This window comes from Erythranthe guttata, chromosome 12 (genome assembly GCF_056151865.1).
Source record: "Erythranthe guttata isolate IM_541 chromosome 12, IM_541, whole genome shotgun sequence".
NCBI classification, from domain to species: Eukaryota; Viridiplantae; Streptophyta; class Magnoliopsida; order Lamiales; family Phrymaceae; genus Erythranthe; species Erythranthe guttata.
In genome coordinates this window covers 11,296,083-11,440,261 of record NC_142544.1, presented here as the reverse complement: position 1 = coordinate 11,440,261, position 144,179 = coordinate 11,296,083, and the positions used below count along the sequence as shown (strand labels likewise).

Sequence of the window (144,179 nt, the reverse complement as noted above, 5' to 3'; positions counted from 1 at the left end):
TATTGGATTTGATTCTAATTACTGTGTATACTTTAATATGTTTTATCTATATAATTTAATTTCGGGCACTTTAATTTTGCTCCCGTCTGTTTAAAATTCAAAAAACTCTCGAGTCATTAACATTAAGGAGTTATAATAAAATATAATAGAAATAAGATATCAAAATTGTACACAATAATAATTTTTAGACTTATTAGATAATTTTTTTTTTTTTTAATTAGACTTAATTTTACTGACTATATATGCTCCGATGTTATAATGATTTTGTTTTAATTTGCCCTAATGAACATGCTACAATATTATATAGTTATTTCATATTTGTAATTATAGTCCTTTATATTAGTTTTTATTATATAGTTATTATTATATAATATTTTAATTTTGTAAACAAAATTGAAAAGTTTATCCTAAAACATATGATAAATTTTTGGATCCAAATTAATTTCTTATCCATTTCAGTCTATTTGCTTACTATTTTTGGGGATAACAACACATTAATAATTCATCTTATCTGATTATCTATCCTTTAAATATTAATTAGACAATCTTGTATTTCATTCTATAATCCAAAACTTTTTCCTAGAATTAATTTTGATATTTTGCTTTTTGAACACTCTCTCTCTCTCTCTCTCTCTCTCTCTCTCTCTCTCTCTCTCTCTCTCTCTCTCTCTCTCTCTCTCTCTCTCTCTCTCTCTCTCTCTATATATATATATATATATATATATATATATATATATATATATATATATATATATATATATATATATATATATATATATATATAATAGGGTCTATATTCTATGCTATATACATTCGATAAATTTCACTGAATTATATATATTTTTTGTAGCATCACGTGTCTAGCATGGTAAAAGACCAATAAATACACACAATCAATACTCATTCAGACACACACACAAAACCCTAAGACACAATCATATATATTCAGACACCCACACATCTATACACACACACAAGATATTCACCCCTAAACACACACACACACACACACACACACACACACACACACACACACACACACACACACACACACACACACACACACACAAACACACACACACGCACACACTAAAAAAGAACCCTAGGAATTCGGCATCCAAATCCTTCCATTACACAAAATTGGCTGGAAACTCAAAAAAACAAGAAGTAAGACAAAATTCCAAGACGACATGACTCTATTTCTTGATTTAATTCCTTCAAATTGAATTGGGTTTTTTTTTTTCTTTCTGATTTTTTTAGATGGGTTTTGCTTAATTGATTCTTTGATTTGCAGCAGAGTGATTTTGACAGAAACTTAACATCTGAGCACAACTCGGATTTCCTGCCTGTGGAAGATTCCCACGAAGTTCTATCGCCGGAGCCGATCTCATTTGCTCCTCCGGCAACTTTAATGCAATCTCAGGTACCACATTCTTTATTTAATTGAGTATTTAATTAGGATAAATCTTTTACATTTTTGTGTACATTCATAGATATGTTTCCATCTCTAGGGTTTCAGTTTGTGATTTTTTTATTTTTTGCTTTTTCTAGTTATAAGGATCGCGAAAAAGGGAAAACATTCGAAGACAACATAAAAATCGTTCGTTGTTGTCTGAGATTGGTGTTGAATTCTGGTTCATTTCCGACATAAGTACTAGAAATAAGTCTAGAGTCCCATTTTCGTCGTTCTAATAAAAAGAACAACATAATTTCAAGTATGAGCAAAAAACTCTAAAAGCATGTGTTTGAAAATTTTTCCCGTTATAGCATGTGTTTGAAATCTAGTACGAAAAGCTAATGAAAACTAAATGTGGCCTTCACGCAACGAATTTATCAAAATTTTAAAATAAAAATGTAGCTTGATTTCAATTGTAGCATAGACGATATAGTTATTAACGACAAACATAAAGTCTTTCCTCTTATAAAAAATAGTAAGTAACTAACAACATTTAAAGAAAATTTAATGCAACACACTTTTACCAACTAATTTTTTTTTTCTATGATGAATCATATGTAAGTTATTGGTCTCGATGACCCTCGTATAATAAGTAATTTTATATTTCCTTATGACGATATCCTAAAAAGGTATATATGTTCGAAATATTTCGAAATGCAAACACGCAACTTTGAAATTAATATTTATTGATGTTGTCGTAAAAGGATTTTATATGAGGTTGTTATAGATTCGACGCGTGGAAATGTACATTGGTTGTTATTGATCATTTAGTCGATCGATCAATATGCTGGTTATTTATGTCTAGATGAAAATCTAAATAAAAATTAGATTACTACACCGTACCCCTTTGAAGTGTAACGAACCTAACTCGATCTATTGCGTCTAAAAATAGGTGTCCTTTCTTCTAATTTATTAGTGCTTTGTACATTTTTTTTTGCTTTCTTCACCATCTTAATTTTTTTGCCTCTCTTTATCGATATATTTTTTTGCCTCTCATTTATGTATATATGAACAACAATCATGATTTTATACGTACGCGTAATTATGTAAATAGTGAAGTTATATATTTCATGAGATATCGTAACAAAATTGTTATGCGATTTTCAAGGGATTGCTTTTTGAATTTTAGCTTTATTTATATAACCATTATCGTTGCTCGTGTAGGATCAAGCTGAATCGACACTACAAAAAAAGATGTTTCAAATAACGAAATATTAGTAAGGAATGTTTTATTTGTCACTAGAAATACGTTTTGGTAACAAAATTTAAATATTGTCGCTAAAACTTAAGATTTAGGTAACGAATATTTGTAACCGTTACAAAAGGAACTATTTCGTTACCAAAAGTCCAAATTTTCGGTACCAAGTAGAAAATCTCGTTACGATAGTGAACAATTGTTACAAAAGACTGTTGTTCTAGTGACAAAGTAAAACATAGTTACCAATAGTATAATAATGTTACAAAAGGTGTTATTCTGTCGTGAGAAGTTTCAATGTTCGTTACAAATATTAAAGTTGTTCAATGGCCCAATCCATTTTAATATTCTCCATAGTACTCGATGTGGAACAGAACATAAACGAAGAAAAACTGGGCTAGGGTTTTCAATTTTTTCACATCGTCCATATTTGCAATTTCCACCACCGCATACCATGTTAGCATAATCATGTCCATCATCGACGGCAGCGGCTAAGACGATTTTGTGAAGCAGCGGCGGCGGCGCTTGGACAAAGTGGAAGCGGCGGCGCTTGGGCAAAGGGGAAACGGCGATGACGTTTGGGGTAAAGAAGCCGCAGCGGAGTCACTTCTGCAAAAGAGCATCAGCGACGATGCTTGAGCGACGGAGCGGCAACGACAACGCTTGGGCGAAGGGGCATCATCGATTGGGCGAAGAGGCATCATCAATTGGGCAAAACGACATCGAAAAATAGGCGAAACAACAATAACAATTGGGCAAAACGACATCGGAAATTGGGCAAAACAACAACACCGATTGGGCAAGTGGTGATTTAAGGTATAACTAGTTGTTTATTCTTTTGCAAATTTTCAGTTAATCCTAAAGCTAAATTTCAAATTTCATTTTATTTTCCCTATTAATTATTGATTTGAAAATTTCAAAGATCTAGGTTTTAATGTGTTCCAAGACTTGGTTTCATATTTTGTTTAGGGTGAGGTGAAAAAATACTTGTTATGGTGATACTTTGGTGTACTTGATTCTCATCATGTTCTTGGCATGGTGTATATTAAGATGAAATGCTGGACAAATATGTAACACTAGCTAGTTGAAGTACTTCTCGTTCCAATTTATATGTAGACAATTAGGTGTATGTTTATCTACAAATTCTTGTAACTAGTATATAGTGTTCAGTGCTAACAATATTGTAGCAACGGTTCACATAGTGCTTATAATATGTATGCCTTCTGTTTTGATTAGTAGAACATGGTTTGAATGATAATGGATCTAAATTTATATCTTCTAGGCTCTTTTTTAGACTCATATGTGAAACTTGCTATGTATGTCATATCTTACTCTAAGTGGGAATTAAGAACTTAAAATTTGAACTGCCTTGTGCTACTATATTTCTTGTAAAAATAGTAAAAATTTGCAATAGTGGTTTTCTTTGGGTTGGATGAATATGTTAACTTCTTCTTAATTGTTAGTGTCAAGCTTAGAGTTGATATCTTGACGAAATGATTTTTGATTTTCAAAAGACGACGCTGCTTATGATATGATTTTGTAGTATCTCCTCTTGATTTTCATAACACCTCTTTTCTTGATATGTAAACTTCTTTTCGTAGTATCTCCTCTTGACTATCTTTTTTTTTTTCTTTTTTTTATTCTTCAGCTATTGCTCGATCTGTGGAACATTGGTCCAAAAATAATGAAGTCATGAAAATCGCCAATGATCTTATGAAGTCTCCCAAAAACAGCTGTCACGCAAGAATTCAGTAAAGAAATGACCAAGGTAATGTTGCTTGGTACAATATGGATTCTTTTACTTGTGTCAAAGAAAAAAAAAGACTCATGCTTTGAATTAATTTGTACCTTCTTTTAATAATTTTGCTTGTTTGTTTAGTTATAGAGAGGATCTCCTCTCATTAGAAACAATAATAGGATAATGTATGTGTTATCTCTGCACTATTTTGAATGCATGCATTAAAGCTCAAATGAATGATGTCGAGACTTGAAGTATTAGCTAAAATTATTATTACCTATTTATTGGTTGCTCAAATCTCATCCTCTCAATTCTTTGTAAAGTATAAAGACACATTTATATCTTATGAGGTCAATTAGCCAACTGTAACTCAATAACAGATAATCTTGAATATTTCTATGCATAAACCATATTTAATCAATATAGTTCAAATTATTCTTGTTTGTTATTTGTATAATTTTTACAAGTCATATAATACAAGTTAAACTTATAAATGCAGGTCTTCGATGTAAAGACAATGGTGGATGGCGCAATAAAGTTTCATAAATTAACTTGTATTTAGACGAATCAATATTTGTAAGTTATTAACAATATTTTTCTGTAACATAAATGATTATCTCTAGTCTTGATTGAGATTGTTAAGTGTAATGTTACCTAGTAGTTTTTGACTAAGTACAGGATATCTTCTTATTTTGGAGTTTATTTTATATATATATATATATATATATATATATATATATATATATATATTTATATATATTAAAAAAAATATTATGAGTATTGGTGAGGATCTTCGTTGTCATAATAGGTTTTTGTAACAAACATTTTTATTAGTAGTATATATTTAATAATTGACTTTTCGTAACGAATCAGCTTTTGGTAACGAAAGAAAATAGTTCTAATGACGATATATTTGTTACAGTAAACTAGGATTTTGTAACAATTTATCATTTGTTACCAATGTATTCGTAACGACCGATAAAAACTTGTCACCTAAACTTTTAGCGTCGGGCTTTAGACGACAACATAACGTAACGAATATTGTCGTTTCAAAAACTTTTAGTAACAAAAATGACACTTATTGTAACGAAGTTTGTCCTCGCGCAAAGTAAGTTTTTATGTAGTGCGAGCACTAGACATTCGTCTCTCGAAAAGAAACGAAGAGAAAGGTGTGTAGTCGAGGGAGTTTGGAATGTCTCGTTTCGACTTTTCCAACATCAAGAAATCGGACATTACATTCAAGAAATGCAAAAGGTACGTGCATTGAATATTTGTAACTATTGTGTATATGTTAATTTCTTCATTGTTATCGTCTTCTTTATTTTCATTAATCATCGCCTTTAAAAAGTATTTTTTTCAAGATCGAATCATAATTTTTTCAAATAAACAATTATGAATTGGTTACTTTACACATGATTTATATTGAATAAAATAATTATATAGAAACTATACTTTTTTCTATCAGGTCACAAATTTTGGAAAATATCATCACTTTACTAAAAGAGAAAGTTAAAATAATTAATATTACATAAAAATGTGAGTAAAAGGTAATTCCATGTGCACATAAAATCCAAAAAATAAACCATATATATATATATATATATATATATATATATATATATATATATATATATATATATATATATATATATATATATATAGTATATACTAAACATTCTTAACTTAGATTAGCTATTTTCTTAAACAACTTTTTATGTCACCGTTACATCCTAGAAAATTTGTTTTGTAATAGAATATACATGAAGAACATTCTTTTACAAGGTTAATAGCACATACAAGTTGAACAATATTATAAGAATTTCTATATAGGAAAATTATTATGTAAAATTAAGAATTTCTCGAACTACTTTTGAATGAACTCAAAAATCGTTACCATATAAAAGACTATTGTTACTATTCCCACAATTATTGCGCTAAGACGACACATAAAATGTGCAACTCATGCCCATATATGTAACAATACATATTTACGCCTCTACTGATCATTTTTTTTTATAAGTTGCTTTTAATGATCATATACCTAGGAAATATATAAACACAACTATGTAGACTGCATATATTTTAAAGGCTAGTTTTGATTGACTTTCCTTACAAATGTGACACAGAATGAAACAAGTGAAACGAATATGTATCACTTATTTCCTTCACGACAAGAAGAAAGGTCGGCGTTAGGAGTGAAAAGGATTTCAATCCAACAACACGGCGTATTGATTCCTCTTGACGAACTATCAAATCCACCCGTTCAACCGAAGTACAACATATCTTTGCAAGAACGGTTGGAGGGTTGGGTAGTGCAAGAGAGAAAACGAAATGGCTCGAAAGCCAGTGATAAGGTATATATCACAATTTTCTTAACATATTTTAAATAAAATATGTATGTCATACTAATATTTTTTTGCCAAAAACATTGTGTAACAGTATTATATTCATGACAAAGTTAGTGGCAACTTTCGTTCATTGAAGGAGGTTGCACTTTTTATACTGTATAATTGTCGGAGGGAAGATCTCGTACGACTTGAAACGGTAAATACCTTAATTAATTATTTAGTTACTTATTTACCTCTCAAATTGCATATATAATTTATGCATTTTAGTGCTAATTTAGAGGAATTATATGCTTCTTTTCAGGAGGCGATTGCAAATGAAGAAATTGTAACATCATTTCTTCGTGAATCGTATTCCAACTACTATGAATCTCATGGCAGTGTTACAATTGAAAGTCATACAAACAATGACATTTCTAGTGAAGAAGAAAGTACAATAGAAGGTATGTGACATATATTTTCAGTTTTAATTTAAAGATAATGTTCATTTTATATCGGCAAAATCAAGCTCATTTATCTCGATTGAATGTTCTTAATTTTGAACAGACGATCCAACAACAGAGAATAAGGAGGGAGAAGATACTGAGATGGATAGTGAAGAATTCGATATCTTTTCTTATGCTTATGACAACCCAATCACCAAATTTTAGTTCGATGTATATATTTCTTTTGTTGTATTATTTTATATATACAACTTTTATTACGAGTGATAGTGACTCATAATTTTCAATGCAATAGTTACATATCATATCATTTTTACATCTTACTATATATATAATATAATATCAATTGCAAATATAACTTATTGAAGAATTAATTGGTCTAAATTAATATTTTTTGATCATTTTTCTTATTATTTTGAAATATTACTATCAAGTGCACATCATATTTGCATATATGTAACTAAATTATTTTCTATGATATGTTAGATCGATTTAGTATTTCACATAAATTGCACTATTGATTCACTCGGTTAGCGTTGCGAATAAATCGTTTGATTCATATTTTCCAAAATCGTACAATCATAAAAAATTAATAAAAGAAAATATATGAAAACACCAAATCGTACAATCATTAAACAAACAAAAACAAAGATTAATGATATATGAAAACAACAAAATTTTGAAACATGTTGAGTATCGATCGAGATATTAATGGGGACAATAAAAATATATAAACTACTATTCATTACAAAATTTTATGCCTTTTTTTTCTCTCTCAAAATCAATCGCCTTTTCGAATTAAGAAAACCACAAACAAAAACTTTTATGCATTAAAATATATAATTAATCAGGTCCGCGTAGTATCTACGAAATTATTTTTATCTACATTTTTTTCTAACACATCTAAATCCTATCACAATACTATCATAAATGACTCCAATTTAAATATTATAAAATATCAAAGGCATTTCTGTATAAATATATGATCAAATATTACATATTGGAATTTTTATGATTTCCAATAATTAATATTGAGTAATATTAATTAAATTATGTAAAGATTAATTTTATTTATTTACTTGATCATAATCTTGAAGTAAAGTGAATGAAAATTGTCTTGAGTAAATGGTTAAAGTTCAAAAGATATGCGCTCGATGTGATCGAGTGATAGGACTAGTTTGGGTTTAGGTGTCCACAAATATTACTTTTGGGGACATTTAGTAATTTGTCAAATTATTTGACCCAAAATTCAAATAATAAAATATTTGGCCCAAACCAAATTAATTAATTAATTGTCAAATTCAACCGAATCTTCTAGATTCCGTAGAATGTTCTCTAGTTTGTACTCGTTTTGTGCAAAAGAAAAAAATAGTTTCAGATGCACCACAATCTGATACTTACAAGCCAAGTGACACATCTTATGATCATCTTGTTTCAAAATGTGAAGCTGGAATGGGGTAAAACGATTACAAATTGGAAAATATTCCACATAATCTAGAAGATTCCACTAAATTTGACACCGCAAGGGTGAAAATGTAAGAAAATTCATAGTTGAGGGGTGGTTCGTAATTACGCAAACAAGATGTTTTTTCCTTCATAATTTGACCTTGCCTCAGGGAGAGGCTGTAATTTACCCAATTATTTATAGGTTAGGATTGTTCGTAAATTAACATTAGTTCAGGGAGTAAGTGCTATTTGCCCTTTATAATACCAAAATTAATTTAAAGTTTTCCTATTTACGGAAAGGTGTTCTAATTGTTCAAGAATTCGGTTGCTGCACAAAATCATTTTAGTTTGTAAATTTTCTAATATTCAATTTTTAATTTATTTCCTTTTTCTGATCATAACATAATTTTTGGAAATTACATCTCCTAATAATTTCACCTTTAATTAATTATTTATTTCTAATTTTCTATAAATCTTTCTTGACCATGGATGAGTATGATCGATTACGAGTTCTACCAATTCTTAACCTACAGACTGATTAAAGCGGAATTCATATCCATTCACCACCGCAATCGATTGAAATCTGTTAGAATTTATTTCGTGCAGATATAAATTATTTGTGTCAGATTCAGTTTTTCGTTACTGTTGCGTGAAGAGTTGCAACAGTTCGTGAAACAGTTTGTAAAAACAGAAATAAACGAGACACAAATTTAATGTGGTTCGGATACAACTGTACCCTACATCCACGGGGACCTGCAAATAAAATTTACTAATTTTTAGTTTTACGAATACAATAATAGGACTTAATCAAAATACAAAGACTCCCTCTTTGTTGACGCCGTTCTTGTATACTACGCTGAATTATAAATCTTCAATTGCAGCACGTCCCTTGCTCCGCACGGTTGAACTCCCTTCAACGCTGAATCCCTCAGTCGGCGGATCGATCTCCTCCCGAGATCTGTTTAAGCCCCTCTCCCGAAGAACCGATCTTCTTTTTGTATAGAAGAAGCAAACTTGTGATTCTCCTTGAATCTGTGTCTTCACCACAAAGCCTTGAAGCCGGTATATTTTCTATGAAAATCACGTATCACGATGGAGCAATAAAAACGAGAGAGAAAAAAAAATATTTCTCTGACTCGATTAACAAGACGCTCCAGGAGCAGCAAATATAAGAGCGGAAAAATATAATTTTTCTTCTCCAACAAAAGGCGTGCTACAGCAACCAAGAAAAGGGAGATCGGCTTCTCTCCAAAAACGACGCCAATAAAAACGAGAGTAAAGAAAATATTCTACGTAAATTTTTCTCTCAAAGAAGACGTGAGATCTGAGGCGCCGTATTGCTGTATTTATGCTTCTACATGTTATAAGAATCCTACAAGGAAAAAAGAGTCCATTAGGGTTAGGAAACTCTTAATTACGTAGGAAATAATATTTTCAAAACAAGGAAACTCTTTAGAAGAATAATTCCTATTATAAATCAATTAATGACAAATTAAAAGAATTAAAAGTTACAAGGACTCTTCCCTTCTTTAGCTCATGGTATATGAAAACTTGTGGCACAAGTTTTATTAATTCTCGTACAATTAGAATCCATAGGATTCTAACAATCTCCCCCTTTGTCGTTTATTGATTATAATTATTTTGTCCCGCTGAGTAAAAAACCTGAAAATAAAACAATCAGATGATTAGACCGAAGCAAATAAAACGAAAGATCATCATCAACTCTTTTCAACAACAAGAGTGGCATCAACTGCTGCAACAGTAAGTGCCACAGTTTCAGCAACTGTTCCCACAGTAGTGGCTTTGACAGGTGGTTCACAACGGAGTCAGCTCCCCCTGCATGTGTATCTCCCTCTGTGAATGATCCTTAGGCAGCTCCTCTTGTTAATGCATTCATACTCCCCCTTTGCTTACTTGGCTTGGTAGACTTGGGAGGCGGTGGATGACGACGTGGTAAATTATCCACGTGATAAGAGACTCAGCAAATAACATCGGCATTATAGCTCCTCCTTTTATATTCTTGTGAAGACCTAAACCAATTAATGACAATAAACATCTCCATAGAATTTCACTTGGTGTTGTGGACTTAGAATCCCACGAGATTCTAACACTCTCCCCTTTGGCATTGATTGGTCAGAATATTTACTCCCCCTAACTATATGATACATGCATGAAGAAGGGTTAGCAAATTCAGAATAACATCTGCACATATAAACTGTTGCAACAGTTTATCAAACAGTTCACCAGATAGTGTAAACCGTAAATAAACCATAGTTCCAAAATAAAAGCAGATAATTCGTTCAAGATAAGCACGAGCTAAAAGGATATGCAGTAGCAGAAACAACTTCTCTTCACAATGCTTATTATTTGTCCTATATTTTTGTCCAGCAACTGTCTCATGCACTGTTTCAACAGTTGTCTGAACTCCCCCTGCATTCCTGCGCTGTTCCAGCAACTGTCTGATGCACTGTCGCAACAGTTGTCGGAACTCCCCCTGTGTTCATGCCATCGTTACTGTTCTTTTCTCCTGTTCTTTTCTCCCCCTTTCTGGGCAATCACCATGCAGAGATAACTCAACATGGACTAATGATCTTGATGATTCAAGCAAGCTGTTCAAACACTTAACAAAAAGATTAAAACGAAGAGAGAATCTTGGAAGTAAGTGAGAAGAATCACTATACATAACGTGCACAGAAAATCACAAACTCACAAACTCAATACCACACGATAATTGCAATGCGAAAATCAAAGGATAGTGATATCAAATCCAACATTAAATAGCAAAGACTACAGACTTTGCCAAACTTCATAAGAAACGTGGAAATGTGAGGAGTAAGCCCAATCGATCCGGTTGCAACAAAAAATCAAATTTAACCGGCACATAAACAAAAATCCCGTCTTTTTTTTTTTTTTTTTTTTTTTTTTTTTTTTTTTTTTTTTAAATGCCTAATGCAAGACAAGAAGTAAACATGAAAAATAAACATGAGTGAAGAGACATATGTGAATAGGATACTGCATGGACAAACAAAACATATGGGATTTATCTTCACATTCACGATAAGCGCAATCCCCAAAAATCCGACTGCCAATGCAACCAATAAACTTAATAATCCCAAGTCAAACACAAAGATGCTCTTATTAGGTAGCGTACACACACGTCTAATGGTAGCTTTTTCCCATGAAAAACAGAGCAATTAAAAGGAACGAGATTATGTTGGTCGTGCAATGTGTAGTCCCCTGGGCTTTCTAATTGAGCTTTGTAGTAAGTGTTCGGTCAAGTGGTTTACTGGCTCGACTCAACTAGGCTTCGAACTATTCACTGACCATATATATAATTTATATTGGCCGTGCAATGTGTAGTTCCCTGGGCTTTCTAATTGAGCCTTGTAGCGAGCTTTCGGCCACGTGATTTACTGGCTCGACTCAAAAAGGCTTCGAACTATTCACTGACCAAATTGTTGTAGATATATATATATTAATAACAGTAGTTCAAGAGTAGCTTTCACTCATTAAAAGAGGCAGCTTTTCCCTATAAAAACATCCAACCATGACAAGACTATTCAGAGAAATAAATAAGTAGGAGCCTTTTAAGTAATCATTTTGGGAATTGGTGAAGTTCTACCCCACAAAATTTAGAAATACACGAAGTATCAAATTCACATTTGTCTCAATCATATGCAGTATGCTTAATGCAGGTCCTATATGAGATGCAAAAACATATGAAGTGTCCTACCTCTAAAAGTTGCAAGTCTGGACACACAGACTGTTGCAACAGTTCATGCAACTGCATCAGATTAAACAACATAAATTCCCAGCGATTTTCGCAAGGAATCAAATTTCTGTGCATCAATGGTTTTTGCAAAAGCATCAGTTAATTCATTCTCCGTTGCACCATAATCAATTGAGACAACCCCCTTTTCGACCAAGCCCCTTATGAAACAATGACAGATATCAGTAAGCTTAGTTCTCGAATGCTGAATTGGATTCATAAACTTATTTTTCGCATTCAAATTATCACAATTCAGATTACCAAGTTTTTTATTCCCAAAACTAGCTTTGTCACCAGAACTAATGGAACAATTAGTACTATCATCACATGAGTTTAAAGAAGTAATGGCAGATAAACAATTAAGATCAGACTTCTTTACCCAGATTTTTTGTTGAGTTTTATTCACTAAATCAACCTTTATCTTGGGTTTTTGAGACGACACAAAAGTGTGATCAATTTTAGCGGAAAGTGGTGAGCGGGCCATTATTCTTTTAACCATTTTCAAGTACTTAAAACACCTGGGTCGTATATGACCAGAAACATGACAAAAATGACAGGTAGGAACAAAAACTTTTCTTTGAAATGGCTGTGTTGGTGCAACTGTCGCAACAGTTTGTGAAACAGTGGATTGTTTAACAAAATTGATTTTTCTTTTTGGATCTTCTTTCTGTTTCAATGCATCATTAGATAGCTGATTACCCCCTATACCTATACGACAGTAGTTCGGCTGATTTTTGTTCAAAATTTCATTCAAAGTTACTCTACCAGTATTAAACTTAGAAATAACATCTTGGGTTTGAGCAAATTTAGCCTGCAAGCTATCTATTTCTCTACTAGAAGAAATAACATTTTGTTCAAGAGTAGAAATTCTTACCTTTAACACTTTATTTTCCTCTATGAGAACATGCTTATCATTTTCAAGGCGCTTATTTACCTCAGATACTTCAAGCCACTTCCGGTACATTTTTTCATATACATCTTTCACCTCTTCAAGGGTTGGCTCTTCATCATCACTACTGCTCTCAGATTCACCTGCAAAATTAAATGATGAAGTCAGACTATTGTCCTTATTTAAAGATAATTCATCATACCTGAAATCTGTCGGACAGACTGTTGCAACAGTTCGTCCCTCGGTTCTGCTCATCGAAGTAGTACCGCTGAATGCCATAAAGTTAGTGGTTTGATCTCCTTTGTTGTTCTCATCCTCATCACTGTCCTCTTTATCACTCCAAACAGTGGTGAGTGACATCTTGTTTTTCTTCAAAGTGTTCGCACACTCGGCCTGAATATGTCCAAAACCCCCACACTCTCGACATTGCTTTCTCCTAGACTTTGCATCACCAAAATAACCATTATTAGAAAACTTTTTAAATTTGTTAGGGTTAACAGACTTACCTGATTGAGAGGAATTTTCTCTATTTTCAATTTTTTGACGCAGGCTTTCGAGGTTATTTGACATAATTGCTAAGGATTCTTCAACATCAATGTCACACTCATGAAATGTTTGGCCTTGTGAGATGCCATGGGAAGCTTCAGCTTGGAATGCCACATTCTTCACCTTTTTCTTTTCTCGAATATTTGCTCTAAAATTCATTTCTTGGGTTTGCAGTTTACCCATGAGTTCATCTAGCTTCAGTGTGTTGATATCTCTCACTTCTTCGATTGCTGCAACTCTGTAAGCGAATCTTTCTGGTAATGAACGTAGTGCCTTTCTTACCAACTTTGTTTCCGAGTATTGTTCACCTAGTGCATACGATTCATTTGAAATATCACACAGCTTAGCGTGGAAATCAGCAATCGTCTCGTCCTCCTCCATATGAAGACTCTCAAATCTCGTGGCTAGCATCTGCAGCTTAGATGTTTTAACAGTTGATGTGCCTTCATACGTCACTTGTAGGATCTCCCATGCCCTTTTTGCTGATTCACATGATGCTATCAGTTTGAACTGATTGTCACCAACGCCACTGAAAATTGAGTTTATCGCCCTTGAGTTGTAATTGGCAAGTGATATCTCTTCATTAGTCCATGCTTCTTCTGGTTTTACCGTTTGCATACCATCCGTTCCTTTAGCCATGGGTGGGGTCCAACCAGTCACGATAGCACGCCAAGCTCGTTCATCAACGGACTTGATGAACATCTTCATCTTCGATTTCCAGTAAGAGTAATTTGATCCATCCAAGAGAGGTGGTCGTACTGTAGACGCTCCTTCACGATGAAACATATCTGCACAAAACAAATTAAAAAATTAAATCCCAAAATCTCACTAAGTGTATCTAGTGACAGGCTCTTGATGCCAATTGTTAGAATTTATTTCGTGCAGATATAAATTATTTGTGTCAGATTCAGTTTTTCGTTACTGTTGCGTGAAGAGTTGCAACAGTTCGTGAAACAGTTTGTAAAAACAGAAATAAACGAGACACAAATTTAATGTGGTTCGGATACAACTGTACCCTACATCCACGGGGACCTGCAAATAAAATTTACTAATTTTTAGTTTTACGAATACAATAATAGGACTTAATCAAAATACAAAGACTCCCTCTTTGTTGACGCCGTTCTTGTATACTACGCTGAATTATAAATCTTCAATTGCAGCACGTCCCTTGCTCCGCACGGTTGAACTCCCTTCAACGCTGAATCCCTCAGTCGGCGGATCGATCTCCTCCCGAGATCTGTTTAAGCCCCTCTCCCGAAGAACCGATCTTCTTTTTGTATAGAAGAAGCAAACTTGTGATTCTCCTTGAATCTGTGTCTTCACCACAAAGCCTTGAAGCCGGTATATTTTCTATGAAAATCACGTATCACGATGGAGCAATAAAAACGAGAGAGAAAAAAAAATATTTCTCTGAAATCTTCTCTCGATTAACAAGACGCTCCAGGAGCAGCAAATATAAGAGCGGAAAAATATAATTTTTCTTCTCCAACAAAAGGCGTGCTACAGCAACCAAGAAAAGGGAGATCGGCTTCTCTCCAAAAACGACGCCAATAAAAACGAGAGTAAAGAAAATATTCTACGTAAATTTTTCTCTCAAAGAAGACGTGAGATCTGAGGCGCCGTATTGCTGTATTTATGCTTCTACATGTTATAAGAATCCTACAAGGAAAAAAGAGTCCATTAGGGTTAGGAAACTCTTAATTACGTAGGAAATAATATTTTCAAAACAAGGAAACTCTTTAGAAGAATAATTCCTATTATAAATCAATTAATGACAAATTAAAAGAATTAAAAGTTACAAGGACTCTTCCCTTCTTTAGCTCATGGTATATGAAAACTTGTGGCACAAGTTTTATTAATTCTCGTACAATTAGAATCCATAGGATTCTAACAAAATCAACTTCAAATATTCGTACGAGCTCCAAACATCCGAGTACATTCAATGCGAAGACGAAGACGAGCCGCAATTCGTGAGCCAATTCAACGACCCCATAATCGATTACCTTGTCCGTGTGAGAGGTCATCAATTCTCGAGTTTCAACGAAACACGAAATTACATGGAAGAAGAACTCAAGGGTTTGCCCTTGAGCATCGATAACCGTAGAAAGTTGGTCAATTATTCGCTGCACGAAGCCCGCAAAAGTATTTTGCCCGAACCCGTAGGCGGGCCCCACCTAGTTCTCGACGTCCACATATGCGTATCGATAGATCATGACTATATTTTTTATAATCGGGGAAATAATAACTACGAATTTGTTTGTATGATGACTCCGGCGGTGGATTCGTCGATTCGGGCGTTGGAGGCGGTGGAATATTCTCGCCGGAATATTCTCGAGATGAATAATTGCTCAATCTGCTTGGAGAACTTCTCGGGAGGCGATGGCGGTGATTGTAATAAAGAGGCGGTGTTAAGTATGCCGTGTTCGCATATTTTTCACGGCGATTGCATCAAGACGTGGCTGATGACTAGTCACTACTGCCCGCTTTGTCGCTTCGAATTAGATGCCGACGAGTTATATATATATATATATATATATATATATATATATATATATATATATATATATATATATATATATATATATATATATATATATATATATATATATATGATGTATTAATTCACAAATCTTTGTTTCTTACAATCTTTTATTTATTTAGCAAGGGTAGAATTAAGTATGTTATTTTTTCGATCATGTAATATGAGTCATTATATTTGAGCTAACCATATATAATTCAATATATAATTTTTACTTATTTTAAATATTTACATGTTCGTGAGAAATCTTTATAAGGTACATTGGTTTTGTTATTTTAGTTCATCTTGATGAATAAAACTGCACCTTTTACTAAAAAAAGTACTTTTTGAAGAAGTTATAATATTTGCTTAATCGTGTGAAATTTCCAACTTTACAAATTTTATATATTGGGCGATTTTTAACCGTTGATGTATGTTGTGAAATAACTTTCCACTAGACACACATACACATGGATGTGTGTGTAATTATATATATGTAGATCATCGATTAAAATCATCCGGTGTATTCTACAGCGTGTAGCATCAAATAAACCGGTAACACTCCGTGCGTGAATTTTTGGGTAAATTACGAAAATCCCTCTGAACTTAGGCTAAATAACGAGAAATACCCCCACCTATCCGTAATAATCAAAATATTCCTCTGATCAATAGTTGATCGAGTTTTTTAACAAAAAATGTGTACAGTCTATTATATCTTCCGTTAAATAGGTGAGAAACAAAAGAAAATATCTGAAATTGTGTAAACTCTATTCCCAAGAATATAAAAAATCCATGAAAAGTCACACCGTAAGGGGATTGGTGTAAAACGGAAACAAACATCAGGGAGTTGTTTGTAATTACGAATAGGAATAGATGGAGGTATTTTTCGTTATTTAGCCTAAGTTTAGGGGAGTTTTTGTAATTTACCCTGAATTGTTTTAGCAATTCAATATATAATATAAGTTATAACACAAGGAAAATACAAATAGAAAAACAATTACATTGTATGACTAACCAACGGAATATCCTTTGATTTATTTTATTTTATTTTATTATTATTAGGCTAATAGTAATTACAACGCAACTGCAATTTCTCAACATGTAAAATATTAGAAAAGGTAAATAACAAGTTTATAAATAACACATCCTTATATAAATCCAACATATATACTTCCCAACCTTATAAATATAGTTCGATTATTCACAACAACGTTACTAATATAATTTCTCTCTTCTCCCAAAAAAAACTTAAAAAGAAAAAAACCAACTGTCTTGAAATCTTTTCATAATGCCGACCCCGATTCGTTGCCAAAAGATATCAGCCTGCAGAACAATCGAAACTAAATTCGTCCCGACCCCTAAATCGGAAGATGAATCGAATATCGAAATCAACTTCAATTTTTCTTTGACGGTCAAATATTTCGTGTGGGCCGTACGCGAAGGAGAGGAGCCACGATTTTTGGGCCGATCGATCGAATTCGAAAAAGAATACCACCTCCGCTTGAGCAGCCGCCAGCTGTCGTGCAATTTTGAAGAAGCGCGGATACTCGCGGAGGAAGAACTCAAAGCGATGCCGATGAGTTCTGGACGCAGTAAGAAGATCGCGGGGTATGCTTTGCGTAAAGCGTGCACGTGGATAGCGACGGAGGCCGCGGCCGATCGGACGGCCCATGGTGTCTTGAATCTTCACATCGAGGCCGGGTTGTATCATGTCTATCTCGAGGAAATTATTAATTATGATGATTACTCTCCTCTTCGTATGGTTCCAACTGCCGATTCATCGATCGCGGAGCTCAAGGAGGTGGGGCCCGCCGATTCTCGCCGGAGTATGCTTGTTGCGGATCGTTGCTCGGTTTGCTTGGAAGACTATTTTTCTGGCGGTGGCAAAGAAGTGTTATTGTTATCGATGCCGTGTTCGCATGTATTTCACGGCGATTGTATCCGGAAGTGGTTGAGGACTAGTCATTATTGCCCGCTTTGTCGATTCGAGATGCCGACGAGTTCGATATAGATCTAGAATCATGATGTATTAATTGAATTTTTTTATAAATTTAATTTTAATTTTTTGTGGTGTATTGGATTTGATTCTAATTATTGTATATACTTTAATACATCATGATTCGAGATGCCGACTCATTAATGAGAGTTAGATACTTGATTTAATCCAATACACAATTTTTTTAATTTTTGTTTGCAATTTTTATTTATTTATTTTATCTATTGTTTAAGTATAGTCACGACTTATGATTCTCATTCAAATTACACTTCCTACTCCAATTCCGAAATTTTTGGAATTCAAAACTTTGTTTCGATTTTGGAAATTTTCGGAAAAAAAAAATCAATTTGTGGGTGTGTCTTTGTTTAATGAGTTAATAAAAACTAATGTATCCCCCGAAGTTGGCAAATTTCATATAAATTTCGTTCCGATTTGCACCGCTGAAAATAACTATTACCTTATATGATGACTATAACCAATGGAATATCCTTTGATTTTAATTTATAATTTTTTGTTAATAGGCTTATATTGAAAGTAGGAGGAGTCAATATGCACAAAGCCCAAACCATAGGGGGTTAGTTGCAAATTGCTATATTTCAAGGGTGCAAAGTGGAATAAGACATTTATAATTTAAATAATTTTTTATTACATCAGCACAGAAAATAATTAATTAAGTAATAATGTAATAAATTTATGGTAACTAGACAGAAAAAAAAAAAGGGAAAACTCTGAATTATCAATTAATTATGGTAACAAAGGACACCTAATTAAGGTATCACAACACACATAAAACACGTTTACCTTAGCCACCAAGACACTAATTAATATATATATATATATATATATATATATATATATATATATATATATATATATATATATATATATATATATATATATATATATATATATATATAATCAACAACGTTAAAAACTCCATCTTATAAAACCAGAATTACTCCTACTTTCTCTTGAAACCCTAATCTCAGAAATATTTATTTAATTAATTATAATTCGGCCATGGATAGCAGCAATTCGGAATACCATCCATCATTCACCTGCAAATTGACTAAACATGAATTCATGGTCGAAAACCCAGTCGTCACCGGCGATATCGACTTCCACTTTTCTTTTCACGTGGAATTTTCCGATTGGATATTCCGGCAAGATTCGGAGATGCCGCAGTTTGTCCGACAACTCAGCCACCCTGTAATCAACCACGTTGTTCGTGTGAGGCGCGGGAATTTATTTTCAGAAAATACGAAAAGATCCGTCGAGGAAGAGCTCAAGGACCGCTTCCGAGTCGAAGAAGTTGACCGTATTCGAGGGTTGGTCGATTATGCGTGGGGCGAGGCCAATAAAATCGTCATGTCGAATCTTTCGTGCTTCAGTCGTCTCAATCTCGAGATTGATGTTTTGTTGGAACACCGAGTTGTTTTTCTCGAGGAAGTTATTAGCAGTAGTGTTCGTTTGATTCCGGCGGCCGATTCGTCGATCGAGGGTCTGAAGACGGTGGACGTTGTTGAAGATCGTTCTCGCCGGAATATTCTTTTTACGGGATGTTGCTCGATTTGCTTGGAAGACTTTTCCGGCGGCGGCGATTGTGAAGAAGAGTTATTGTTATCGATGCCGTGTTCGCATATTTTTCACGGCGATTGTATCAAGACGTGGCTGAGGACTAGCCATTATTGCCCGCTTTGCAGATTCGAGATGCCGACGAGTTCGATATAGATCAAGAATGTTCGATATAGATCAAGAATGACGTATTAATTGACAATTTTTATAATTTGAATTTGAATTTGAATTTGAATTTTGTGGTGTATTGGATTTGATTAAAATTATTGTATACAATTTAATTTGTTTTATGTATAAAATTTATTTTGGGCACTTCAAGTTTGCTCTGTTTGTTATAAAGAATAATAGAAATAAGATATCAATTTGTACACAATTGTAATTTTCAAACTTATTACATAAACTAGTACTTCACCCGTGCGTTGCACGGAAAATTCATCATAAAAATAAATATTTAATTTTAAAAAGTTCTCGAAATAGTAAGATCAATGTGCAATACAAAGTTAAAAAAAAATATTTCATGTAGATAACAAATTCAGCCAAAATAAGTGTAAAAAAGGTAAATATCGAAGGTTTAATTTTCCTATACAAAAGGCGAGTACATCGTTACCATTATAATTACCATTACGATTACCATTACCAATACCAACACCAATACCAACACTGTTACCGTTACCATTACCATTACCATTATCATTGCTATTATCATTAAGATACCAATATTGGTATAGATACCGATACAAATACCGATACTCATACCAATACCAATTATTACCATTACAACTTCCGTCACCATTATCATTATCATTACCTACCATTGCTAATACTAATACTAATCTGATAATAATACTATTACTATTAGTAATCCTAATGCTAATCTTAATCATAACGTTAACGCTAATCCTAACCATAATCCTAATCCTAGTACTACACCCAATCATTATTCTAATCAAAATTATAATCATAATCCTAATACTAATATTAATGTTAATCTCAATTCTAATACTAATTATAATTCTAATTATAATCCTAATAATCCTAATAATAATACGAATCATAATTCTAATCCTTATAGAAATGCAAATATGCTATTGCTAACACTAATTTTAATACTATTCTTAATATGCTAATGCTAATGGTAATGTTAATCATAATTCTAATCATAATTATAATTATAATGCTAGTAATATTAATAATCAAAATGTTAATATATCGCAATACTAATATTCATACTTATATGCTAATAATAATGCTAATGCTCATCATAATACTAAACTAATACTTATATGCTAATGCTAATGCTAATCATAATATACTAATGCTAATGATAATCGTAATTCTAATTCTAATGCTATTGCTAGTACTAATGTTAGTCCTCAACTAATGCTACTAATCCTAGTCCTAATGCTAGTGCTAATATTAATCATAATTCTAATCTTACGCATAATCATAATGTTAATTCAAATGCTAATGCGAATGCTAATTCTAATTATAATTCTAATGTCAATGCTAATTCTAATAATAATAATCATAATCCTAATCATAATCATAATAATAATCATAATCGTAATCCAATCCAAATCCTAGTAGAAATAATCATAATATTTACTAATACAAATACTAATGTTAATACTCATGGCCGTTCCTAAGAATTCAGGGGCCCAAGGCGAGATTTAAAAAACAACTTAAAACCGGGGTCCCTATTTGACAAATCAATTTTATTAAAGGGTGTTCAAAATTAAATATACTAAAAACATATAAATAATATTTTCTAAAAATGATGAAATAAAGATTACGGGGGTTTGTGGGCAGTGCCCCCGAAACATTTTTGAAATGTATGAACATAAAATAACTTCAAATGTGCAAAAAAAAAATCAAAATTAACAGGATAATTTGCTGGTTCACTTCCTCCCATGACGTATAATCTTTATAGCAAATAAACTTCATAAATATTTATAAAACTTAAATAGACTAATGAATAATGATTCTTACTTTAGGTATAATAATAAATAATTAAGACATTATAAATTTAATATTTATGGGCCCCAAGGTTAAGAAAATTGAAAAAATATCTATTGATCTTTTATATTAAATTTATATTAGAGTTGATGTTCCAAAATATTATATATAATTAATTTTAAAAAATAAGTATTCATATATAAAGTGTATGTAACATAATTTGAGGGCCCTAAATTTTCTTGAAAATCCGGGGGTCCTAGGCAACCACCTACTTCGCCTCCCCCAAAATCGCCCTGTTAATACTAATACAAATATTAATACTAATACTAAATACTAATACTAATACTAATACTAATACTAATACTAATATTAATACTAATACTAATACTAATACTAATACTAATAATACTAATAGTAATATTAATACTAATGCTAATACTAATACTAATACTAATATTAATATTTTAGTCATATTAAAACTAATACTAATACTAATACTAAACTAATACTAATATATTAATGTTAATCCTAATATATTAATGCGAATTCTAATGTTATTATTAATATTAATGCTACTCCTAATTATAATACTGATGTATGTTAATACCAATTTTAATGCTAATGCTAATACGAAACTAATCTCAATCCTAAGACTAAACATAATCCTAATATTATAATACTTATTCTAATCCTTATCATAATCATAATCCTAATACTAATTCTAAAATGGTAATGCTAATACTAATGGTAATGCTAATGTTGATGATAATATTGATGTTGATGCTAATGCTAATGCTAATGTTAATACAGTTAAACCTCTATAAATTAATACAGTTGGGACTATCAAAATTCCATTAATTTATCGAAATATTAACTTATCGATAAATTAATAATTATTAATTTATACATTAATTAATAATTTATTAATTTATGAAATTATTTTTATTATTATTTTCAATAAATACATTTTTTTTAATTTTTTACATATATATTATTTATTGTACCATTAGTTTAGAGCATGTTTCACGAACGTAGCTCTTAAAGCAGCAATGATATTTAACAATTTCATGTTGAGTGATGCAAAAGCTATACCAGAAGTTCTAACCATGTTAAGAAAAGTGAGCACGAAATTGATGGTAATGTGAACTTCAAAAAGAAACAAACGGCAATTAAATTATATTTTATTAAACTTTCATAGATCTATAAAATATGCATTGTACCATGTAATTTAAGAATTATCTTTATGAATTATTAATTTATATATTATATGGGGCTTCTTAAAATTTTCGAATGTGTATTATCTTATAAATTTAGCGAATTATTAATTTAGCACGTTGTCCCCGAGTCGGGACCGGGAAAATTTATTATTTAAGCGAGGTTATTAATTTATCGGGTATTAATTTATCGAGATTCTACTGTACTAATGGTAATGCTAATGATAATCTTAATACTCATGTGAATGCTAATACTAATATTAATCGTAACATTAAATAAAATCAAACATATTTATTCCATAATTAATTAATATTTTCTTTTAATAGTGCACAAAAAATAATTAGGAGTACAAAAAATCCGTTTACTCCAATTAAAACATATCTGTATGAAGTAATATATGGAAAAGGAATTGATGACATATTTACTTTATAATTTATTTCCATTATAAATTGCCGTTTATCCATTTTTTTTTAAATCTAGTAGTTAGTAATATTAAAAAAAATAGATATTTTATAAATAGATTATCAATATTTAAATGGGTTTAGGTTAGTTAAAATAACTAAAATCATTGAACATATCTAATTCACTAAACAATTACTTATTGTAAATTTTCGTTTATCCTTTTAAATTATTTGTCAAGTGATAATAACAAAATAGATATTTTAAATGTAATTTTATATATTTGTTGTTTTATGTTATTCAGAGAAATTAATATCGTTCAATGCACATAATTCACTGAAAAATAACTTAAAATTATAAAATAATTATTTCACTATGAAATAAAGAAACAATTATTACTTTTCCGGTATGAAATGTCATTTAATCATTTTTTAAAATATTTTATCTAGCTGTGGTAATAACATGGGTATTTCGAAAATTATTTACCAAAATTTGAATGGGTTTATTTTAGTTGAGGCAACTAAAATAGTTAAAAACACAAAATTCATCGAACTGTAATATACAATAAAAAATATTATTTTCCCATTATAAAATATCGTTTACGATTTTCTTAAATGTCGTTTCTAGTAATGCGAACAATATAAATATTTTATAAATTATTTATCCCTATTTAAATAAGTTTTAGATTTTGTCAAGACAATGAAAATACTACAACACACATGCATATATAATTCACCAAACAATAATTAAAAATGTTACCCAGTTTTTACTTTTCTATCTAGTTGCAATAAGAAAAATAATGTTCTAAAACTACTTATCCCAATTTAAGTGAAATTAGTTTTATTAAAACAATTAAAATAGTACTACACATAGTTCACTAAACACAATTAAAAAGTAAAATTATTTGACTATTTTGAGATATATATATATATATATATTGTACACCCAATTTTTAAATACTGTATTATTGTTTATTGTTTAGCGGAAAAAAGTTAAAAAAAAAACATGTCGCAACTTGTATATTAAGATAATTCATTAGATAATCGAAATTGTATTGCTTAGAATACCTATTAGGATGTCAAAGAAAAATATATGAGATAAAGGTATTTGAGGATAAATTGTATGTGTATAAATAAAAAATGGAACAAATAAGTTAAAATTGGAAATGCGTAATTAATGAGATTGTCATTGAGTGAATTAAACATAGAGTGTGAAAATTATATTTTTATAAACAAACGTATATGTTAAATATTGACCACATTTGATTGGTGGTTTTCTAGTAAATAAATCCAAAGTAAGTCTTCATTAGACTTAAAATTTTACTCAAAAAAAAAAATTAGATTTAAATTTGAATGATTCAATTGAAATAAATGAATAAACAATGTAGCTATTTGTTTTATATGTATTTATCCGTTTAGAAAACTCAAAATAAAATATTAAAGATTAACCTAAGCTGAATGGTGGTTGTATCCAAATTAAGCAATAGTTAAACTATTTTGAATATTTCGATTGGAACCATTTCATAAATAAATAATTTATTTATTATTTCTTATGAATCAATGGTTAATTATAAATATGTAGATGTGTAATTGATTGTCACATTCAGAGGTGAAAGTCGGGTCGAATGAATTAGAATTATCCTTTTTGAGAAATTTCCATTTATGAATGTATGAAAATCAATTGCAATTTCAATTTCAATTTTTAGTATGTAGTTTGTTTGAACGAATATTGATGAAAATCAATTAATAAATAAATATATATATATATATATATATATATATATATATATATATATATATATATATATATATATATATATATATATATATAAAAGGAGGTTTTATATGTGTGCAGGGTGCGCAAAAGAGATAAGACAATTAATCAAATAAATTACTAATATCACTGTTTTTGAATTTTAATATATAATTTCATGAAAATATTGAAAAACAGGTAAAATACTTTTTTTAAACAAATCATTGTGAAATCCATTAATATAAACAGTAACCGTAGAAAGAAGTCACCAAGAAAATAAATCTCGTTTAAAATACGGTATATAAGTCTACTTATTGCTACTATTTAAAATATACATGAATACCATAAAATCGTGAAATAGTTAGAAAATAAAAAAAAATTAAAAAAAAATAAAGAATGGATTTCCACTTTTATATAAATATATAAATATGATTCAAAGTCGCTAAACATTTAAACAAAATTTTGAATGGAATTATTTAAAAATAGAAATAAAAATGAATAGTGAATCGAATTTTATATTGAAAATGATGGGAAACAATAATAAAATGCCACAAAATTCTTGAAATAAAGTTATATGAAAACAAATAGCATTAACATTGGGAGATATTTAAAATATGACAATAAAACCAAAACTAAAAGAACATAATATACAAAAGGAATAATTCAAACTTATTAAAAAAATGTATAAAGATTTGAATGGATATATTAAAAAAAAAATTGAAATAAAATAGAATGGTAATTTAAAATATCTTTTGAAAGCAATAGAAATAAATAAGGAAATGAAAATCATAAAGCATCATTGAAATAAAATTGTATAAAAATTATAATAATAAAAACGGAAAAAACAACACAACACTAACAAAATATCATCAGCCAACTTTTTTCTTCATTCATTTCTTGCTTCTCGCGTCGGAGTGAGGTGAAGATGAAGATAAAAACGGGTGGATAATTTTGCTTTGGTGTTGGATGGGAAATGTGGTTTTATACTTGTATTGAGTATGATAATTAAGTTAAATATTTATAAATAAGGAACTAACCATTTATTATATAATTAACATAAATGCTGATATTCAAATTTGTAAGAAAAAATAAATGATATGATTGGACAAATCAAAGGAAATTCGAAATTTCCTTATTAAATATCAATATAAAATTTATTTTATAATTAACATAAATGTAATAAAGAAATTATTTTTTTGAAATAAGTTAAATAATAAATAAGACAAAATATAATAAAAACTAATTAAGGAAAGAAATCCACAAATAAAAGAGATGAAAAGATTTGGGATCAAAATTGAAGATGTCAAAACTTCAATTGTGTATTCTCCCTTTATATATTATATAGATTATATAGATTTTTTTTTTATAGATTATATATTATATAGATTATATAGATTTTTTTTTTTAAATTAGACTTAATTTTACTGACTATATATGCTACGATGTTATAATAGTTTTTTTTTTTTTAAATTTGCCCTAATGAATATGCTACGATGATTATATAGTTATTTGTAATTATAGTCAATTAGTTTTTATTGTATAGTTATTATTATATAATATTTTTATTTTGTAAACAAAATTGAAAAGTTTATCCTAAAATGTAGGATAAGTTTTCAAAGGATAAGTTTTCAATCCAAACTAGTATTTCACCCGTGCGTTGCACGGAGGTGAGTTTCAAAATGAGAAAAATAAACTTATGTAAACGACTATCTCTTTATCACAATACCAATTCAAGTAAAACAAAATGGAAGGAAATAAAAAAAATAAACTTTATCTCTTAATTTAGAGTTGTAACATATGAAATTAAGTTAAATATTACAAATAAGAAAACATGAGGCGCGCAAAGCACGATATTAAGATTAAGTAAATCATTTAAAACATATGGTATAACTCTATTTCTTGGATTGCAATCTACTACACTATGTGAGTCTTCTGCAAAATAACTAAGGTAACAACAAACACGGTAGCGGAGAAGTAACACAATAGATATTCAAATAACCAGCAAGTTTATCACTAATGGCGTTCAATTAGTGATGCACATTACTCAAACCACAATAAAACTTATAAATATTGCAAAAGAGATATGATGTATACGCCACTACCAGTACTGATACCAATATTGATACCAATACGGATACCAATACTAATACCAGTATTGTTACCAATAGTGATACTAATTCAATTAATACTGGTACTCATACTAATACTGATACTGATACTAATATTAATACTAATACTAATACTAATACTAATACTAATACTAATACTAATACTAATACTAATACTAATACTAATACTAATACTAATACTAATACTAATACTAATACTAATACTAATACTAATATTAATACTAATGTTAATACTAATAGTGGTACTAATACTAATATTGGTTCTAATACTGGTACTAATATATACTAATACTAATACTAATACTAATACTAATACTGATACTAATGCTAATACTAATACTAATACTAATACTAATACTAATACTAATACTAATACTAATACTAATACTAATACTAATACTAATGCTAATACTAATACTAATACTAATACTAATACTAATATTAATATTGATACTAATACAAATATTAATACTAATACTGGTAATAATAATAATACTGATACTAAAACTAATACACATACACGTACCAATACTAATAATAAAACTAATAATAAAACTAATACTAATACTAATATTGATATTGATAATAATACTAATACTAAGAATAAGAATAATATGGATAGTAATACTAATAATAATATTGATACTTAGATTGATAATGATAGTTATATTGATACTAATACTAATACTAATACTAATACTAATACTAATACTAATACTAAGACTGCTATTGATACTAATACTAATAATAATATTGATACTTATAGTTATACGAATAGTGATATTGATACCAATAGTAATACTCATACTAATTATTAAGACTAATACTGATACTAATAACAATAATAATTTTGATACTGATACTAATACTTATACTCATACTGATACTCATAGTAATATTATATTAATACTAATATTAATACTGATACTGATATTGACACTAATATTGATACTCATAGCAATATTAATATTAATACTAATACTCATACTGATACTCATACTCATACTGATACTGATACTGATATTGATACAAATGTTTATACTGATACTGATGCTAATACTGATACTGATACGGATACGAATACTGAGACTGAAACTGAGACTGATACTGATACTGATACTGATATTGATACTGATAATGATACTGATATTGATATTGATATTGATACTGATACCGATACCAATACCGATACTGATGCCGATACTAATGCCGATACTGATAATGATACCGATACTGATATTGATATTAATACTGTTATTTAGACTAATATTAATATTAATATTAATACTAATATTAATACTAATACTAAAACTAATATTAATACTAATACTAAAAATTAATATTAATACTAATACTATTACCAATACTATTATTAATCCTAATATTAATACTAATACTAATACTAATATTAATACTATTTCTAATACTAATATGTTAATGTTGTTAATGATAATGCTAATGTACATATTCTAATGCTAATACTAATTTTAATGTTAATGTTAATCAGGATATGTCGCTTATGCTGATTATAATTGTAATACTAATATAATGTTAATCAGGATATTGATATTAATACTGTTATTTAGACTAATATTAATATTAATATTAATACTAATATTAATACTAATACTAAAACTAATATTAATACTAATACTAAAAATTAATATTAATACTAATACTATTACCAATACTATTATTAATCCTAATATTAATACTAATACTAATACTAATATTAATACTATTTCTAATACTAATATGTTAATGTTGTTAATGATAATGCTAATGTACATATTCTAATGCTAATACTAATTTTAATGTTAATGTTAATCAGGATATGTCGCTTATGCTGATTATAATTGTAATACTAATATAATTCAAATCCTTATCTTATTCCTAATCCTATTCATAATTCTAATCCTAAACCTATTTCTAACATTAATTATAATCCTAATAATTTTACTACTAATAATACTTATGCTATGCTAATGTTAATTCTAACTATAATTCTAACCATATTAATCCTAATTTTAATGATAATCATAACCATAAAACTAATACATGTCACTAATTGTAGTACAAATTAATAATCATAATCTTAATTATAATTCTAATAATAATATTAATCATAATCCTAATATTAATTATAATACTATATTAATCCGAATCCTAATCCTAGTATTAATACTAATACTAATTCAAAGAATATTAATTATAATCCTAATTCTAATGCTAATACTAATCACAATCCTAATTATGATTTTGCATCAATGTTTTTGCAATTATCTATTATTTTGTATCAAAAAAAAATTCTATTCAATCTCGCAACTTTTATATCAAATTCCTTATGTGTGGTCAATGTTTTGAAAACCGGACCGAACATTGAACCGGTCAAGCAACTGGGTCACGGTTGGACCGGTCCAACCGGGGTTCAACCGGGTTTTGATTTTTTTTTTTAAATTTAAATTATTTATATAACTTAAAGTGGTTATGATATAAAATATACTTATATATTCATAATAAAACATCATTTTAAGCGTTTAATGATTATTATATGACTCACTAATCATTCACAATAAAAAATAAAATACAAAGATGCATACATTATGGAAATACAAATGTTCAAATAATTTATTAAACAAGAAACTTAGAAAAAAAATATATACGCATTCTATTAGCAAATACGTAATTGTGTTTTATATGCCTCTAAAATACATTTGGAGTTTGAATAGTCAAATTAAATTTGTAAGTATTAATTAACATTATTTGTCAAAAGAATAAAAAATAGTAAAACAATTTACACTAAAACTTGAATAAAAATCACTTGTTTAATCCCAAGGCCCAAAGTCCAACCCTAATTTTGTCCTACCTAGTCAAACCAAACTGCTCATGCGCCTACCTCAGTCCCCATTACCCCTTCTCCTCTCTTCTGCTCATGTGATGGTTTTCTTCTCGGTTTTGTTTTTCTTTCACTATTATTGTTGGTTTGATTTAGCTTTCTTTACTCATTTCTTCCTTTAGCTCCACCACCACTGCTATTGCCAATGTAAGTTTCTTACACTCTCTGTCTCTCATTTCAACTTTAATGGAACCGGTTTTTTGCGGTTTTATGGGCGGTCCAACCGGTTTTCTGACCGATTTTCCCGGTTCTTAGCATTCCAACCGGTTTTTTGAGCCTTCACGGTTTTAGCACTGGACCGGACCGGCACGGTGAGCGGTTCGCGGTTAAACCGGTCGGACCGGCCGGTCCGGTCCGGGTTTGAAAACATTGTGTGTGGTACCTGAAACATCAAGAAAATATATATTAAATATATTAGAAATTAATGTTTATTTATATTATCAAACTGACATTAATATTATTTAAAATAATATAAGGGTTTAAGCAAACGTTAAGACGTAATAACGATAATCGTTGTTAATAGGATAAATTACGAAAATCCTCATGAACTAAGGCTAAATTACGGAAATCAACCCCACCTATCGGTAATTACCAAAATCCTCCAGATGTTTGTTTATGTCTTACACGACCCCCTTATAGTGTGATTTTTTACGGAATCTTTTTTATTCCACGTAATATCCCAAAAATTGTGGATTCTACCCTTGATGACATGAAATTTCTTTTATCTTACTTTTTAAATAAAAAAATTACCCTTAGGGGAGGTATAGTAATACTAAAAAGTTGTGAAAAAAGTTATTTAAGAAGAATAAATATTTCGTGTAAAGTCCCCCTCAGGGTAATTTTTGTCTTTAAAAAGTACCATAAACAAATGTCGCGTGCATGGTAGAATCTGCATTTTTGGGGGAATATTCCATGTAATAAAAAAAAATCCGTGAAAAATCATACCGTAAGGGGGTAGATGTAAGACGAAAACAAACTTCAGGGAGATTTTGGTAATTACGAATATAATATTAATTAGGAAAAAAGATAAATGTATAATATCAAATGATTTATTCTGCAATATTTTTTTTATATAAATCCAAGTTTATGAATTAAAATACAAAATTTTCGTAACACCGTCAATCATACAATTAATAAGTGAAGATTTTAAATAGAATTTAAATAAATTTAAATTAAATTAATTACTATTAAAATTAAATTAAAAAATAAAAACTATTTAGAGTTTCCAAGAAAGTTGATATATTCACTGCATTTTATAAATGGTATGATATAAATATATAATAAAATAATTAAATATCTTTTTAATTTGGAAAATGGTGACATGTTTTTTGATGATTTATTTTCACCAATCAATTTGCCACGTGGGATGAAATTGAATACATGTCACCAATTGAAATTGACAAATGTCAATCAATTAGGTGTGGAATTCAACTTTTATATATTATATAGATTAATTTCTTATCCATTTCAGGCTATTTGTTTTCTATTTTTGGGATAACAACACATTAATAATTCATCTTATCTGATTATCTATCCTTTAAATATTAACTAGACAATCTTGTATTTCATTCTATAATCCAAGACTTTTTCTAAGAATTAATTTTGATATTTTGCGTTTTGAACTAACTCTCTCTCTCTCTCTCTCTCTCTCTCTCTCTCTCTCTCTCTCTCTCTCTCTCTCTCTCTCTCTCTCTCTCTCTCTCTCTCTCTCTCTATATATATATATATATATATATATATATATATATATATATATATATATATATATATATATATATATATATATATATATATATATATATATATATATATATATAATAGGGTCTATATTCTATGCTACACTAAATTTCATTGAATTATATATATCTTTTGTAGCATCACTTGTTTAGCATAGTAAAAGACCAATAAATACACACAATCAATACTCATTGAGACACACACACAAAACCCTAAGACACAATCATATATATTCAACACCCACACACCCACACACACAAAAGATATTCACCCCTGAACACACACACACTAAAAAAGAACCGTAGGAATTCGGCATCCAAATCCTTCCATTACACAAAAATGGCTGGAAACTCAAAAAATCAAGGAGTAAGACAAATCAAGGAATTCGGCATCCAAATCCTTCCATTACACGACTCTATTTCTTGATTTAATTCCTTCAAATGAATTGGTTTTTTTTTTTTTCTTGAATTCTGATTTTTTTAGATGGGTTTTGCGTAATTGATTCTCTGATTTGCAGCAGAGTGATTTTGACAGAAACTTAACATCTGAGCACAACTCGGATTTCCTGCCGGTGGAAGATTCCCACGAAGTTCTATCACCGGAGCCGATCTCATTTGCTCCTCCGGCAACTTTAATGCAATCTCAGGTACCACATTCTTTATTTAATTGAGTATTTAATTAGGATAAATCTTTTACATTTTTGTGTACATTCATAGATATGTTTCCATCTTTAGGGTTTCAGTTTGTGATTTTTTTTTTTTTTTTGCTTTTTCTAGTTATAAGGATCGGACAAAAGGGAAAACATTCGAAGACAACATAAAAATCGTTCGTTGTTGTCTGAGATTGGTGTTGAATTCTGGTTCATTTCCGGCATAAGTACTAGAAATAAGTCTAGAGTCTCATTTTCGTCGTTCTAATAAAAAGAAACTACATAATTTCAAGTATGAACAAAAAACCCTAAAAGCATGTGTTTGAAATATTTTCCCGTTATAGCATGCGTTTGAAATCTAGTACGAAAAGCTAATGAAAACTAAATGTGGCCTTCACGCAACGAATTTATCAAAATTTTAAAATAAAAATGTAGCTTGATTTCAATTGTAGCATAGACGATATAGTTATTAACGACAAACATAAAGTCTTTCCTCTTATAAAAAATAGTAAGTAACTAACAACATTTAAAGAAAATTTAATGCAACACACTTTTACCAACTAATTTTTTTTTTCTATGATGAATCATATGTAAGTTATTGGTCTCGATGACCCTCGTATAATAAGTAATTTTATATTTCCTTATGACGATATCCTAAAAAGGTATATATGTTCGAAATATTTCGAAATGCAAACACGCAACTTTGAAATTAATATTTATTGATGTTGTCGTAAAAGGATTTTATATGAGGTTGTTATAGATTCGATGCGTGGAAATGTACATTGGTTGTGTATTCACTGATCATTTAGTCGATCGATCAATATGCTGGTTATTTATGTCTAGATGAAAATCTAAATAAAAATTAGATTACTACACCGTACTCCTTCGAAGTGTAACGAACCTAACTCGATCTATTGCATCTAAAAATAGGTGTCCTTTCTTCTAGTTTATTAGTGCTTTGTACATTTTTTTTTGCTTTCTTCACCATCTTAATTTTTTTTGCCTCTCTTTATCGATATATTTTTTTTCCTCTCATTTATGTATATATGAACAACAATCATAATTTTATACGTACGCGTAATTATGTAAATAGTGAAGTTATATATTTCATGAGATATCGTAACAAAATTGTTATGCGATTTTACAAGGGATTGCTTTTCGAATTTTAGCTTTATTTACATAACCATTATCGTTGCTCGTGTAGGATCAAGCTGAATCGAGCACTAGACATTCGTCTCTCGAAAAGAAACGAAGAGAAAGGTGTGTAGTCGAGGGAGTTTGGAATGTCTCGTTTCGACTTTTCCAACATCAAGAAGACGGACATTACATTCTAGAAATGCAAAAGGTACGTGCATTGGATATTTGTAACTATTGTGTATATGTTAATTTCTTCATTGTTATCATCTTCTTTATTTTCATTAATCATCATCTTTAAAAAGTATTTTTTTCAAGATCGAATCATATTTTTTTCAAATAAACAATTATGGATTGGTTATTTCACACATGATTTATATTGAATAAAATAATTATAAAGAAACTATACTTTTTTCTATCAGGTCACAAATTTTGGAAAAATATTATCACTTTACTAAAAGAGAGAGTTAAAATAATTAATATTACATAAAAATGAGAGTAAAAGGTAATTATATGTGCACATAAAATCCACAAAATAAACCCTATATATACATATATATATATATATATATATATATATATATATATATATATATATATATATATATATATATATATATATATATATATAATAGCAATTCAAGAGTAGGTAGCTTTTCCCTATAGAAGCATCCAACCATGATAATAATTTTCAGAAAAAGAAATAAGTTGGAGCCTATTTAGTAATCATTTTGGTAATTGGTGAAGTTCTACCCACAAAGTTAAAAAGTACATGAAGTATCAAATTCACATTTGTCTCAATCATGTGCAGTATGCTTAATGCAAGTCCTATATGAGATGCACAAACATATGAAGTGTCCTACCACTAAAAGTTGCAAGTCTGGACACACAGACTGTTGCAACAGTTCATGTAACTGCATAATATTAGACAACATAAATTCCCAACGATTTTCGTAAAGAATCAAATCTTTGTGCATCAAGGGTTTTTGCAAAAGCATTAGTTAATTCATTCTCTATTGCAACATAATCAATTGAGAGAATCCCCTTTTCAACCAAGCCCCTTATGAAATCATAGCAAATATCAGTAAGCTTAGTTCTCGAATGGTGAACCGGATTCATAAATTTATTTTTCGCACTCAAATTATTAGAATTCAGAAGACCAAGTTTCTTATGCCTCAATCTAGTTTTGTCAACAGAAGTGTTGGAACAATTAGTCCTATCATCACATGATTTTAAAGAAGTAATGGCAGATAAACAGTTAAGATCAGATTTCTTTACCCAGATTTTTTTGTTGAGTTTTATTCACTAAATCAACCTTTATCTTGGGTTTTTGAGAGACACAAAAGTGTGATCAATTTTAGCGGAAAGTGCTGAGCGGGCCATTATTCTTATTACCATTTTCAAGTACTTAAAACATCTGGGTCATATATGACCAGGAACATGACAGAAGTGACAAATAGGGACAAAACTTTTTCTTTGAGATGACTGCTTAGACGCAACTATCGCAACTGTCTATGAAATAGTGGATTGTTTTACAAAATTGATTTTCCTTTTAGGATTTTCTTTCTGTTTCTATGCATCAGTAGATAGTTGATTACCACATATACCTTGACGACCATAGTTCGGCTGATTTTTTCTCAAAATTTCATTAAAAATAACCATACCTGTATTTAATTTTGAAATAGAATCGTGGGTTTGAGCAAATTTAGCCTTCAAACTCTCTGTTTCTCTACTAGCAGAAATAACATTTGGTTCAAGAGTAGAAATTCTTACCTTCAACACTTTGTTTTCCTCAATTAGGACAAGCTTCTCTTTTTCTAAGAATTTATTTGACTCGCATACCTGAAGCAATTTTTCGTACATGCTTTCGTAGCACGTCTTTAATTCTTCCAAGGTTGCCTCGTCATCATCGATGTTATTTTCTGAATCCCCATCATCACCTGCAAGATTTAACGGAGTTAATTTTTTATCAGATATTGAATACAAATTATCATACCAGAGTTTTGTCTGGACTGTCTGTCCAACAAATGCGACAGCCTCTTTGCAATCGCTCATCAGAGTAGTTCCTTCATAGGCCTCCTGTAGAACATCCCATGCCTTCTTTGCTGATTTGCACATTGATATCAATTTGAATTGGTCTTCATCGATACAACTCAAGATAACATTAGTTTCCTTGGAATTGTAATTTTCTATCCGTACTTCTTCATCACTCCACTTTTCTTTCGGCATTTGAATTGTCTCGTGTGACTCATTCATTAAAGTAGGAGGTGTCCAACCAGTTAAAATCGAGCGCCATGCCCTTTCATCAATAGATTTGATGAACATCTTCATTCTTATTTTCCAATCAAAGTAGTTCAATTTACCAAGAGAGGTGGTTGGAATGCACCTTCACGATGATTATTCATATCTGCACAAAATAAAATAAAAATCAAATAAAAAAATCTCACTAAGTGTATCTAGTGACAGGCTCTTGATGCCAATTGTTAGAATCTATTTAGTGCAAATATTAGTTATTTGTGTCCGATTCAATTTATTGTTACTGATACGTGAAGTGTTGCAACAGTTCGTGAAATAGTTTGTAAAAACATAAATAAACGAGACACAAATTTAATGTGGTTCGGATAAAATTGTACCCTCTATCAACGAGGAACTACAAATAACTAATATTCACTATTTTAGTTTTACAAGCACAATATTAGGACTTAAACAATAAATTAAAGACTCCCTCTTTATCTTGACGCCGTTCTTGCGCAATACTCAAAACTAGTGACTCCGATTATGCCAGCCTCCTTTCCGCTCGGTTGAACTCCCTTCAATGTTGAATCTCTTCAGTCAGCAAATCGATCTCCTCCCGATATCTGTCTAAGCCCCTCTCACGAAGAACCGATCTTCTTTTTATATAGAAGCAAACTTGTGATAGTCCGTGAATCTTGGTGTCTTTACCACAAAGCCTTTAAGCCGATATATTTTCTATGAATATCACGTATCACGATGGAGTAATAAAAACGAGAGAAAAAAAATATTTTCTCTGAAATCTTCTCTCGATAAAAAGTCACGCATAAACTACGTTCATGCTCCTCGTTTTATAGCCTGGGAAAACTCCTGTATTAGATTTCTCAAAGTTAGAGACGTACAAGGAATTTTAAAAGATATGGAATAGAAGTCCATGCCTTATCAAAATATTGTCATCCTAATCTAATAGGAATTGCCATATAAACAAAACAACCAATTAATCACAATAAAATATAAAAAAGATAATTATGGAAATTTTTTCCTTCTTGAAATAAAAACTATACGCACAAGGACTATTGGTTAGTTTTGATGCACAAGATTCTTTGTGAGATAATTAATAAAAATTAATTTCTTTAGTTCTCTCACACGGTTTTTGCAAATTAGAATCAAACTAGATTCCAACAAGTATTTTGTTGGAGAGGAAACTTCTCTCGATAAAAGAAGGCACGTAGGAGCAACAAAGAAAAGAGAAATATTTTTCTCTCCAAAAAGACACACAGTAACAACCCCGTACTGCTCTTGTAAATATACTCTCCTACGTTTTCTGATTCCCTGTACAACAAGGAAAACTAGAGTCCATTAGGTCTAAGTTACCTAATATACGTAGAAGATAAGTCATTAAAATAAGAATAACTCTTTTTAATTAATAAGATAGTTTTCTATATAAAAAAAACAATTAATGACGAATTAAAGAATTAAAGTAAACAAGAAGACTTCCCTTTTGTGTTACACGGTACATAAGGACTTGTTGCACAAGTCTTTACTCATCCCTTGTTTATTAGAAGACAATTAGATTCTAACAGTATGGAAGACATTTTTAATGCTCTAGTCATACAATTCTTTGAAACTTTAATACAATTATTATATATATATATATATATATATATATATTTATTAACCTTATAAATCCGTATATATTTACCTTATTGATGTTTTTACACATGTTTTAGAGTTATTTATAAATTAAAAAATTCTTAACATTCCGCACAAACGTATTCCTAGAGTACCGAAAAAGTATCATCGTTGTGTATGCCAATGTTCGCGACGGAGGAAATTGGAGGAAGAGGAAGAGGAAGAGAGGAAGAGGAAGAGGAAGAGAGGAAGAGGAAGAGGAAGAGAGGAAGAGATGATGAGAATCTAGGAAAAAAATTCTCGTTTTTTCCCTGCGTTTTTTGAGTTTTATCTTTTCGGTAAACTTTGGAGTTGTTTGGGAATTAAAATAATTGATTGGAGTAGGTATGGAGTGTTTGGTTATAAGTTGAAATTTTTTTATAAAATTTATAAAATTTATAAAAAAAAATTAAAAAATAAATAAAAAATTATTAAAAAAAACAAAATGAAAAATAAAAAAAAAACGCAAAAAAATAAAATAAATTTATTTGTGTAGAAAACTTGGTTTTGGTGAGACACTTTTAAGGGCAGTAGCACTTTTATAAGTGCAAAATAAGGGTTGTATTATTCATATAAGTGAGGGGTCTTCCAGACTTTTCGTGTGAGGTAGGTAGTGAAGTATAAGTGAAGGTTAAAAGTAGGGAGTGGAGACAAAGAAAAAACGTATAGGGACTGAAAAGAAAAACATTTTTGGGTAATAGGTATGTATTTATGAGCAAATTAAAACCCCATTTTAAAATTTATTGGGGTTTTTTGTTTTTGTTTTTAACTAAAATATGAGAATTACTAGTTCATCAATTCTCCTACGACTGACTACTGACTAAAATTCGTAAACCAAATAAGTTTTATGTGCAAGGTAGTTAATTTACCAACATACGACCTTATGATGCTCATAAACATCAATTTGCATGTTGGTGGTCCAATTCGAGGAGTGTTCGGAGAAGAGGAATTATAGTATACATGCTAATGTTATGATTTTGTCTTTTGATTAATTGCAAATTGCAATGGATTAATTAGTTATATATCTTGGAAAAGGCTAGCTAATGTACTAGATTTTGTAATCATGTATTCAAGTTTATTCATGTAGCAAGATGTTAATTGTCCTAATATAATTTATTTATTATTATTATTATTATTATTATTATTATTATTTTCGGAATTTCACGAGGTTGAAGAAAGAAAAAAAAAAACAAGTATACATGTATAAAGAATCATGGAACCACATTTTAGAGACTAATACATTAACATAAACAAATATTCAAATATTAATGTTGTGATGAAATTTATTATTGGAAAAGAATGAATGATGGGTAAATTAAAAGGGTTGAGAGGGGAGTTTTTGGTCATTGAGAAAATGATTAACTAGTTGAAGTGCTTGCTTCGGCTTAAATGTTGGGACCTGGTGTCCTGCTCCTCTCACTGTCACGAACGTCAATCCTTCATACTCAACCGTCCATCCCCCAACCTATACATACATACCATACATCATATATATATTTATATATAGGACCACCATTCATTAAAGCCTGTCTTAATTAGCTACATTCACAAAACAATACAAATATAAATAAATAATTAATTATATTAATGGAATTATAGGAACCTGCTTCTTGTATGTATACCAAGGACTCCAATCCTGTTTTATATGTAATCCCAACTTCCTCAGAGAGTATCTTGTTGCTGTCACTGGAACTCTACCATCTGTATCTCCACTATTTTATATTCATCATAAATAATTATTAATTCATCTACTGCCAATAATTACTAATAAAAGAAATTGGTACATTAATTCATATGTTAAACTAGTAATTAATTACCTGAAAACCCAAACTCGTTGATTCTCAGCTATAAGTTTCCTAATTATCGGGAGTATGGACATAGGCGCGTCATTCCAGAATGTAATATTATCACTGCATTACATTCATTCGTAATCAGTTAATTAATTTTGGTATATTATTGGATATATTTCTTTTATTTGATTTTTAATTTATTTTTAATTGATGAAAATCGGCAATATTAATTACCTGCAATGTGTCCACGGATAAGGAATTTTGGTGACATTAGCATGAAGAGCTTGTTGAACATCAGGCCTATTCATATACAACTCAGTATATTCTGACGCGCAAGGATCGTATCCCGATAATTGCCTCCTAGTACGCCTTCCATCCTGTAAATTAATTAATTCATAACAACTTCAAATTAAAAAGAATGAATTCCGACTTAATTATATATAAGTCTTGTCTAATAACCAAGAAATAAAGAGGAATTAATTATACATTTAAAAGGTAATAAAACTCACAGTATTGGATATTATAAGTCTTGGCACGCGTGAAAAGGGTCTCGCAGTGGTGGTGGAATTTGTATCGGCACACGTCGGAGCATATAAACTATACATATCTATGATATCATAAACATCAAAATATTTGTCGAGAGCAGCGTTGCAATCTGTGGTTAAGTTACCAATGCTGAAATTGCATTTTTTCTGTATTTCGCTGTATAAAGCATCCGATATAACTGCATGGTCCCATGCATAGTCTATCAACCCCTTTTGGTCCGTCTCGTCGTCCAAAACTGCATTTCCTATCTGTTTGAAAATAAATAAATATGCATGGAAAAATTAACATTAATTATCATAACTAAATCGTGTATAATTTTTTTTTTGTTTGAAAAAATATATTATAAAAAGATTCATATGCTTCATAATTAGTAGACTGTGATTAGGGAAATCGCACCATAATGCCCTTGAGGTTAATGTAGTCATCTTCAAGTGCGTTCTTGTTTTTGTCCACGACCAATTCTGCAAGCTGAGGTACATAGTGCCCTGAAAACGATAACCGTATAAACGAAATAATCAATTGTTGTAACTGATTAAACATCTGACAAAACTAAATTATAACGATTTAAAAAAAAAAAAAAAACTTACCAGCATAACTTTCACCAGCAATGAAAAAGTCGTGGGATTTAAATTGTGGAAACCTTCGGAACCAGCCCACCAAGAAGTTATATGAATCCAGAGCTAATCATGTAATTAGAAAATAGTTCATGAATTAATTAAATAATGATTATTCGTAATTATATTTAGAAAAATATAATATAATCTTGAAATAATAAGCATTAAAATAGTACCTGTGATAGTATCACCAAGCTGTTTAATATCACTAGTTGTGTTTGTGTATGAAAATCCAACACCAACAGGGGATTCCAAAAATAGTAAGTTCGCCGCTGCACAAGAAATTGAAAAAATATTATTAATTGAATAAATATAAATAAAGGCAAACGTAAACACAAACGATGTTTTAATATTTACCTTTGTTCCAAGTGTTAGTATTAAACTTAAGTTGTGGTTTATTTCCCTTTTGAGGAAAGAAAGGTCCTAACTCTTCTGATTGCCCGAACCCTATCGATGAACATCCAGGACCTGAAATATTTTAAATTTACATCATTTATTCAACATACTTATTAATTACATCACCTTTTGCATATTTTTATTTATTTAGTCTATTATTAATCTATAAGGAAAAAAGGACCAAGCGATCATCGGGCACTACAAAAAATACCGATAGGGTGTCACTAATTTTATATAGTGAACTGACAGTAAAAAATGATTAAAATGACTATAAAAAGAGATATTAGCGACAACAACAACAAAAATTGTCACTTAATATATGCATTTATTGACATTTTTTTTATGTTGTCACAATTAGAGTGTCGGTGATACGATTTTTTTTCTATAGTGGGGTGCGTTGGGCCGTCCGATTGTAGTGAAGACAATTTAAGTTCATAAAATGAGTTTATAGGAATTATGGAATCTAGATGATATATATATATATATACATAGATACACACAAAAGACATCACATGTGCCTTTGTTTGGATTAATATTGGGTATTTTCGAAAAATAAAAATAAATTTAATGTTTCCGTGGCCATAACAGTTTCTTCTTTGGCAAAACAAAAAAAAAAATGTATTTAATGGAAAAACTGAATAATTATAACATATATGTGCTTCAATGATACTTTTTGTACAAGTATTGGACACATCAAATGAAAGTAGATAAAGTTAAAAATGCATAGTGTGAATTATGAGTTTTGTCCTTAGAATAAGTAATATACAGCAAGTACGCTCCACACAAGAATTGTGTTTTTTGTTTAATTTGATATATAGAGAGTAGTTTCGCCTACACTAATACTTCCAACACAACATTTGGCATTACCTAAAAGATAGAAGAATCTTTAGTATATAGAATGTTCCGCTTACTTTTAAAACAACCAATCTAAATTCAACACAAAAGACAGCTAAAATGGAGTATTATATCAAAATACAGATAATTGACTTTAAAAAATTAAATAGACGTATAAATGAATTTACATATATGATTTTTGAGTTATAGTTAATTTAGTCTGTGCTGGCATAGAAGATCATATTCATACTAACTGTTCTCCCTTTTTTTTCTTGTAATTCACTTATCATGGAAGTCAAACCTAAGAATTTATTTAGTGTTTCAGCAATTGTACACATATATGTATGTATGTATGTATGTATGTACGTGGGTGTGTGTGGGCTACATAATAAAAGTATAATATAATGTGAATTATATTGCATATATATATATAAAAAAAAAAAAAAAAAAGGTTACCGAATTAATAAAAATTGAAGCATAGATACATAGATAGATACATACCTCCATTAAGCCACAAGAGGAGAGGTTTGGTGTGAGAATGAGTGGTGGCCTCAAAGAACCAATAAAACAGTGCTCTGCCATGAGTTATGTTAACATTTACATAACCTGCATACTGCTTGAAACCCACTGCTGGTTGCCCCGGCAGCCGCCACACTCTGTCCGCTTCTTGCTGTTCCGGTACGGTGGTTGCCGCCGCCGCCGCCAACCCAACAGCAATTATTAACACAATAACATTATGAATTAAACAACCCTGCACCAGAACATTAATATTGCACATCTCTCTATATCTCTCTCTCTCTCTAAAGAAAATATATATATTGATTGTAAGTTGTAATTGTATTTGGAGGGTTGGAGGTTAGGTGTATTAATAGTAGAGTAATGTGTGAGAAAGGAAGTTAGGAGAGAGAAGGACAAAAATTAGGACAGATATTGAAATGGGTGTTGTAACGATAATTATTCCTTTACATAAAAATAGGGTATATGGATCCCGAGGATTTCGCACTTTCTATTCCTTGCCTCTTTGGAAATATCTCTTTTGGAAGTTCTCTAATATATCATCTACTGCTCCCTAGAGAGAGAGAGAGAGATGATGATGGAGACTTGCTTGGTATGATGGCAAAAGGAGGGCAGTTTTGGACTTTGGAAATTTTCTCTGTATTAATTCTCAGTCAATTGCTTTGCCTTCAATATTTTCTTTACAAATTTTATTGTCCATAATATATTGACACTTAATTTTCGAATTGCATTAATGAATTGCAGCTATATTATTTTAATTTTTACCTTCCAAATCTAATTATGATTGTCCTAATTTCTAGTTTTTTCCTATTACGTGCTTGACTCGCACGTGTTTGTATTTTGACTATATTGGTCAAAAAACATATGAATATCCTGTTCGCTGGATATTATTTCCACTATCAATGATTATTATTATCCGCATTCCGCCGAACCTTTAAAATCTAGAGATGATTTCATAAATGCCCTTGTAACATTGACTTATTTTCAAAAGGAACATTCAATTTGTTTTCTTTTGCCAGAAACATTAAACAAAATCCGCAATTTTGTTGTGTTGATCAGTAAAAAAGGTAAATGATATTTTGTTTGCTGGTCAACTAAAAAAAAAAAGTTTAATATGCTATGAACCTCTCAAATCAAAACCTAATTTAAATTAAGGACGATGGCAAAAAGGTCCATCCCAAGGGACTTAAATACACATTGGTCCACAAAATAAATAGTCTTTCGAATAAACTCATCCTCATGTCTTCTTGTCTTTAGTCAAAAATACCTTCCATAATATATTTTTTTGTCAATTACATCTATTATGCTCTAACTTCCTTAATATTACACATTGACCCCGAATTTAAACAAATATATCACATTAGCCCCCATTTTAATAATTTTTCGAATTTTTTTTTTCGGAAAATAATTTTTTTTCTGAATTTTTTTTCCGGCCAGATTCAGGAGTTGACTTTTTTTTTTTTTTAACTTTTTTTTTCTGAAATTCTTTTTTCGGCCGGTCAACCACCGTTGACCGCCAGTCTCCGGCGTTGACTTTTTTTCGATTCTATTTTTTTTGAAAATTTGAAATCTCTTAGAAAAAAATATTTTAATTAATATTTATGTCTTGCCTGCTAAATTATTGTGTCGGACGGTAATATTACTGTTTGGGACAATAATATTATAAATATTATTTTTCCGAACAGTAATCTTATATATAAAAGAAAGAAACGCTAGGGCAACCCTAAGAAACCCTAATGTCATATTTGTAATTTTTTTTCATTTTTTATCAAATTTTTATCTCCTTAATATTATTTTAAATATTATTTTCGAATTTTATCATATTTGTATCCCCTAAATATTATTTTAAATATTATTTTTTATTTTTATCAGATTTTTTTCTCCTAAATATTTTTTTTTATTTTTATCAAATTTTTATCTCCTAAATATTATTATAAATAATATTTTTTAAATTTTATCAAATTTATATCTCCTAACTATAATTTAAAATATAATTTTCAACTTTTAGCAGATTTTTATCTCCTAAATATTATTTTCGAATTTTATCAAATTTATATCTCCTAAATAATATTTTAAATATTTTTTTCGAGCTTTATCATGTTTTTATTAGTTTTTTATCTCCTAAATTAATTTTGTTTTTTATCAGATTATTGTCTCCTAAATATTATTTTCGATTTTTATCAAATTTTTATCTCCTAAATATTATTTTAAATAATAATTTTGATTTTAATCATATTTTATCTCCTAAATATTATTCTAATTATTATTTTCGTATTTTATAAACTTTTATCTCATTAACATTTTTTGAAATATTATTTTAGATTTTTATCAAATTTTTATTTCCTAACTATTATTTTAAATTTTATTTTCGATTTTTATCAGATTTTTATCTCCTAAATATTATTTTTTGATTTTTTATCAAATTTTTATCTCCTAAATATTATTATCGATTTTTATCAATTTTTTATCTCCTAGATATCTTATATATAAAAGAAAGAAACGCTAGGGCAACCCTAAGAAACCCTAATGTCAAATTTGTAAATTTTTTTTCATTTTTTATCAAATTTTTATCTCCTTAATATTATTTTAAATATTATTTTTGAATTTTATCATATTTGTATCCTCTAAATATTATTTTAAATCTTATATATAAAAGAAAGAAACGCTAGGGCAACCCTAAGAAACCCTAATGTCATATTTGTAATTTTTTTTCAATTTTTATCAAATTTTATCTCCTTAATATTATTTTAAATATTATTTTCGAATTTTATCATGTTTGTTTCCCCTAAATATTATTTTAAATATTATTTTTTATTTTTATCAGATTTTTATCTTCTAAATATTATTTTTTATTTTTATCAAATTATTATCTTCTAAATATTATTATAAATAATATTTTTTAATTTTATCAAATTTATATCTCCTAAATATAATTTTCAACTTTTAGCAGATTTTTATCTCCTAATATTATTTTTGAATTTTATCAAATTTATATATCCTAAATAATATTTTAAATATTTTTTTCGAGTTTTATCATGTTTCTATTCGTTTTTTATCTCCTAAATATTTTTTTCGTTTTTTATCAGATTTTTGTCTCCTAAATATTATTTTCCCTTTTTATCAAATTTCTATCTCCTAAATATTATTTTAAATAATATTTTTGATTTTAATCATATTTTATCTCCTAAATAGTATTCTAATTAGTATTTTCATGTTTTATCAACTCTTATCTCATTAACATTATTTTAAATATTATTATCGATTTTCATCAAATCTGATTTTCGATTTTACAGAAAAGGGTAAACAAATCTGATTTTCATCCCTAGCGGATTTTATGACATCGTTTTACAGAATATCTGCAACATTTGAATATTATTTCTTCCCTACCTTAGGTTTTTTCTTTTGGTAACCCGACTTTAGATTTTTTTTCTTATTTTCTTCTTCCTCCTATTGACTGTGTAGTAATTAGTTTACATCTTTTTCCATCATGGCTTATAGGTAATTTCATTTTGTTAAATTTTGTGTTTCATTAATTTATACCACTCAAATTTTATGTATAACAATTATTTCAATTTAGATGTTATTAGACATGTTATTGAAAAGGATGATTTGAGAGAACTAACCAAAATGGGCGGAACCACAAGCAATTGGAAGTCGACCCTCAAGACTTATTGTTTGTATGCGATATTTAATTTATTGTTATATTTATTTTTGTTTCTTAATTTTCTAATTGTTAATTCCAGTGGCAAAACAGGACCAAAACGAGACAGTGGAGAAGGGCTTAGTTCCGATGCAAGATGTATAGATGACCTTTTACGATGGTATGTTGTCGAGTTTAGTTTTGATTATGTTAACTAAGTTATTAAATCTAATTACTTTTAAGCTCAACATGAAAGACATAGTTGATGGTTTTTTTCCTGGTTCAAATTTTCAATCTACTGATATTAGCTGATTCAATTCATTTGGAAAATTATTCAACAGTAAAGTTATTTGCTTTTTTTCTTTTTGTGTGTGTAGTATACTTAGTAATGTTCCACTGATGAATTATTAATGAATGACTATAATAGAATTTTGACAATTCGATACATCAAACGTTTGTTTATATTCTCACAACATCAAAACAATGCAATTTGTTGTCCCGTGCATCGCACGGGTACAATTACTAGTATTACTAATATTACTGTCCAAAAAGTAATATTACTGCATAAGACAGTAATGTTACGGTCGGAGACAGTAATATTACAGTCAAAGACAGCAAAAATGCAGGCCAAAACGATAAAATTAATTAATACAGTAATATTACTGTCTCAAGCATTTAAATTACTGTTGGAGACAGTAATTTAGCAGCCAAGACAGTAATATTAATTTAAATATTTTTTTTTTTAAGAAAAACAAAATTTCAAAAAAAAAAAAAAAGTCAATTAACAGTTAAATTACTGTCTCCGACAGTTAAATAACTGCTGGAGACAGTAATTTAGCAGCCAAGACAGTAATATTAATTAAAATATTTTTTTTAAGAAAAAAAAAGTTAATTAACAGTTAAATTACTGTTTCCGACAGTTAAATAACTGCTGGAGACAGTAATTTAGCAGCCAAGACAGTAGTATTAATTAAAACAAAAATTAAGAAAAAACAAATTTAAAAAAAGAAAAAAAGAATAGTTAACGGCGGATGACCGGCGGTCTCTGGTGGTGGTGGTCAAAATTGGGGTCAAAATTAAAATTAGGGCTAAAATTGGTTAATTGGTGAAATTGAGCTAAATTGGGGTGTAAATCATGAAATTGGAGTTGAATTGTGTTTCAATGAATTGTGTATAATTTAGGTATATATAAAAGGTTTTTCCTTATTTGCAAATAAGTTTGAATGAGCTGAAAATATTTGCAAGACAAAAAAGGTGGATGTCCATTTTTGAATTAAGTGCCCTTGTCATGGGTCTATTTGCCATTTGCCCTTGAATTGAATGAAAAGTTTAAATTTATTTTTGGGTTAAATACAAAAACACCCATATACTATGGACTTTGTATTATATACCCCATGTACTACACATAAATACAAAAACCCCCTACTGTTATATTTTCGTCAGATTTGTTATATTTTTTCCAAAATCTGACGAAAATACTCATGTTAAGGGTATTATTTAACATAAGGGTTTTTTTGAGCCATTTTCCAAATATTATTTAACATTTTCGGTCAATTTCGCTTGGGAAATTTTGATATTTTTTTTCTTCAAAACATTTAAATAATTAGATTTTTTTATTTATTTTCTGAATAAAACCTTTTATTTTTGTCATTTTGAATTTCTTCATTTTTTTCTTAAATGTCTTCCGGTAGTTCAAACATCCTAAGATTACAAAAATATAAATACCAAAATTTCCCACGTAAAATTGACTGAAATGGTAACATATATAGTGGAAAATGGCTCAAACTTATGTTGGTATTTTCGTCATATTTTGAAAAAAATGTAATGTAAGGGGGGGTTTTGTATTTATGTGTAGTACTGGGGGTATATGATACAAAGTTCATAGTACAGGGGTGTTTTTGTATTTAGAGCATCTCTCACCCTTAACACCATTTTTTCACCAAATCCTATTTTTGGTGGTGAAAAACTGGTGGTATCTCCCACCCGTAGAACACCATTCTATAATTTATCTATTTTTAGCAATGTTATCAGAACCGGACCGGACACAAAACCGGATCGACATTTGGGTCACGGTCGGACCGGTTCAACCGGGGTCCACCCGGGTTTTTTAATCCTTTACAATTTTAATTATTTTTAATGTTTTAAATTTACTACTTTTTATTTATTTTTTATCTTTCACACACTCTATTCACTTTATTATTATGTTTTTTACACATATTTTCTTTACTATTCACACCCATTTTTTTTCATATTTTTTTATCTCCTCTCTCATCTCTCCCACCGTCTTCTCTCGTCACTGCACACAGACATCCGTCCCTATCATCTTCATCACCTGTTTCATCTCCACAATATCTCTTAGTAATAATTATTTTTTTTCCTCTACACCACAGGTCCACAACATATCTCCCCTCTCTCTCTCCCTTTTCTATTTATCTTTTTTTTCTTCTTTTTCATCTTCTTCGTCTATTTTTCTTCCTCCATATCTAGTCACACACAACTTGTTCCGATCATCCACGAACAGATTCATCAAATTCCGGCAGCCCACAGCCAGATCCGTGGATGGTTGTTACCATACCACCACCAGGAAGTTGAGCACTTAAAGATATGGGTTGGGAGTTGAATCCAGCATCTGCAGTGACAATATAATATATATATACAGCTGGTTAGCCTACAATTAATCTATTAACCAACAATTTTTTTTTTATTTTTTTTTTTTCTGTAATTAATATATTTTGCACACATTTCACAAACCAACAATTCAATTGAAGAGGAATTCTTGGAACAGTCCTACCTAATAATCGGCTATATCCTCCATCCTTATTGACAGACATACTATGAATTTTATCTATCTAGATTTAATATTTTGATGTTCTAAGATTCTTTTGTTTTCCCTGTATAAATATTGACTAAATTATTGCTTGAAGGGAAACAAACAAACAAAAAAGAAACAGTAAAATTGATTAGTTAATTTTCAGTTGGATGAGAGATGGAGGAGGACATAAGCAATTAATCATAATCTTACCGTGGTTTTTCAGGACGAAAGCAGAGTCACTTGAGTCGATTGGGGGATGGTGAACTCTTTCCCCCGCCAATGCTTTTCCGTCAAGTGGTGAAAGTGAAATGGCGGCGGCGGCGGCGGCAGCAGCTATTAACTGCCGCCGGGTAATTGCACAAATTATTTGGAAATGGGAAGGAGGGCAAAGTTGTGATGGCGGAAGAGTGATATTATTAATGGTCGAACACAAGTGATGAAGATGAAGAACCCCCATACACAACAAACTAAACTGTGTTATCTGTATGACCCTTTTTAGCGGCTCATTCAATCAATCATGGCTTCGCTTCGCTCTCTTCGTACATACTTGACTTGGCCTCCTCGGAAATAAGGATACTATTTGATGTTTCCCGAAGCGGTTGGACCAAGCTATGTTAATTGATCAATTTTATTGCTTTTATTGCTAATAGTTGGTAGGCGGAGTTTGTCACACATAGTTAGTCTAATGTGGTTTATGTCTCTCGTATGTTTTGCAAGTTATTCTACGTGAGTGTAGGTTTAGACAGTGCATATATATTGTTGATTGCGGGTTCCTTTAATAAAAAAAAATGGCATTTTACAAATAAGCCCTCAATGGGTACTTATTCGTAAAGGGATCCAGACAAAAAAAAAAGTCCACACATGGTCCAAATATTTGTAAAATACTAAAATAGCCCCACACATTTTAATATGCTCCAATTTCATCATTTAATATAATATAACCTCAATTTGACCCTAAATTTCACAAATTATTCAATTTTGACCCAAAAAACAATTTTATGGACAATTTCGTCCGTCGCCGCCGTTGACCGCCGGTCTCCGGTATTGACTTTTTTTTTTAACTTTTTTTTTCTTTAATATCTTTTTGCCCCCCGTTTAAACTCTTGTATTGATGTGATTGACAGTAATATTAACTATATTACTATTAAACACAGTAAAATTAACTATACTACAGTTTAACACAATAATATTGCTATATTAATCTCACAGTAATATTAACACAAGAAAAGTCATTATTATTGTGTAGTAGAGTAATATTAATATGTCGACCGTTCAACAAAGGTACACATAATAAAAAACCAAAAGAATTAATATTACTATACCGTCAACCACAGTAATATTATTGTGTTTACAATAATAGACAGTAATATTATTACGTTACTCCGTCAATAACTCAAACAAAACAAAAAATCCAAAGAAATAATAATAATGATGTAGTTGACAGTAATATTATTGTGTTTACAGTTATTTTACTATTACGACAGTAATATAATTACGTTGACTTGTCAACAAATCAAACAAAATGAAAAAAAACAAACCTAAAAAAATAATAATATTGTCGTTGACTCTAATTGTACTGTTAGTGACAGTACAATTACATAAATTTACTGTCAACGGCAGTACGATTACGTTAGTGCACTGTCAACGGCAATACAATTATTGTTAATGACAGTAAAATTACGGTCAACGTTTAGCGGCAGCGTAAAAGAACGGATAAAAATTTTATGAAAAAAAATCACTAAAAAAAGTCGAAAACCCGAAAAAAAGAAAAAATAAATATATCAAAAATAACAAAAATCACTAAAAAATCAACGTTAGAATCTGGCGGCGGAAAAAACAGACTAGAAAAAAAAAAAATCGAAAAGTCAACGCCGGAAACCGTCGGCAACAAAATATTTTTTGGAAAAAAAAAAGGTCAAAATTGATTAAATTGGGTTTACAATTAAAAATTGGGTGTAAAGGGTTGGAGGTAATTTTGTCATATACATTAATTTTTCCTTTATTTATAATAAATATTAAAGGAATGAGTTTATTGGCGAAAGAGATATAATCCCTAAACCTAAAATAATAAAGATGGTTGGTCAGACACTTATGTACAAAAACCCCTAAAAAAAGGACTATTTGATGCAATATTAGATTTTCATTTATTTTCTTTCATTTTTCCTTTTTCTTTTTTAATCAAAACACATATTGGGTTAAGCTCAGAGTTATGGAAAAGACTTGTCGCACCGAAAAGTTTAATCAAACACGATGGAACTCGAAAATTCAATTCTTTTAAGGGGATATTGGGTAGACATCCATTATTATAGACTTATGTATGTGATGGTGATCTAGTTGATAGATAAATATAGACATATAGGTGAATTGTCCTAAAAACATAATGTAAATAAAATAAAATAATTAGTATTGATATAAGTGCCCTCAAATAATAAAAGGGGTTATTTTATATACTCCTTAGCAATCAAATAAACTAGGGATAAACTCAAGCTCAAATCATCATTTGATATACCCCTGGAGAAGCAAAAGTACTATACTACCCTTATATGCAATTTTCGGCCAAACTGCATTCAGCATCTCTGGTCCTGCATTTATCATTTTCGCTGATTTATTTATTATTATTATTTTTTTAATAAACATGTTTGTTAAATTTTTTTATATATATATATATATATATATATATATATATATATATATATATATATATAGTTTTTGTTTATTTTTTTAATTTTTTTAATTTTTAAAAAAATATTATTTTTTTTATTTTTTTAATTTTCAAATCAATATGTTTACTGTACTGAAAATAACTACATGTAACTGTAGTAACTATAGTAATGCGTAGTTATGTTCTTTTTTTTAGCCCATATTTTTAGTCGATCAATTATATACACACGCGAATACTGGCTAATACAAAAGAAGTTCATAAACCCCAACAACAAAACTTTACAAATTTCAATATTTATATTATAAATCACCTCAAAACCAATAAAATACAAATAAAAAATACACAAATATACGCATATGTAACTACATGTTACTATAGTAATGTATAGTAATGTACAGTAATGTATACAGTCTGTTGAACAAAGCAGATGTAACTTCAAACAAAAATTTTGACACCTTCAAGGAAAGGATCAATGACCTTCATTGAGCTGCAATTGCAAAATCAAAACAAAAAAAATATTTTAGTGAAAATAACCAAAAAATATAGAAACATCCTCAAAAAACAATAAACACTAACAGATCGAGAGAAATAAATCTAAAAATATAAAAATGAAAATAAAAAAATAAAATAAAATAAAATATAAAAATATCGAAATAAATCTGAAAATATAAAAATGAATGAAATCGACATTAAAATATAGATCCCAACGAGAGGAATCTAACGGTGAGTAGCCCGTCAAATTCCGGCTGACGAAAAACAAATTACACCTCTTGTATGAACACCGTCGTCGAAATACGCCAACTAAAAAAAATGCAAAAACATATCTAGCACTCCAAACTAAACGAAATACCCACCAAAAGAAAGAGCTCGATGAGAGGAATCCAACGATAGTTGAACTATCGAATTCCGACCACCGAAGAGAGAGTTATGACTCCGAGAAGCAAAATCGCCGGTTAGAGACCTTGGGGGCGGGATTTGGATCTGGGAATTGAAAGAGGAAGATAAACACCGATATGGGTTGGGCTAGGGTTTAAAACTTGTTGGGCTAAATACCTAACACGCAAGTGCACGTATCGCAAACAAGTAGTAAAAGTGGACTCGTGAGAGTCGGATGTCGATCCCACAGAGAATACTCAAATTATCTAGTCCTAAGTACCAAATTCTAACAATTATGATTTTTATCCAGCCTACGCAAAGTTGTCAAATTTAATCAATTAAACAATTAAACTAATTAAGAAAGCAAATAAGCACGAGAAAATATCAATATAAAAACGGATCTAGGATTTTATCTTCCCCCTATGCGATAATTCATCACCCAATTTAACCTCTATCATGCAAGTTACGATTCCCGATTATTAACCCAAGACACTAAATTACTCATAACCCGCTGTCGCGTGTATTATGAGTCTATTATTCATAAACGATTCACTATATGTCTATGCAAACCTAGTATGAATAAAGCATTAAATAACAAGTCTCGTAAACGGCTACCTAAGGTATTATCTGTATGTCTGCGATAACACATGCAATTAACACACTCATCCGGTGAAAACTACTCGAAGGCTCTCCTATCCTTGTTCTAATTATTAAAATGATTTGTCAATCAATTCTAACAATAACATATAGCAACATAAATTAGCTACGTTCATACGCTAAATAAGATCAAATAGAAGAAATAATCAAGGAATTTAAACTTGCATAATATTAGAAAAATAGGTTCGAATCACCACATAGGGTTCCAACAAAATCCTAGATTAAAACCTTAGCTACTCATGCTCTCTACGAAAAGCATAATAAAAATACGATAAATCATAAAAGTTGTGAATAAAAGTAAAGGGAAAACTATGATGAAGATTCGTCCAAGTCTTTGTCTTCGTTGCTCCGTTCTCTTGCTCCTAGATTGCGTGTAAAAATATAAGGTCCCCAATTGTGTGCTTGGCTTGGCTTTATATAGGGTGTAAAAGATAGGAAGGCGGTTTCCTTGTGTAATTAGACTTCCTTCACTGCGCCTCCTTGTGATCTCGGACGGCCGTGTCAAAATTAATGCTGACACTACCAAAAAAAAGGGCTTTTGTGACGGATGATTCAGTCACGAAATGTAAGAAAATCTGTCACAAAAGCCCTTTTATCACAAATTTGTGACCGAATTGTTCTGTCAGAAAAACCCTCGTCACAAAATAAATTTGTGACTGATTTTTCTTGTCCGTCACAATGTTTATGACAGATGCGTCTGTCGCAATTAAAAACAAATTCGTCACAAATACGTAATCTAGGGTCTCCAAGTATTGTGACGGATTTCGTCACAAACCTTTTTATTGGTCATTAATGTGTCACAAATCACTGAGAATTTACATCACTTGTCCGTGACAACATCGTCACAAAAAAACGTCCGTCACAAATATTCCATCAAGAACATCGGTCACAAATACTTCATTCAAAACTTCCGTCACAAAATTCCATCACAAGTATCTCGTCACAAATATGTTACAAATATTTAATAATCTTTCGGTCACAATTCCATCACAAGTATCTCGTCACAAATATGTTACAAATATTTAATTATCTTTCGGTCACAATTCGATCACTGGTTATTGATTCAGGAAGTTTCGCTATTCGCTATTCAAAGCTATTTTAGTTTTTTTATATTTGTTATACGAATATTTCAAAACTTCATTCAACTTCAAAATTCTTGATAATCAACACACAATCTACTACAAAACAAAACTAACAAAAAGTAGAAGATACCAAGTAAATTCGCACAGAAAATTCTTAGAAGACCAAATTTACATATGATTCCACAATAGTCAAAACATATAATACATAGACCGAAAGAAAACTCGAAAGAGTTTTGCATTAAAATTGAAGGAAGCCACCTAATTTTTCAATTCGACACAAGTTAAAAAAGATATTTCTTCTGTAACAATGTTCGAGATCAATATCCTTCTCAGTTACGTGCTCGAGCTTGTTGATGCAGAAAGCTAGTTTCGATCAGACCGTTGCTGCATTGAGCCCTCAAATTTGAACTCGAACAAAATTTACACGAGACCCTGCGAGCAAAGAAATTTATTTAACAATCAGTAAATTCCAATGTGCAGATTTCATGATTATGGAAAAAGAATTTATAATTATTCCTCTATACTTACTGATGTGTAATCTATCACAATAGGAAACAAAAATACTCTTGTCGTCCACGATTATGCATGAGCCATGCAGAGTTTGTGATGAGTTCTTGGTGCTATTGGCATTTGAAAAACAAGAAATGCATCTTGCATCAATATTATTCAGAGGAAACATTATGATTAACCCCCAAAATCGTAAGCACTAGGTAAGGAAGGGGCAAAATACAAAAATCCGACCACTAAGATCTTCATTCTAGCTCTTTACTACAAAAAAATCCGAAAAAAAAGAGAAACTTTTATGCAAAATCATATTTGTCTGAACACTAGAAGCAAACCTGCAATCTTAACTTTTCAAGGACTTGTATGGACAAAGTTTTATTGAAACATTCATTTCAACTTAGTAAAAGATTAAATCTAATTTGAAAACTTGCAGTAGTATAACACCTTCGGCACATTAGTCTAGAAGCAATTGAATAATATTTGGATAGGGCATTGATATCTCAAGATCATTAGAAGAGAAAAATGAAAATTCTGCTAAATGTAAAAGCACAACTCAAATGCATTGGCCATGACTAAAACCAACCTTAAAAGCAAATCTCACTACTTAGATGGAAAAAAGTCCTAGACTGCTAAAGGCACAATACCTTAGAGTTAATACGACCTTGAAAACACTATTAAAAAAATAAAAGTAGTGCGACCTCTAACAACTAGAGAAGATAAAAATACGTTAATCTCGAACAATAATTGTTTATATACGGCCTAACTGCAGATCTGGGGAATTAGTTATAACATTTCAATATACATTTGCATCCAAAACTCAGAATTCATGTAGACACAGATATGTAGTAAAGTACAAAATCAGAAACTACCCACTTAAATTGCCGGTAGAAGAAATTAGATAAGTACCTAAAATCACTGATGCCAAATCACTGATGCCGTTGTTGCTATAGATGGTAGAAACCACCGATGCTAGTAGAGAGCTATGGGCCTAATCGCAAAATCGCTGGTGGTCGGTCGGTGCGCCATGCCCAATCACAATAATTGATTCCCAGTCTACCGCTGTCGATGGTTTCATGTTTGAAACGGAGTTGGAGTTTAAAAAAAAACCGTAAATCCAGAAACCCTAACCTTGTCACCGGGTGTTTTGTTGATGTTTTCTGGTGCTTGTTGACAGTGTCCACGGTATTAATTTATGGTAGTGGGAGCGTGGAGTCAAATGTCAAAAACACCCTCTGACCGGCTGAAACCGATGAACCCGAAAATTGGTCAATGACCCGGGTTTTCATATCGGAGGCTGTTGGTGGCGGGATTTGGCCAGAGTTCGTCTGGGGTGACCGGATCTGGGTGGAGTAGGCCGTGGGTTGCCGGGATTTGCGGATCTGGCCGTGAATTGCCGGAATCCGACGGGTTTGGTCGTGGGTCGAACAGATGGCTGAATATGGATGGAGAAAAAAGATGAATAAGAAGAAAACAAATTAGATAAGGAAGAGATAGAGAGGGAAGAAGAAAAAAAAATAGAAGTAACAATTAATTAATTGTGAGTAAAAGAGAGGGGATAGGTGCTGAATTTCTTGGGAAAGAAACAGAAGATGAAGGGAAGGAGAAGCCGGCCGCAATGACGAGAGGAAAATTTAGAGAGAAGAAAAGGGCATAAAAAAATATTAAAAAAGTGAATAAAATAAAGGCAAGAGTCTATAAAAAAAAAAATAAAGGGGAAGAAAGTGTGAAGATTAAAAAAAATGTATATAAATTATAATTTTAAATATTAAAATTTATAATATAATTAAAAATTTAAAAAACTAAAACAACCGGGTTGAATCGGTCCAATCGTAACCCGAATGCTTATCCCGTTTTGTGTCCGATCCGATTCTGACAACATTAATTATTACATAATATACTACAAATCAAAGTACAATTAATTAATTTAAGCCTGATAATTTTATTTAATTGTAGGCTTCATTTTTTAATTCATCAAGTTCTTTTTTCAAAATAGTAAAATATTGACATATGATTGAAACAATGCATTTTTTATTATTTATTTTTAGGGTAAATTACGAAAATCCCCCATAAAAAAATACAATATGTTACATATGTAAGTTAATTAATTAATGAAGTTACTTATTAACAAAAATGGATCAAATTTCAAAATTGTGTATCTTACAAACTCGGTCGAAAGTAATTTAAAATCAAATAACAAATATTTTTTGAAGCAAAATAATAAACAAAATTAAACAATTTTCCGAACCAATGTTGTTAAAGAGGAATAGTATGAATTTTGAACAATATCTAAAATATATTTACAATATTAGCATTGGAATAGTTCATATTTGTTATATTATTATGTTTTTTAATATATTATAATCAGTTTTAGTCACCATTAAATTGTTTTACAAAGATCAAAATAAGTATAAATGATTAATAAATCAAAATCAAAATGTAATTATTTTTAATCAATAAACATATGTGTCGAATTTGTGATCAGGATATCAAAAGTGATGAATTAATGACGAAACTTAAAATGTGACAGATTCGTTACTGAATTACATGTGACGGATTTGTGATTGAATAAAGATAGTGACAGATAAATGACAAAATTTAAAATATGACAGATTTACGACGGAGTTGTGTATGACAGATGTGTGACGGCGATGCAGTAACGACGGATCAATGACGAATCGTGACATGGGACGGATTTATGACTGAAATCTATGTGACAAATTTGTGATGGAAACGAGATTGTGACGAATTTGTGACCAATATTAGTCAAACTATTGCTTCTTTAAAAATATTATGACCGATTTGTGACTACACTATTTTTCGTCATAAAATATGTCACTGATTTGTGACAAAACTAATTTCTGTCAAACAAGATGTGACTGAAATGTGACAAAAGTTTGGTTGTCACAAAATTCGTCGCAAAATTGGTCATGTACTCGTCACAATCAATTGCAGAGTTTTTGTAATGAAAGCAGTCACAAATTTGACACCAATTCGATCACTAATTGTGACAGATTTAGTGTGTCACAAGTTTTCCGTTACAAAAGCCATGTTTTTTGGTAGTGTGAAACTCGGACGGCGGTCCGAGATTCAATTCTTTGAAGTTTTGATTTTTTTACTTTTGGCCCACTTTTTCTCCGAAATTGCAGTTTTTACCCCATAAGTTTTCAATTCTTCAATTTGTACCTACAATACAATTAATCAACATTTTAAGCACCAATTATCGTTAAAACACACTAAAAGCTCCAATTAAAAGGTACTATTAAGTGTAAAAATATACACTTAACATATCACTCATTTACCCAAATATTAAATTGTCTTTATCAGCTTAAAAAATTCATTTAGGGTGCATTATACATGATATATTATATTTATAGGATGCAAAATGCTATTAATTTGTTTCGATGGTACAAAGTGTCAAAATGATATATTCAAAGGTGCAAAGTGGAATTAAGCCTAATTCACCAAAAAAATTCCTTCTATTTAACTTGAGTGCATTACAACCTTTACACATTTTCCTATTAAAAGTTTGTCAAATCATTAATTCAAAACATCTTTCTTTATATTAGAGATAAAATAATGGATAAATATTTCATTGACTAATGCTCGATCTGTAGATCGAAGCAAAATTTATCATCCCAATATATTTTCAATTAAAATTATTTTATCAAATAATTGATGATCTTTGTGAAACTAATATTTCCTGATAAGGTGTTGAGAAACTAATAAAGAAGAACAATGCAAAGATTAATTGAGATAGTAATATAGACAGAAGCGATCGAGCATATTATTCTCTTGTTCTTCTTGTTCGTCCTACTCAATACAATGGAACACTGTATATAGTACAAGTAAGACCATGAACGGTCATGAGTTACAAGAAGTTATTGGTCTATAGTGGTGGGAATGTGGAAGGAATGGTGGCCATCCATAACCTCCTAGAATTCTTAGCACATACCGTTTTTTCGATTTTTGGTAATTATGAATATTGAGGGTCTTTTTTATTTTTTCCTCTCTAATTCAACTTTATGTCGGGGTTCTATTAATTTACCTTAAAAGGCCCTATTCGCTTGCCACTATTATGTTTTGTTGACTAAATACTAGAGCTTCAGTCCACAAGATTCAAACTAATTCAAGCCCGTGAATAACATTGAAGCCCGCAACTATTCAATATAAAACTAGTAACTTCTCTACACCTGTGGTTAATTTCGTAAGTAGCTACTAAAAAGAAAAAGGACGAGTTCATCACTAGAATAATACAATTTAGGATGACTGTTCTTAAATTAATGATATTATTAAGAAATCATAGTTAATACCAAACTTTCACAGGTTTAGTAATAGACATACTACAAGAATCGAATATCTAACTAAATAAATAATTAGCTAGTCAGTAGGGAGTTAATCCAATCAAATCTAGCACAAATTAGTCCGACCTAGGTAACCAAACGAGGCCTCAACAAATACATGTATTTCTGAAGTCCTTTTATCCTTTCATCATGAAGAAAAACATAAGTGAGTAACCAATATACAATAAGGACAAGGTATCAAGGTTCCATGAATCATGTACACATGGAGAGCACAACACAATAAACTTGAAAGCTTTTTGCTCCCATGAGATGAACTTGTAGACATTTAACATCAAATTAGAGAGTATGATTTCACCAAAACTATATATCACCGTAGATAAAGGATTTCTGATTCCGACTAATCAATCAATTGCTGCTTTATTTCTTCGGCTTGCAGGCTTTGGTAAGCCATCAAATATAGGCCATAAAGATGACACTGTGGCATTATCGGAATCCTGCAAACTTGAGGTACTTGATGACTTGTGTACTCCATTGACAGTGTCGCTAGGAAAAGAATCAGCTGATTCAGCATCGACAGTTTTGGTGGCTGACTTGGCCCTGAGAGCCAACCCTTTTCCTGTTATTGCTGACATGGCAGTGCTGACTGTGTTTTCTTCCTTGAGAATTTTTTCGGTGGGACGAGATGTAAAATCAGCTTCCGACTTTTGACGCATTCTTAATAGCTTCTCAATCCATTTATTGGAGCTGCTATTTTCAGCTTCTTGTGATAAAAGCGGATCTAACAGACCCCCGTTTCCCAACATTAAACCGGTAGCTACGCTTTTTGATTTCCTATGATGACTCGATAATAGACTGTTAGAAATAGGCGAAGATGTTGAAAATGCCATATCAGAATCATTAGCGTTTTCAGCTGCTTGTCTTTGACCAAAATAACCTTGTAAGCTGCTCATGGATTGGGATACTTTCCGCTCTGACCAAGAGTTTAATTTCAGAGATTGAAACGAATCAAACAAATCAGAATGCCTACGATTCGATGGGGTATGCTTGCAATTGCTTGGCCTGCAATATAAACATTAAGCCTCTTCATTTATTGGTATGATGAAATGTAATCATTGACATATAAAACTTAGAAACTACACATTAACAAGAGACACCAAGCACAGCTCAACAAATAGTTGCAAAAGCGGCATAAAATTTTCATCAATTTGAAGTCTTTCGGTTCATATTTTAAATGTTTTCCAACTACTATTCCCCTCTATGGATATGGTTATAGATAGAGTTTCTTAGAAGTTACGTAAACATATAGCTCCAAGTGAACTGTCCGATGTATAGATTATTGATCGAATAAGTAAGTTTGTTCTTGTGCATATACGTAGACATGAATTATATATAAATGAATGTGAATATAGACACAAAGAAATCCAAGTCTGCTATGTCTAATTTTGCAGTATGATTTGTAGTTGTATTCCGGAAACAAAAAAAAAAAAAAAAAAAAAAAAAAAAAAAAAAAAAAAGGGGGAAAGGTCTTTTGAGTTTCATAAAGATTTGTAAAGATAATTTTTTGAATGTTGCCCACTTACATTACTTTGCTTTAGTTCCAACTTGGCAGACATAGCTTCCCTACAAATACACAATGTTTTTTTACTCAAGTTGTAAATACCATATTCCACAGTAGTACCCATAAAGCGAGTAATCAATTCCACAAAATCCTCCGTTGCCCGAAAAAACAAAACGGTAGTTTTTTTAGCTTCTGAAATAGAATACAGAAGCAAAGCACTAAATAAATAACTCTCAGGTCATTGGTAACAAAAACCAAATTTTGACTTGATTCATGATATAAAACAATAGAAAATATGACTACGGAAGTTAATGAAATATTACGGTGTAGTTGCGGGATTTGAATAGAGACATGTAAAAGAGTTGGTTAATTAGGAATTGACCACTATTAACTTTGAGCTTGGACCTCACTTTACATCAGGTACACTCTACATACACTTCAAAACCAAAAGACTTCAGTTTGAAAATTGCAACAATAAACAATAAAATTTATCCAATGCATGTTTTAGTCCTACAAGAGCAGTTATGCATGAAGATGCTGAATTATACCAACTGTTTCGAGTAACTGCAATTCCACCGAATATGACTACAATTCTGCCCAACTTGAACATCTAAGTTAAGATCATATCAATTATTTAAAAAACCCATTTAAACTATTTAAACAAAAATCCTATACACTATCCCCGGATACAAAAAAAAAAAAAAAAAAAAAAAAAAAAAAAAGAAAAAAAAGGAGTAGAATTGAGAGAGTACCATTGAGGAGTAGTATCGTATTCATGACCATCGTATAAGGTGGGGGAAGGGGGATGCCTCCCTGGTAACGGTATTTGAAGTGTCTTCAGAGCAAACATTTGGATATCACTAATTAACCCGTTTAACCTCTTTATGTCTGCCACCTACATCCATTCCAACCACCAATTTACACTCAAATAATCACCATCATTCTTTTTTATTCATTCTGCCTCATTCTTTTTTATAAAAACCTTTTCATTATAAAGAATTCAATTGGAAAATCAAACCCTCTCACAAAATTACTTTATATTGCATTAACAGATTAAGCTATTACACTCATTTTTACTTCAAATGGGAAATTAAAATGAATCGACGAAAGGAATTAAAAGCTACTGACAGTGCAATACTTCCACGAACAGAAATTAAAAGAAAAAAACATGAATAATGCAATTCGATTGAGGAGGAAATACAAACAGCTGTTTGATTGGAGCAAAAATAATGAGTAATTAGATGGAGAAAAATATGAGATACCTCAACACCGTATTTGATGGCGACGCCGGCTAGGGTGTCGTATTTGGATACAGTGTGTAGTATGTAATTGACACCACCACCGCCTGAGGCGGCGGCGGCGGCGGAAGGCGGAGAAGAAATGGGCAATGATCTCGATTGCGACGGGGATCCCATCATTCAATCCCCTGGAAAGAGGAAATGAGAGAAGTAAAACCTATTAGAACCCCATTTTACTTTTCACTGCCCAAAAATGCAGTCATAAATATATCGTTAATCAGATATTAGTTGAACAAATTTTGTTCCAAAAGTTAATTAGTGACAGATCTGGGAGGTCTGTATAAATGTTTGTCCATTTTACGCTTCACTTTCTATACCTATTTCACTTTTCACCACTTTTCACTTTTCACTTTTTTTCTCACGAGCTTGGTACATTTTGTTACTTGCTATTCCCTTCTTCTCATTTTTTTAGTTTTTCAAGATATTTTTTTTTTATTTCAAAATAATTGTCATTTTAGTTTTTCTCATGAGCTTGGTACATTTTGCTACTTACTACTCACTCCTTCCCATTTTTTTTGTCTTTCTAGATATTTTTTTTTATTTCAAAATAATTGTCATTTTAGTTTTTCTCATGAGCTTGGTACATTTTGCAACTTACTACTCCCTTCTTCCCATTTTTTTTGTCTTTCTAGATATTTTTTTTTTATTTCAAAATAATTGCCACTTTAGGATTTCAATCAAGTATTTATTGTGTTTTCTCAACTATGCCCTTATTACTATTAAGAGAATTACCTTATTACTATTAAGAGAATTAATGGTTAAACATTTAATAAAAGTGGTTTCTAGTCCTTTTATTATATTTTTTTCTAGAATTCATGCACATTTATTAGTTTTCTTAAGATATGTAAATTAGCCCAAAAAGACAATTAAAATGAAATGGAGGAAGTAGTTAATACCTAATACATTCAAACTGTAATTTTACACCAAATTCAGATTCAACGTTTGATCATTAAACTATTGTTTACCAGAATTGACTGACAGCCACCGACCTTGACCGGTCATCGACGTTTAGGATATATGTCTATAGTGATAAAACTTATTAGAACTAAATGATAAGCTTAATTAAACATTTGCTTCACATTCTGTATAAAATTCATTCCCAAAAATGCCCCTCCACTTACAATTCGAAATATGCATTCATCATTTTCTTTATTATGCATTTAATATTTCATATCTTCATCTAACATTTTTTAATTTTTTTTTTAGAATATCCGTTTGTCTTCCTTTTTTTCATTCTTCATTTTAGCATTTTATACACTATTATAAAATAAATCTTTTTTCATTCTTTTTTTCTATATAATAGTGAAAATTACCAAAAGAAAAAAATTGTTATTTTATTTTTATTTATTTCTCAATTTACATATTTTCAATTTGTCTGTAGTAGACTATGGCATACTACGGTGTACTATAGTGTACTACAGTGTACTATACTTTACTACCAAACCTAGCCGCCAACAACTCCCACCTGTCGCCAACCCTAGCAGCCAACGCTCGCAGCCGTCGCGATCATAGTCCTCTACCAAATTTGGGAAAACCTAGATCTACCATTTGAACCCAAACCAAGCAAAATCTCTTACAATATAAGAAAATCAGATGCAGTTAATTATTCAAAATATGCTCTCAATAACATCCCAACCATAACCACAATCTCCGCCGCACAGCCCCTGTCGTTGACGCTTACACCACGACTCCACCCGCCATCGTCGCCGTCTCCACCGTGACTCCATCCACCGCCCCTGCTTCTGATCCCTCCGTTGCCGCCGCCACCAACGGCCTTCGTGCTACTACTAGAGAAAACGAGAGAGAAAGGGAAATATAGAGAAAACATGACAGAGAGAGGGAAAACGAGAGAGAGAGAGAGAGAGAGAGAGAGAGAGAGAGAGAGAGAGAGAGGGGAAACAAAACAAAAAAAAAATCTGAATTGAAGAAACGTGAATGTATAGGATATAGGATTTAGGGTATAAGGGCAAGACAGAGATAAAACCAAATAGGGATGTGGCTCATATATTATTTTAAATTAAGGATTTAACTAATAGATTGGATTTGAACTTTTTATGTAGTTCAAATTAAATTTCGTTTGAGGGGCTCATGGCATAATACCTCTAATATTTTTCTTTCTAATTTATTTATTTATTTTTCAACAAATATCATTGTATTGTAATATTAATATTACTGTGTTGCATTATTTTTCAATTTAATTTTTGGAACAATGTTACGATGTTGTTGATAGGAAATATTACTAAGTAACAAATCGACATGGATAATTACATTTTTAGTCCTATACTAAATATCAAAAATGTGGATTTATATGCCTATAGAATCTATTAACCTAAGTTGTAATAGTTAAGTTGTGGGAACAATATTCAGTTACAACTACAATTCTTGTGTTAACACAGTTATAAAATACTGAAAGCGAGAACATAAACACAAGATTTTAATGTGATTCAGACACAAATATGCACTACATCCACGTGGACCTGCAAACACGATTTCACTAATTCAGATTTACAGTGTACATTAATAGGACTTATTAAAAATAATAAAGACTCCAACTTTTATTTTTCCGCCGTTCTTGTATACAACTCGAACTTCGTGTGTCTCTCTATAACAGTTCCACTCCACGTGCCTTGAACTTCCTTCAGGCCTGAACTCTTTTCAGAAACGCGATTGATCTCCCTTGAGATCTATACATCTACTATTTATATGTTGGCACACACAACGATGGCACAGTCCTGCTTCGCAGAACACCTTAGCAGGCCTTCGATGATATGAAGTGGTTTTTCTTTCAATAAATGCGCATGGTTCTTTAGTTTCTTGGAGGCTTATATAGCCACGGAAATAACCTCCAAAACCTAACTTGAACCTAAAGAAAACGATTTAACTAGGTAATAGAATCTTGGTCGATTTCTACTTTTATTCTATATAAATACAAAAGATACCTAACTAGAATAAAATACATGTAAATAAATTTAAGTCCTAATAGAAGTATTATAAGAATAGGACTCTAATAAATTCCAAAATAAACATGGAAAACAAAATTTTGCCAATCTTTAATTTCGCGGATTTCTTCACTCACGAAAATCTGGTTCCAACAAAAAATGATTTTACTCCCTATATTATCTTTACCACGATTTCCGTCCTCAAACAAGCCTTTTTTTTACAATTTCGGTATACCGTCTATTTTGAGTGTAAATTTGAATGGAGAAAGCATGTGTGGGGCCACGTGACCATGCTACTTCCACCCCCTTTTGTTACCTCTATTTTCTATTTAGCACCAATTTCACTTTATTATTACAATTTCATCCTAAAAATAAATAAAATCCCAATAAATCAACTAAAAAAGAAAGAAACTAAACTATTACTATTAATATCATATAATTAAATCCAATTAATAAACATCCGCACATATATTTTACAAAAGAGAAATGAAATTGCACCGAGTATGGTCATCACTTTATTTCATTTCAAACCCCCAAATCACAATCATACATAAATTCTCTATCAAAAATGGGTTTTTTAACAAGATTGTTGATGGAGGTCGGAGTCAACCTCCGGTTCCCAATAAATCTGCCCACCACAAGCTCACCTCTCTCCTCTCTCCATTCTACATCGCTTCTTAGGAGTGTGTATGAATGTAATGGGGTGAAATTGGAGTTTTGAGATATGTACAAGTTGAGTGTGAAAGTATGGAGCTGGAGATAATCAAGACGATGATTGATTTGATCTCTTTAAAAGAAATGAAATTGCACATGGAAGAAATGAATTTAGTTCTTTCGCAAGAATATGTGATGATGTTATTATTGAATTTATATGATATTAGTAGCAATGATTTAATTTATTATTCATTTTTTAGTAAATTTATTGTTATTTTATTTTTTAGGACGAAATTGTAAGAATAAAATGAAATTGTGGCTGAATCCAAAATACATGTAATAGAGGGGGTTGACTAGCATGGTCATGTGTCCCGCACGTGCTTTTGCCGTCCAAATTAACACCCAAAACAGACAGCGTACCAAAATTGCTTAAAAATGGCAGGAATTGACTATCAATGTACTGAGCAAGTTACAAGGATTCGTCGAAAGAATTTTCAGTTTAAATATCTTGGAGCTCCCATCTATACTGGTCGGAGCAACGCGGAATACTTTGAGCATCTTGTTCAGCTAGATATGGCCACGGGGCGGGTCGGGTCTGGTTCCGGGTCGGACCCGCCACGTCCGGGTCCGACTTTTAGTGGACCCGAAACCGACCCGTGGGGAGGCAGGTCCTGGTCCTGGGCGGGTCCACCCGGGTCCGGGCCGGGTCCGGGTCCAAAATGATTTTTCATTTTTTATTTATTTTTTTGTCAAGAAAGAAAGAGAAAATTATATTGAAACTTGAGATTAACTTTAAATTCCTAATTAAAAAATAATTGAATTTAAACACTAAACAATTTTAAAAAAAAATTAAACGACTCAGACATTGAGACATAAACTAAATAAAATGAAAGTTGTGAAGATTGGATTATGGGTATTTATAAGTGAAAATAATAATTGAGAAATTTTTCAAAATTTCAAAATTCAAAAAACAAATATAAATCAAAATTCAATCTTTTTTTAAAATTAAATCGTATTTTTTTATATTTTTCAAAATTAAATATATATGCATTTGTTATTAGTCAAGATTTTCGATATTAATAATAGTCTACATGACAATTAATAATTTATAAAGCATTAGTTATACAATTATTATAATTATTTTACAGTATTATTTATATTTATATATTTATAGTTAGGATTATCATAACAAGGAATATATATAACATAAACAAAAGGTGTAAAATGATTATAATAAATTATGTTAAATAGATTATTAATTATCATATTCATTATTATTAAATAATTTTAATTAAATTATTAACAAGTATAATATAATAAACAAAATTGAAAGGATTTGAGCTTAATTCATTTAAATCTTACGATTCGATTCTAATATTTGAATAAAATGTAAATGTAAAAAAAATGATCAAATCATATGACCTACGATTTAATTCTTACGATTTTTTCAAATTAAACCAATTATTAAAAGAGAAATAACATCATAATATTTCGATTATACTCGTCATATATAGTTTTATTTTTAAAGTAAGAAGCTAATTAGAATGAGATATAATCTAATTTGTGTTAAAATAAATATCATCTATATTTTTAAATAATTATCTTATGATAAAATAATCAACAATTTTAATAAGTTCTTGTCAACAATTGAGGTTAATCGATTTAAATTAATTGAAGTGAGTTATAATCTATTTTTTTAAATAAACATTTTATTTTATTTTTCGTTCGAATTTTTCACGCTATCGATTTTAATAACATAAGTGAGTTTACATTAAGTCAAAGCGTTTGTTTATATATTGAATTGATTCAATACATTATATATTTTTCAATAGTGGAGATTATATTGATATAGTAATTAATAATACATGTTTTGAAGTATTGAACCGTGATTTTATATATTTTTTTAAAAATTTCTTATATATATTGCATTTGTTAATTATTTAATTAATATTATATAATAATAATAATTAATATGAAAATTAATAATTCATTTAACATATTTATCATTTTACACCAGAGTTTTATATTATATATATTTATCGTCTACCTTTAATCAAATATGTTGGTTGGCCCAGTGGTAAAGGGTTGCACATTCTTCCAGGTGCCTCGAGTTTGAACCCCAATATATGCATTTTTGACAAAAAAACCCGAAAATTTCGGGTTGACCCGACGGGTCCTCGGGCCGGGCCGTCGGGTCTTCCTGTCGGGTAGACCTGTCAGGTCCGGGGTCCAAATAATCGGGACCCGAAACCGACGCGTACTTGGTCGGGTTCCGGTCCATGGTCAACGGAGCGGGTTGGGGCGGTCAATGGGGCGGGTCCGGGTCAAACCCGGCCCGTGGCCGTGTCTATGTTCAGCAAATAAGAGCATGCTCTAGGTTGACATTGAACCCCTAGGAGTGAGAAAGAGGGTGAAGTTTTATAAATGGTAATTAATTGCTAATATTAATTATTTATGGTTTTATAAATTATACTTAAATAGAGATGTACATTTTCTGATTCTTCTAATATTAATTATTTCTTTAATTTTTTTTTAATTGTAGTAAATATCAGAAAATTATAAATACATTAATCATGATTTCTATCATTCTTTGAATGAACATTAATGTATAGTTTTTTTTATTTTAATTTGTAAATTATTGAAAATCTTTAATGTAAAAAATGTGCTTGATTTTTTTTAGTTTGTCTCATTAATTTATTTTAAATTAAAATTAATTATTTGATACCTTAAGTATATTACACGTATGTTATCTCTATTTTTTTAATTAATTAATTAATTAATTAATTAATTAATTAATTAATTAATGTAAATACTTGATAGATGTTATAGTAAATTTAAATTGATAAAGTATTTTGTAAAAATATTATAATTAAGTATAAAAAAAGTATTAAAAATATTATATTTAATTAATGAATATTTTATTATAATTTTAATATATGAGGATAGTTTTTAGTGAATACTAATATGCACCACTAGAGCACCTTTTAGGGGAGATAAAGTGGGTTATTTGTTTGGGGATTGGATAAATTGATGATGTGTCATATGGGTCCCACTATTTAGGGGGTGATTTTGGGGTAAATGACTAGAGATGCTCTAAGAGAAATGATTCAGGGATTCTTTTGTCGAACAAATTACGTTAATAAAATATGTTGTTTCGAGTATCCCCATTTACGCTATGGCATGTTCGAAAGTTCCTACTGGTGTAATCTCTTGACTTGAACAGATTATGGTATTTTTCCTATGGAGCTCTGGCGGGGAAGCTAGAACCCATTGGGTTAAATGGTCGATTGTGTGTACGCCTATTGAAGAAGGGGGTTCGGGAATTCGACCTTTTAAAGAGGTAATGAGGTGCCTTCATGGTAACCTACTGTGGCAAGTTCTCCAAGGCAACTCACTTTGGGCTAAGTTTGCTAAAGCAAAATACTGGGATAAATAACGTTTGACAATTACGTGACGGTCGGCCTCTCCTCTATTGGTTTCTATTAATGAGCATGTGGAGATGCTTGAGGGTTGCTCACAATAGCTAGTGGGTCGTGGTGATATTAGCTTTTGGGCCGATAATTGGTTAGGTGAGGCATTAACTGGTCCTTTACCATATGATCAATTCTTATCGGATGCTCGTGCTTTTCAATATCTTCCCGAACTTTTTCCTTTAATTCCTCCTGACCATCATACTAAGATACGCAATGTATCTTTGGACAGTTGCACTCCAGATAGGCTGGTTTTTACTCTTACTCAAACCGGGCAATTTTTTGAGCAAGGAATCTGGCACAATTTTCTTGCACAAAACACGTCTGGATTCTTGTGGAAACTGATTCACAATGCCTTACCGGTAGATCAACGCCTTATTTATGTAAAGAAACTTTATAATGTGATAATGAATTGTATTTCTCATATGTATAGTTCTACACCTATATGTACAATTTAGCAACTTGCAGTTACAATCACTATTACAAGATTAAAGTACATACTTAATGGAGAATATTATATATTAATTACAAGATGATTTCAAGGGCTTCTCTTGCTGATTCTTGGAGATGTGATTAAGCTTGATTGATTAAGTGATTTGCAGGCTTATTTGATGGAGAGATAACTGTTGCCTTATCATGCCCCCGCAAGATTGATTGGCCGTTAAGGACACCAATCTTGTTTCTATGATTGAGGAATTGAGTACAAGCAAGAGGTTTAGTAAGTGAGTCGGCAAGCTGGTCAGATGTGTGGATGTGAGAAACTCGAAGTCGCTTAGAAGTCACTTGTTCTCGTACGAAGTGGAAATCAATGGCAATGTGCTTCATGCGAGAGTGAAATATAGGGTTCGTGCAAACATAAGTGGCACTTATGTTGTCACAATAGATAACAGATATAGAAGGCACCGAAACTTGTAACTCTTGAAGCAAATTCATGATCCAATTTAACTCTGCGGCAGCGGATGCAATAGCACGGTATTCAGCCTCGTTGATGACCTTGCAACAGTTTTTTGCTTCTTGGAGCTCCAAGAGACGGGGTTGACACCAAGAAAGATAACGTTGGCAAATGTTGAAAGACGATCTGTGGGATTTCCCGCCTAATCCGCATCAACAAATTCATGAAGTGTTTGTGGTGAATTTTTATGTAACATAAGTCTATGATCGATAATGCCGACGAGATACTGTAGTAAGCGTTTAACAGCTTCAAATATTCATCCCACAATTCAGCCTCAACCTCGATTGTGTTCGTGCTATAGTTCCAGCTAAAACCGGAACGAGTTAGCATAGTGCACAAAGATCCATATGCCTTTTTTCATACGTGAAGTTTCGACGTTATATGTGGTGTACCCCTAAGGTCGGTGCCAGGGAATTGCTGCACCATATGTTGCTCGAGCACACCCAAGTAACCGGTCTTAAAACCGTTGTCACACTTCCACCCACGAGCGACAATATCTTTAAGTGCAACAATCAGTGCCTTATCTTCGCTAACGGTCCAACTACGTCGCGTAATTGTCGATTTGCCCTTTCCTTTTCCATTTGATCTTTGAGACATAGATGTTGACATATTGTTACACAACCATATTAGATTTGCTCAATTTAAAAAATACATAAGATTAATATCAATACATATTGTCAACTCAAAATAGATTTTGTAAAACATAACACAAAATAGGAAAATTTGCATATGGTTCATAAACTGATTGTTGAAAAAGGCATAAATAGGCTTTTACAATAAACAAGCAAACTAGCACATGATTCCCTATAGAAAGTCTTCTAAGTCATTGTTAACCCCCTCTTAATTAGTCGTTGTACATATCCATTGCAAGTATATCCCGCCACGAGGTCCATTCGTCAGATGCCTCTACTGTTTCTACAAAAGCGCTATGGTCGATTGGTGTGATAATCTCTTCTGGTATACGGGCTTCTTCGGGGTCATGGTCGTTCGTCGTACGAATGAAGTTGTGAAACAAGCAACATGTCGTAATTATCCGATTTTGGATTTTTAGGGGGTAATATGAGGGACTCCTAAGGATCACCCATCTCGACTTTAGTATCCCAAAAGCTCGTTCTATTGCATTACGCGCCTTTGCGTGCTTCAAGTTGAAGTATTCTTTGTAATCTCGTACGGTATTTCTACCTACACCGAACTCTTGGAGATGATACCTAGTTTTTCTATACGGTGCTAGAAATTCCTTCCCATTGGTGTACCCATTATCAACCAAATAGTAGTGCCCTGGAAAGCGTATTTGAAATGTTATTCGGGGTAAGGTTTATTTTTATTGATTTCATTTTTTTCAAATTATGAAAAATGATTGCGTACCATTAGGAACACGAAGACCGTTTGGTCGAGTAATATCGTCTAGTAGAATCATACTATCAGCGGCAGATCCCTCCCAACCCGTCAATAAGTATACAAAATTCAAATTCACATCACACACAACAAGCATGTTAATCGAAACTTTCCCCTATCGATTTCTATATCTTGGTTTGTCAACTAGTGGTACATGTGCTTCAACGTACGATCCATCTAAGGCACCTAAGCAATTCTACGGAATTGCAAAAAAAATGTCATTACTTCAAATTATCTTCGGCTATAGGATATAGAGTAGTTAGTGAAATAGTATTAATTAATTATTGTTACGTTACTTTGTGTACCTCGAAGAACTTCCAACGGGCGTGGTCGCAATCGCCGTCGACGGGTATAGGATCAACAAGAAATACATTATGTAGTTTAAGCAGTGCATTCAACACCCTCGAAAATACAATACTAATTGTGAACCCGGACCTCTCATAATTGGTTTGAATGATGACATTTTTTTCGTGGTGTGAAATGACGTGTAAAAACAAAGCCGTTTGTTCAACTACAGAGACATTCCTAGTGGCGACTAATCCACCAACATTTTTAAGGAGGTAGCATAAACGGAAAAATGTGTCTGTATTCATTCTTAAATTGTTCCTACAAATTGTATCACTCCAGCTAAGAATATTAAACAAATGTCAGATTTGGTTGGGTATCTTGCTTTTCAAACTATAAGATCGAACACCACCTCTACGAATCCTAAAGTGACGACGTCTTATTAATCGTACTAATTGTGTAAACATGAACATGAGTATTTTCATTTGCTCAACAATATTACAAGCCAACACTACTACAACTTCTTCTTTGTTGTTGGCTTCCATGAAATGAAGTTAGGTGGGACATGACAAAAAAGGCATAATTTTAAAACAATTTTTAATAAAAAGGAAAGATAATGAACCTACTACCAAACACCACAAACAAACATAAAAAACTCCAAATTATAATAATATGCAGTTTTGTAGTTCGAAGGAAAAAAAAATATAATTAACGTAAAAAATATGACAGTGTAATTACTTAGCAAATGTTCCCATAACTAGTAACATATACTAACTTTAACAGTACCAATTTGTTTCGTATAACATAAATACGAACACATCCAATACAACATACCACATTTTGAAACCTAAAAAATTGTGGAGAAAAAATAGCAAAAAAAAAAAACGGTTATGAATATGGGACAAATGTTACCTCCAGAGAATTGAAGTTTTCAAAGTGGGTAGAGGGTACTTTAAGGAACATACGATGGCTCACCAAAAATCCTGAAAGTACGAAAAGAGATCTCAAAATTTCAGAGTTCGGCAGAGGACGAAGAAAAAGTGAGCACCAATAACTAACCTGGAGATTTTCAACCCAACAACTAGTTTCAACCCAACTCTGTCCACAATGCCCAACCTTCAACGGTCTAAGAAAGCTCCGCGAATTCCGATCTTCACATTCGACAACGTATGTCAAAAATATCTACGAAAATTTGAATTGTCAAATTGAAAGAAGATTAAATGATAAATTGCAGAGAGTAACTGAAGAAAATGCAAACCTCTATCTGCGTTGCTAGGTCATAATAATTTATGGGGAGAGGAATTGTATTTATATCTCGATTATTATGCCATTATTACACTTTTGAAAGGACAATTCCGTTATTACATGAGGGGGTTGGATATGATGGGAGGTGCAGGACTGTTTAATCGGACCAAAACTGGTGGGATGAGTTGTCCTCCAATTCAAAGAAAAGAAACCGGGCTGAAATTTAAGAAACGTATGATGTGATACCGTCAGACTAATCCATCAGTCTAGCTTTTTCCGGAAAAAACAAAAGAGCCCTAAGGACTCTATTGGTTCAAATGATAGGATATATTAGGAAAGAAGGATTATATAAAAAATAACTGTTCATATTATTATATAATATTTAAATATTGGGTATTGGTTTGCAGTATTTAATATGGTGGATAAGAATTTTACCAGAGTTGGTTTGCGTGATTAGGATAAATTAAGTAGTCAATTAAAAAAACAACCCTCTATAAATATCAATATTAAACTCACATGAAGATGAAAATCGGCAGATCCCCAATTTCACAAAATTGGAACATCGTGGGAGAGAAACCAATCTCCTTCGGCACTCTCATAGCTACCCAATTGCATATTAATTCTTTCTTTTTTTCAGACTCGCAAATGAGTAGTAGTAGCTCGAACAAATTGGGAGGTCGATTTGGTAATGAATATTGCGGGGGCTCATACGGGATTGGAAACTACCCATGGTTTTGTGACTGCGGGTTGAAGGTGTTCGTCCAAACATCGTGGACAGAAGGTAATCCGGGTCGCCGTTTTGTTACATGCCCATCCCGAAATGTAAGAATGACAGTTAATTTTCTTTTTCTTGAAAGTTTCGTCAAATTTGCAGCAGATTTATTAAAATTGATAGTTGCTGATTTATATGTTTAACAGAGAAGTAAATGCAAGTTTGTTTATTGGTGTGATCCGTCAATATGCGATCGAGGAAAACAAATCATTCCCGGTCTGTTGAAGAAGATAAACATCTTGCAAATCGAGCTAGACGACAAGCACAGTAAGAAAAAAATTACCTTGGTCTTTGTAGTTTACTATACGATTGTTGTTATTAGTTTTATTTGTGTTGTACTGATGGCGATCTCCCCACTCTATGGTGCTTTTGCAATTGCTGGTATTCTCTTTGTCTTGGGTATGATTCTTCACCTACTTACAATATGTAATTTTTTTCCAATTATAAGCTTCAAAGTGAACAACTTTTGATGTGTTTTTCAGTTGCTTATGTATTTGCATTCGGTTATATATCGTTATGGTACTCGGTACTCAGTTATGTAGTTGTTGTTGATGTGCGTTGCGCCATTTTTGGTTCTATGAATGAGTTAGTACACATCAGTAAAACTTCATACATACACTACCCATTGAAATTACAATAAATTTGAATTCATATCACGTGAAATTGTACGGCATTGCCTGCCATTTAGGGAAATTGAATTTTGCAAATCATGAAAATAAAACATCCGATAGTACTTTTCATGTAATTCTACCTCTGTTTTTTTTTTTTCATTCGCCCCATCGTCGTTGTCATGGTCCATATCCGTCCAATCTATGTCTGTTTCTTCATTCTCAGAATATAAACCACAGTTAGGAATTGAATCTTCCTCATCCTCGTCATCGATGTTTTCCTCTTGCAATGGTAGAATAGGTGATAACCCACGAACATCTCCGAAAAATTTATTGTCGCTGCCCTTTTTTCATCAAACACTTTGACGCACGTGTCGTAGTATGGGAATCCGCAGACCCTATAGGCATTTTGTAATGTAGTTTCGTGTGCAATTTATATGAATCAAATGTTTAGGCAATGTTATTAGTAATATTGTAAGAGCAATATTTAATATACCGATAGAGCCAAATTTGAAACGTATGTAGCATCGACTGTGACTTTATTATTAGCATTGTTGTACGAGACCCCTGGTAAGTTGATGTACTCCTTGAATTCTTGAAATCGTTCGCGTAACAGTACGAATTGACTTTTCACAGTGAAATAACTAGTTTGTAGTCCAAAAGCTCGTTCGAATGAAATAGCGGCGTTGAACAAAATGGTGTTGAAAACATGAGCGTCCTCCAAGGATACATGACTTGTGGCCAAACGATCGAGTTCAGCCATCAAGAAGTCGTCATGTTCTTTTGGCCAATCACAACTGTTGAAGAGCGCCGCAAAAAAATTCTTCTTTGCGCTACTCATCTCCTGAACCATTATCATGAGGTTAGAAAGTAATATAAAATTATAAATAGTAGAATTGATTGTATACTTTGTTATTCGTTCCTTGTAGATGGTTATGCATTCTTTGCATTGCCTATTTATATGTCAAAATCATATTAATGCATTCAACCTCCAACTACTTTTAGTAGATATGCAAAAATTAATTTTGGTAGATGAGCTCAGTCAAAAAATTAAATGAATTGATTGTGACAAAAGAACAGGGTAATAAATAAAATTAACCAACTTGCATAACACCTTTATATCTTATTTATATTTGGATATAATTTGCAATGGTAAAGAGTGGCAACACAAATTATTAAACAGTTCATCATATTTTGAAACGACTACATGGAATAGTCATATTATATTAGGTGTGAAAGCATTCATTTATAATTGCCTAAATGTATTGGAATATATTCCCTTCTGACATACTCAAATGAAATGACAAAAGGCTAAGAATATAATCAATGGTATACCCGTGCTTCTTTCTGTATTTGAAATAGAAGTCTAAGCTAGGAGAATATATAATCATTGTTTTGTTGAAATTTGTATCTAACATAAATTATTGTTGTATTATTTACCATATTTCTCTATATAAGTCACAACATACATAGCATAACACACAAACAATAAGACAGATGGCTGCAAAAAAAAAACCAATAATGAGCCAATCCGAGTTCATGGAAATGCTCGACAGGGACGAGAAGGTTGATAATTTTTTTATCGACTTTTTGTGTAACCAAGCGACAATAGGGTTCTTTGTGCCCGACCAAAGTAACGTTACTTCCGTTCTACTCGCCCTTGGCACCATGCGAAAAGATCTCGGTTTGGAATTCTCTTATAAGTTTTGCATGGAAAAATTGGCCATGCTCGAGAAAAGATACAATGTGTTCACTTGGATGTTGACGCTTGACGATGTACTGCACGATCCCCGCACAAATAAAGTTCATGCCCCGGATTGTGTATGGGATTACATCTTGAAGGTAATATCTACGGCTTAATTACTATAAATAGAGATAATTCATTCAATTCATTAAATAACGGATGTACTCCATTTTGTATGCATAGACCATTCTATCGCATGGACGGGGAGCCAAAGTTTGCCGCACTTACAACATTTTTTGGTCGGGCAAATTCCACCGAAGATAATGAAGTTTTGGTGGTGTCTCTGGGAGCTAGTGAGGGTCACGATGAGCATAATCGAAACAATGGCAAACAAATCATTATTATCGATGACGATTCAACCTCTGTTGAGATAGTCAATTCACCGTCGGGTAAGTGTAATGGCAAGAGTAAGGCGAAGCGCATAAACTTTCGCCAAACGAGTTTGTGGGACTACGTTGAGTACGACTCTGACCACTCATTGAGTACTCAATTTAGCACCGCAAACACTACCCTCAAAAGCAATTCTGTTACATTGGAGCAAGATCATAGAAAATCTTCTATTCCAAGTGGTGCTAAAGTAAAGGGGAAGATGGTAACAAGTTCGTGCGCATCAAACAACCCATAACGTACGCAACTTCGAAAATTATCTATGGGCTATATATGTGACTTTTGTAACTCACGGCTTTATTTTTAGCACTACCCCGTTTCCAAAATATTAGGTAGTTATAAAATGTAATCGTAATTATGGCCAAGTAATGGTATCAACTGCCATTTTCCAATCGTTAGGCGGTTTAATCTTATTTGTAATTTTTTAACGGATGAATATTATGTTTTATTTTACATACATATGTTATGTTATTAAACTATGAATGGCCTTTTTATTATATTGAATATCATGTGGTTTGGCAAATTGAATCTTACAAGTTGTTCATATAATATTGTCCACCAATCATAAATCATAAATTGAAACTTAACACAACCTCATGTACATATGTTTTTTAAATTGCACATTTGAGAAAATTTATAAATTATAGCTAAAGTTGGCGTGCATATATTTAAGTAAATAGTTCAACCGAAACTAGAAATACACGTAAAATAGTTCAAACGATAATAGAAGTTCAAATTACAAATAGTTTTGAGTGATAATAGATTTTTTTTAACAAATAGTCAAAACGATAGTAGAATACGAATTACAAATAGTCCAAACGATAGTAGAATACGAATTATAAATAACCGACAGGTGATGTCGCATCGGTAAATGTCAGCCCAAAATAACTAGTAACGCCCTTCGTGTATCATCTTGACCATAACCGCCTTGTGTTCATCGAACAAGCCGAAGAAGATATCTATTAGTTCTTTGTTATGGCATACGTGTTTGGCAACATTGAGTTTGTCCTCAACTTTCAAGTTAGGTATCGGTTCAAGAGCCTTAAATATACCCTTCCTCAAAGAAGCGGCATCGTGCTCGAAGCCATTCGCTTGACCATGTCCCCCAATCTATCACCCGTTTTGTCAAAGAATGTTCGCATCATTTCCATAACCTCTGTTTCAAATGGCTCTTTTACCAATGGACGTTTCTTCGATTTTTTCTTCATCTTAGATGTCGTAGTAGAGTCTGCTCCACATTGTGACATGAAGTCCGATGCATCGTCGTCATTCGACAAGCTAACAAAAGGGACATAATCCTCGCCAACAGACATATGTTCTTTTCCTTTATCATTTTCCATAAGGTCATTTACAACATCAGCCAAGACTTCCGCATTTTCACCTGTCGCTCGATCCTTACCAAATATTGTTACCCAATCTTTATAAAACGGCCACGCTTTGTACCTCATTGTTCGAGCTCCCGGGTCGCTCTATGTTTTATGAAAATTAAATATTATTGCAAATAAAACAATTCAAATGTAATATTAATTTTCAAATGTAATACTAATGTTACCTTGACGTATTCGATCCAAACTTGATCATCGATAACATCTAAAGTGTTAGAAACATCGTTCCACCCGAATCCCAATCGAGACAACATTGTACTCAACGAGCCGTACAACTTTTTCCACACATGAATCTTGCTATTTATGTGCGGATCAGCCTTTAAACCGGTCAAGGGAAATGATTGAGCCATGTATTTTTCTAGTATACCGAGAAATCTGGTTTTGAAGCCGTTGTCTGATTTCCATCCGCGGATCACAATCTCCTTTAGTGCACCGATAAGGCATTGCTCTTCTAGAAAGGTCCAAGTTCGACGAGGTGTGCTTAAGCAGGCCTTCTTGCTTTGGGATCTTTGCGTCGATGAACTAAATTCCATTATTCCTGAAGAACAAAATATTATATGTGCGAATATTACTAACAACATAGTACAAACAAATAATTTCAAAGAATCACATGAATCATTTGGCAAACATTACAATCATACATATTCCAATGCACAAAAATAAAAACACAGTCAATAGAAAGCCAACGTATATGATTACGTAAAAGCTCAGTCATATTATATATTTAACGAGTGGCCAACCACTCATTATACATGTTCAAAGCTAAATTATCCCTCCAATCAGTCCACTCTTCGGACGCCTCGACGTTTTCTACGACGGGTCCTTGAAAGTGGGAGTCACCGTCTAAAATCTCGAAAGGCACAAATTCGTCTTCGGGATTGAAATCCATATTAAGTCTGATGAAGTTATGCAGAAGACAACAAGCCATGATGATACGATTTTGTGCTTTGATTGGATAATATGCAAAATTTCTAAGAATGCCCCATCTTGATTTAAGCAAACCAAACGCCCTCTCGATGATGTTACGTGCTTTGGCATGTCTCAAATTGAAATATTCTCTATGATCTCGTGGAGCAGCTGTACCAGTTCCGAATGCTTTTAGATGGTATCGCTCTCCCCAGTACGGAGCCAAAAAACCATCTCCGTTCGTATACCCACAGTCAACCAAATAGTAATTATCTGGAATGGATAACATAGTAATATGATATTTGATCATTAATGAATTAATTAAAAATTATTGTTATTTTAACATGTAAAAAACGTCTTACCTCGAGGGACCTTTAGCCCGTCAGGTCTAGAAACTGCATCGTGAAGGATCCGACTGTCTGCAGTAGATCCTTCCCAACCAGTTAGCAAGAAGACGAAGTTCATGTTTACATCACAAACGGCAAGAACATTGACTGACACATCCCCCTTTCTATTTCTATAACGCGGTTTGTCATACTTAGTTATAGAAATAGATTGGCTTGTTATAAAACGTCTGTCACATTAACGTATGTCCCGTCTAATGCGCCTAACGAACCCTAGCATTTCATTTGTGAAATCGAATGTGAAATTACATAAATAAATAACATGTCCAATTATGATATAACTATGTATTCAAAAGAGCATAAACAAAAAAATTACAATGTACCTTAAAATAATTCCACCGCTCGTCATCACCATCTTCGTCTATAGGTTCGGGGGTTACAAGAAATAAAGTGTGCAACTTAAGCACAACTTTCAAAACTTTATTAAAATACTTGCTTATGGTGTACCCTGATCTTCTAAAATTAGTGAGTAGGACGACTTATTTTTCATGGTGAGCCAAAACATACAAAAATATAGCAACTTGTTCTTGAACAAGGACATTTCGTGTTGGTTGGAGTCCACCAATATTTTCTAACAAATAACAGAGCGATCAAAGGTGTCTATGTTCATACGTAGATTATTTCTACGAGTGACATCGCTCGTGCCAACAAGATATCGCATGTGATCAAGCTGGTGGGGTACATTCATTTTCAAACTATATCTATTTGAAACATTTCTGATTTGGAGTCGCCGACGACGTTTTATAACAAGCCACAGTTGAACGAAGAGCATTAAAAACATTTTGATATCCGATATAATTTCGTGTAATACCACAATCAGTTCATCTTCTTCGTACGGCATATTCGTTAAATGAAAAATACAATTAAACAATTTGAATAAGTCAGGCAACAACCCAACACCAATGCTCATCCAACACAAAGTCAAATAAGAGTACGAGAAAAAAAAAAGCAAACAAAAAACAAAAATAAAAATAAAAATGTCATATACAGCTCCCAAACAAATCTCACCATACACATCTCATACATTCATATAACTCCTAAACACATCTCAACATACACATCTCTTACTCATATGACCAAAATCAACAATTGTGAAAAACTGTTCAACAAAATAAAATTCGAACCTCGAATTTAATAACACACACTTCACATATCAAGCATACACTGCAATTTAAAATTAAAAAAAAAAACCCTAGTTTAAAATTATATACACAGACATCACATTGCAATTTAAAAAAAAAAAATTAAGCATAAATAACCTAATTTAATTGAACCACATCTGAAATTAGAAAACCACACCTTATTGATGGTAAATATGGGTGAGAAATCTATACATGGGACGAAATCTCTATACCACAAGATGCGTCTCCAACTAACAAGCTTCCTACATTTTGGAAAGTAAATTCAATACGTATAATCGAATGGGAGCAGAATTTAGAAAAGAAAATTCAAAAAATTAGGGGCAAAGGTGTGGAACACTCCATGGGTCTGAAGAAGTGCACATTCTTACCTCGGCAAAATTAGGGCAACGATGAATTTACAAGAATAAAATCAGTCATATTTGTACTCGGTAATGTGGTAAATAATATCTCTATTGATGGCTTTTTTGGTTTTTCAAGTATAAATTGCTGGACAAATTACATTATCCCAGCCCCTTAAGGGCCCTTTTGCTTTTGTGGAAAGGATTAGTATGTTAGTATAGATTAGATAGATTTGTGGTGGAGATGATAATTTAATTTTGCTATCCTCTTGTTTGCTTTTTTTGAGTAAATTTGTGTTGACAAATTACTCACAAGTTTGGTTTGTGTGAGATAATATAATTATTGACAAATATACCAAAATGACCTTTTTTATATGAATAATAATAAATTGTAATATAATATTTTCATAAAGAATGAAAAAACAAAGAATCGATTTCTCTACTGAAGAGAGAAATCTCGAAGTCGACGATTTCTTTCATTTTTTTGTCGATTCTGCTCCGACCTTAATACATTTGGAGATGAGCTCTGGGTCAAACAACGGCGTCGGTGGAAGCGCGTCTCACAAAACCTTCCGTGAAGACAGCTTTACCCCAAACGATTTTGGGTTATGTGGTTGCAATTTGAAGATGGGTTTGCAAACTTCTTGGTCAGACAAAAATCCTGGGCGTCGATTTATCTCCTGTCCTCGAAGAGGTGTAAGTATTACGAATTTCTCTTGTTGTTGTTCAATTATTTGTATTTTGGGTTGCAAAAGTATTAGGGTTTCGATTGGGTACTTTTTTTGTTTACGAAATTGCAGATCTAATTATATTGGGGATCTTTTGACATATAACTGTTATAATTCAAATGAAGTTGTTGTTCATATTGGTGGTGGTCTAATTTGGTATTTTAATTCATTGATGGTACTTTTAAATGTGGATCGTTTTGTAGGTGCAAAGTTGTGACCTATTCAGATGGTACGATCCTCCGATGTGTGACCGATCAAAACTGATTATTCCCGGTTTGCTGAAAAAAATCAATAGACTCGAAACTCAATTACAACTGGTACAACAGCAGCTAGTAGATGCACAATTTAAGAAAGTGGTTCCAACAAGTAAGCACTCTTACTTACCTACAATAAGGGAGGCAATACTTGTTGGGTGTATAATTATATTTGTTTATTACATGTGCTAGTGTTGTGTACTTCGTAGTTTTAATATGTGTTCTTTGTGAAATATTATGTTCTGTGACACTGGTGTGGTGAGTTTTGTGTCTGTTGTTGTCTATTGTTGTCTGTTGTGGTTTATGATAGTTTATAAATCACAATATACTTTAATTTAGATTTTTTAAATAAGGTGCATGTATTGTATGTATGACTGTTCGCTGTGTCTTTTATAAATATGGTTTGAATTTATGTTGTTCATTTGTTTTTAATAGGAAGAATGGATAAATATAGGATTTGAAACCGGCACAATTTTGATGACTAATTAGATATTTCACATTAGAAAATTTGCCATCTTAGGCTAATAATAGTAATGGTATACTCCATTACTACATCAAACTTAAAAAACATAAAAGAAAAAAAGAAAACACATCCTATAGTAGGATAGCAGAAAAAAAAAAAAACAAATTCTAACACATTAGTAGATATTATAGTAGACCCCACCTAATTTTACATCTCATTCGACTCAGCAACCACTTCTTCCCCAGCTTCACCAACATCTTCCCCAACTTGACCAGATATGCCTTCCATTTTTTCATGGCCAGGTTCTTTTCTTTCATGACCAGATATGCCTTCCATATTTTCATTCACAGGTTATTTTCCATCAACAGCTTCCCCCACGCCCTTTTCTGACCCTTCACTGTCTTCCCCGTCTTCAATAACTAGTGGCTCATTTTCAGAATACCCCGTCATGCCGGTGAAGTCTATTGGAGCGACATTCTTAATATGAAATATGATCACGCATGTGTCGTAAACAGGAAAACCGTTCACACGAAACCAACGTTCCTCCCATGTCTCCTGCATAAAATATTCATTAACCACCGTTAGAAGAACATTCATCCTAAAATACAATTTATAAATACTTTCCCGAAATAAATACCTTATTCTCCTTGGAGAATATAACCATGTCGACTGCAACCTTTTTCGTGCAAGGATTGAACTTCACTCCGGGCTTCGAAATGTACTTTAAGAACGCATAAAACCGCTTTCGAATGATATGAACTCTTAGTTTTACATCTTCAAACGTGATTTCATCTAAAATGTAGTCACAAAGCTCCTTTGTAGCGCGGTGTAGGACGCCGTTGAAAACCTCAACTGTATCTAGGGTTTCCAGTTGAATGCAATTCTCATGGATTGCCTGCATCATCACCAAGTCGTAACTTAACGGCCATTCATCGGAGTTGAAGAACCCATTGATTATTTGATTTCGTGTTTTCGGCATTTTTGTTTAGTTTTAATTTGTTTTTAATTGTTTTTACAGCCTGCCGTAAATATGGGTGGATTTATATGTTTATATAGGTAGAAAGGGAAGCATGCATTTACTCTAGAAATGGTAGTAGATGAGAGGTCATTCAAATATTTATTGCAATGCACTCTTATTTACGTTTCGTAGAACTAAATGACTGCAAATTGCCTTATTTGCACATCAGCCGAGAGCTTGTTCTCCAATGCATGAATTAATGCCAACTGTCCGTATTCTTTATCCTTTCTGGTAAGCTGAGAAGTTTCAATAAGTAATGACAGCATGTTCTTAATTGTTGGAATAAATTAAGTAGTTGGGATTTATTGTTTGGAAAAGGCTTGATGTAAAATTTAAGAAAAGACATTTACCAACCCATTTGTATTGATTGCTAATAATATAAATGCACTTTATGTGAATTATTTTATTAATAAAAAGGGAAATAAAATGTATAAAGTATGTGGTAATGTTCATTGGCTATTGAAGCATGTATAATATTATGGCACCTAAAAAACAGCCAATATTTCGAAGGGGAGAGTTCTTAATGAAAATAAATTGGGTTGAACACATCGAAAATATTTTCATTGACTTCATGGTCGTTGAAATGCAACTTGGTAGCTTTGTTTCGCTTGACAAAACAGATGGCTCTTTGTTCCTAGCACAAGACATGTTCACAACGAAGCACAGACTGTTTTTCTCCGAAGATTTCTTGCTAAAAAAACTCGGCCTCCTTCGTGATCGTTTTGGAAACTTCCAATGGTTATTGAAGTTACATGGTGTGTACTATAATCCGAAAACCAACATTGTAACTGCTGCCGGTGTAATATGGGATTACATTTTGAAGGTAAACAAGAACTATATATAATCACCATCGATATGTAATATGTGTGTAATTGCTATGTTTTTATATCCTTTATTGTAGGAGAAGTATTCTACATACCAATACCGTATATCCGGTGAAACAAAATGGCAAGAGTTATCGATTCTTTTCCAAGATATTTTGGACTATGCTCAACCTTGTCCCGACGTTGTTGTACTATCGTCCGATAGCGAGGGTGAACCGAATGAAGAATACGTGGTGGCTGTCCCAGAAGGCCCTGTTGCAGAAGCTGAAAAAGGTCTAATTTTCGTGGTCTATATTTCGTCTACTTCGGAAAAGAGTAAGGAATTCAACATTTCCGACTATTTGAATTACTACTCTGACTCCGAGGGTTCATCAAAAACAATTTATAGTGACGCGAACTCTTTCAACTGTGCTGCTGCCGGGATACGGACCCACCCAAATCCGAGTCCAAAATCTGATGACAATCGAACTTATCCAAAAAAAGATAAGACAGCTACCTCTATTTGTTCGAATAACCCGGAGGTACGAGAGGACTGTTCGATGAAACGGAATTCCAATTTTCCAATCGGCATTATTTATATAAGTCTAGAATATTTCGTGTGTGTGTTGTTTTGTCCTTTTTTTGGAATGAAATATATTTTAATGATTGTAAGCACTTTAATTTCCAAATTGTATTATTACGACAGTGCAGTTTATTTTGGCATCAATATGTGTTCATTGGTCTTCTAATATTATTTCGTTGCTCCTACATAATTTTCTTGATCTACCTTGTTTATTTGTTCTATTGATGATGTATAACAAAAACAAATAGCTGGAATAATACATTTCACAATTACTACATCAAAATATTTGAACCATTAATACTACAAAAAGTATTTAACATAAACACACTTCACCAAAGATTACCACAAAAAGTGAGCGAGTGATAAGGTTTTCAAGGTTGCTCGTCGCCTATACTACATCAAAAAGTGGCGATAACACACGTGGGAATAATATTTTTACGATTACTACTAGTTTTCACATTTTTTCATATACTTTAATTTAATAACGCCCTTGAAAAATCATCGCCACCATTAGCTCATTGTGTTCGTCGTTGACACTGAAGAAGATGTCCATGTCCTTGGCCGTTTCACATAGGACCTTCGTCACATGCAATTTGTCCTCGCCAGTCAAGTATTCGAACGAGCTAAGTGCATCGAAAACCTTTTTCCTCGATTCCGACACATCGAACTCAAAACCAACCCTTTTCACAAGGCGCCCCAATTTTTCGTTGGCTTTGTCCAAGAACTTCGCCATCATCTCAACCAATTGAAGGTCTACGTCATCGCCGCGGGCCCTTTTCTTCTTTGTTTTTCGAGTGGTTTTAGGGCTGGTTGCACTCTCACCTCCGGTAGACAGAAATGAATTACTGTCACCATCAAGCGATGCTTCTCCTAAAGAAACATTTCCACCACCAACACTTGTCGGTTCTTTTCCCTTCGAAGAACCAATTAAGTCATTCACAGCTTCAACGAAGGCCTCAGCATGCTCCCCAGTGGCCCGGTCTTTGCCAAATATGACAAGCTAGTCCTTGTAATAAGGCCATGCCTTGTAGCGCATAGTACGGGCAGCTGGGTCGGTCTAAAAATTTTAACGTATTTTATAAGTTAGCAAATGTCATTAAATGCATACTTTTTATAATTTATAATAACATAAAGTATACCTTCACGTAGTCATTCCAGGCCTCATCGTCTTGCACATCAATCGTAGATGACGAGTCATTCCAGCCGATACCACTACGTACATCATTGAACTCAATGAACCGTAAGTCTTTTTCCAAACATGGATTTTGGAATGGATGTGGGGCTCAGTCTTCAAGTCTGTCCCGGGAAACGACACAGACATCGCACCCTCTAGTGTAGCAAGATAACCTGTTTTGAACCCGTTATCACATTTCCACCCACGTGCAACAATGTCTTTCAAAGCAGAAATCAGCATTTGCTCTTCTATCAAAGTCCAAGTCCTTCGTGTGATTCCCCATTTCCCTTTCGAATTGGAGTTTCTTTAGGACATGCTAGTTCCCTCCATAACTAATATGAATGAAAAAATCACAGATTTTTAAAGCACATAAAAATAAAAATACCATTTAATAAAATAAATAACACACAAACAGTTGAACATTACAAAGTCATGGGAAAATAAATTTAAATAAAATTACAATTCATAAAATAGTCCAAACCATAACAATTAACAGTTCGAAATAGAAGATGGTTCTACTAATTACTACTACGCCACTCGTTATACATGTTATTCGCGAGATTGTCTCTCCAATCGGTCCATTGTTGGGATGACTCAACATTTCGTATGACTTCGACACAGTTTGGAGTATTTTCGTTGGTTGTAATAAATTGAGGAACAAGGGCCTCCACGGGGCCGTAGTCATTCGTAGTCCTTATAAAGTTGTGAATTAAAGTACAAGCCATTATAATGCGGTTTTGAACTTTGATTGGGTAATATGCGGTACTCCGAAGAATACCAAACCTGTACTTTAAAATTCCGAATGCACGCTCTATCACGTTACGGGCTTTAGCGTGTTTCATGTTGAAATATTCTTGGTAGTCTTGAGGTGCAAGTGTGCCTACGGCGTAGTCTTTAAGATGGTACCTAACATGCCGGTAAGGTGACAAAAAACCTTCTCCATTAGTGTAGCCGTTATCAACGAGATAGTAGTGACGTATAGGTTGACATGATATTGTTATTACGTAGTATTTCATTTGGGATTCTAAAAGAAGAATTATTAAGGTTCTTACCCTTAGGCACCCTTAGCCCGTTAGCCCTAGTGACAACATCACGAAGGATTCTACTATCCGCGGCAGATCCCTCCCACCCCGTCAACACATATACTAAATTGAGGTTAACATCACAAACAACAAGTACATTAACAGATATATGTCACCCTTCGGATTCCTATACCTTGGTTTGTCAAGTAAGGAAACTCTAACATCAACATAAGGGCCATCTAGAGCACCGAGACAACCCTAATCACGTGGGAAAAATATTGCCATGGATGTTATAAAACTTATATTAAGAAAAAATGATAATTTGAAGGAAAATATGCACCAATAATATGAGTGTACCTTGAAGAAGTGCCACCTCTCATTATCACAATTTTCATCTATAGGTTGAGGGTTAACCAGGAGGACATAGTGTAATTTTAGAACAGCCTCTAACACCCCATAGAAATGTTTGCTAACGGTGAACCCAGATCTTTTGAAAGATGACCGGACAACAACATTTTTCGTATGATGACCCAAGATTTGTAAGAACATAGCTACTTGTTCGGGTATTTGGACATTTCTTGTTGGAAAAAGACCACCAAGATGTTCAAGAAGGTAACAAAAACGTTTGAAGGTGTCCAAGTTCATTCTAAGATTATCATGACATGTCACATTATTAAAACTCAGAAGGTCATTCAAATTGTTCATTTGAGATGGTGCTTTAGCAATCAAACTACATGATCTCGGAACATGGGCTGAACTGGTGACACGACGACGCCTCACAGACAAATAAAACCGAACAAAAGTTACTATGTCAAGCATAATATCATCTATTACTTGATTGAGTACAACCGTAACCTCTTATTTTCTGGTAATATCCATCGACCCAAATGACAAGGCTGTTTTCAAAAAAATCATTCAGAAACAAGAGGGATTCAGCAAGAATAATGACACACAAAGGGATAATTGGTGATATTCTTTCGCTTCAAATTGTGGAACAAATACAAGAACATAATTGTCGAAAAAACCATCAAATAAGTAACAAATGTCATACTACAATCAATTTTTCACACTCGCAGTTTCAAGATCCTTAAATAGGCGAGGCCAAAATACAAAAAACACATTAACAGACACCCACGAACAAGAACAATATTGTACCAAAATTGCAAAAACACGAAAAAGTTGGGATGTATAGGAAAATCCATCACTAACCTGGCCTGATTCCAAATTGGGAAAATCAGAATTTCACCTTCACTTTAGTCGATCTTCAGCCACCACTGAACAAATACAAAAAAAAAAAAAAACAATGCACCGAAAAATAAGATTTGTGTGTTCAATGTGTTGACGGAAACAAATAGATACAGAACTCAAGAGTGAAAATGAATTTCAATTTACGGGAAACAAATACGTATAGAACAAAATAGTGAAAACGAATTTCAATTTACGGGAGATGCTTCACCAAAAAATCACCAGCTAGGGTTGCCAAAGTGGGAATGGGGAAAATAATGTATTTATATGTGGTTGATTTGTAATTTTCGCCACTACTCGGGGCTTTTTGGGTTTTTCACAGAAAAGATATGAATGCAGATGAGATGTTAATTGCGTGGGCCAGGACAGAATGAGGAGGGATTGGGCAATCTCACCTTGGAGGTGAGATACGAGAATCATAGAGTAGTGAGATTTGCTTGTGGGACCCGCAAATAATCCACACACTATAAAATACAACCAAACAATTAATACATTGGGAGTATTTTATGTAGGGTAATAATATACGCAGGCTAAATTAAACATTCAGACACTTTTTTACCATGATTTTTTACCTTTTTACCATAACTATTTACCTTTTGTACTATTCACACGAGGAGATGAATTTTTTTTTTATTCATGTGCTCGTGTGAATTTACGCGAGCACTTGGCAAGTGTTGCGTAAATTCACACGAGCACATTAACAATTTTTTTTTTAATATTCTCTCGTGCGATTTACACGAATAGGTGGCACCTGCTCGTTTAAAATCACACGCGCTATTTAATTTTTTTTTAAAAAAATTCTAAAAAAGCTGTTTTGTTTTTTTAACCCACTCGTGTGATTTCACACGAACAGAGAAGGTATGCTCGTGTGAAATCACACGAGCAGAACGTCTCTGTTCGTGTGAAAACAGGTGAGCAATTAAAAAAAAAAATTAACAAGGCCTGCTCGTGTGGATTTACACGAGCGCAGTGGATGCGCTCGTGTAAATTCACACGAGCAGGCCAAAGTCCGATTTTTTTCGTTTTTTTTTCGGATTCGTAATCTACATAACAAGAGGATCGTAAAAACGTAAAAATGACCTCCGATCTGTTGACGATTTGCACAGGCTTTGCGAAAGAAAATCGAAAGGTTGAGAGAGTTTTTGAGTTTTTTCACTTTTTGTTTTTTGAAGAATGGTAAAAAATGTGTCTGACTGTTTAATATGTGCCTGCACAAATCATTTCAGTTTTATGTATCTCACTAGATCACTCAAAGCAAAAGGGCCCTAAATGGAATCCCCAATCATGTGTTTTGGTGATTGGGCATCGGGCCAGCAGTCTATCCCGGATTTCACTCCGGTGAACCAATGGATTGATTAGGGGTGATTGTATTGTTTATCAATCCTAGTCATTCAAACCAATAGAGGCCTAAAAGGACTAATTTGAATCGGGATGAAAATGATTTCCAAAAATGTCATTACTTGGAGCTACGGGTAGTTTTTGCAAAAAAAATCATCATAAACACATTTTTTAACCTTCCAAGCCCTAATTAGACCCCTGCTAAGGAAAACCAGAGTGAAGTATGCAATCTATCATGTTCATATAGAAGATACATTCATATGAGTAATCCTAATCTTGATCGTTGCGGTAAAGTGTTGTTTCTTCTGGCAGCGGCTGCTCTTTTCTCCACTCACACCGTATATTGTGATGCCGGCGGCGGTGAAGGAACGACGGAGGTGCAATGGCAGATCCTCTCGAAATTAAACTACTCCTCTCAGATTCTCCTCCATCCTCGCCTCCTTCTCTTCGTCACTCAACCATGTAATTCATAATAATCACCCTTTTTCTCTTACATTTCTGGTGTCTATGTAAATTTTAAATAGTTACTCTTCTTTTTGAGTATATCTTCCATTGTTATCAATAATCCTATGCGTATTCATCTGGTTTTTATTGTTAGCCATTGAGCTGATTCTCCGAAAAGAGGCACTTCAATATTTGGATTGTTGTATGGTTTCATGTTATTTACACTACCCATCAGGCTGGATAATGGAAATGTGATACTTTGAGTAGCCTCAGCTGAAGAAGATTTTCATAAGGGCGACTAGGAAATATTTAGCTCTAAAATATTTTTATTTCACCCTAATTTTCCCCGAAATCTTTGTTTTTACTAACTAAGATTGCGCCTTTTATCTTTTAAGCTGATTTGGTCACATGTTATTTTTTGGCATTTTTCATGACTTTATCCTCTGCCTAGGGTCTGGTGAGTCGAGGTCCATTATGAAGGAATTAGGTCATGTTGTTGGAAATGATGAAGCGAGATTTGGCACCTTGAAGCTTATGGTGTTATACAGAAATGCAGAGAGGATGTTGGCAGACGCACTTGGTGCTAATGATGGAATAACCATTTTCTACTACCATAATTCCATATCTTATAAATATCGAGGACGACTTCGAGTGCAAAACATATTATCCTCCGTGGACTATGTTTCCTCTCTTTCATCTGATGAACTACCTCTTAAATCTTTAAATACCCAAGAAGAATTGAAAGATTTCGTTTATTCAACTGACAAGGCCGTACTTCTCATGGAATTTTGTGGATGGATTCCAAGGTTGATGGCTATGGACAATTCTACAACTCAAAGTATTTTGGGTATTTTATTTCTCTATCCTCTTACTCTCTTATTTTTCTTATTTTTTTTCTGTTGATGTACTTCATTTGCTATCATGAATGCTGTTAAAAGACTTTTCACTCTCTCTTCTATATACTGTACTGGGCCTTTTCATCCTTTATATTGCGTCACTTTTTTGATGAATTTGCAAAAATACCTTTTAGAAAGAGTTTTGTGCCTTTCTCATTGTAATACTTAATGTGGAATGAAAAGAAATTCGATCTACTACACGCACGCCTACTGTTGAAATGAGGAAAAAACTTCTTATGAAAAGAAATCAATCTATCAACATAAGAACAAACGTATGTTCAGTTCTCTCCTTCCGTGATGCTGACAAATGATTAAACAAAATAATCATCCAGGACAAGGTTATCTTGGAGCAGACATCAACAGAGAGAGCAATGGAACTGTTGCGGCAAAAGATAAGGAGAATAAGAAGGTGGATGGTATTTCTTAATTCTCAACTTTATGAAACTCACTAGATTAGCGTTGCAAATTGTATGGTTGGTAAAAGTCTATTCTTTGTTTTTATATAAATAGGGTGTGGAAGATGACAAGTTCAGCTGTGGTAGTGACAATGGATTTAGTGGAATACCATGGTCGTCTCAGTTTACTCATGTAAATAGTAGTATTGTGAAGGAGACAGAAAATTTGACATTTAGTGCTGGAGAATCCTGTACTATGTACGAGTTTCAACAATTTGAAGCATTCTTACCAAAGTTAATTAGAGTTGCTAGAGAGTTCTTCTTACCTCCTGAAGGGCGTAGATTTGCTGTGGTTCGTGACAGATCACTTCTTCCATTGCTAAATATTGAAGAGGCAGGTTCATGGTTTATGACTGTTCATTTTGCCGGATGTCCAAGTTGTTCACAAATTCTTAAAAAAGTTGATGATCTCAAAACTGTTCTGCAAGCCCAGCCCTCACCCGTTTTAGAGGCAAGTCACCTAGCACATGTTATTCAGTACTCTACCTTCGTAAATCTCTTAAAATTTAATATGTTCTTGATGTCTTTTAAATCTTAAACTGTGCATTTAGTAGCTTGTCATTTGGAACTAAAGAAATCACAATTTTATATGTTTTCATCCAAATACCCTCCCTTCTCGCCAGACCAATCAAAAAAAGCAAAAAAAAAAAAAAAAGGTCCACCAAATGCCCCACACACGTGACTCCATGCACCACATAAGTGAAATCCAGCTAATGTTGACGTCATTACTCTTTGAAAAGTTAATGCACTGTTTTAGGCAGATGGCTCCATATTTTAGTGGAATGGAAGGAGGGGGAATAAAAGTGAAATCATATGCACATTGTCTTTATGTAATGCAGTTATTACCCTTTCATTGCACTCTTTTTTCATAATGATTTCTATACGATTTATGTCTCCTTTTTCGAAGTGTGTTCACTATATGCTTATAGATACTCTTTCTGCATTATGCAGCTGGAAGATAATTCACAGGGATTTGAGGCTGCTTTACCTGCAAAAAAACCTACAATGCTTCTTTTTGTTGATAGGTCATCTAACTCGAAGCAAATAAGAAAAGAGAGTCAAGAAGCTCTCAGAATGTTTAGAGAGTTTGCAAAAGAGACTGAGATGTCAAATCAGATGCATGGGCAAGCCATTGTCAGGCCTGACAACACAATTGAATCTAACGAAGCAGCATTGGAACGTCCTAAAATCCAGCCTTTTCCAGCATCACAGAAATTTATTCTCAAGGATAAGATGTCTATAATGATAGTGAAAGAGGGCCAACAAGTTACTGTAGAAAATATGGTGTCGGATTTGCAAGGTAAGTCCGTGCATGAGATCTTAACTTATGCAATGAAGGGAAAAAAGGAGCTAAAATTAAGTTCATTGGCTAAGGATGCAGGATTTCAACTTATATCAAAAGATTTCGATATTGACGTTGAATCGTTGTCATTAAATAGTTTGGATCAATCTAATCAAGTTTTAGGAGAAACACATGTGGAAGACAGTCATGCAACTGCTCCGACAGATAAGAAGCAAACGCCAGCTGTTATTTCCAATAGATTGCATGAGGAGTTACCCTATCCTTCTGATGTTGAATTTATGTTTCGACACAGAGAAGATGCTTCAGATATAAGTGGCTTATCATATGTAGAATCTGAGAGCGTTCATCATAGTACACATATAGCAACTGGTATTGGTCAAGGTTGGAATATTGGGGAGACAAGACACCTAGAAATAGAGGAAAATGACCAACAGAAACATTTTACAGGCTCTTTTTTCTTTTTAGATGGTCAGTACAGATTACTTGAAACTCTAACTGGAGGATCGAAGATTCCGTCAGTTGTCATAATTGACCCAATTGCTCAGAAACACTATGTCTTAGCTGAGCGGTCAGTTTTCAACTATTCTTCGCTGTCTGTTTTTGTTAAAGAATTCCTTGCTGGCAAGCTTCTTCCATATATCCAATCAGCTGCTGCATTTCCTAGCTCGAGAAACGCTCAAAGGCCACCATTTGTTAATCTGGATTTTCATGAGACGGATTCTATTCCTCTAGTTACATCGCTTACTTTTGCTGAGCTGGTTCTCGGAAATAATTCTGATCCCAGGAATTCAGGCCATTCTTGGGATAGAAATGTATTGGTTCTTTTCAGCAATAATTGGTGTGGATTTTGCCAGAGGATGGAACTTGTTGTCCGTGAAGTGTACCGAGCAGTTAAGGCCTATGCCAATATGAAGATAAATAGTTCAAGGAAGGAGATATTGACTCTGGCGGATGGTAAGAAGTTCATTTTTACTGCATGATATCATTTTTGCAGATTAACCTTGATATGTAGAAGGTATTTTCATCTCTATATATGTGGAAGATGATCTGTCTTTTAGCTGTAGCAAATCTAGTATGGAGATTATAGAGAGGAGAACGGGAGATTGACAAATAATAAGTTCTGTCAGATAAAATAATTCACATAGCTCCAACTAATTGTCATTGGCATATTTCAATACCAGTAAACATTTATGAAACATATTTATTGAACTAAAGAATTTACAGGAAAATGTTGCACTTATATTAACATGTTATCATAATAACCAATTTAAACATTTATGTAGGTGATAAAACCTTAAAAATTGAAACATAGGATTGCTTTGGATTGCTTTCAACTGTAAATCCTCGTTTTGATTTGTGTTCATGAATGACTCGCAATGAGTTAGAGTAACTAGGAAGTCGGAGGCGTGTAGAGGCCTACACTCCTATCTGATGTTAGGTTTCAGGGAGGCAATACGATACACCTCAAAATAGTTACTCTGTCAATATGTTAGTTGTAGGCCTCAAGTCTTCCGCTTTACGTAAATGGGTGAATGATTGTGTGAATATATGCACATATAGTTTTGTACGTGTATGTACTTGCATTAGGTACAATATAATCTTGCAGTTGGTAACTTAAATTTATTTAGGACGAACTTCTGTAATGAATTGAAGCTTTTGTGATTTCTTCGGCATTTTACAGCGAATATTGAAATGTAATTGCAATCCTCACATAAATGACTGGGCTAGGCGATGGAAATACCCTATCTTTATAATGAACAGTAAACTAAAATTTGATCAGCTTTAGCTTCTCAAATGTAAAAATCTCACAAGAATTTGGCTTGAGCTATTCAAGGGAGTTATTGATGGTAATGATAATTGTATGAGAGAAGGTTGCAGTTGCGTGCACATAGTCACATTTCTTTTTTCCTCGTTGGTTCTTGTATTAGTAGTATCAATATTCATAGTAATGAAATGTTACTATACACTGATTCTGATCGTTGGCTTAGATATGTGGCAGAGCATGTTGCAGATGTTGTATTGAAGCTCCCCCTTATTTATATGATGGATTGCACACAAAATGACTGCAGCTCGATCATAAAACCAATACTGCAGGTACGAAACATAGGTTTACATATTTAATCTTGTTATGTAACTACCACGTTTCACTGACCTTTTAATGGCAAGTGACCAATATGACTCCCGAATTGCATATACTTCATCGTATGTTTATTTGGCATTTATTTTGTCCTTATTTCCATCGACCGTATGGTAGAAAGATTTTGCTTGGTCAGAAAGATGTTATATAGTTGAAAAAATAATGCTGCAGCCTGCAGATTACAATGTCAACATTCAATAAAATTGTCAGGCTGATGAGATAAACCTGTCGAAGAATTACGGAAAGGCTAATATGGTTTTAGTTTGTGTGATGATGATAGCTATCTCTATGGTAGAAATCATAGAGATTTAAGATCTGCATTCCTATGGATAGATCATCTATACTAGGAAAAGTTTGGTTGGATAATTATTAATTAGATAGATCTTGGTACAAGACCATGCATCGACTACTTTCAATATCTTTAACGGGTAAGGCATGAACCATATCAGAAAGCCCACCTTATTTGATGACTACCCACTTGCCTGGTCTAAATGGCAAGGTGCCTGATTCTAGTCAATTACAGGCCTAGCAGAAGGATTATGTATGCAGCTACTTCAGCTGTGAAAGACATGACACCGCATGTGTATTAGCAACCTTAGGGAAACTCTGACAACTTTGTGATGTCAGTATTACATCATTTAGATAACCAAACCCCCAAAAAACCAACTGCAGTTTAGCCATTCCTCAAATTATAACTTTGGCTTTCAAATTTGAGAAGCCAAAGTAGTGATTTAACAAACTTTTTAAATTCAAATTTCAATATTAAATTGAAATATAGATTTTTGATATTCAATTAAACTTAATTATTTTATACAGTTATAACTTAATCTTTTTTAAACAATATGCGTTTATAATTTATAGTTTATGTGTGCATATAGTAGAATATCTTTTGCAAACTATTTTAAATTTCTGTCAGCTAGTTTTGGGCTCCTAAATCCATGGAATTTGGATCCTAGTGGCCTTACTCGTACAAAAAACAAACACTTCCCTCTAGCCAGCACAGAACAGACACTAGTAGGTTGTGCCTCTCGACCCTGTGGACTGATTCCAATTTGAAAAAGGAAGTCATTCTGTTTACCAGAAGTAAGAAGCATGGTGAGCCAGTCCTTAGCCAATTCAAGATTAAATATTAAAAAGCATATATATAATAGATGTATAATATTATTAGAGTGAGTTATTTAAAGTGATGTGTCAAAACTTAAAATATTGTCCATTTGTTATATTATAACAAATAAACAATGTGTTGGAGCTGGATTAATCCACTTCGCACTTTTGAGTCGTCTTAGAAAATATTAAGCAATGGATTTTCAAAGAACACTGTCCACCTGTACAAATTGAGACATTCTTGTTCATGGGCGAACGGAAATATTATCTTATGTTGTAAGAACAATACAGAGAATCGTTGACTGTGAACCAAACCAGCAACCTTAACCCATAAGGAAAACCACCCAATCACAGAAAGGATGAAGGAAATATTGATCCAGAAGAGCTAGTTACGTGCACAAGAAAGGCATAGATGGAATGAGAATGAAGTTGAGAAGGATTTAAACAATGTCGCTGACTATTATCAGGACTATGTTTTGGCCTAAACCGGATGCAACTGAAATGAGATTCCAATCAGTAACCTCTCATTGCTTCCTGCGTGCATGCCTTCACATTCTTCATATATATATATATATATATATATATATATATATATATATATATATATATATATGTATGTATATATTTATCTGTGTGTATGTGTCGTGTATGGTCAAGTCTTAAGTTTGTATTGGAACTCCTAATAGGTATAGATTTTCCTGAGCGTATAGAAAACTTACATCAGAAGCCTAATATTAATTTTAATTTGAGCTTACTAGATCTATGCAAACTGATAACACTTTAGTTGAATTTATATTTCCAATGCGTTCCTCATTCAGCTTGTTATTGTGATGTGCTTTGAATTTGCAGAGGGAAGTTTATCCACTTCTGCTGTTATTCCCAGCAGAAAGGAAGAACAACACTGTCCCTTATGAAGGAGATGTTGCAGTATCTGATATCATCGAGTTCCTGGCTGCTCACGGGAGCCCTATTCTACAACGTATCATGTATAAAAGTAAGTTTTGTATATTAAAAGTTGCTTTGTCTTTTCGTTTTTTCGTGTTATATATGTATTGATACATTGCAAATGTCAAATAGGTCAACTTCCAGCACATGTCTTATAAAATGTTTGTGAAAAAATATATGTTTTTCACCAGTAGTCCTAAATACTGTGTTGAAACTCACACAATTTAGCTGTTTATATATTAGCTGACTTTATTGGAATCTATTGTCCTTTTTTCTGCATTAGATTTTGTACGGGACGAAAATTCAGTCTCCGAGAGTAAGAGCTTGCACCATGACGTTGTATTCCAAGACAGTCTGCAAAACGTGGCAGTTAAATACCCGATGAACAATGCTCAGCTCTCTGTTGGTTCAGAAGAAAGGCCTCAATTGTCTGTTGGTTGTGTTCTAAGTGCAACAGAGCAGCTTATAGATGTTCACCCGTTTGATGAATCCAAAATTGTAATAGTGAAAGTGGATCAAAGCACTGGATTTCAAGGTCTAATATTTAATAAACACATCAGTTGGGATTCTGTTGAAGAAGAATTTGAGTTACTGAAGGAAGCACCTCTCTCTTTTGGTGGTCCAGTCATGATGCGAGGAATGCCGCTCGTTGCTTTAGCACACAAATCTATGGAAGGGGAGCAATACATGAATGAAATCCTACCAAACATTTACTTTATCGATCAAGTTGCCACACAGAGCCTAATCGAAGAAATTAGAGTCGGAAATCAGTCAGCTAATGATTGCTGGTTCTTTTTTGGATATTCGAGCTGGGGTTGGGAGCAACTGCTTCATGAGATTGCTCGAGGAGCTTGGAGTGTAAGCAAAGGCGACGCGGAACAACTAGACTGGCCATTGACGTGATTTTGCTACACACACACGAGTTTCTTACACTATGCCAAAAAAGGATGGCATCAACAAAGGTAGATGCTTTTTGTTTATCAACTATTTGGCTCTGTGTATTTTAAATTTGTGCACTGTCAAACTTTTCTTTTACCCAACACTAGTACTTTTACCTGTGCGCTGGACGGTGGAATTTTTCAAACGTAAATGAAAAAAGTTAGTTTAAAAATAAGATTGATACTTTTATGGGGTTGTCTAGGGTCCGAGAGGGCTGTACTTCTCGGACCGTAAAATATTTAATCTTGTACGTCCAAATTAACTAATTTTTAATCTCATCCATTGATTTTTTTGTACGACCTAGTACGACACTAGATTAGAAAATTAAAAGTACGAACCCAGTAATAACACATCGTACACCATTGTACACACATCGTACACCATGTGAATTACTTAATTAACCTTATAAAATTTAAATTAAAATATATATTAAGAAATATTATGATAATCATAATTAATTATCAAAATTACACGTTAAATAAATCAAAACCTCACAGATGTTCTTCCCCAAAATCAAAATCCCTAACTTGACAAGGAGCAGATTGAGAAACGCCATCAAGCATATCACATTCATCACCTTCATCTCGCCATGGAAGTTACGAAAGCATTTATTTTCTGGCTGTAAGTGGTTATATTCTGGCTGCTGAATCAAACTCTTCAACTTTGCGCACCCCACCTCTCTAATAATCTTCTTGCCGAGAAATCAAAGATGATTTCTTCGTACTTTGAAACTTTAGATTGGTTGAAGGCTGAAGCACTCCACTTGTTCGATGAAATGCCTCTTAAAGACATAGTCATCTTACTTTGATGATTTACTTGCGGTCGATTGCGAAAATCTGGATACGGGTTGGAGGCTATTTAACGAAATGCCCAAAAATAATGTCATATCACGTCGGTCGACCCATATCCTCCTATTGAAGAAGAATTGAGTATTGTGTGGTATAGTGCTAAAGTTTCGATGTTTTTCTGAGTAGGTTTTGAATTTTTAGTTTCTCGTGGTGGAATGATTGAATCTGTACCATTTATTTTGGTGTCGTTTGACAAATTAAAATTTCATTTTGGTTCTGAATTGTTCTGATTCTCTTTGTTTACTTGGATTATGCTTGAACACGTCTTGCTAATGATGCCAATGCATCAAAGAAAGGAGGTGAGAGACAATTCAATGATTTGGCTTTGTTGGTCTCTACCGTGGATTTATCGTGTTACGTGGATTGTACTTTGGTATCTATGATTATTCGAAGCTGGTGCTCCTAACTGAATCGCTGCAAGATAGTATTTCACTTTATGAAGCAACTAGCTTTCGACCTTCTTGAGTTGCTGCTCCAGTCTGCAATTTTTAAGTCGGTGCTCCTTACTGGATTGCATTTCTATAACGTTGTGAATTTAAGAAAGGGAACTTCAAGGGCAGGCCCCTTGGTCGGCGCCAATTCTTAGCCCCATAGAGAGATGCCTATCGTTTTTAGTTTCATTTTGTACATGAAGAAGAGCATGACGAAAATCCTGAGTTGCAAGTTAAGGAGATGCAATTAATTGATGTTAAACTCGTGTATGATTTTTCTTCTTACAGTTTTCACACGTAATTAAAGAGTTCATAATTTTCCATGTTATTTTCTTATAAAATATTAACCATGAAGTAAATATACCAAGTACTTCTCATGTTTGGTCTAATATGAATCTGAACATATATGTTGTTTTCATTATTACATTCAAAAAATTGTTTGGTTAAAAGTATTAAATTATTTTTAATATGAAAAATGTTGATTTCCCAAAGAACAATAGCAGGAAAATGACAAATTAAGGTATTCAAATTGAATCTTGATCTCTTAGGTGTGTTGTGTACTTGTGTGTGCCAACATTCTCTTACAACCTTGTGTGAGAATGTGAATTGTCATCATCTGTGTTTCTCTGCAAAATAGCAAAATCTATATAGGCTCACATACAATATAGAAATTAAATTAATATTCAAAACAATGTTGTAAGAAAAGAACAAAATTGCAGTACATGAGTTCATCTTATGAGCACAAAGATCATAAGCAAGAAGAACTCAAGTACAACTTAACAGCTGCCAGATGTCCAAAATAGCTTACGCCTACCATTAAAGCATGAATTAATGAGGTTTGCAACCAGGCAAAACAACTTTGAAGCAATGTGATAAAAGCTGAAAACTTCTTTCCAGTCAACAAATCCATCACCAAATCAAATCGTGAAGACCAAAATCAAGAATGCATCTGCACATAAAATAGCATCATAAGGACAAATGAATCATTTTTCTACAACAAGGTAAATGCATAAAGAATAATAATTAAAAAAAAAAAAAAAAAACTCACGAATTATGCTCATAGTTCGATATGTTTCCATCTGACCACAAAATAAAGGGTACTAATTGTTAGGACGGCCATCATTTTTTTGTTTCAAATTTATGCATATAGGGAAGAAAGGAACAGGGAATTTGAGACATATTTGAAATCAATAAAAGAACAGGGAATTTGAAGATAGATTTGAAATCAATATGGTTTTCGAATTATAAATTTACACTTTTAAATAAAACGATGATAATTGGGACTTGGGAGAGGCGTAGGGAAAAATATAAACTCGTCTCGAAGAATCAATATTTTGAACTAATTTGAAAAGGTTACCCACGAAATTTTTGATACCGGATAAGGGTTCTTGATTTGATGACGGGAGAGGGATTTCTGTAGAAGATGATATTTTAGTTTATTGATTTATGATAATTATTATTCTGTCGTCAAATTAAAGTAATTAATTTATTAAGTATGAATTTAAAATTAAGTTTCAAATATGAACTAAAATGGGCTTTTATGTAATTTTATATGTAACCCATGTATCGTACTTTTATTTACTGGGTTCATACTTATCTTATGTGGCGCAATTTTATTGGAAGATTACGGTCCGAGAAGTACAACCCTCTCGGACCCTAGACAACCCCTACTTTTATTACTATTTATACTCTACACTCCAAGGTTCTTGATTATGAACTACAAGTTAAATAAGCACAAAATACATAAGAGAAGAGAAGAAAAATTAAACAAGCGCAAAATTTGTTACAGCCACGAACGAACTCACTTTACTTTGTAAATTAACATCAGCTGCTCTCTACAAACCAGCGATGCAAAGTTGCACAAATCTAGGCAAAACCAATGTCATTAGAAATTATACAGCTACAAAGAACTCCTATAAATCACATACAACCAAGATACCTGTGTTGCACAAAAACTCATTCAAAACTTAAAAAAATCTCATATAATTTCATCACTCACTGAAACTCTTTTTGTTTAACTTCTCTAAACACAACAAACAACTAAGTCATCCATTCTCTAGTTTACAACTCATCATAGCTGGTGGTTTTTCCTCATCGAGTCAAAACAAAATAAACCCAATACAAATAAGCGGAAAATCAACATTTTTTAATATCAAATGAAAATAACGTTCTTAAAATCTTATACATAACTTCCAGAGCACATGGCACCATCGTTTTTCCTATAATTTTGAATTGAATAGCGACTGAAAATACATATCAAATCTTAAAGAAAGGATGCCATGAGAAAACAGATAATTCAAGTAAAATGAGGAAATCAAATTATATAAAAAAAAAATGAAGAATAATTAATTCATTGATTAATGTAACATATATATATATATATATATATATATATATATATATATATATATATATATATATATATATATATATATATATATATATATATATATATATATATATATATATATATATATATATATATATATATATATATATATATATATTTAAAAGATATTAGGAAATTTGTTTTGCCACATTTAGTAATCTTTGAACACAACACTTATTTATACGTCTTTTATATTTAGTTAAAACAATTTTACAGAATAATATGCAGATGTAAGGTTCTTACAACTATAAACGTAAAGTCCATTCAGTCAAAAATCATAAGCAGCGAAAGAAAATTTTAATAATATAACAAATCACTAATACGTTAACAAATTGTACAAGTTTACAGAAAATAAGAATTACAAGTCTAATTTGGCCCCATTCATTGACAATCTTTATTTTTTTAGGCAAATAGTTGGTATGTGCAATATATAATAAATTTATATAAACTGAATAATGTAGAAAAATTAAAAATCACTTAGAAATAATATTTTTATGTGTCAAATTGAAGAATTTCACAAGGAGATAGAAAACTCCATTGTTGCAGAAGGAGGGAGAGTTTGTTACAGAGAGAAAGAGAAACTAATTTTTATAAAAGTTAATTAATTTACCAACGGTAACAAAAAGTTGGTTTATATACATGTCTTTACACGTGTAAAAGAGAAAACGCTATTTACTAAACTAATAAAAAAAACGACAATAGCATGTAACACTTTTATCTGTGTTATAGCAAAAATAAAATTGTAAATATAAATATTCCAACATCCCCTCAAGATGGAACTGGAGAATAAATGTTATTCAAGGCCATCTTGGACAAAGTGAGAAAAAAGAGGAAATGGTATTGCTTCGGTAAAAATATCATCAATTTGATCGCGACTAGGCACGGGCATAAGTCTGACAATACCACGAGTAACTTGTTTCCGGATGAAGTGGCAGTCGATCTCAATGTGTTTCGTTCGTTCATGAAAAGTTGGATTGGAGGCAATATGAACTGCAGCTAAATTGTCACAGAAGACCAAGTTGGAAGCAAACGAAATTCGAAAATCTTGAAGAATTTGATTGATCCAAACCAATTCACTGGACAAGGATGCTAAGGCTCTATATTCAGATTCAGCCGAGGATCTGGAGACTGTGGATTGTTTCTTGGCTTTCCAAGAAACCAGAGAATCACCCATAAAAACACGAAATCCTGAAGTGGATTTTCTGGTATCTGTACAGCTGTCCCAATTAGCATCAGAGAATGCTTTGACCTTTGTGGAAGGATCAGAAGAATAGAAAAGTCCCTGCCCAGGAGCAGCTTGAAGGTGGATCTTGGTTTGGAAACAAATTGGCTTAACTTGTGAGTGGCGAAAGCAATGTCTGGTCTGGTAATGGTCAAGTAGAGAAATTTGCCAATGAGTCTTCTATAACTTGTAGAGTTTGGAAGAAGATCACCATCATCTTGATTAAGAGCTGCTTTAGGATCCATGGGAAGAAGCACTGGTTTGGAACCTAAAAAACCTGTCTCTTCAAGCAATTTTAGTGTGTATTGTCTTTATGAGAGACAATAATACCAGAAGTGTTTCTAGCAATCTCCAATCCAAGAAAATATTTCGTCTTACCAAGATATTTAAGTTTGAAAACCATATGTAGTTGTGCTTTGCCAGACTCAATCTCAGCAGAATTAGGGCCAGCAATGATCATAGAGCTAAGAAAGAAGTACCTGAACCTCGAGTGAACAGAGAATAATCAGATTGAGACTGAGTGAAACCAAGAGCAGTGGTAGCATCTGTAAATTTCTGATTCCATTGTCTGGAAGCTTGCTTGAGGCCATATAAAGACTTTTGTAACCGACATACTAATTTAGTGCCAGAAGTGTGAGGAAATTTGGATTCATAACCTTGAGGCAGATTCATATAGACTTCTTCATGTAAATCTCCATTGAGAAAAGCATTGTTAACATCTAACTGGTGGAGCTCCCACTGAAACTTGGCAGCTAAAGCTAAAAGAATCTTGACAGAAACAAGTTTAGCAACAGGTGAAAAAGTCTGAGTGTAATCTACCCCCTCTTGTTGTGTAAAACCCCTTGCAACTAAGGGAGCCTTGTACCTATCAATAATACCATCTTGCTTTCTGATATATCTAAATGAGCCGGCCCAATGGGCCCACAAATTTATCTACTAATTAGGCCCAATACACGAAAGCCCAATCACATACAAGTGGGCCCACTACACGAAACCCAAACACCTTCAAAGTAAGGCTTGGGCCCAACAAAGTAAGCCCAACCCAATCACCGATATATAAATAGATGTTTTACTCATTTGTTGAGGTACGTTCTAATTATTCACAATCAATCTCAAGTTTTATTCTCTCTATTATCTCTACGATCCGTACATCTGACTTGAGCGTCAGAGGGGTTTCCGCCGGATCAACCCCCGGCTTAGTTCACGTGTGCTCATTTCGCAGGGACCTCAGGATCATCAAGTTGACTAGCTACTGATCAGCTTTGCTCTCCTAGCTCGTTTTCTATACTACTCCGGTGAGCTATATTTTAGCATCATCATTTTGGCGCCGTCTGTGGGAACGATGCAAACCAAATCACGTAGCCAACAAGATCCTCCTGAGGCATCAGCTCGGAGAGAAAATGACACAGCAAATAACCTCCCAGTCCGTGGAGGATCTGCCACCTCCTCCACGTATCGCGGAGCCACTTCCTCCACGTGCCGCGAAGCCTGCTCCTCCACGTGCTGCAGATCCACCTCGTGAGGTTCAGGTGATCCCTCATCGGGACCCACCACTCGCCGATCCACCACTCCCTGCTCCGCGAACGGTTCAAATAACCGAGGACGCGCTCCAACGCATGATAGCAGAAGCCTCAACTTGCGCCGCCACAGAGGCCGTAACTCAATATATCGCCACAATGGGAGCAAACGCTCCCAATGCGATACCAGCGCCAGCTCCACCTACAGCGCCACCTGTGGCCCCACCGCCAATCCAGAATCAAATAAGTGTCTCCTCCTCTACCTCGGACCCACGGTTCCGAGTGCAGCTATCTACTAATCACAGAGAGGCAGAACCCAGACAGCAACGTCGGCGCTCACCCCCACGGGGAACGCGTCGCCACAGAGAGTCCCTCTCTTTAATAAGGGAGAAGGCGAGGTAAACAGCAAAATGTCTCGCCAAAATCTTTTCCCCCAACCCAATAATCTCATGGGTGAAAGAATGCCTGTCCCCACAAGACGCAGTCCCTTCACCATAGACATTCTCAACGAGGTATTACCTCAAGGAGTAAAGATCTCGGGGTTACCTCAATTTGAAGGGACCACCGACCCACAGGAGCATATAGAGAAATTCAGTGCCATGGCGGATTTATATGGCCCGACGGATGCTGCGATGTGCAAAATGTTCCGCACCACTCTCTCCAAGAGGGAAATGAATTGGTTCAACTCACTACCCATAGGGTCGATTGACACCTTCGCTAGGTTGTCGACCCGTTTCACCAACCAATTCGCCATCAACAAACAATATGCCAAGACCCCAGTTCATTTTTTCTCTGTAGTTACTACAAAGAGATAACGAAACGCTCTGCAACTACATTAAGCGTTTCGTAGAAGCCGTCCATGAAGTCCCCAGTGTAGGGCAAGACATGCTCTCTGGGATTATGCAGCAGAACTTGAAACCGGGTAGATTCAAAGAATCTATCGCCGGGAGACCCCCAGGCAACCTGGAGGAGTTGCTGAATCGAGCCGAAAAATACGTCCGGATAGAGGAAGCCTCTACCCATGCTCCTCCTAAAAGGAAAAGGGAAGATGACCGTCAGGACAATAGGAGGCGCGATGATCGACGTCCACCACTTCCACCTCAAGGCCAACCCTCTTCCTCCTACAATAGGTTCACTCCGCTAAACGCTTGCCTCACTGAAATCCTTCACGTGATAGAACATAAAGGTTTAGCAGAGCCTCCACATCCTATGCAGCCAAATGCAAAGCGAGAAAAGTCGGATCGTTATTGTCGATTCCATAAGGACAGGGCATACTACGGAGGAATGTGCACAACTCAAAGTGGCGATTGAGAGGCTGATCAAACAGGGCCATCTAGGCGAATACATTGATATGCCTCGAAATAAGCGCCGTGATGATCCTCCACGCCGAGATAATAATCGAGATCAACAGCAAAGACGAGAGGATGGGGGTCATCGACGTGACCCAGATAACAACGATAACCAACCTACCCGGGGAATCATCTCCTTTATCTCCGGAGGACCGGCGGGTGGCGATTCACAAAATGCAAGACGCACCCTCGCTCGATCAACAAGCATGAATCAAGAACGTGCTTCTCCATCCGCACGCATCTATCAAATACGAAGACCTGATCATAGCATAGTCTTCAATTCCTCCGACCTTGAAGGTCCAGATGAAGATCATGTCGATGCATTGGTAGTAACAACAAGGGTGGCCAACTTCTTGGTCAAGAAGATATTAGTGGACGGTGGGAGCTCAGCTGACATCATGTACCTCCACGCTTTTAAGCAGCTGGGCATAGATAATGCCCGGTTTATTCCCATCTCCACACCCTTGAAAGGATTCACATGAGAAGGCATTTTGTCCATGGGAGAAGTGGAGCTGCCCGTTTCGTTAGGGGAAGACCCTTGTCGAATCACAAAACTAATCAAATTCCTCGTCGTCGACAAGACATCCCCCTAAAACATCATTCTAGGGAGGCCAGCAATCCATACGTTCAGATCAGTGCCTTCCTTCTACCATCAGAAATGGAAGTTCCCTACTACCTATGGAATGGGGGAAGTACTTGGAGATAGACGTCTCGCCCGAGAGTGCTATGCAAGGGCCCTACGAGAACCTTCCAAGAAGCCTAAACCATCCGGAAGGGGAGACGACACCCAAAAATCCAACAAACGGAAGTGGGTCAACGCGATCATTCAGGACAATAAAGAAATCCTCATCAGTGTACCAGATGACAGCATCAAGCTAGCAGCCGTCGAAGAGCTTAAGCTCATAGAGCTCACTCCCGGAGATACTTCCAAGCTCATACGATAAGGATCTGATCTAGATCCAACCACGGAGCAACAACTAATCAACTTCCTGCGACACAATGGCGATGTGTTCGCATGGAAAGCCCAAGATTTGTCGGGCATTCCTCCTCAGGTAGCTCTACATCGACTTAACGTCGACAAAAGGTTGAAGCCAGTCAAACAAAGGAAACGAACATTTGGTCCCGAACGCAACAAGCATATCAAAGCGGAAGTGGCAAAACTCCTTGAAGCGGGCCACATACGACCAGTTCAGTATCATGAATGGCTGTCGAACGTAGTACTCGTTCCCAAGCCGGGTGGTAAGTGGAGATTATGCGTAGACGTCACTGATCTCAACAAAGCTTGTCCTCAGGACCCATTTCCTCTACCCAGAATCGATCAACTCATCGATTCGATCTCGGGGTGCGAGCTCCTCAGCTTCCTCGACGCATACCAAGGGTACAACCAGATCTTACTTGCGCCAGAAGATCAAGAGAGGGCTAGTTTCATCACTGACCAAGGCATCTACTGCTATCAAGTCATGCCTTTCGGGTTAAAAAGCGCAGGAGTCACCTACCAACGTCTAGTGAACGCAATGTTCGCAGATCAGATCGGTAAGAATATGGAGGTGTACATCGACGACATGCTCGTCAAAAGTGTAAAAGTCTCGGACCACTTGACCAATTTGGATCAATGTTTCGCCACCCTGCGAAAATATAAAATGAAACTCAACCCCCTTAAATGTTCATTCGGAGTTCGGGGTGGCAAATTTTTGGGATACATGATTTCGCAGCAGGGAATCGAAGCTAATCCTGCAAAAATCGAAGCAATCACTTCCATGCCTCCACCAACATCTATCAAGAAAGTCCAACAGCTTAACGGATGTTTGGCGTCTTTGAATAGATTCATTTCTAGATCCGCATACAAGGCCCTCCCCTTTTTCAAGATTTTAAGGGGAGGAAAGAAATTTGAGTGGGATGATGCATGTCAAAAAGCATTCCTTGAGCTGAAGTCATATCTCACATCCCCACCCCTGCTCACAAAACCCTAGCCCGGAGACACCCTCCTACTATACTTAGGTACCTCAGCCGATGCCATCAGCGCAGTACTCATTCGAGATGGAGGAAAAGGTCACCAACCCATATACTACATAAGTCGCGCTCTTCAAGGAGCCGAGCAACGCTATACCAATATGGAGAAGCTCGCTCTCGCCCTCATCAACGCAGCCCAGAAGCTTCGACCTTACTTCCAGTCACATCAAGTGGTGGTTCTCACCAACTATCCACTGAAGCAAATACTAAGGAGGCCCGAAACATCTGGGCGATTAGCAAAATGGGCGATAGAGCTAAGTGAATATGGAGTCGAATTCAAACCCCGCCCAGCTATCAAAGCGCAAGTATTGGCTGACTTTCTAGTCGAAATGACCTTAGTAGAAGAAAACACCTCTCTACCTACTTGGTCCGTCAGCGTCGATGGATCTTCCACTGCCACAGGAGGTGGAGCGGGTATCGTCCTAACGAACCCCGACGGAGACGAATTCGAATATGCTCAACGATTCGAATTCACAGCCTCAAACAACGTTGCTGAATACGAAGCACTGATAGCGGGAATCCGCCTCGCCCTAGTAGCCGGAGCGCGCAAGCTCCTAATCCAAAGCGATTCTCAGCTCGTCGTCAACCAAGTACTCGGAGCTTACGAGGCTAAAGAAGATACCATGGCCAAATACTTAGCTCTCGCGCACACTCTCTTATCTAAATTCGAGAGCTACGAGATAAGACAAGTACCTCGCTCCAATAACATCCATGCTGACAAATTAGCTAGGCTGGGAAGCTCCATGGCCAGCATCGGAAGTCGGAAGGTGACGCTCCTGACCTCACCTCAGCCAGAGATAACATCACCCAGTGAAGTACAATACACCGAGGAGGATGAACCATGTTGGTTCACTCCAATCCTGGAGTATCTCAAAAAGGGAGAACTTCCAACGGATCCCACTGAAGCACGAAAGTTAAAAATGAGAGTCGCCCGCTTCGTCATAGTGGGAGAAGAACTGTACAAACTAGGGTTCTCATTCCCCTATCTCAAGTGCCTTGACCCGACCACAGCGGATTACGTACTTAGAAAAGTACACGAAGGCATCTGCGGCAATCACTTGAGCGGGAGAACTTTAGCTCTCAAACTACTGAGGCAAGGCTACTATTGGCCAACGATGCATGAAGATGCGAAGAAGTTAGTCCGGAAGTGTAAGCCCTGCCAAGAGCATGCAAATATTCCTCACCTGCCAGCGACATTAATGCAACCAATTGACAGCCCCATCCCTTTCGCTCAATGGGGAATGGATTTAGTTGGACCATTCCCGCCCGCCACAGGAGGACGTAAATACCTCATTGTAGCAGTGGACTACTTCACCAAATGGGTGGAAGCTGAACCCTTAGCACGCATCCGAGAAGAAGAAGTCATCCAATTCCTATGGAAGAACATCGTGTGTCGCTTAGGGATCCCACGCTCCATTATCTCAGATAATGGAACCCAATTTTGTGGTGACAAAGTAAATAATTGGTGCCTCGGCTTGGACATCAAACAGTTCTTCACATCCGTAGCCAATCCACAGGCTAACGGCCACACCATACTCCAACACCTTAAGACAAGGCTTGGAAGTGCTAAAGGGAAGTGGGTGGACGAATTGCCTAACGCACTATGGGCTTATCGCACAACCCCACGAGCAGCAACCGGAGAGTCGCCTTTCAATCTAGCTTTCAGAACAGAGGCTATCGCACCCGTCGAAATCGGAGAACCTTCTTGGCGAATCACCAACTATGACCCAGTAGCTAACGAAGAGGCTATGCGGGGAAGCCTAGACCTCGTAGATGAGTTACGTGAGGTTGAATACATCCGACAACAGATGTATAAATCACGCATGGCCAAGGCCTATAACTCAAAGGTCCGCCCTCGCTCCTTTCAAGTTGGAGATTTAGTCCTCCGAAAAGCTGAAGCCTCTCACCCCATCGGTAAGCTCGACCCAAAGTGGGAAGGACCATATAAAATCACAAAGGTGGTCAACATTGGAGCATATCGCCTCGAGAACATTGACGGCCACCCTATACCCAGAACATGGAATATAGGGAACCTCAAACGGTTCTACGCTTAAGGTATACGTCCACCTTACTCAAGATCCGTTGAAATCACCACCCATACCCCTCCTATATGAAAATTACTCACAAATCATTAACCCTGCAGGCTCCGCGGTCTTCCACGTCACTCGTCTCGCAAAACTGTCACTACACGCTTTGGAAACTTTCTACTACATAACGAGGTGCATGAACGTCCCACCTAAACTGGGGGGCTAATATTTTTTACTTACATCAGAAATTCATAATCACATCCCATCGTCTTCTTACAGGTTGGGAACCTACTACGAGAGGATGCACATTACTCAATCAATGGTCCAAAGAGCGAAGACATTCCATACCACATCGCCAAGGGTAACAATACATCCACTAGAATTCAACACACGGATGATCTTATTTACTTTTACTAACATGAAAAAATAATTCCACTAGCAGGCATGATCGCATAGCAACCCGCAGCAACTCACGAGTTGATTTCATATCTCAGAGGGCGAGAAAGAAACAATGACCCCCGTAGTAGGGTACGTGAACGTGCAACACACATCACCACAGCTTCAATTACTAAATCCTCAATACAAGTGTTTAAACAAATTCTCTTTTTCTCAATTATACTTGACAGACATAGAAACGCCAAAAGAAATCAATCTACGATCAGCACAGTAAAACGAACGAGTACAAGAAAGACGTGGAAGAAGAACAAGTGTAACACAATCACTTACAAATTTTTTTTTCGACAATTTATTTGTTTAGCGGTAGTTATTTACCTTCGCCTCACGCAGACCTATCATATTAGCTATTTATTTTCATTCGCCTCAGATAGGCTTGTAACAATGCAACTTTGCTATCATTGAATTAATCAATTCTATTTTGCTTTACTCTTTGTGCTATCACATCTGCACAAGTTACCTCTTACCATGAGTTAAATTCAAAACAACCTTACAAACACTTAGAGAGACTTAGATAATCCATATAGCCTGGCCAGCTGGATTGTCTAAGTCCCTTTATTTGTTTCACGAGGTGTTAATTTTAAAATGTGGCCACGGACAAATATATTTAAGACCCAAGCGGTCCGAACAAAGGGGACGACCCTTAACAAAAACCTTGGGAGACTGATCCCCTCCTCAAGTACATCGCGTATAATGCTAATACATATAAGCAACGCATTAATTCTTGACAATGTCAATATAAATAAATCGAAATATTAAACTTCAAAGTCAAACAAGGAAGAAATTCAAACGAAATAGTAGTGGACATACCCATCTACATCAGCGATACAAACAAACTAAGAAATCCATAGCAAATAATAAAAACAAAAAAAAAAGGGGTAAGTTAACTATCCTAGCAAGTAAATCTAAACTCCCCTACCATGAGCGGAAGACGCATCCACAGTGGAGACATCCGCAACCATGTCATTCACGAGCTCTGTGCCCGTCCCATTGACATCTATCTCATCCTCCTCTTCATCGGATATGCCAACTTCCATCCCACGAATCACTTTCTCGCTGATCCCACCCGCATCGCGCATATATTTGCGACAAGCACGCACTAATGGCTTATAAACCACAGCCAATGCATGCTCCTCAATCATAGCAGCACACTCATCACTACCTCGGAAAATAGCCTTGGTTCCCTCCACGATGGACTCCCTATAAGCCGCGCCACCTGATGTCGTGAGGAACCTCTTCCCCGTCGCCTTCTCGACTTCGTATTTCTCTTTGAGCTGGTCGTAGCATTCGTTCAACTTATGAACATCATCCTTATACGCCTTCGCATCACCTCGGATAACCTCGAGCTCCTCTGTCTTCTGAGCAAGCTCCTCTATCCTCCGAGCAAGCTCTTCTGAGCGTTGAGCAAGATCGGACCGCGCTACCTCCAACTGGGTTAGAAGTTCATCCTCACGCGCCTGACTTCGAGCCCGCTCCTCTTCCTTCCTAGCTTCCACGTTCCTACCGTGCTCTATGAGATATCTCCAAATCGCTACCAACTATATAAAAAAAAAATAATAACAGTATTTTTCGCAAGTCAAGAGGGAATAAAACATAAAATCTTGTTTTTAAATAGACAAGTACTCACCCGACATATGTCCCCACCAGCTAAGTCCAGCATGTGAGAAGGACCCTTACCAGACATCGGAGCACGGTCATACTCCTGAACGAATCCCTCGGTACTCAACATCGGCAAATCATGGTCCGACACATCCTAGTACGACTCCTTACCGTCGCGATTCACGCCATAGGTAAACAACTGTTTCCCTCCCCCACCATGGAAAGCATAGGTCTCCTCTGGGTCTACCCGTGGACGCTTAGGCACAACCACATACTCGGTATCCACCCTCTTTCCCTTCCCACGATCCCTCGTCGATGGACGCTCCTCCACTTCACCTGCACTGCTACTACGGTCATCATCGATAACTCGAGGAATTTCTACATGGACCGCCTCACGAGGCAAATCACCCGATGAACCTCCCAACGTAGCAGGAACCTTCTTCGACGTCCCATTCGCCTTAGCTCGAAGTGCCGCAAAAGTGATACTCCCATCTGCAAAAGATAACAAACACATAAGAGACACGAGCTATATACAACCAAAGGACAAAAAAAAAAAAAACAATCACTCAAAGGATATACGGCGCTGACCCTTCGCCTTTGGTATCAAACCCCTCGGGTCAAATTCCACATCACACAACCCAGACTCCTCAATCCTCTTCGCCATATTCTCAGTTATCTTGAAACTCTCGCACGTAGGGTTCCAAACTACGGGAACGTCAAAAGTGGGAGCCCTCACATAAAAAAATGGGTCTTCCATTCCCCCAAGGATAACTTCACACTCTTCACGAATTGGTAGGGAACGCGAGGATGAAAACAAAAGAAAGGCATCTTAGTGGGCCGATGTAACGTAAATAACGCCTTGAACAAACTCACAGACACAGGCCGACCTACTTGAACCACTCTATAGTGAAATGCCTCGAACATCAGAACAGCAGTGGGAGTGAGCTGACTATACCCTATCTTGAATTCCTCGCAAACCTTCAACAAGGTCGGATGCGGAGTAATCTGAGATGTACACGTCAAGTACCCCAAAAATACCGTATGAAACCCATCGGGTGGCGAGTACAAACGGTCGCCCTTCTGAGGCAACAACAACTCCACATTACTTGGCGCTCCAGATAAACGACGAATAGAGCGCAAATGCTCTTCCGTCAACACACTATCAAAATTAACTAAGTCCAAATTAATTGGCTTCTTTTTCTTCTGCCTCCTCGTATCAATCTCAACATCACCTGGCGGAATATCATCTTCCTCATCCTTTTCATCCGTCGGCACAACTTCACTACTCGCCACTGCATGTTCACTCGCCGGATGCGATTGAGCAGACGCATCGCTATCACTTCCAAAGTCCACGACTTGACGCCTATAACGACGTCTACTAGAAACCACTTCGTCAACAATAGGATGAATATTAACATTATTACTCGCTTCTACATCATCACTCCAAGATTCAATGATGTCTCGCCTTACGGAACCCCTAACATTCATATCATCTCCAACGAAAATTCGTTCTTCATTTCCCTCGACCCGCTCGCGCGAATCGCGAAGAAAATTAGGTCCGGACGCGCCCTCACGCGCGCGCGTCGTCTCGAGACGCGCGCCCTCACGCGCGCTAGAACCACCCTCAGACGCGCCCTCACGCGCTCCCAGCCCGCTCACCGACGCGCGCCCCTATAGGGCAGCGCGCGCGCGTCCGCCCCTCCCCCTACTCCACGCGCGTTGTTCGCACACGCACCAACCGCGCGCGCGCGTCTCCCTACACCCGACGCGCGCGCGCGTCCTTCTCCCCTTCGCTCCGACGCGCGCGCGCGTCCCCCCATCATTGGCCCACGTGGATTGACAGCCCCCTCTCTCATCTTCTCCTTCCCGAGGCAAGCCGACGGCTCCTGACTCCGGCTTGGCTCCCTGCGTTCCACGAGAGGATTTCTCTCACCAAATTTGAGCTAGCTAGCAGCGCGGCTCAAGCCGCCTTCCGCCTCTGAGCCATCTACCACCCCCATCTGCACATAATTTCGTGCACCTCCGGATGCAGATCCGATTTTCGCACTCGATACCACAAGATTCCCGCGTTCCATGCCCACTGTACCAAAAGTTTTCCTGCCCCCTTCAACCGGATCTCGAAGTTCAATTCGCAAAGATTTCGAATTACCCGAGTTCGACATGAGAAAAAATTTTCCCCGAAGAAATAATCAAGAAACAAAAAATTTCTACTCTACCGCAAAAAAAAAAAAAATTCAAGAGAAGAATAGCACAGAAGAAGACTTAAAATTAAAAGTACATACCCATATTTATTACGCATGAGATGAAGTTTATTTCTTTCTACCGCAAAAGGAGTCTATTTATCTGGCCCTGATATATTATTTAAAACCCTTAAATATACACCGCGCTGCCAAATAAATACAATTATCCCTTATTTAAATTAAGGAATTAATTCACCGCCAACGGAAACTATTCACTCCACGACGCAATTAACTCTCGACACGACCCGGATCTCTCTACACAAGTCCCCGTCTCAAATTTATCTACTAATTAGGCCCAATACACGAAAGCCCAATCACATACAAGTGGGCCCACTACACGAAAGCCCAAACACCTTCAAAGTAAGGCTTGGGCCCAACAAAGTAAGCCCAACCCAATCACCGATATATAAATAGATGTTTTACTCATTTATTGAGGTACGTTCTAATTATTCACAATCAATCTCGAGTTTTATTCTCTCTATTATCTCTACGATCCGTACATCAGACTTGAGCATCGGAGGGGTTTCCGCCGGATCAACCCCCGGCTTAGTTCACGTGTGCTCATTTCGCAGGGACCTCAGGATCATCAAGTTGACTAGCTACTGATCAGCTTTGCTCTCCCAGCTCGTTTTCTATACTACTCCGGTGAGCTATATTTTAGCATCATCACTTTCCTTTCAATTTGTACACCCATTTACAACTAATGGAATGTTTATCTGAGGGCCAAGAAACCACTTGCCAAGTATTATTGGCTTCAAGAGCCTGAATTTCCTCAGACATGGCCTGAATCCAAGAAGGATTCTGAATAGCATTCTTATACGAGGAAGGTTCTATGTCAGCAGAGATGTTGGAAGTATATGCAAAGAAAGAGTTAGAAAGATTGGAATAACCAAGAACATTAGAAATGGGATATTTGGACGTACAAGGAAGCTTGGAGTTGACTTGAAAATCAGAAACATAGGCAGGCATTTTTATATGCTTGGAAGACTTTCTAACAAGAGGTGGTGAAGAAACAGAAACTGGAAGAGAAGAGAGAACAGTAGTAGGAGGATCTGACTCATAAGAGACAGAGGTAAAAGAATGATCAAAAGAAGGCAAAACAAACTCATCACTCTCCAAATGAAACTGAGTGGAAGCAAAAAGAAAAATATCTTCATGAAAAGTAACATCTCTGGAAATGAAAACTTCTTGAGAGTGTATATATAACAACTTATAACCTTTAATACCTGGGGGATAACCAAGAAAAATGCAAAGCCTTGCTCTGGAATCAAACTTTGTCCTACCAGCAGCTAAAGTCCCTGCAAAAGCTAAACAACCAAACACTTTGAAAGTATCATAGTTCACAGAAGTGGTGGGATATAACATAAAAAAAGGAGTACAATTACTGAGGTTATGGGCTCGAACCCTATTGATTAGAAAACAAACTGTCAAAACACACTCAGACCAAAATTTAATGGGCACCTTGGATTGAAAAAACAAGGCTCGAGCAACATTTAAAATGTGTTGGTGTTTCCTTTCCACCAAATTTTGTTGAGGAGCTTGAACACAAGAAAATTGGTGTAAAACCCCATGTTGAGCAAAAAAAGATTTAAAAGACAATTTATTAGCATTATCATACCTGAAAACCTTAATAGTTTTGCCAAACTAAGTTTGAACCCAAGCAAAAAATGAGGAATAATAGCAAGAACATCAGACTTGTTTCTCAATAAATGAATCCAGGTGAACTTGGAAAAATCATCCACAATAGTCACAAAGTATTTAAAACCATCATAAGAAGCCACTTTATAAGGTCCCCATATATCACAATGTATCAAATCAAAAGGAGCAAGAGACAGAGAAGAACTTACAGGGAATGGCAACCTTTTAAACTTGGCCAAAGAACAAACATGACAACATGTAGAATTCAATACAGTAGGCATAGAAATACAGTCTTTCAAAATAACTAGTTTGGAAAAAGGAAGACGACCAAGCTAATTATGCCAGGTCTGAGAAGAAACTGATACTGTATTACAAGAAATTTGAGTAGATGAACAAGAAGCAGACAAAACAGGCTCCAAGACATATAAGTCTTGCAATCTTTTACCCATATCAATCACTTGCATCAGCTTGTCCTGAACCACAAATGATTGAAACCCAAAAGTGACAAACTCATGAGGTTTAGATAAAAGAGCACTAACAAAAGCAAATTGAATGGAAACTCAGGGACATAAAAAACATTATGCAAGAAAAGAGAAGGAGCTAACTGAACATCACCTACAAAAGCCACATGCAAATATGACTTATCCGGCAGAATAACCTTAGTATTATGAGCAGGAATAAGATGGAAAAACAGAGACCTATTATTGCATATGTGCTTAGAAGCACCTAAATCAACCACCCAATGAAAAGGCATAACCATGGGATTCATGATGGCATTAGCATAAATGGTACCTGCGACACAGGAGATGTGAGAGTCATCATGTGATGGAACAGCAGAAAAAGAAGGAACTGAGCTAGATTGTTGAGCCATCTGCTGGGAAACATAAGCTAAAATTTGCTGACATTGAGCTGCTGTCATGGCTGAATGCTCCACAGAAGATGATGCTTCACCATGAACATCAAGAAGAGAATTAGAAGTGGAAATTTGATTAATGCCAAATCTACCTGAAGGAGCAGCCAATCTTGGCCGAGGCTTGAAACCATAGGATTGATATCCAGGTGGAAAACCATGAATCTTGTAGCACTTGTCCATTATGTGACCATACTTATTACAGTGAGTGCAAAAACCTCTGCCCTGCTTTTTATCACCAGCATGATAATACTGATTGTTCTGATGAGGAACTGGAGCAGAAGGTCTGGAAAATTGTGAAACCGGAGCACCTCTTACAGCAAAGGTGAGAGAATTGTGCCCTTCAATACTTTGCCCAACATATCTCTGTCGCTCTTCTTGAGAAACTAGAGCAAAAACTTTGTTAATATGCGGAAGAGGATCCATAAGAAGAATATGACCTCGACTCTGAGAGAATGACTCATTTAGCCCCATAAGAAAAGCCATAACCTGCTCTTGATTATAGTAATCAACCAACAAACCACAAGTACAATTTGGGCGAAAATTGACCAATTCATCCCAAATTGCCTTCATCTTCGTAAAATAAACATTGACAGATAACTGTTCTTGCCTGAGATTGGCCAATTCACGACGTAATTGAAAAATTCTGGGGCCATTGGTTTGAGAAAACCACACATTCAAATCATTCCAAATTTCACGAGCAGTTTTAGAAAACATCACAGTAGCTTGAATGTCCTTAGATATAGCATTTAAAATCCATGACATAACCATACCATTATTGCGAACCCAGGCGTTATGAAGAACAGGATCATCCTCAGGGGGTTCAACAATGGATCCATCCACAAAACCTAGCTTGTTCTTCACAGTAAGAGATAAAACCATCGCACGACTCCAAGAGGCAAAGTTATCTTCAGAGAGAGCTTGCGAAACAAGAACGAGACCCGGTCCATCAGAAGGATGTAAAAAATACGAACTCGAAACATCTTCGATTTGGGCGCGAGTTGTACGATTCGCCATTAGAACGAAATTGCGGAAAATTAACAGGAATCGAGAACGAAACAATCAAAATAGAACGGAAGCGAAGAAGAATCGTAAAAAAAATCTCAAACTGATACCATGTCAAATTGAAGTCAAAAGAGATAGAAAACTCCATTGTTGCAGAAGGGGGGAGAGTTTGTTAGAGAGAGAGAGAAAGAGAAACTATTTTTTATAAAAGTGAATCAATTAACGAACAGTAACAAAGAGTTGGTTTACATACATGTCTTTACACGTGTAAAAGAGAAAACGCTATTTACTAAACTAATAACAAAAACGCTAATAGCATATAAGACTTTTATCTGTGTTATAGCTAAAATAAAATTGTAAATGTAAATATTCCAACATTATGAAGTTGTAATCATTTCTGGAAACTCACCCTTTATTGTTGTTGATTTTAATTGAACATTGTCGTCCAAAGAAAGAGCAGTACCTAGTGAAAAAATATTTCAAGTTGGTGAAAAATGTATAATATTGTAAAATATAAGCAAAAAATCTGTAATTTTGTACAAAGTATAAAATTACAGTGATATACTCACTTGTGATATACTCACTTGTGATATACTCACTACCCCAGATCTAAGTAATTAGCATCATCATTTTGGCGCCGTCTGTGGGAACGATGCAAACCAGATCACGTAGCCAACAAGATCCTCCTGAGGCGTCTGCTCGGAGAGAAAATGACACAGCTAACGACCTCCCACCTCGTGGAGGCTCTGGCTTGCCACCTCCTCCATGTTCCATGGATCCGCCTCGCGAGGTTCAGGTGATCCCCCCTCAGGACCCACCACTCGCCGATCCACCACTCCCTGCACCTCGAATGGTTCAAATAACCGAGGATGCGCTTCAACGCATGATAGCAGAAGTTTCAACTCGCGCTGCCACAGAGGCCGTGACCCAATATATCGCCACGATGGGAGCAAATGCTCCCAACGCGATACCAGCACCTGCTCCACATGTGGAGCCACCTATGGCACCACCGCCATCGACTCCCTGGGGGCTTACATCTGCCCCCAAAATATTTCGCTCGCCAAGGGTTATCGACTCCCTGGGGGCTTACATCTGCCCCCAAAATATTTCGTTCGCCAAGGGTTATCGACTCCCAGGTGGTTTATAGTGCCCCCAAAATATTTTGCTCACCATGGGTCATCGACTCTCTGGGGGCCTACTTCCGCCCCCCCTCGAACGGTTCAGATAACCGAAGAGGACCTTCAGCGTATGATCGCCGAAACTTCAACAATATCAACTTCTACTTGCTCCTCTAACGGTTCAGATAATCGACAAGGACCTTCAGCATACGACCGCGAAAGCTTCAACTCGTGTTGTCACTGAATCAACGACACAACCGTGTGCATTCACCTCAGACCATAGGTCTCGAGCGCCTCATCCTACAGTGGGTGGTTAACCCATCCCAAGGTTGGGCATCACCCTTACCTTTCAACCACAAGTGGGTTCACATCACATCGCAATAGACGAGTATAATCTTCCTACTCAAAAAATAGAACATCCCAAGGGGTGAACATCAACCACCAAAAAAAAAAAAAAGGGGGTAAAATCGCGCACGCGAAACCCCAGAAGAAGATGAAGAAAAAAGAGAAAAAAAAAAAGAAAAGAAGAAAGAAAAAGAAAAAAGAAGAAGATGAAAAAACAAAAGAAGAAAGAAGAAGAAAAAAGAAGAAGATGAAAAAACAGAAGAAAGAAAAAGAAAAAAGAAGTAGATGAAAAAATAGAAGAAAAAAGAAGAAGATGAAAAAAGAGAAGAAGAAAGAAGAAGAAAAAAGAAGATGAAACAATATAAGAACAAGAAGAAGAAAAAAGAGAGTAAAAGAAGAAGAATTAGAAGAAGAAAAAAAGAAGAATGAAGAAGAAGAAGAAAAAAAGGAGTAAAAAAAAAAAAAAGGAGGAGATGCAGCCAAGCCGCGCGCGCGCGTCAGTAGGAGAAAAAAAAAAGGGGGAAGAAGCGTGCGTGCACAGCACGCGCGCGTGACCTACACGCGCTGACGCGCGCGCGAGTCACCAGGAGACAAAAAAAAAAAAAAAAAGAAAGAGAGAGAGAAGAGGCGTGCGTGCACAGCACGCTCGCGTGGCGTACACGCACTGACGCGCGCGCGTCAGCAGAAAAAAAAAATTTAATTAGAGCGCGCGCGCGCTTTCCCAAGGCGCCCTCGGACTGCGCGCTCCCATCAAATTGCGCGCAATTTTGACTACCCTCAACCAAATTGCGCGTAGATTTTGATTCGCTTCACCAAATCGCACGAGAATTTCAACGCGCTTCACCAAATTGCGCGAGCTCTCCAACGCACCTCGCCAATTCGCGCGCGCTCTCAAACGGATAAATAAAAAAAAAAATTATTATTTCTCCGCACCACGCCAACAGTTATCGGTACACCACAACACTGATATACTCTCGACGCGATCCGGTATCATTTTCGACTAGGCTCCCACATCGAATCAAGAGTGGGGGGCTTTCGAGACAAACCCACCGCGAGACAACTCCCACGAAGAGCAAACTCGCACGGTCATATAACCCGTTGCGAGGCAACTCCCACGAGGAGCCAACTCCCTCGGGTCTACGAAACCACAGCGAGATAACTCCCACGGGGAGACCACTCGCTCCGTCCTATAACTCGTTGCGAGGCAACTCCCACGAGTAGCCAACTCCCTCGGGTCTCATACCCACAGCGGGACAACTCCCACGAGGAGACCACTCGCTCCGTCCTACAACCCGCAGCGAGACAACTCCCACGAGGAGCCAACTCCCTCGGGTCTACGAAACCATAGTGAGATAACTCCCACGAGGAGACCACTCGCTCCGCCCTATAACCCGTTGCGAGGTAACTCCCACGAGGAGCCAACTCCCTCGGGTCTCATAACCACAGTGAGATAACTCCCACGAGGAGACCACTCGCTCTGTCCCACAATTCGCAGCGAGACAACTCACACGAGGAGCCAACTCGCCCGGTACTACAACCCGTAGCGAGACAACTCCCACGAGGAGCCAACTCGCTCGGTACTACGAACCCGCATCGAGACAACTCCCACGAGGAGCCAACTCGCTCGGTACCACAACCCGCAGCGAGACAACTCCCACGAGGAGCCAACTCGCTCGATACTACAAATCCGTTGCAAGGCAACTCCCACGTGCAACCACCTCGCTCGATAATAAGACTCGCTGCGAAACAACTCCCACGAGGAGACAACTCGCTCAGAGCAACCTCAATCCGCACGCGCCTCAATCGCGCGTCATCCAATGCTCCTACAACTTCGCTGCAAGACAACTCTCTCGAAGAGACAACTCGCTCGCAATGCACTACATAATCGCAAGCTCAAGTTAGCACGATTACAACCCTAGAAACACTTAGAGATATTATGAGAATCTATATAGCCTGGCCAGCTTGATTACTCAAATTTATCTACTTGTTTTCGATGGGTCCTTCTTTTAAACGTGGCCATGGTCCAAACATACTTAAGACCCACGAGGTCTAACAAGGGGCACGACCCCCATAAAAAAAAATCTTGAGAGTATGATCCCCTCCTCAAGTACATCACGCACAAGGCTATATGTAAACACATATAAGCAACGCGTCAAAACATTGACAATGTCGAAAATAACAACTCCCACGAGGAGAATACTAGCTCCGTGCTACTACATTATCGTGAGACAACTTCCACGTGGACATAACTCGATCAACTCTATTACCCCAGAGACAACTCCCACGAGGAGATTACTTGATCCGTGCTACTACATTATCGTGAGACAACTCCCACGAGGAGATAACTCGATCAACACTATTACCCCGCGACGAGACAACTCCCACGAGGAGATAATTCGCTACTACATCATCGCGGGACAAAACCGACGACTCAATTAACTTACATCGCGACAACTTGGTCGCGCTATGCACCAATGCACATTCACGCCCCTCCGACACACGCTCCAACGCGTTATTGCACACCATCGACTACTACAATTTTTACTCTGGACACGATATGTCACCCATTTCAACATGGCCCCCACATCGACTCGAGAGTGGGGGGCTTAATGATATGCCTAATCGGCCCAACCCAATGGGCCTACAAATTATTTACCTACTGGGCCACGAGCCCAATATCGAAGACCACTATCACCGAGGCCCAATCACCTTCAAGCAAGGTTTGGACCGGACAATCTCAACTAAGCTATAAATACACATTTGAACTCATTCCATAAGGTACGTCCTATTATCTGAGCAATACTATTAAATGTATTCTCTGGACTATTTCTACTATCAGCACGTCTGACTTGAGCGTCGGAGGGGTTTCCGCCGGATCAACCCCCGGCTTAGTTCATGTGTTCTATTATCGCAGGTACCTCAGGATCATCAAGTTGTCAAGCTACTGATCTGCTTTGCTCTCCAAATTCATTTTCTACACTACCCCAGGTGATCTAAGTGATTAGCATCATCACAAACCATTATGGTGAGGAACGATTTTTTTTTTTTTTCTCTTTAATGAAACAATCCGATCTCTTTAATTATCTCTGCAACATTGGTTCGAGGAATGTAAACCGTCTTGATTAACCCCAGTGATATATGATATTGATTCTCTTTCTTTGCTCTTAAGGTCTTCTTAGTTGCCTCTTGCTAGTAATGTTTTAAGTACTTTAGAATTAAGGAAGGACACACTAATCCTAATCCCAATGAGCATAAATATGACATTTTCACAAATCATAAACCTATTCCACGTAGTCTTATAATGAATTTCACCAAACAAAAAATGAGAATATACAACAATGTACACACACATATACAAATAATACAATGCACCACGCCACGCATACAAACAACAAATCCATATACATGCACCATGATCCATATATAAACACACTACAATGATGGAACCAAGTTATCTTCCAAAAAGTGGATAAAACATAGAAAAAAATAGAGCAATTCCAACACCACAAACTACATAAATCTGAAAACATCATATATGTGATAAAAAAAAATATTTGCATTCGCAAAGCAATTTAAGGGGGAAAAATTAGTGAAGCTCCAACAGAAACAATTATGAGAAGGACAATATTTTAACAAAATAGATACTACAACCACAAAATTGAGAAACGAATAATCAAAATTCCCTGTTTAATTATGGATATTGAAATGTATAACTTACTTCAGATAGCAGACGATTCTTCGCCAACAGTGTGGCTACCACTATTGGAAGAATCACAGTTCTTTAAAAAATCAAAATTCCCAGTTTCTTCAACTAATTGATCTTCATAAACTCAAATAATAATATATGAAAAAACTGAATAAAATAAAATTACATGTGCTGGTCATACGTATCATCAAAGTAGTTATCCAATGAATCCGACCCAGAAAAGTGAAAAAATAAAAACTCACATAGTAACATACTCCGTTGGTTGGATTCTTACGTCAATCTGAAAAGTTAAAAGCATGAATTTGTTTCAGACAATTTCAAAGCCAGAAACAATATTTTTTTTGTTCACTGTGTCCCGTTTTTGCATTTCAGCCATTGTCTTTGTAATTTTTATACATAATTGTTTCATATTGAAGAAAAGAAACTTAAGCCACATACTGAGTAGAGCTTCTCACGTCTACTGATGAGAAAAAAAACCTAGTTCTGCTTAAGAGGGTAGTATGATGACGAAGAAATAAATATAAATCAAAGAAACGTGAGATATGAAAATAACCTTTTGTGAGATGTGAAGATAACCGTTACAACTAGAGAGGAGACACAGAACGTGGGCAGTTTTAATGTTATTTTGTTTGCGCGGATGAAGAAAAAACGGCCAAAGAGGAAAAACAAAGAAAACTTATTTGTTCGTGCAGCGAAGGGAAAACGGCTATGGATAAACAAAAAAAGAAAAATTAACCTACAAAGGTAAACGGACATAAATGCCACTAGGGATATAAATATTTTCACAAAAATGGGATTAGGGTTTCAAGGCAAAACCTTTCTTCTATATACTAGTAATTATGCTTGTGCGTCGCATGAGGTCGCATTCAACAAAAGCAAAAAAAGTAATTGTTTAAATAAATGATAGTTCAAATTGTAATAAAAATCTATCAAGAAATATTGAAATATATGTGTGAAATTCAAATTACACTACTATTACCTTATTTTATTGTAGCATATATTTTTCATCATATAATTGGTATATATACACACACACACACACACACAAACACACACACACACACACCGAAGGTTAATATATAAAATATATAATAAATAATAATAGGTAATGACATTTATATCTGTAATGAAAATCAATATTACACAAACATAAAAAAATCTCATTTTTCTTTCTTTAATACCACACACACAAACCCCTCGCACCCTTTTGTTTCTTCTTCACAAAACCTCCCTCCCACTCATGTTTCTTCTTCTTCTTCTTCTTCTTCTTCTTCTTCTTCTTCTTCTTCTTCTTTTCATCCTCATCCTTCTCCTCTTGCTTTATCTTCTTCTTCTTCTTTCTCTTTTTATTTTTCTTCTGTTTCATCTTCTTCCTACCTCTTCTTCTTCCCTTTTCTTCCCGTTTCTTCTTCATGCTTCGTCTCCTCATCTTCTTCCTTATCTTCTTCTTCTCCATCTACTGTTTCTTCCTCTTCATCCTCTTTCTCTTACTTCTCTTCGACATCCTCGTTTTCTTTCTCATCCTCTTCGTCCTCCCTCTCTTTTTCTTCCTCCTCGTATTCGTCTTCCAATTATGCGTCTTACTGCTTCTTCTTCTTTTTCTTTTTCTTCTTCTTATTCCTCCTCGTTCTTATTTTTTTTTTCTTCTTACTCTTCCTCTTATTCTTCCTCCTTGTTCGTCCTCTTCTTCTTCTTCTTCTTCTTCTTCTTCTTCTTCTTCTTCTTCTTCTTCTTCTTCTTCTTCTTCTTCTTCTTCTTCTTCTTCTTCTTCTTCTTCTTCTTCTTCTTCTTCTTATTCTTCTTCTTCTTCTTCTTCTTCTTCTTCTTCTTCTTCTTCTTCTTCTTCACGCACGTAGAGAGAGAGAGAGAAGAGGAGAGAGATAATTAGCTGCTGATGGTTAGTGGTCCTTTCAACATCATTTAAGATGCGAAAAAATAACTCTTTATGCATCCTAAAACGTCTGCGAAAAAAATCAGTAGGGTAAGTACAATCATCAGAAAAATAATCATTCCATAATTGTTGGTGACTTTTTTCACGATCACGATCAATATATCGTCGTTGAGCTGGTTGTTCTGTATACGCTTGATATATTCCTGGAATAAAATCAAGCATGTTTTGAGTCTCTTTCTCCATGTAAATGGAAACAACTTGGAGGATGTAGATGAAGAACTTGATAATTGAAAATATGCCAATTCATTTTTTTTTGTGCATAAGACGAAACCTATTTATAGAAGATGTAATTATCGGTACCGATCAACAAAGAGGCAAGTTGTTGGATCGAATTACATTGGAGTTTATAAAATTTTTAAATGATGAATCTGACAGAAATTCCAACGCACTAATGCATCGATGGTCAATTATTCAGCTAAGCATTACTAAATTTTCTGGTTATGTTGGTGCGACAGAACGAAGTCATCCTAGTGGATTCAATGCAGAAGATACCGCAAGTGAATAACAAAAAAATCTTTCTTTTATATTTCAGTCAAGTATATCTATATATATATATATATATATATATATATATATATATATATATATATATATATATATATATATATATATATATATATATATATATATATATATATATATATATATATATATATATATATATATATATATATATATATAGTAAAACAACTATATTTCAAAAAAGAAAAACGAAATTTTAAGTGGTAAGTGGAGACTTGCTTGCTAATTTTGAAAAACACTTCTAAATGGTACAATTATGTCAACGGGCAACGAGATAAGAAGAAAACAAATTCTCAAAAAAAGAGGATTGAAACTAATTTGAATGATGATGATGACGATGATGATGAAGTCGGAGATTCCTCTAATGCCCATACTCGTCGTACTCGTCGGAGATTCCTCTAATGCCCATACTCCGTCAACTGATCAATCCACCCCCACCACGAGTCCAACCTCAATTAGCTTGAATGATGAATATGGAGAATCTAACGATGTTCCAAATGGACTAGCTCGTCTTTATGGCCACAAAATTTAAAAAAGTGGTATAATGAAGAAAAATCCCACTAACGGGCTTGACTTATTTGGAGATGAGTTTTCTAATATGAGAAAAGATGCATCAAGTCGGTTTGACGAAGAAGTCATTAGAAAAAATACAATATAAATGAAAAGGTTAGAAGCCAAAATGGAAGGAAAAAAATGAGGCTACTAGCTCAAAAGGAAACTGAACAGATGAGAATTGTAGGAATGCAAGAACAAGAGCGGAAACGATTTGAAAAAGAAATAATGATGATGGATCCCAACTCTGCTCCTACAATTGAGGGCAAAAATTGGATTATTGAACAACATGCTTGGACTATGGAACAACATAAAGAAACAATAAATCGTGCACGAAAAAATAAGTCAACATTTATAGATCCTAATAACTAGTTTATTAGATTTCTCATAAATCTTTGTTTATGTTTTTTATGCCTATAGTTGGAGAGGTCTTCCAACAATTTTATTCGGACTCATTTATAATATTTTATGTTATTAATATTTATGTTAATTTATGTTAATTTATGTTATTCGTAAATATTTTAAATTTGTAAATACAATTTATATATTTATAGAAATAGACAAAAAAAAAACAATTCACAACTTAGTTAAACATTATAAAGAATTAGGTACAATAGTTTCATTCAAAAATTAATATAAACTGACGATAGTTATATATTTTATCAAATAAATATAAAAATATTAAAATATAATTTCATAATTATTATATTTATAATGAATATTTTATTATAATTTAATATTTGGGGACCATTCTAGGGAGGAACAAAAATCGACCCATTGGAGTAGTTTTAGGTTTGGGGAATGTTTAAGTGGGACCCATTGTTTAAAGAGGAGAGGAGTTTAAAAGTGAAGGTGGCATGTGGAATCCACATTTTGGTGAGGGGTTTTCGGGAGGAGCATTGTGGATGCTCTTAATACATCATTCTTTAGCAAAGCTATTTGACAAACACCCCTCATTGAATTTTAACTTCATGATAAATCCATTTTATTAATTTATATTTGACATAGACCCATTTCACTCAAAATATCCGAAATGTCCCTATCATACTCTGTCTCCAAAATAACTCCTCACATATCTCACGTCATTTTAGTTTTTTTATTCTTTACTTTTTTCAGAAAAAAAATGGTGTTTTTAATTTCGATTTTAAAATAAAATATCGCTTTCATTTTATTTTTATTTAGTATTTTATTTTTTCCACTAGGTTTAAAAAATATAAACTTTAATGCCCAATTTTATTTTAATTTTTTGTTTTTTTTTTTTTTTTATTTTTTATTTTTTCCACCAGGGTTACGAAAATTAAAATCCACTATATACTCATCGGAAACTACTACAAATTTATTGAAAACCACTGTAAAATTACTGTAAAATTCACAATAACATTAACGTAATTCACTCAAAACATACGTAATCCACTACAAGCAGAACTCAAAAAATAACAAAATACAAAAAAAAAAAAAAAAACGTAAATTCACTATTCGTGAATCCATTATTCGAAAATTCACTATTTGAAACGTAAAACACTACAATGTCCTGGAAAAAGAGAAGGACACCACCACCAACAAGATCGACGAGGGTCACTAAATTAATCTGAACAAAAAAAAAATTAATTAGCAAATGAACACCAATTTTCAAAAGCAAATCACACCATCGTTGGTGGGAACAAAATTTGGGAATCTTTCATAAACAAATTCTTTCCAACCTACTAATATTGCGAAAATCTGTTGAAACGGAGAATGAATGAGGAAACAACAATGAAAACCATTAATATACCTCCTGAACCTTCAATAGCAGATCCGAAAGAGTTCGGAAAATGCCTGATAGGTTATTCCTCCTAAAAAATGATGAAGATCGTATTAAACTTGGACAAGTACCAAGAACATACAATGAGGCCGTATCGGATACGTACATGGGACATTGGCTTAATGCCATGAAATCCGAAATGTACTCCATGTACTCAAACAAGGTATGGACCTTGGTAGATCCACCCAAGGGAATAGTTCCCATAGGCTGCAAGTGGATCTATAAGAATAAAATTGGAGTGGATGGATAGGTCTCGACCTACAAAGCTAGATTGGTAGCAAAAGTATATACCGAATTCCATTAGGTCTGCTGGCCGTAGCTGCGTGGTACGACTACGAGATATGGCAAATGGATGTGAAGACCGCTTTCCTTAATGGATACATTGAGGAAGAAATTTACATTACGCAGCCGGAAGGTTTCATATCTTCTGGAAGTGACCAAAAGGGTTGTAAACTCTAGCGATCCATTTATGGATTGAAACAAGCATCATGTAGATGGAACATAAGGTTCGGCTCAACTATCAAAGAGTTTGATTTTGAGAAGAACCCGGAGGAACCTTGTGTATACAAGAAGGTTAGTGGGAGGGAAGTGATATTTTTGGTGCTTTATGTCGATGACATTCTACTCATTGGGAATGACGTAGGAATGTTGCAACAGACTAAAGTTTGGTTGTCCACACGTTTCTCAATGAAGGATTTGGGAGAAGCATCTTATGTATTAGGAATAAGTATCTATAGAGATAGAGCTAGGATGATGCTAGGCTTATACCAAACCCTGTACATAGACACTGATTTGAAATGATTTAGCATGAAAGAATCCTAGAAGTGATTCTTGCCAATGTCCCATGGGGTTCGTCTCTCGAAATCCATGTGTCCTCAGACACCTAGTGAAATCCAGGAGATGAAAAGGACGCCATATGCGTCTGCCATATGAAGCATAATGTATGGCCTGCTATGTACTAGACCCGATATTGCGTATGTTGTGAGTGTCACAAGCGGATATCAGTCTAACCCCGGTCCAGCTCACTGCAAGGCTATGAAAGATATCCCCAAGTACTTACGAAGGACTAAGGGTATATTTTTGGTCTATGGGAGTGCCGAGTTGAAATTAGAAGGCTTTACCGACTCTAGTTTTCAATCGGATGTGGACGACTCAAAGTCGAACTCAGGATTTATATTCACGCTTAATGATGGTGCAGTGTGTTGGAAGAGTTCCAAGCAAAGCACAACGGCCGATTCCACTACCAAAACTGAGTATATTGCAGCATCCGAAGCTACGAAAGAATTGACTTGGATAAGGAAATTCATCCAAGAGTTGGAAGTTGTTCCTAATGCTAATGATCCAGTACCATTGTACTACGATAACACCGGAGCCGTGGCGCAAGCTAAGCCGAGATCTCATCAGAAGTCCAAGCATATTCTGAGGAAGTATCATGTAATTCGAGAGATCATTGATCGAGGTGAAGTCAAGGTAGAATGAGGCACCTCGGAAGAGAACGTAGCAGATCCCCTTCACGAAGCCTTTACCAAGATCGATCCACGAGAAACATCGAGAGTCGATGGGATTATGATTTATCGGTAGTTAGCTTTAGGTCAAGTGGGAGATTGCTAGAGTAAGTGACCAACAAGCCAAGTTCTTGTTGTGGTCTTTCATTTATTCTTGTAATAAATAATCTTTTTTCGTATTAATGATAAAAACACCTTGGCATTCTATATCTTTGTCCTTTTCATAAGCATAGATATAGTCCTTACAGTTATTATAATTACTTATATTTGATCTATTAGGATCATGAGATATTTACATAAGTATTATAACTGTTAAACCATGTTCCTAGTCGAAGGGTTACGCCACCGATGAGGATATCGACCTTTCCCATTAAGAGGCTAGCACTTAGTGTATGTGTACTGTGTCTCATCAGTAAACGGTATTATGATATCGGCATACGTAAGTGGGTTTTCGTAATTTGACAAGTTCACTAAACTCCCTCATCATAGAAATCTCTAAGTGGTTCTCAAAAATCGAGTGGAGATCTCTATGATAAAGTTGCACACCATTAGTTCTTAAGACCTAGACATCACCGTGACTTCACTAGAGGACCATCTGTATCGTGACCTGTCCATGCGTTCCATCGAGGACCGCCCCAAGGGCCAGTGTTCGTGCAGTCCGAAATCTAGTGGGAGGTTTGGGCATTGTAGTCGGGGATTCGATCACTAGAATAGTCCTGGATGTCCTGTGTGTTCTCATAGTTTGTAATCTTTAAGTCTCTGGCCAGAGCTGACTAGTTGATGATTAAGGAATTCGATTCTCTAAGTCATGCACGTACCAATTACAACACTTAGAACTATCGCACATTTATTGAACTATAAAAGAGGTCTCGATGAACCAATGCCTCTAGTTCAATCGGGACATATGCATCGAAGGTATCGTACTGTACGTTAACAATATCACACGGTTCTTGTAGGCACTTTATTTGTATCTAGGGAATCATGATGCGTAGTTGCTAGACGCCAATCTTGATTCGTAGGGTGATTAAGTTGAAACGAGCTTCATCTTAATTATAACTCTAAGGACGAGTTTAAACCATAAAGAGTTGTGGGCCCACGACTAGCTTACACCTGAACCATCGAGGGTCACACTGCTCGTGTACTCGAGTTCTTTGAATAAACGGTGAAAGATAAAAAATGTTTAATCTTTACATAATTAGAAGTCAATACGATTGAGTTCAACGTTCATGATTGGGAATTATGAATGAGAATAAGAAAATGAAAGAACTAGGCGATCATCTTAGTGAACTCTCTAAATAGGGAAGTTTCCAAATTAAGTAGGTCCACTGAATTAGGGTTTCCAGTTTAAAAAATTCAAAATCGAGAATTGGCATTCGTAATGACGAGGACATTTCAATGATTCCGAAAATTTAATTGTTATAATTTTCCGATCATTGGTTTATGATAAAACGAGCAAAGAAAACTAACGAACTTAAGTTGTTGGGCCCGGTCCAACTTAAGCCCGTTAGGGCTTATATACAAGACACTATAAATACAAGATTTATAGGTCTTGTCCACAAGTGAAAAACCCTAGCCGCTCCTAGCTCACGCCGCTGCCTCTCCTCGGCCAGTTCATCGCCGTCATCGCCGGAGTCCGGCCCCACGCGCCGCCTCAATTTCGGTAGCCCTCTTTTCTTTGTTTTATTCTTCCGTTTATTTTGACTTTTGCGTGTCTGGTGCCACATACAAGTAGAACTCGGTATACGAGGTGAAATCCAAGAAGAGGCAGACAAATGAGTCAAATTGCCGAGAAGCCCTCGTCGAACCGCCGCCGCACGCGCCGTCCGAAGACAGCGCGTGAACTGCACGCGCCGCCGCTCCCCCCGACAGCACGGATTGGTTTCCGTGGCATTTTACATCAATCCGAGAGTTCACCTCACGCTTCAAGACGTAATTTTTGGATCTGATTTTTAATTTGTATTAATTTAATATGATTAAATTAAATGTTCATATTTGCAGTATGTTTTTTTATGAATGTCGTTATGTAATTGTTGATGCATGATTCGTGATTTACTGTGAGCATGATACGTGATTTAATTAGTGAATTAAGCTGGAAGCATTAAGGTACGCAATTAATTGCTATTATCGAGTACGTGTTTATATGATTAAATTCATTTTTCATATAAAATTTTGTTTTCCGCTGCGTACACGTGCCTGATTACCAACAAAAATCACTCTATATAAACAGCTATATAAACATGAAAACCACTCTTTATACTTGCCAAAATCCACTATAAAACCACTAGGTATACTTATTAATGTGTAAGAACCAAACCTCTTTAGAAATCCAAGGGCATGAGATTGGAAAATCTTATCCTTTTGTTTTCCATCTTACAAATATTTAACACCATAAAAATTAGAATAGTATATATGTAACCAATTTTCTGTTCATGGACGAATCCGCAATCCACCACCAACACGAGTCACTTTTCTTCTTGTTGTTAGGTCTTAATCATCAATACAAAGCACATGTAATACAAAACTTAAATTTAAATAAAATCATTAACTAGATCTCTGATCCAAAGAAACGACACCCATCTAATCGATTTATCGTCAAATTCGGGCCAACAGTTGTCGTCGAATTTCAGTAACAGGGGATCAATTCTTGTCTCCATTAGCGACATGTTTTCCTCCTCCATACCCACCTCCTCTCTAATGCATCTTGATACAACCCTAATAATTTGATGTAATTTTTTAATAATAAAAACCCAATCGAGAAAATCAAAAAAAAATCTAATCTTATTTTGATGTTTACCTAAAGGGAAAGTTGTGGGCTTAAACGGCGGTGGCCGTCGAGAGATGAAGTGATGTTGATGCCGAAATAGTAGTAGTTTTACATGGCGGAAACGCCGGATTTGAACAATCCGGAAACCAAAACCAGAAACTGATTGCGCCCCAATCGTGCTTCTCTTGCGCCGCCGCGCGAAACCCTCGCGAATGCGGTGGGGTGGAGGAGAAATGGAGAGAGATTGTGGGGTTGGAGAAGATAGAGTGTATTGTTGGTGAAGGAGACAGAAAAGAGAATTTGTTGCAGTGGTGGTGGAGAAATTAAAACAAGAAAAATAGAGAAGGGAGAGAGAGAAGATATGAGAAACGACATAATCGAAGCATAAGATCTAGGGTTTGGGGTGAGATATATTATAAAGGGTATAATCATGAAACTGTGTTAATTTCTATTAAGTAAGAATATTTTGGATTTAACTTAAAAATGACAAATGTTTTTGGACTCGTTGTAAATGGAGGGGTCTACTGAGGGGGGTTTTGTCAAATAACCCCTTATTTAGCAGAGTGGACGGTTTACGTAACTAAGAGTTGTAGACATTCCTATTATATGTCGGTTTTCGGGTTTCGGGTTTCGGGTTTTGGATTTTGGGTTTCGGGTTTTGGGTTTTCGGGTTTCAGGTTTCGGATTTTCGGGTTTCGGGTTTCGGGTGGTCGGGTTTCGGGTTTCGGGTTTTCGGGTTTTCTTCAACCAACAACTTGCTCAACTTTTTTACCTTTGTAAGGATGAGTGACGGATATGATTTGACTTCAAAACGAGAAAACACTGTCCATAGCTGATGCTATTGTTATTATTATAATTAGTTTTTGGCAATGAAGGAACTCACAACCACATAGGCAGGTATGTTGGCTAAACCCGTACTCTCGTGAAAGCTCTCAAACTACACATGCAAACAACACTCGATAGAGTAATCATGTGTAACGAACTCGACCTAGAGAGTGTTGACAATAGACTCGAATATGGGTCAAATAACACAAGCACTCTACGTGTGTTTTGTAATTTTCTTTCTTTCACAATTCTTGGAAAAGTACTATTTTTTAGATTTTTTTTTTATTTAAATTAGTTATAGGGGGTGTTTACAAAAGTTTTTAAAAGTAAATGAGTTTTTGTAAATGCAACTTCTGCTTTTGCTTCTCTTTTAAGACATTATTTTAGAAGCACTCATGCAACAACCCCTTTTTTTTTTTTTGCCAGAAAAGAAATTATTTCATTAAAAAGAAACGAGAGTAAAAGAGGGTCTCGTTATAAACCTTGTCGACCACAACATGGAAAAGAGTACCCGTGAACGAATAATATTTACAATTAACAAAATGATGGAAAACTTATATCCAGAAAAATTATGTTTTTACATCAAGACAACTAAACCAAATGAAACCCCAAGGAAGAAAAATGTACAATCCTAGAACTTCAATTCTAATAGCTTTCCGGACTTCGTCCAAAGATTTTCTTTATCAAATTCTTTTGTTGCCTATGTAGATGAGCCCAGGCAACAAGATAGGTTTGCTATAAGATCTTTTTGACGTAAAATGTGGTTAGATTGCATCGTGTGAATCATGAGAAGTTGAATTTCCGAAAGAAAATATTCATAATCCCAGTTAGGAGTTGAGCCATCTCAACTACGGGTTACATTTGCGCTATTAGACCAAAAACCAATTAAAGAAAAATATGTTTTCTCGTTTGTCCACTAAAGGGTAGTAGAACTCGATAAAATTAGTGGGAAAACAATTATATTATAAAAGTCTAAATATTTAATACCATCATTAATTACGAACTATCAATCATAATATTGTCTACTTCCACTTATAAATACAATATCTAAATAATCCATAAATATTTATTCTCGATAAAACAAACTCGACCATATCGATCTCAATTGTCTTCACAATTTTTAAATTGGTGCCCTCGCTTGAATAGCGAGTGTACATAGTCGAACTAAGATCTTTCCCAATGTCCTTCCCAAACCTCAACCCTTAACGAAATCCCCACTTATAAGAAGTGGATGAAGGATTACCTATAAATTGGGTGTTATATGATAACATATATGTCGCAAAAAGTTCACAAGGATAGACATGTTTGTTTTGCTACTACACCCACTTCATCTAAGAAGGGTTCTAAGTTTAAAATATGGAAATGAGTTTCCAACCGAGCAAAAAGGGTAGACTAAGGGAGAATATAATTCAAGTACTTCCAAGGCTAAGGAAACTAAGCACGAATTTAATGCTTGTTTTCGATACGGAAAGATGGGTCATTTAGGCCATAATTGCGATGCGTATCTTTGTTAGAAGCATTGTGAAACGATGCATTGTTCATTGAACTAAAACCCATTGAAACTCACGTTAACTTAACTCAACTCAACAATAGGATGATAGTCTAAACCCAACAAAGCTTTGACATGAAAGACTAGGTCTTATATTTTTAAGATTTAGTTGTTAACATTGGCGGTACTACTAGGGGGGGGCAAGAATAAAAAAAAAATAGGTATTTTGGCATTATATATATTTTTTTTAATATTACTTTTGTCCCCCCCCCCCCCCCCCCCCCAACAACTGAGGTTTTGTAAATATGTGCCTTAACCCTTATTTTTTTGTTTATTCTCCATTTTATTTAAAATAATACAATATATATATATGTTATTTTAATTAAAAATTAGCAATATAAACCTATTTTTGCCCCAGGTTGTTAATCTTAGTATAGTTGGATACCAATACGATTTGAATCCAAGATTTGTAATTGTGAATTATGGATTGGAATAAATAGAGCGAAAGAAATCTGTGGAGATTTAGCGAGCTTTATAAATTGGAAAAGTTTACCGATTTAGCATGTGCACTGAATCGAGAATTCCAAATTTTGGATATTGAAAAATTTCCAGTGGCACTTGTATTGATGATAATTTTTTGCTCGTCACAAATATATAACTGTTATAAGTTTTCGAGCATTTGTTTGTAAGAAACAAGAATAGAGAAAGAGGGCCCAATGTCTTGATGAACCGGATCCACGTATGGCCACTAGGTTATTTGGTAACCTAAGTATACAAGGGAGCTTAAGAGACAAGAGGAGATCATATTTTTTAATCTGAAAACCATAGCGACCAGCCCCCTTTCTCGTTCGAGCCACACCGCCGCCAGCCGCGTGGCCACCGTTCCCTGCCACCGGAATTTGTTGCGCTTGGTATTTTTCTCTCGTTTTATTTTCGTTGTAATCTAACTCTCATATATCTAGAGTTATAGGGTTAGTGGGTCGAAGATACAAGGTGAAACCTAATTCGGAGTTTCGAAGACAACTAAGAAATCATTCCGGCGAAAGAAGATTTGAAGAAGTCCAAATCTGCTCCCGAATTTTTCTGCTCAGCCCCGTGAGAAAATTCACCATATATAACCGACTATCGGATGGGCGTAAAATTTTGACAAAATCTTTTCGACTCATGTAGCTACAATCCTAAGAAAGAAATTATGCATCAGATCAATCGTCATGGAGATATTGGACGATTTTGTAGAACCTACACCCGGTGAAATACAACATGTAGTTTTAAACCTTAGATATACACATAATAAGACGCACACACCCATGTGTATGTGTGCTTAGTGGGTAGTTATTTATGTAGATCTACGATTTAAAATAACATGGTAAATTTTACCTGGTGTAGGATCTCATAAGCCAATATTGGAGTCGGAGCAGGTCTGAAAATTCCAAGCGAGAAACAGTTTCGAAAAAGATTCCCTCCCGGAATCTCACGCTTCGAATGTAAGCTTCGAAACCTCTAGTTATAATTATTAATTTGATTATTTGATTGTGTTTTCGGTAAAATTGTTTTTCCGATATTGTTTTTTGTTTCAAAATCAATTGTATGATAATTAATTTCGAATCATATGGCAAACTTGTTTCATTGAATTTATGTTTAATGTGCGATTTATAAAGCATGTTCATATGTATACTTTTACATATTGAATTTAATTTAAAATTAAAATAATTATACTTGCGAACATATTTGTCGGTGATTTGAAGAAACAAGGTTTGTAAGCAATTAATTGATTCCGTACACGCGTGTTTTTTTTATAAGATCTTTTATATGATTTTTTTTTCGCTGCGTACACGTATCAGATTCCCAACAAAAATATCACGGGCCGCCTATTTTCCAAGAAGTGTAGGAGCTAAACTTGATCCACCAAGCAAGCCCAATGGAAAATGGCCCAACTAATCCCACGTGTTGATATCCTTAAGGGATTCTAAAAGATCTTCTAGAATCCTCCATTTAATGTAGAGATCTTCCTTCCTATATATTTGGTAGGAGATCGTATCAGTTAATCGTAGCCATTAGATCAAGGTGATCACCACAATCCATTGAGGAGGTGGAGTTGTATAAATATGAGTAGTCTCATTCATTTGTAATCATCCAGGAATGCATTGAATAAAGTATTCTCTGCATTCTCCAACACTTGTGTCTTTGTTAAACACTTGGACACATTCTTGTGCACTTTCGAGTGAGGCTGACTTAGCATATTCGCGAAGGGCGAAGATCTAATAAGTGCGAGGGGTGTTAAATCATGCTTAAGTGTCGCACGCCGCTTGATGGAGGTTCAAGTCCGTGACAATGTGCTATAAATTTGGAGAAACGAAGAAAACAAAAAACTTTAAAGTAACATGACTTTTGAAACCCAACAAAGAAGGAAAATAAACATGATTGATTATGATTTACCTGAAATACCCCTAGGGTTACAAACATTTTACGGATATGCTTCAAGAGTTTCCGGGGGCAATTTGCTATAGGCATCTGGATATTAAATTCCGTGGGAATAAATCCATGTCTATTATATGATAATGGACTTTCAGCACATGGTTTTACAGGTGTAAGAAGACACAATATGGAGAAAAAACTTTTGCCGACAAGTGTAGAGATAAGTGTTCTTTCACTTTACCCGTATTGATAAGTGTCTCCATGTACTTAAGTAATATGCCTATAAATAACAATGTCTGTAAATCAATAAAAACCACTCTTTTGCTAGTACTTCTCTCTCTAATCTCTCTCTCTATACAAATATAGTTATATTATATTATATTATATATATATATATATATATATATATATATATATATATATATATATATAGTATTTTTAATTTCATTATAAACACACATTAAATCAATTCTAACCGTATGTATATATATTAGTTCCATCTTAAATATTAACACTTGTTAATGTTATTTTATTAATAATATTCATACCATTAATGTTCCAATAAAATATTAAATACATTATCTAATATTTATCCCACAACACGTTATAGCACGAGGTTCTGCTCGAATATACAAAAGGCTTGTAATATTAAAATTATATTTTTTTTATATTTTTTATTTACACTACTTAGTATAATGTACGAAATCGAGAAACAAGATTTTCAAATTCTCGAAGTTAGTGGAAATAATTATTTATCCTGGTGCTTAGATATCAAATTACACCTTCAAGGATTAGATCTTGTAAAAACATTAGAATGTGTAGATATCAAGGAGGAAAACAAGAAAGATGAGCAAATGCTATGATTTTTAGACGCCATCATCTTTCTGAGGATTTGAAAGATGAGTATATACAATTGGAAAGACCATCGGAAAATGACAAAAACTCAAAGAGATGTTTGATTACACGAAAAGAGTGATTCTCCCACAAGCTCAATATGAGTGGCAACATTTAATACTGGAAGACTTTAAATCCGTTGCTGATTAGAATTCAACATTATTTAAGATTGAGTCTCGTCTAGCCCTATGTAGTATAGATAAAGCCAGTTTAGAACACATTCAGAGTTAATCTGTGTCCTTGCTGCAGAAAAGACTAATGAATTATTCTTAACAAATCACGATTTGCGACCGTGTGGGTCCCAAGAAGTGCCAAAAGCAGATGCTAATAAACAAACGAACTGTTTGAAAGGTCGTGGCCGAAAATTCTGGCGTGTTGCACATAGTAACAATGGGCACAATGGTCCACGTCGAGATAATCATAGAAATACCCCACATGGACGTGAATATTTCCGCAAAATGATTATATGGCCAAATGAAGACAACCCGGTCATGGAAATCGTGACAAAGAGAAGCGTGCTGAGAGTATTTGCAATAGATGTGGGATGAATGGACACTGAGTCTAAGTCTGCATGATTGCCCAACACTTTGTAGATCTATATCAAGGTTCAAGGAAGAATAAAGGAAAGAGCATCGAGATGCATGCCATTGAAACAGAAAAACCAAATGTTCTTCTTGAGGCCAACACAAATCAAATTATGTCTGATCAAGCTCCTATTCAGGATGCAAAGTCTCTTGAGTTGCAAGATTTTCTTATGGATATCGATTTATCGATGATCAAATAATATTTGTTTAATAGTTATTTTGAATCTGTTGTATATACGGTATATAGTCCTACCTCAGACAGTATAATTCCCGAGGTTTTGATGTTTTTGTATTATAAATAAACTATGCGTACATGTGTATTTCCCTTGGATGATACGTTACCAATGTCGAACTTGTATTCTGATGTTCTTAATAATATAGTACTTATTATCATCATTCGCACATAATGTTATGATATAAGCATTAATTTTAAATTATCATCGTCGTGCGCCCCCTTTCCTCTCTCTCCACCGCTCACCGCGGAATCATCATGCGGTGGTAAAAAACACAGGCGGCGGATGTGCTCTTCCTCTTTCAGCCAATGCTCCAGAGTCGTGGGCTAATTAGGATTTTCTGTTGAGCAATTGAAGATTATTTCTTCGTACGTTGTAAGCTTTAGATTGGTTGAAGCACTCCACCTATTCGATGAAGCGCCTCTTAAAGACAGTCGTGAAATTTGATGATTAAAGATTGCGTCAATTTCGGAAATATGAAGATGGTTCCAGGCTCTTTAAGGAAATGCATGAAAGAGTGTCATATTATATGGGTTGACCCATATCCTCCACTAGGAGAAAAATCAGGTAGGTATTGTGTTGTCGAATAATGTTGAAGATACATTTTTTTTCTGAGTGGGGTTTAGAATTTTTTCTTGTAAAACAACTGATTCTTATACCATTCAATTTGGTGTTCTTGAGGTGTTTGACAAAATATCGTATTGGGATTGGTCTGGTTTTGAATTTTGCGGAATTTTTGAATTTATTATGTAAGGGATTACTTAATAGAGAATATGGCACGTATGAAATTAGTGGAACTTAATTTACTGAATGTGAAAGTGTAATAAACAGTCAATTGTAATTCACTCAAGCAACAATTACAGACATACAATAAACGCGAGTGAGTTGCAAGAGATACCTGTTTCTGGGTGTCATCAAAGAGGAGTGGTGTGGAGAAAGAAACAACATGGTGGGGCTGTTTTCTGAATAATGAAGAAGTTAGGAAACTCAATGCAAATAAGTTGTGCATCTTCTTGCACCAGAGAGACTTGTTTGGAAGAAATGGAGAAAGCAAGAACCTTGGGCGATGATTGAGATTGATCAATTTAGAAGCTTTTGGATTTCAGCGAACCAGGAATCCAATGTAGATTGAAATAGTGTATTAACTTCTTTATTTTTATTTTTGAGTTGTAATAAGTAGTGGATTACGTTAATTCATAGTGGAATATGCACATTTTTACTATTTTTCGATAAATTGTGGCGGATTATATTAATATTAAAGTGGATTACATTAATTGTATAGTGATTTTCGATAATTTTATAGTGATTTTGAATGAGTATATAGTGGATTTCAATATGGACGAGTGTGTAGTCTTTTTCATTTTTTTCGGTGAGCATTCTTTTTTGAAATTTCAGGGAGGCGTCGGAGGTCATGGGAGATGGAAGACGATCAAGGGACATGAATACTGGATTTCGTTATTTTATTTGTGTTTTTAGTGGATTAAGTGAATTACGTAGATTACGTAAGTTTGTAGTGGATTGCATTAATATTAATGTGGATTACGTTAATTGGTTTTCGATTTTTACTTCAATTTCATAGTGGTTTTTGAAAAAGTTATAGTGGTTTTCATTGAGTATGTACTGGATTTAATTTTTTTTAATATGAACCATTTAAAAAACTAAAATAAAATATAAAAAAAATTAAAAAATAACCAATTTTTGTTTTAAATCAAATAAATAAAACAATTAAAAAATAAAAAAGAAAGGGAAGAAAAGACAAAAACTGAAATGGAGTTTGATAGGGAGAAATCAGGGAGATTTGCATATTTATAAAAAAATTAAGGCGGCGGTTATATGCAAATCCATTTTTTTATTAGTTCAAACCAATATAAAAGAGTTTATTAGTTCAAGCCTGTGAATTAATCTAATTTTATTACATCAAGACCAAAGAGGACAAATATACCCTTATCCACAAATAATACTCAAATATAAATAAATCATATTTTTAATTTGTTCAAGACCAAAAAATTAAAAAAAAAAAAAGAAAATATCATGACTACCGCCGCCAGACCGCCGCGACGGCGACCATCAAGACTTCCACCGCACCGACGATGACCAGCGTCCCACCCACCGCACCATTACCACCACCGCACCACCACCAACAAGTAAGTCCTTTTTTACTAAACTTTTGTTTGTAAATTCGAAAACATTAATCGAGCATCGACGTCCTTTTTACTAAACTTTTGTTTGTAAATTCGAAAACATTAATCGAGCATCGATTCTTAATAAATATGTATGAATGAACATTAATCTATGCTTTTTTCTTGTTGAGTTGCAATGCTTTGACCAATTTTGGAAAAAAAATTGAGATTGAAATTGGTTTTTTTTTTTTTCGTTGGTTTTCCAAATCGGTTTACCCAGACGGATTTTGTACATGAAAATCGGCGTCATAATGCCGATTTTTGTTAACCAAATCGGCAACACAACGTCGACTTTACAAGTCAAAATCGGCGTTCTAATGTCGATTATTGAGTACAAAATTGGTCTTCGGATACCGATATTTTTCGGATTTTTTAAAATAATATATTGTATATTTGGTCAATTGATATTTTTTTAATATTTGAAACGAAAATGTTTATCACCATTCGGTGAAGTCTACCAACTCCTTTAACCCAATCGAGTAGAGTTTTCCGTGTCTCAAATATTTATTCGTTAGATAATTCATTTGAATAATCCTCCATCAATCTCTTAGGTTGCTGCACGAAAGTATGGGAAAACGGTCTTTAAAAAACACAGATAATAAAATCGGTACTTAAATATCGATTTTTGTAGTACAAGTCGGCATGACAATACCGATAATACAAAAACAAATCGGTGTAGTCATGCCGATTTGTACTACAAAAATCGGTTTTTAAGTACCGATTTTTATTAAAAAATCGGAATGTGGTTACCGACTTTAGTAACAAAAATCGGTATTTGCAGACCGATTTTTGGTATCGTCGAATTTTTTTCCAAAAAAAAAAAACGACCCAAAAGCAAAAATAAACGATTAAAGCATATTTCATTGTGTTCTCCACCCTCGTAAACCACCATATCATTGTTTTTTCGTTGCATCGTGAATGTTTGGTATGTATTTGATAATTTTGGTGTGTATGTTTTTTTGGTAGGTTTGTGAAAAAGAAGGAGAAGAAGGAAGAGATTTTTAAGTCGTGGAATAAGGATGAGGGGTTTCTAGATTTATGTATTTCATTTGGTCTTGCATAAAGGAGATGATTTATTTTTTTATTTTTTAATATTTTGTATTTTTTATTTGATTTTAAATTTCACTAAAGGGTAAATTAGTATTCTTATGTTGGAGGTCTTGAACTAATAAAAAAATGGACTTGCATATAACCGCCGCCAAAAATTAATTGATTTTCCATAATAATTTAATATGGCAACTTTCAGTAATATTAAATAGAGGCATTTTTATAATTCGAGTCAAGTAGATTTATAAGAAGGGATTATTTGACAAAAGCCCCTCATTAGATATGTCCAGTTACAATAGGTCCAAAAAAACCTCAATTTTAAGATAAATCCAAAACGTCTTTTATTAATTAAAAAAAGTTAGGTTTCATCATTATACCCTTTAATCATTTATTCAACCATAATTTTATTGCGTACAATAACCACCCCCTCTTACTCAGAAAAAAAAAATCACAGCCTCTTCTTTTCTCTCGAATAGTAAACGTCTCTCTCTTGAGATAGTGTTTCTCTCTTCTAATGGGTCACCAGATATCGCCAGATTTGTAACCACCGTTTTGTGCTACAGAGATCTCTCGCGGCGCGCTAAGGGTTGCAGTTATTCGACGTACTATGTCAAGATCTCAGTCGCGGATTTCAGCCCCAGAAATATCAGTTTTCCATGGATTATCGAGATCCAACATCTCAATCAACCAATACAGAGTATTTTTTTCAATATTTTTGCGCAATTAGTCTAAATTCTCCATAAGCGATTTCTTTTTTAATACAAATGGCTAAAATAGGGTTTTCGTTGTCAGTTGAAATTCAATATTGTATTTTCTAATTGATTTCTAATTGATATGTGTTAAGTATATATTTTTATACTTTATCGTACCTTTTTATTTGAGCTTTTGGTGTGATTTAACGATAATTGGTGGTTAAAAAGTTGATTTATTGTATTTTAGGTATAAATTAAAGAATTAGAAAAGTTTGAGGTCAAAACTAAAAATTTGGAGAAAATATGGGCCAAAAGTGAAATAATCAAAAATATGCTGAAATTGGCTGAAAACAGGCCCGCACGGCCGTGCCAAAATTAGCCTATTTTTGGCACGGCCGTGCCAAATGCTGAATTTGGGCAGAAGGTTCGGCGATTCTCGTGCGGCCGTGCGAGAATTGCACTGATTTTCGCGCGGCCGTGCCAACACACGCTGGACACAATTTTGGACTTTTAATCACACAAGGAAACCTAAAATCATCTACCAAGTTGGGACATCTATATAAGGGCAAACCAAGCACGAATTAGAGGACTTTTGGAGACAACCTTGAAGCGAGAGGAGCGAAGAACGAAGATCAACGAAGACTCAAACATAGTTTTTCTTATTTCTTTTATTAATTCTATTTTATTTATCATAAGAATTACGAGTAGCTAAGCTTTTAATCTAGGATTTTGTTGGAACCCTATGTGGGGATGGTGAACCCCTTTTCTTGAGATTATGCAATTATGATTTTATGATTATTTCTTCTACTTGTTATGATTGTTAGTGCATGAACTTGATCAATTTATGTGCTTTATCTGTGATTATTGGGATTGACTCGACAGAGCTATTTTGATAATTAGACGGTAAGTAGAAGAGCCTTCGAGTAGTTTTCACCGGATGAGTGTGTCAATTGCATGTGGTGTCGTAGACATACAGATATCACCTTAGGTAGCCATTTACGAGACTTGTTAGTTAATGCTTTATTTATAATTGGTTTGCATAGACATATAGTGAATCGTTTATGAATAATAGACTCATAATACACGCGACAGCGGGTTATGAGTAAATTAGTGTCTCGGGTTAATAATCATGAATCATATATTTCATAATTGAGGGATTTTGGGTGAGCAATTCTTGCATAGGGGGAAGATAAAATCCTAGGTCCGTTTTATTGATATTTTATCTTGTTTATTTGCTTTCATAATTAGTTTATTTTATTTAGTTGATTAAATTTGACAACCTTGCGTAGGCTGGATAAAAATCATAATTGTTAGAATTTGGTACTTAGGATTAGATAATTTGAGTATTCCCTGTGGGATCGACATCCGACTCTCACGAGTCCACTTTTACTACTTGTTTGCGATACGTGCACTTGCGTGTTAGGTATTTAGCACCCAACAAGTTTTTGGCGCCGTTGCCGGGGAATACGACTATAATTATCTATTTATTCTAATATCAAATTTGAGCAATTTTTTTTACTTCAGCCATTTAATTTTAATTTTAATTTTAATTTTAATTTTTAATTTTGATTTTTTTTTTTTTTTGTTTTTTGTTTTTGTTACATGTCTGGCTACAATGTTCGGGCACCTCAAACGGGATATGAATGGCTTCCATCTGACGAATACCTCCAAAACACCTATGATATGCCTCCGTTTTTTTCAACATGTAGTGGAAATCATTATTCCGATCAATGTTGGGGATCACCAACAGCGACAAATTTCGACGAAATTACCAACGGAGGTTATTGGAACACTTACACCAACAACACATACGAGCAAAGCTTTCAAGACCAAGATTTGAACGAGTTTCAACATAGAGAGCCACAATTTGATGATTTTCAAAATTATTATCCATCGCAGCAACAAACCACTAATAACCAACTTGATTTGGTGTCCATCATTGGCGAATTCATGAATTCCACTCAAGCATCATTTCGAAACATGGAGATACAACTGGAAGAGATGACGCTCAAATTAAAATCTGAGTCTCTTGAAAATATTCCAGACGAAATCGGCAATGGTTACATCAAAGAAAATCCGGGTGAAGCCTGCGGTGAGAAAAATCTTCCATGTCCAGAAAATAGTGTCGATATGAGAGAAATAGAAATTACGAAGACACTTGAGCATGATGAATCTGAGAAGGCAATCGAGCTAAACCACGAAGATGCCTCAGAACAAGAGAAGAAGGAGATGGATGTAATGATTGAAGATATTCTAGTTGTGGACCCTGTCGTTGATCTAAATGTTGATTTGAAGGCATCAATAGAGGTTGATGAGAAGACGAATGTGTTTGAAGTGGAGGTTATACGCGGACGTGAGGTTTTTGTGTACCGATTTGAGGGAGCGGGTGATGAAGATCCCATCTTAGCTTCATATCGATTGATTACAACCAAGAAAGACTACAAGCTAAGGTGGACCGTGATATATTGCAATGCTATCCATGCCTTGGTTGCAATTGAAGTGATAGAGCTCATGGATGGATGCACAATCTACAAGGCTTTGGATTGGACATAACAGTTTTAAGAAGCAAAGTCTGGCTGAAGACTTAAAACTTAGCGCTTCTCGGGAGGCAACCCAAGCATTTATCGATTTTCGTATTTTTATTTAGTTTTATTTTTCCTAGGATTTTA

General features: G+C 34.3%; 6 protein-coding genes and 6 long non-coding RNA genes across 15 annotated transcripts; 5 read left to right on the top strand and 7 right to left on the bottom strand.

The window, feature by feature from the left end:
* Positions 1-3,006: 3,006 nt before the first annotated feature.
* On the top strand, positions 3,007-5,084 carry LOC148766457 (uncharacterized). The gene is made up of 3 exons (XR_016034837.1): positions 3,007-3,467; positions 4,300-4,419; positions 4,889-5,084. It is a non-coding gene; the product is annotated as an uncharacterized LOC148766457 (long non-coding RNA).
* A 33,782-nt stretch (positions 5,085-38,866) lies between these two features.
* LOC105955752 (serine carboxypeptidase-like 34) lies at positions 38,867-43,046 on the bottom strand. Its single transcript, XM_012979544.2, has 10 exons — positions 42,368-43,046; positions 40,994-41,104; positions 40,813-40,908; positions 40,610-40,702; positions 40,419-40,507; positions 39,986-40,270; positions 39,711-39,853; positions 39,504-39,596; positions 39,290-39,398; positions 38,867-39,151 (listed from the first exon to the last, which is right to left on the bottom strand). The coding sequence occupies exons 1-10, from the start codon at positions 42,642-42,644 to the stop codon at positions 39,002-39,004; spliced, it is 1,446 nt and encodes a 481-aa protein (XP_012834998.2). The 5' UTR covers positions 42,645-43,046; the 3' UTR covers positions 38,867-39,001.
* A 5,566-nt stretch (positions 43,047-48,612) lies between these two features.
* Positions 48,613-49,371, top strand: LOC148766456 (uncharacterized). Its single transcript, XR_016035090.1, has 2 exons — positions 48,613-48,684; positions 49,058-49,371. It is a non-coding gene; the product is annotated as an uncharacterized LOC148766456 (long non-coding RNA).
* Positions 49,372-54,245: 4,874 nt separating this feature from the next.
* Positions 54,246-56,290, bottom strand: LOC105977241 (uncharacterized). Its single transcript, XR_016034923.1, has 4 exons — positions 55,744-56,290; positions 55,522-55,674; positions 54,640-54,731; positions 54,246-54,543 (listed from the first exon to the last, which is right to left on the bottom strand). It is a non-coding gene; the product is annotated as an uncharacterized LOC105977241 (long non-coding RNA).
* Positions 56,291-59,078: 2,788 nt separating this feature from the next.
* On the bottom strand, positions 59,079-62,126 carry LOC105955753 (uncharacterized). Its single transcript, XM_012979546.2, has 3 exons — positions 61,737-62,126; positions 61,227-61,369; positions 59,079-59,975 (listed from the first exon to the last, which is right to left on the bottom strand). Exons 1-3 carry the CDS (start codon positions 61,890-61,892, stop codon positions 59,318-59,320), a joined length of 957 nt encoding a protein of 318 aa, XP_012835000.2. The 5' UTR covers positions 61,893-62,126; the 3' UTR covers positions 59,079-59,317.
* An 8,263-nt stretch (positions 62,127-70,389) lies between these two features.
* On the bottom strand, positions 70,390-72,968 carry LOC105970216 (uncharacterized). The gene is made up of 3 exons (XR_016034892.1): positions 71,488-72,968; positions 71,153-71,378; positions 70,390-71,065 (listed from the first exon to the last, which is right to left on the bottom strand). It is a non-coding gene; the product is annotated as an uncharacterized LOC105970216 (long non-coding RNA).
* A 147-nt stretch (positions 72,969-73,115) lies between these two features.
* Positions 73,116-74,460, top strand: LOC148766455 (uncharacterized). The gene is made up of 2 exons (XR_016034893.1): positions 73,116-73,534; positions 73,631-74,460. It is a non-coding gene; the product is annotated as an uncharacterized LOC148766455 (long non-coding RNA).
* LOC148766454 (uncharacterized) lies at positions 74,067-75,023 on the bottom strand. Its single transcript, XR_016034891.1, has 3 exons — positions 75,001-75,023; positions 74,589-74,936; positions 74,067-74,490 (listed from the first exon to the last, which is right to left on the bottom strand). It is a non-coding gene; the product is annotated as an uncharacterized LOC148766454 (long non-coding RNA).
* Positions 75,024-78,188: 3,165 nt separating this feature from the next.
* Positions 78,189-80,105, bottom strand: LOC148766453 (uncharacterized). Its single transcript, XM_088827090.1, has 3 exons — positions 79,242-80,105; positions 78,877-79,131; positions 78,189-78,787 (listed from the first exon to the last, which is right to left on the bottom strand). The coding sequence occupies exons 2-3, from the start codon at positions 78,977-78,979 to the stop codon at positions 78,333-78,335; spliced, it is 558 nt and encodes a 185-aa protein (XP_088683216.1). The 5' UTR covers positions 78,980-79,131; positions 79,242-80,105; the 3' UTR covers positions 78,189-78,332.
* Positions 80,106-81,789: 1,684 nt separating this feature from the next.
* Positions 81,790-82,851, bottom strand: LOC148766452 (uncharacterized). The gene is made up of 2 exons (XM_088827091.1): positions 82,481-82,851; positions 81,790-82,398 (listed from the first exon to the last, which is right to left on the bottom strand). The coding sequence occupies exons 1-2, from the start codon at positions 82,820-82,822 to the stop codon at positions 82,195-82,197; spliced, it is 546 nt and encodes a 181-aa protein (XP_088683217.1). The 5' UTR covers positions 82,823-82,851; the 3' UTR covers positions 81,790-82,194.
* A 6,195-nt stretch (positions 82,852-89,046) lies between these two features.
* On the top strand, positions 89,047-97,421 carry LOC105955754 (uncharacterized). 4 transcript variants are annotated; one of them, XM_012979547.2, is made up of 8 exons: positions 89,047-89,488; positions 89,922-90,317; positions 90,699-90,775; positions 90,877-91,272; positions 91,773-93,078; positions 94,124-94,218; positions 96,215-96,359; positions 96,594-97,421. In XM_012979547.2, exons 1-8 carry the CDS (start codon positions 89,287-89,289, stop codon positions 97,211-97,213), a joined length of 3,237 nt encoding a protein of 1,078 aa, XP_012835001.2. In that variant the 5' UTR covers positions 89,047-89,286; the 3' UTR covers positions 97,214-97,421. The 4 variants fall into 4 exon arrangements, with proteins under 4 accessions (XP_012835001.2, XP_088682195.1, XP_088682194.1 ...); XM_088826069.1 differs by having other exon boundaries at positions 89,117-89,488; positions 90,699-90,782; XM_088826068.1 differs by having other exon boundaries at positions 89,122-89,488; positions 89,922-90,308.
* Positions 97,422-103,539: 6,118 nt separating this feature from the next.
* LOC148766451 (uncharacterized) lies at positions 103,540-105,487 on the top strand. Its single transcript, XM_088827290.1, has 3 exons — positions 103,540-103,668; positions 104,455-104,842; positions 104,925-105,487. Exons 1-3 carry the CDS (start codon positions 103,540-103,542, stop codon positions 105,485-105,487), a joined length of 1,080 nt encoding a protein of 359 aa, XP_088683416.1.
* Positions 105,488-144,179: the final 38,692 nt, after the last annotated feature.

What these genes read in the sequence shown, in the direction of transcription:
- LOC105955752 (XM_012979544.2), bottom strand. Translation starts at nt 42,644, where the DNA reads ATGTGCAATATTAATGTTCTGGTGCAGGGTTGTTTAATTCATAATGTT. An exon ending in CCTCTTGTGGCTTAATGGAG is followed by an intron (nt 41,105 to 42,367) that starts GTATGTATCTAT and finishes AAAATATTTCAG; the next exon opens with GTCCTGGATGTTCATCGATA. An exon ending in TATCCGTGGACACATTGCAG is followed by an intron (nt 39,597 to 39,710) that starts GTAATTAATATT and finishes AATGTAATGCAG; the next exon opens with TGATAATATTACATTCTGGA.
- LOC105955753 (XM_012979546.2), bottom strand. Translation starts at nt 61,892, where the DNA reads ATGATGGGATCCCCGTCGCAATCGAGATCATTGCCCATTTCTTCTCCG. An exon ending in CCATCAAATACGGTGTTGAG is followed by an intron (nt 61,370 to 61,736) that starts GTATCTCATATT and finishes GAATGGATGTAG; the next exon opens with GTGGCAGACATAAAGAGGTT. An exon ending in TACGATACTACTCCTCAATG is followed by an intron (nt 59,976 to 61,226) that starts GTACTCTCTCAA and finishes TTTATATTGCAG; the next exon opens with GCCAAGCAATTGCAAGCATA.
- LOC148766453 (XM_088827090.1), bottom strand. Translation starts at nt 78,979, where the DNA reads ATGAACTTCGTCTTCTTGCTAACTGGTTGGGAAGGATCTACTGCAGAC. An exon ending in CGGGCTAAAGGTCCCTCGAG is followed by an intron (nt 78,788 to 78,876) that starts GTAAGACGTTTT and finishes TATCCATTCCAG; the next exon opens with ATAATTACTATTTGGTTGAC.
- LOC148766452 (XM_088827091.1), bottom strand. Translation starts at nt 82,822, where the DNA reads ATGCCGAAAACACGAAATCAAATAATCAATGGGTTCTTCAACTCCGAT. An exon ending in TATTCTCCAAGGAGAATAAG is followed by an intron (nt 82,399 to 82,480) that starts GTATTTATTTCG and finishes TATTTTATGCAG; the next exon opens with GAGACATGGGAGGAACGTTG.
- LOC105955754 (XM_012979547.2), top strand. Translation starts at nt 89,287, where the DNA reads ATGAGTAATCCTAATCTTGATCGTTGCGGTAAAGTGTTGTTTCTTCTG. An exon ending in TACAACTCAAAGTATTTTGG is followed by an intron (nt 90,318 to 90,698) that starts GTATTTTATTTC and finishes ATAATCATCCAG; the next exon opens with GACAAGGTTATCTTGGAGCA. An exon ending in TCATAAAACCAATACTGCAG is followed by an intron (nt 94,219 to 96,214) that starts GTACGAAACATA and finishes TTGAATTTGCAG; the next exon opens with AGGGAAGTTTATCCACTTCT.
- LOC148766451 (XM_088827290.1), top strand. Translation starts at nt 103,540, where the DNA reads ATGACACAGCAAATAACCTCCCAGTCCGTGGAGGATCTGCCACCTCCT. An exon ending in ATCCACCTCGTGAGGTTCAG is followed by an intron (nt 103,669 to 104,454) that starts GTGATCCCTCAT and finishes TTTTCTCTGTAG; the next exon opens with TTACTACAAAGAGATAACGA. An exon ending in TCACGTGATAGAACATAAAG is followed by an intron (nt 104,843 to 104,924) that starts GTTTAGCAGAGC and finishes CCATAAGGACAG; the next exon opens with GGCATACTACGGAGGAATGT.